The sequence below is a fragment of the Juglans regia genome, chromosome 2 (assembly GCF_001411555.2).
Source record: "Juglans regia cultivar Chandler chromosome 2, Walnut 2.0, whole genome shotgun sequence".
Lineage (NCBI taxonomy): Eukaryota > Viridiplantae > Streptophyta > Magnoliopsida > Fagales > Juglandaceae > Juglans > Juglans regia.
In genome coordinates, this window is record NC_049902.1 from 30,247,076 (window position 1) to 30,391,254 (window position 144,179).

The 144,179-nt window shown below is 35.0% G+C and overlaps 11 protein-coding genes, 1 long non-coding RNA gene and 1 other non-coding gene across 14 annotated transcripts in view; 4 read left to right on the forward strand and 9 right to left on the reverse strand.

Annotated features, from left to right (window-relative positions):
* Positions 1-10,305: 10,305 nt before the first annotated feature.
* LOC108985092 (late embryogenesis abundant protein At1g64065-like) lies at positions 10,306-11,153 on the reverse strand. Its single transcript, XM_018957258.2, has one exon. The coding sequence runs from the start codon at positions 11,059-11,061 to the stop codon at positions 10,426-10,428; it is 636 nt and encodes a 211-aa protein (XP_018812803.1). The 5' UTR covers positions 11,062-11,153; the 3' UTR covers positions 10,306-10,425.
* Positions 11,154-35,013: 23,860 nt separating this feature from the next.
* Positions 35,014-37,903, forward strand: LOC108979435. Its single transcript, XM_035687735.1, has 6 exons — positions 35,014-35,232; positions 35,556-35,615; positions 36,141-36,198; positions 37,144-37,188; positions 37,640-37,819; positions 37,868-37,903. The coding sequence occupies exons 1-6, from the start codon at positions 35,180-35,182 to the stop codon at positions 37,901-37,903; spliced, it is 432 nt and encodes a 143-aa protein (XP_035543628.1). The 5' UTR covers positions 35,014-35,179.
* A 1,466-nt stretch (positions 37,904-39,369) lies between these two features.
* Positions 39,370-40,377, reverse strand: LOC108979437. The gene has a single exon (XM_018950110.2). The coding sequence runs from the start codon at positions 40,262-40,264 to the stop codon at positions 39,662-39,664; it is 603 nt and encodes a 200-aa protein (XP_018805655.2). The 5' UTR covers positions 40,265-40,377; the 3' UTR covers positions 39,370-39,661.
* A 4,597-nt stretch (positions 40,378-44,974) lies between these two features.
* On the reverse strand, positions 44,975-46,016 carry LOC108979436. Its single transcript, XM_018950109.2, has one exon. The coding sequence runs from the start codon at positions 45,867-45,869 to the stop codon at positions 45,189-45,191; it is 681 nt and encodes a 226-aa protein (XP_018805654.1). The 5' UTR covers positions 45,870-46,016; the 3' UTR covers positions 44,975-45,188.
* A 1,189-nt stretch (positions 46,017-47,205) lies between these two features.
* LOC118344899 lies at positions 47,206-47,706 on the reverse strand. The gene is made up of 2 exons (XR_004798627.1): positions 47,519-47,706; positions 47,206-47,406 (listed from the first exon to the last, which is right to left on the reverse strand). It is a non-coding gene; the product is annotated as an uncharacterized LOC118344899 (long non-coding RNA).
* A 12,970-nt stretch (positions 47,707-60,676) lies between these two features.
* LOC108979438 (late embryogenesis abundant protein At1g64065-like) lies at positions 60,677-61,255 on the reverse strand. Its single transcript, XM_018950111.2, has one exon. The coding sequence runs from the start codon at positions 61,253-61,255 to the stop codon at positions 60,677-60,679; it is 579 nt and encodes a 192-aa protein (XP_018805656.1).
* Positions 61,256-63,796: 2,541 nt separating this feature from the next.
* On the forward strand, positions 63,797-64,732 carry LOC108979434. The gene has a single exon (XM_018950107.2). The coding sequence runs from the start codon at positions 63,797-63,799 to the stop codon at positions 64,730-64,732; it is 936 nt and encodes a 311-aa protein (XP_018805652.2).
* A 7,540-nt stretch (positions 64,733-72,272) lies between these two features.
* Positions 72,273-73,237, reverse strand: LOC109021187 (late embryogenesis abundant protein At1g64065-like). Its single transcript, XM_019003778.2, has one exon. It carries the CDS (start codon positions 73,057-73,059, stop codon positions 72,505-72,507), a length of 555 nt encoding a protein of 184 aa, XP_018859323.2. The 5' UTR covers positions 73,060-73,237; the 3' UTR covers positions 72,273-72,504.
* Positions 73,238-78,171: 4,934 nt separating this feature from the next.
* Positions 78,172-88,243, reverse strand: LOC109021188 (respiratory burst oxidase homolog protein A-like). Its single transcript, XM_019003779.2, has 14 exons — positions 87,389-88,243; positions 87,121-87,280; positions 86,788-86,836; positions 85,923-86,036; positions 83,954-84,376; positions 81,565-81,951; positions 81,366-81,461; positions 81,008-81,123; positions 80,414-80,581; positions 80,162-80,321; positions 79,800-79,994; positions 79,543-79,671; positions 79,224-79,302; positions 78,172-79,123 (listed from the first exon to the last, which is right to left on the reverse strand). Exons 1-14 carry the CDS (start codon positions 88,065-88,067, stop codon positions 79,014-79,016), a joined length of 2,865 nt encoding a protein of 954 aa, XP_018859324.2. The 5' UTR covers positions 88,068-88,243; the 3' UTR covers positions 78,172-79,013.
* Positions 88,244-101,618: 13,375 nt separating this feature from the next.
* TRNAA-AGC lies at positions 101,619-101,691 on the reverse strand. The gene has a single exon. It is a non-coding gene; the product is annotated as a tRNA-Ala (tRNA).
* Positions 101,692-103,184: 1,493 nt separating this feature from the next.
* LOC109021586 lies at positions 103,185-111,181 on the reverse strand. The gene is made up of 6 exons (XM_035687821.1): positions 110,608-111,181; positions 107,636-107,788; positions 106,049-106,371; positions 104,981-105,488; positions 104,866-104,898; positions 103,185-103,944 (listed from the first exon to the last, which is right to left on the reverse strand). Exons 1-6 carry the CDS (start codon positions 110,783-110,785, stop codon positions 103,472-103,474), a joined length of 1,668 nt encoding a protein of 555 aa, XP_035543714.1. The 5' UTR covers positions 110,786-111,181; the 3' UTR covers positions 103,185-103,471.
* Positions 111,182-124,163: 12,982 nt separating this feature from the next.
* LOC108982072 (serine/threonine-protein phosphatase PP1) lies at positions 124,164-131,919 on the forward strand. 2 transcript variants are annotated; one of them, XM_018953346.2, is made up of 4 exons: positions 124,164-124,792; positions 129,313-129,872; positions 130,503-130,667; positions 131,447-131,919. In XM_018953346.2, exons 1-4 carry the CDS (start codon positions 124,615-124,617, stop codon positions 131,459-131,461), a joined length of 918 nt encoding a protein of 305 aa, XP_018808891.1. In that variant the 5' UTR covers positions 124,164-124,614; the 3' UTR covers positions 131,462-131,919. The 2 variants fall into 2 exon arrangements, with proteins under 2 accessions (XP_018808891.1, XP_018808890.1); XM_018953345.2 differs by having other exon boundaries at positions 124,201-124,792; positions 130,503-130,712; positions 131,447-131,900.
* Positions 131,920-135,206: 3,287 nt separating this feature from the next.
* Positions 135,207-144,179, forward strand: part of LOC118343789 (E4 SUMO-protein ligase PIAL2-like) — a 12,264-nt gene continuing 3,291 nt past the window's right edge. The window contains exons 1-5 of the mRNA XM_035687948.1: positions 135,207-135,470; positions 139,703-139,775; positions 142,015-142,080; positions 143,474-143,539; positions 143,610-143,692. Coding sequence (XP_035543841.1) covers positions 135,271-135,470; positions 139,703-139,775; positions 142,015-142,080; positions 143,474-143,539; positions 143,610-143,692 — 488 coding nt within the window. The 5' untranslated portion in view covers positions 135,207-135,270. The remainder of the gene's footprint in view (positions 135,471-139,702; positions 139,776-142,014; positions 142,081-143,473; positions 143,540-143,609; positions 143,693-144,179) is intronic.

Below are 144,179 nucleotides of genomic sequence, written 5' to 3' on the forward strand. Positions count from 1 at the left end.
CCTGGGATGCAGAGGAATGTCGAGCCACCACAAGCAGCAGTGGTGGTGGGATCTTCGATAAGCAGTAAAAATGGGCCTCAAATCTGCTGCAATCCGTGGATAACTATTTTGGAATTTAAGTTGGGATTCTGGGCACGCATAATACGGTAACTGATGAAGTGGGAGGGGAGTCAAATATGGGGACCAATCCTATTGAAGGAGGTGAGAATTCTGTGAATCCAGGGGTTAAGGTTTTTCAGCAAGAGACATTAATGTTGATGGAGAAAAAGTGGAAATGGTTGAGGGGGAGTAGTTTTCATTAATAACGGATTTAAAAATTGAGGGAGAAGGGCTTTTAATTGAAGTCCCGATCGTAGATGAAGTGGGTATGGGTTTGAGCTAAAAAACTTGTGAGCCCATTACAAATTCTAACACTCAAAGTCCATTAAGCCATTCACGAGGAAAACAATGGCTATCTGAGGAAGGGGTTCTACAGGGAAATCTTGTTATTCGAGGAAGGAAGAGGAAGGGCTCAAGTGTGGTTGAAGATGAGGATCACGTGACTAAGAAGACTCAGGTGGTGCAACTCATTCAAACAAAGATATTGGAGGTGGCTATTGAACAACCCCACCGAATATCATGAAATTTTCTATTGGAATTCTCGTGGGCTTGGGAACCCACAAGGCATTCATATGCTTCGTGATTTGATCATGGAGGAAGCTCCCAAGGTACTTTTCTTACAAGAGACTCGTTTACATGCTCGTCAATGGGATTACTCAAAGTTTAAGGTTGGTTTTTGAAATTGTTTTGTAAGGGATTGTGTGGGTTGTAGTGGGGGTTTGGCTTTGTTATGGCGTGATGAACTGGATTTATAAATTATTAGTTACTCTAAACATCATGTACATGCTGAAATTAAGGTGAATAATGTGGAGGGTGGGAAGATTTTGATCACAAGTGCCTATGGTCACCCTGATTCAGGGCATAGGGATGAAGTATGGGGTTTAATTAGAGATTTCGACCCTTAAGAGGGGAGGCCATGGGTGGTGTTTAGGGATTTTAATGAAATCCTTCATCAACATGAGAAGTGTGGGGGAGGGGGTAGAAATGAAGTACAATTGGAAGGTTTTAGATCTGTTTTAACAAATTGTGGTCTTCGAGATGTGGGATTTTCAGGGTTCCATTTACTTGTAATAATAAGAGAGAAGGGATGAGAATATAAATAAAAGAATGGATCGCTTTCTTGCAAATTCGAGACGGTGTGATGTTTTTTCAAGTTTAAGGGTGCAACATGGGTTGGCTTCCTACTTAGATCATGTGCCTTTGTGGATGGATACTCATGGGGCACTTGTTAGAAGAGGTGGAGAGAAAATGCTTAGGTTTGAAGCAATGTGGTTAGGGGATTATGAATGTGCTAATATTGTGGAGGAAAATTGGAGTAGAGTGAATGACTCCAGTTCAATTCGAGAGTTGATGGGTTGTATTTCGAGTTGTGCATATGATCTTAAAAAGTGGAATCAAAGCTCATTTAGGAATGTGCAGAAGGAGTTATCTTCTACAAAGATGAGATCGAAGAGGATTCAAGAAGATGATCCAACCTGTCAGAAACATCCAGATCATAAATAGGCTTGTGAAGATGTTCAAAAGTGGTTAGAGAGGGATGAAGTCATGTGGAAGAAAATGTCAAGGGTTATGTGGCTTAAAGAGGGAGATTGCAATTCAAAGTATTTTCATTCAAAGGCAACTGTTAGAAGAAGAAAAAAAATAGAATTTTGCAACTTAAGGATGAAGTTGGGAATCAGAAACAAGGAAAGTAGTTGGATGATTTGATTACAGATTTTTTCAAGACTTTGTGTACTATTGCAGATCAAGTAGAAATGGAGGAAGTCTTGTCAGGGGTCGAGGTAAAAGTCAATGAGCAGATGAATGAGAGCTTAACTAAACCTTATGTTGATGAGGAGGTGGAAGTGGCAATGAAACAAATGCATCCTTCTAAGGTAGCAGGACCAGATGAGATGTCTCTTGTCTTCTATCAAAAGCATTGGAGGGTGCTTGGTCAATCTGTAACTAATTCAGTGTTGTTTGCTTTGAATAATGGGGATTTTCCTAGGGAGTTAAATAACATGTTAATCACTTTAATTCCTAAGAAGTCTGATCCTGCAAAAGTAGCCGATTTTAGACCTATTAGTCTATGCAATGTGCTTTATAAAATTCTTTCAAAATTCATTACTAATAGCTCAAACAAGTCTTACCTGTGGTTATCTCTGAATCCCAATGTGCTTTTGTCATTGGTAGGCAAATTACTAATAATGTTTTAATTGTCTATAAGTTATTACATTATCTTAGAAATAAGAGGTATGAGAAGATGGGTTTTATGTCTCTCAAACTTTATATGAGTAAGGCGTATGACAGGGTCGAGTGGATGTTTTTGGAGAGGATGATGGGTGCTCTTGGTTTAGTTTGATCAATTTAGTTATGAGGTGTGTAAGTACAATGTCTTTTTCAGTGCTTGTGAAAGGAAGTCCTAAATGTCCTATTGTACCGAGTAGGGGGTTAAGGCAAGGAGACCTTTTATCTTCTTACTTGTTCATTTTATGTATGGAAGGACTTATTACTTTATTAAAGAAGAGTGCTTGTCAGGGTGAAGTGGAAGGTATTAAAATTTGTAAAAGAGCTCCTAAAGTTAATCATTTATTGTTTGCGGATGACAACGTGATTTTTTGTAAGGATGATGTGAGTACTAATGAAAAGATCCATTCTCTTTTGAATAAATATGAGAAAGCTTCGGGCCAATGTATTAATAAGGAAAAGACTTCTATGGTCTTTAGTAAAAATGTTCAAGCGGATGAAAGAGTAGAAATAATGCAGCTTTGTGGTGGGAGTCATACTCAATAGTATGACAATTATTTGGGTTTGCCACCAATGGTGGGAAGATTAAAATAAAGAGCTTTTTCTAGTATTAAACAGAAATTGTGGCATAAACTTTAGGTTTGGAAGGGCAATTTGTTATCTCAATGAGGTAGGGAAGTACTTCTTAAAGCTATAGCTATGTCCATTCCTACAGATGCTATGAGCAGTTTCATGTTTCTTAATTCTTTCTGCCATGAATTAGAAAAGATGATGACTCATTTTTTGTGGGGGAATCAACCTTAGGGGAGGCAGATACATTGGGTTAGATGGGAAAGGTTTCGTGATTCAAAGTTTAGAGGTGGAATGGGTTTTAAAAATCTTAGAATCTTTAACCTGGTCCTTTTAGCTAAATAGGGACGGAGGCTTCTGAATAATAGGGGGTCTTTGCTGTATAGAATGTATAAAGCCAGATATTTTTCCAAAACTTCTTTGTTTGATGCAACAATGGGCATAAACTCTTCTTATATTTGACAAGGGATTTTCAAGGCTTTAAGGAATTTGAAGACAGGGTGTAAATGGTGTGTGGGAAATGGGAGTGGTGTAAGAGTTTTTGTGGATCCATGGATTCTAGAAGCTAATGCAGAAGAAGTTCAAGTGTTTGCTCAATGGTATGATGAGAATCTTAAAGTTCAAGATTTGATTGATGTTGATACAGGTTGGTGGAATGTAGAAGTATTGAGAGCTCTCTTTAATCCTTGGATTGTGAATTAGATTTTGAAGCTGAATGTGTCTTTAATTGCAGAGGATGCTTTGTTTTGGGTTCCAGAAAAAAGTGGTATTTATTCTGTTAAAATTGTTTATAAGCTGTTTTTACAATTAGATGGGCAGAATGTGGGGGAGAGTTCGAGGGAGAGATTAATTAAATCTTTCTGGAAGTGTCTTTGGCATTTAAAGATTACAAAAAAATTGAAGATTTTTGCTTGGAAAGCATGCCTAGATAATCTGCCAACTTATCAGAATTTGAAAAAGAAAAAGGTTTTGTTGGATGATACTTGTGTGTTTTGCAGTAGGGCCAATGAGGATGCTGCTCATGCTTTGTTTTATTGTTTTGATGTGGCAAATTCTTGGTTGCAACACTTGCCAATGACGGAAAATATGGAATCTGGGTTTTCTTTTTAGGAGTTGGTAGTATTACAAGGGAGAGAGGATCCGAGGAAGCTTTAGCTAATTTTGTTTCTATTGCTTTGGGATTATGGTATAGAAGGAATCAACTTATTTATGGGAATATTTCTCATGATACTAAATATGTGATCTTTTATGCTTTGTCTTTGTCGCTCGAGTATAAATAGGTACATGTTTTTTATGCCTGCAGTAAGGATATTAAAAAAGTGGTCAGTTGGGCCAATCCTCCAGGTGATTATTTAAAGACGAATGTAGATGGAGCAATTTTCTTTGATCAACATAAAAATGGTATTGGAGTTATAGTTAGAGATGCACAAAGGAATGTGGTTTTGGCATGTAACAAAGTGGAAAGGGATCAAGTTGTTTATTCAGAATTCATTGAAGCTACAACTATGTTAAGAGGATTGCAACTGTGTGCTCAGTGGGGGGTGCCGAAACTGATGTTGGAAAGTGATTGCTTGGTTCTTGTTAATGCATTGAAGGATTACTCTGTTTATTTCACTGATTTTGCTTTCTTGATTCAAGATATTAAAAGAATGATGTATAGTTTCCAAGATGTCCAGGTTTCTCATGTTAACAGATTGGGCGATTCAACTACTCATCTTTTGGCAAGGCATGCTTGGGGGTTAATGATATTGAAATGTGGTGGGATGGGTGTCCTTCTTTTGTATCTCAAGCAATTTGGCTTGATACAATCTATATTTTGTAAGGATAGTTATTTTGAATGAATGGAATTTTGTTTACAATATCTATATATATGTGTGTGTGTGTGTGAGCGCGCGCGCGCGTAAACTTATCATGGCTCGTTGCAAGAGAAGAGTTTGGCTTTGGTTTCACTTCTTAATAGGACGCATGCAATGAGTTAATGGATATAGGCCAAATTACTCACAAAGAAATACATAAATAGCAGTGATTAATAAATCCACCCATAGATTGCTTGATTGATTATAATTAAATCGGTTCGATGACAATATCAGATCCAAATTAATTACGGCACATTGGGCACGGGGCCTCGATATATATTATATATATATATAATACGATCGGAAGGGCTGATAAATAAGGTGCATGGTATTGAGATTACAAGCTGCAGTTGGACATACGATACCCACAGTTCCACCTGACACCGCGATCACATGAGGCCATTCGGTTATACATTATGAGCTGTCAATTATTCTTTGATTCATTTTTATATTTTTTGTAATCTATAAATAGTAGCACGTTGCTTGTACATAAATGCAATGATAAGAATACAATTATGTTATTTCATTTTCAACTTTCTGTTATCTTCATCATCTTTCACACTATGCTCTCTCATTTTCGTTCTTAGTGCTACTGTTAATATGGTATCCTGAGCCATGACAGAAACACCTCCAACCCAAACCAACAATACAAATATGTTCTCCAATCCTGAGACCAACCCACACCATCCAGCTAGTCCCTACTACATCCAGCCTGGTGAAGAAGCTTCTTCCCCACTGGTTCCAGACCTTATAATCACAGAGAACTATGTAACATGGGCAAGGACCATGCGCCGAGCCATGAATATCAAAAACAAATTGGGATTCATTGATGGCAAACATCTCAAACCATCAAATGCTTCAGATGCTCTCTACACTACTTGGGAACGCTGTAATGATATGGTAATTGCTTGGATTCAACATTCCGTGTGCATCGAACATAGATCGAGCATCGCTCATGTGAACACTGCTGCGGCTGTTTGGAACGATCTCCTCGAGCGATTTTCAATTCAAAACGCTCCACGAATTTTTCAGCTCACTAAATCGATCTCAGCACTTACTCAAGATGATGAATCGGTTAGTCAATACTATAATAAACTCAAAACTTTCTGGGATGAATTGGAAATATATGAACCCATGCCTTCTTGTACATGTGGAGCTGTGAAAACTCTGATGGATTACACCCACTGAAGCAAGGTTATGCAGTTTCTCATGGGACTGCATGACTCATTCGATGTCGTTCGAGCACATATCTTGCTCTATGACCCTCTCCCAGCATTAAATCGAGTTTTATCTCTTATACAACAAGAGGAGAGGTGCAGACAACTTAATTCCACTCAAGCACCGATTGCAATGGCAGTAGAGGACCTGATCAACGCGGCCAATCTTCCTTGTGTAAAGATCGACTATTTTGTACTCACTGCAACATTCAGGGACACTCGTTGGAATGGTGCTTCAAAGCAAATCCTAATCTCCATATGTGTTCCCATTGTTGCATACCAGGACACACTAGAGAAAAATGCTACAAGCTAAATGGATTTCCTCCTGGTCACAAAAATATTTCCAAGTTTAAATCCCATGCTAATCAATCTTCACTTGAGTAGGAACAAATCGGCAATGGCTCACCTATTACTCAAGAACAGTACGCTCACCTCCTTGCCTTACTCCAATATCCTTAACTTCCCGCTGCTACATCTGCTGCAAACTAGACTTGTTCAAATTCATCAACCACTGGAATTTTCCCTGTTATTGGTACTCTTTATTGCAATTCTACAAACACATCACACACAATCCCAAAATCCACTCACTTGTGGATAATAGACACCGGAGCTACAGATCACATGATCTGTAACCCCACTCTCTTCACCCATAACGTAACCCTCATCTCACACACGATCAAACTTCCAAATGGCACCACAACACCCGTCACATACGTTGGTGATATCCATCTTTCTGACCAACTCATCCTCAAACATGTGCTTTGTGTACCTGCTTTCTCATTCAATTTACTATCTGCTAAATCTTTGTCCAATCATTTAAAATGTTGTCTCATTTTCTTCTCTAACTCTTGCTATATTCAGGACTTTTCATCCAGGAAGACGATTGGCATGGGGACAATGCATAATGGACTTTATCACCTCCAAAATACCAAACCAGATCCCACGGCTTTACAATCTTTTTCTTTTACTTTATGTTCCAGCTATGTTAAGACTACACATATTTCAAAGTTTGATGAATTCACACTATGGCATCACATGCATGTATTGAATGATATCCAAAAATCAAGTTCAAAATCCACAGGTTTATCAAATATTCCATGTGAAATTTGCCCACTCGCAAAACAGCACAAACTCCCATTTCCCCAATCAAATATCATGGCATCCAAATCATTTGAATTAATTTCTATTGACATTTGGGGCCCCAATCCGATCCAAGCTCACAATAATGTCAAGTACTTCCTCACAATTGTGGACCAATTCACTAGATGCACACGGATATACTTACTTCAAAATAAATCTGAAGCTCGCGCATCCACTCAAAATTTCTTTTCCCTTGCAGCTACTCAATTCAACACAAAAATCCAAACAATAAGATCTGATAATGGTGCTGAGTTTAATATGCCCTCATTCTATGCTTCTAAAGGAACATTACATCAACTTACTTGTGTCGCCATGCCACAAGAAAACGCCCTCGCTGAGCGTAAACATCAGCACATATTAAACATCGCCAGAGCATTGAAATTTTAGTCCGGCCTACCTATAAAATGTTGGACAAAATTCATCATCACTGCTCGTCTACTTAATTAACCGCACCCCTTCTCCAAACCTTCAAGGCAAGTCTCCATTTGAAATACTCTATGACAAGAAGCCATCATATTCCCACCTCAAAACATTCGGATGCCTCTGTTTTGCCTCCACATTAACCTATGGCCGTCCCAAATTTGATGCTCGCGCCAGAAAATGCTTGTTTATCGGCTATCCATATGGAGTTAAGGGATACAAGCTTCTCGACACCACCACAAACCAAATATTCATTTCTCGTGACGTTATCTTTCATGAAGACATTTTCCCTCTCCAACAAGCCAACATCGAACCACAAGATTTGCATATCAACACCACCACTTAACTCACCCACGCCACTTATTGACAACACCCATCAAACACCTCCTGTGCACATTGATTCTACACCATCCATCGAAACCCAAGACCTTCATACCTCCCTTCCGCTTCACTCACCCACAGCACTTATTGACGCCTCCCATCAAACTCCTTCTTCACACCTCAACTCCACACCTCCCATTGACAATCCCAACATTACGCCAATTAAATTGCCTTTACGACGATCTACCAAAACTCGGACAGCTCCTGTCTACCTCAAAGAAATCCACTGTAATGCACTTTCTCCATCTCCATCCTATTTCGTGTTGAAAGCTACTGGATCCACTGACAGCACAAGTTCGAACATTCAATTTCCTCTCTCTTCTGTGTTGTCTTACAATTTTCTATCACCATCATTCAAAGCATTTACAGCTTCCATCTCTGTCCACACCGAACCAACATCACACATTCAAGCCCTAAAAAATCCCATCTAGTGTAAGGCAATGGAGCAAGAACTCACTGCTCTAGAGCTAAATGAGACATGGTCCATCGTCGATTTACCTCTTGGGAAGAAGCCGATTGACTGCAAATGGGTATACTGATACAAATTCAAAGTTGACGGCTCCATAGAACGTGCGAAAGCGAGATTGGTTGCGAAGGGCTTCACTCAACGTGAAGGAATAGACTTCCATGATACGTTTTAACCAGTTGCTAAGATGGTCTCTATCTGCACTCTTCTTGTTGTAGCTGCCATAAAAGGATGGGACTTACAACAATTGGATGTTAATAACGCATTCTTATATGGACAACTTGACGATGAACTATATATGCAGCTTCCTCCTGGCCTTGCTTCGATACAAGCAAACAAAGTGTGCAAACTACACAAAAGCATTTATGGTCTTCGACAGACATCTCGCCAATGGAATACAAAGCTCTCATCCTCCCTTGCTGAATTTGGTTTTGTGTAATCTAAGTCAGACTACAGTTTGTTCATCAAACACATGGCATCATCATTTACAGCTCTGTTGGTCTACATTGACGACATTATTTTGATGAGTTCAGACCATAAATCAGCCGATGAAGTCAAGCACTTCTTATCCACCAAATTCAAGATAAAAAATTTGGATTCACTCAAATATTTCCTCGGCATGGAGATCGCTCAATCAAATGATGGAATTCAAGTTTGTCAAAGCAAATACACCTTGGATATCCTATTCGAGACTTGCATGCTTGCTGCCAAGCCCTCACCCATTCCAATGGAACCTAATATCAAACTTCAAAAGGAAGAAGGAGTTGTATTTCATGATCCTACTTTGTATAGGAAACTGGTTGGTAAGTTACTTTATCTGACTAATACATGGCCTGACATCAGTTACAACGTGAATCTTCTGAGTCAGTTCATGGAAGCCCCACAGATACTTCACTATGATGCTCTCATTAAGGTCATTCAATATCTCAAAAATGCACCAGGTCAATGACTCTTCTTTCCCACCAATTCACCATTAAAGCTCACAGCCTATTCGGATGCCAATTGGTCCAATTGCCTCGACACACAACGATCAACAATTGGTTTTTGCGTGTTCCTTGGTCAGTCTCTCGTTGCCTGGAAATTGAAGAAGCAGAACACTATTTCACGATCCTTGGTTGATTCATAATATAGAGCCATGGCTGCCATGGTTTGTGAACTTACATGGCTCCGATATTTTCTCAATGACCTTTGCATTACGATTGATGATCCAGCAACCTTGTATTGTGACAACTTGGCCGCGTTACAGATAGCTGCCAACCCCGTATTTCATGAGCGAACCAAGCACATCGAACTAGATTGTCATCTAGTTCGCGACAAAATTTCAGCTGGCCAAATAGGTACTACACACGTCCCTTCCTTTGACTAGTTAGCGGATCTTCTCACCAAGCTTGTACATTCTCCAGCGCTCACTAGATGCTTGCCCAAGATGGGAGTCTTAAACATCTACTCTCCATCTTGTGGGGGACTATTGAGATTACATGATGCAGTTGGACATACGATACCCACGGTTCCACCTGATACCGCGATCACATGAGACCATTCGGTTATACATTATGAGCTATCAATTATTCTTTGATTCATTTTTATACCTTTTGTAATCTATAAATAGCAGCACGTTGCTTGTACAGAAATGCAATGATAAGAATACAATTCTGTTATTTCATTCTCAGCTTTCTGTTATCTTCATCATCTTTTACACTCTGCTTTCTCATTTTCGTTCCTAGTGCTACTGTTAATACATGGACTTCCAATATTCAGTGAAAAGAAAGAAGTTTTGTTATGATCGCAGGGCATAATTTTAGTTCTTCGGGTCATACACATTAAGATCATGAGACCAAATTAACCTCCATATATTTATATCTTTCACTGTACATTCTTATATTGGTGTATAAACGAATGAAAGAATGAATCTCATGATGTCCTCGAAATTAATTTCTGACAAGAAAACTAACACCATAATATATATTATATATATATATATATATTTATACATATAAAGCAAGAAACAAAAAAAAACGAAAAAGAGATTTGCTTTTTCTCAATCATCGCATTATTTGCATCTTAAATCCTTGCTCTTGCCGCTTGCCAAATTAAGAGTCATGGTGCAATTCAGTTCTGCAGACTTTATCTTCTCTATAATCTTCACTGAGCGAAGTGTACCACGAAACTTGGCATAGCTGCTGAGCTCTAACATCCCCGAACCAATATCACTGCTGAGATCAGTATCGGATGGCTTGTTGTTTGACCTCACATCCACCGTCAGATTCAATTTCATAGTCTCTCTGGCATCGACGAATCCATGCCCTATAGTCTTCTTACCAACAGTCACGCCTCTATGTTTCACATAGGCAAGACCATTCTCAAACTCGAACTGCCCGAAATTCATGTTCTTAATAGTCATCTCAAGAACCATAGTTGCGTTAAACGAGGGAGATTTCTCAACGCCATACCTCAGGTTCTTGAACGTGACCGACGTAAGTTCCACATCCAGACTTCTGGTACGCAAAACGGTCAATGCAAAAATCAAGAGGATGATGCTCAGGATGACTATTGCGGCAAGAACACACACCGGGCATTTACTACTCCGCCCCGCCCGACGTTTTTGTTCACGTTTGAGGGCGGCGAACTCCAAGTCTCTTCGAAGATGAAGTCCGGACGGGGAGTTAGCGTAAAGTTCTTCTGTCATGGTTCGAGGGACGTTGAAAGCAGATGATCACTAGGGCCGGGTGGCTAGGGTTTTTCGTTTGGAAATTTTGGTGTGGAAGTTCTAAAACCTGTGGTTTGAAGTAGTGGTGGGAAAGGTGAATTAAAGGGCCGTCAATAATGAACTGGCAATAGGATATAATTATAAAGCACACGATAAGGCAATAACCGTCAGCTTGAAGTGTAAAGGTTTTTTGCGTGTGATTGAAGTCTGTCTTCACCGTGTTGTTCTAGGAATTGTTGGCGTGTCGGTGTGCAGAATTGAGCTTTTACACCCCCTTTTCCAGGACATAATAATTAATATAGTATGTAATATAAATTATAATATGTATATGATCATCCGGCTTAATTAGATCCAGTTATTTTATAAGAATAAATATATATTTTTTTAATCCAAATATAACTTAAAATTAAAGAATGGAATTTATAAGGACATGCCACCTTCATTAACCTGTTGCAATCTGGCGGCCGATCGATCGATGATCATGAGTTTACTCGGTCATATGTGTAAGTGAACGTGGTGCATTATTCCTGGCGAGTGGCGATCGCGATCGAGATGTTTGGAACGTACAGATCTATATATATATATATATATATATATATATATATATATACCTACCTTTATATTAGTTTGCATGATATAATTTGAGATCATCTGAAATTACAAATATATAGTTTGTTTTTTGTGTAGTCGGCAACGTGCATTTTTTTTTTTTTTACAAGAATGGAATGCTAAAGCTAGGTATCATCATATATATGCATGTTTTGGTGTTTTCTGATTATTTTTTTTCTTGGATTTTTTTATAAGAGTTTGATATATTATAATAGATATTTATGGAGACTCCATTTGGACATCGATCCTTCAGGAGATAAATTTCACACGACTGCAAGGTATTAATTGGTGTTTTCTCATGTCGTCTACGTACGTACCATGATATGATCAGGCCGTACGTTTAGGCGCTAGCGCTCGTGATCAGAGACGTATGCGTTTACCTTGCGGCCTATCTTTAGCGGGACATCTTTATCTACTTCATGATGCAATACTTATTATGAGTTCAAAACATAACACAAACTGTGCAAAAAAAAAAAAGTAAATAAATAAAATTTATTCTGAATATATATATATATAGCTAATATATTGTAGTAGTTATCTTCTAATCCTATCGGAATTCCATTTTGGTCCAATAAAGGAAATTAAATTTCTTAGTAATTAATAATAAAACAAAACTTCTTCATATATATATATATATATATGGTAATATGATTCAAAACCAACCACTACTTTTGTAAATCATGATGGACTTTACATCGATCGGTCGGTTTTGCTATGAAATTTGAGACAGAATCTATGTGGAATATCCTAGCCTATTTAAACGTAGTGTAATTTTCCAGCAGCATAAAATTTTCAACCTAACACAATAGCTAGCGTACACCACTGGAGCCTGGAGGTATCTTAATTTACGGCTGGAAAACTTAATTTTCTTTTGACGTTGAACCGTTTAATTATAACCTTCGCTTTTGTACGTTGAAGAATTGTACTTCATGAGTCCTTCAAAATACTCCAATATAGTCACGAATATAAATTATTTCGAAGTTATCATTTTTTTTCTCCTAAAGTCAGGAACCACGTGGACATGCATGGAGGCTATATATGGAAGTACCTGTATGATCAGCAAATCTTGTACGTCGATCAATCAATGTGTTTAGAGCTAAAAGAATTGAGATAGCTGATTCAATTGAATTCAGCTCTACGTATGTCTTTGTATTTATAATGATATATGAGAATACACAGATAAGGTAAAGCATTTGAAATACAAAGTTTTAAATGTTACAACAACTAGATAAATATCAACTAGATAAAATGACAGCTATTTCTCCTAAACTTTCTGCAACACTTTCGGAACTGCTCTAGACTCCTCAGAGTCTGTTATGTGCTGTATATCTTGTTTAACATTCCCCCGCAAGTTGATGGGGAGGGACCGAAGCATCAACTTGTCTCTAAGCAATAAGAAACGAGAAGAAGAGAGTCCTTTGGTGAAAATATCTGAAGGTTGATCATAAGTGGGAATATAATGAGCTTTGACATCTTTGTTCAGTATTTTCTCACGAATGAAGTGATAATCCACTTCAATGTGTTTCGTTCGAGCATGAAAGACAGGATTGGAGGATAAAGCTAAGGCTCCAATGTTGTCAACCCACAAACAAGGAGCAGAAGTAAGTGGAATTCGAAGTTCACGAAACAGCATACGCAGCCAATAGAGTTTAGCTACTGTGAGAGCCATGGATCGGTACTCAGCTTCAGTACTTGATCTGGCTACAACAGGTTGTTTCTTAGCAGCCCATGAAATCAAGCAGGGACCAAGATAAATAGCATAACCCGTTGTTGACTTTCGATCATCCGGACTACCAGCCCAATCGGAATCACAGAAGCCATGGAGTTGAAGGGATCCCTTTGTGAATTGAAGACCAAATTGAGGAGTTCCTTTGAGATACCTTAATACCCGTTTAGCAGCTGTGAGATGAACCGAAGTAGGACCATGCAAGAATTGGCAAAGTTGGTTGACACTATAAGAGATATCGGGTCTAGTCAAGGTAAGGTACTGTAAAGCACCTACCATTGTGCGATATTCTATCGGATCAGATAAAGGTTCACCAGAAAACTTGAAAAGTTTACTACCTAAACAACAAGGGCTGGATGTCGGTTTGGCACCAACCATTTTAGTGCGATGAAGAAGATCTGTCACAAACTTGCCTTGATGAAGATGAATGCCATCAGGAGTGTGGGTGACTTGAATGCCCAAGAAAAATGAGAGTGCACCAAGGTCTTTGACTGCAAATTCATGGCTTAGTGTAGAAATCAATTCAGAAATAGCAGTAGAAGAATTGCTGGTGACTATTATGTCATCCACATAAACAAGAACATGAATGCATATCTTATGATGATGGAAGGTAAATAAAGAAGTGTCAACACTTGAACCAACAAAACCAAGTTCCAATAATGCATGTGAGAGACGCATGAACCAGGCCCTAGGAGCTTGTTTTAATCTATAGAGGGACTTCTGAAGTTTACAAACGTAATCTGGATGGTGAGGGTCTTCAAATCCTTTAGGTTGTTCCATAAATACCTCATCTTCAAGAAAACCATGGAGAAAAGCATTAGAGATGTCCAGTTGTCTAATGGACCAGTTATGATGTACTGCAAGAGCTAAGACAAGTCGTATAGTGGCTGGTTTGATAACAGGACTAAACGTCTCATTGAAATCAATGCCCAATTCTTGATCAAAACCTTTCGCCACAAGCCTTGCTTTGTATCTATTTATGGAACCATCAGATTTTTGTTTGAGTTTAAAAACCCATTTGTTTCGGACTACTGTCTTGGAAGCAGGGCGTGGACATAAAATCCAAGTTTGATTGAGTAAGAGAGCATTGAACTCAGTTTGCATAGCATCACACCAGTGCTGATTCTTCACTGCTTGAGAGTAGGTTGTGGGTTCTAAAGGAAGAGTAACAGTTGAAAGGGCTTGAAGAGGATACTTGGTGGAATAAGAAACTTGGTAGTCAGGAAACTGTTTTGGTTTTAAGGAATTTGTTTGGGACCTTGTCACCATTCGGGAAGGTAGGGAGGATAGATGTTCTAAAGGAGAAATGACTGGGGAGGGAGATGGAGGCAACGAAACAGGGGATGAAGTGGAAGAATCTTCGAGGGTATGGTGAGGAAAAGACTCCTCAGAGGCTGTTGGGACCACTGCAGAAGGCTGATTAGACGATGGTGAAGGTTGAGTAAGATTGAGAACATCAGGAGAAATAGAGAGATCAATAGGAGAACCAAAGTTGGGAATAGACAAACCTGAAATAGGTGGAGGTGCAGAACCAGGAGAGACAACTTCAGCAGGCCCAGTAAGCATAGGTGAATCTGGTGCAGTAAAATTCAGTTCATCAAACACCACATGACGTGAGATGTAGACACGAGTGGTAGAAGGATCCAAGCAACGATATCCCTTTTGATTAGCACTATAGCCGAGAAAAATACATTTCTTGCTGCGATAGTGTAATTTATGAGTGGTGTATGGACGTAGGAGAGGATAACAAGTGCAGCCAAATGTTTTAAGAACTGAATAATCGGGTTGCTTGTTGAATAATTTAAAATAAGGAGAAGCATTGCCAAGTACAGGAGTAGGAAGACGATTTATAAGGTAAACGGCAGTTAAGAAAGCATCAACCCAATACTTAGATGGAAGTTTGGATTGTGCAAGAAGAGATAAACCAGTCTCAGTGATATGTCTGTGCTTTCTCTCAGAGATTCCATTTTGTTCAGATGTATATGGACATGTTAGGCGATGGAGGATACCGTGTGTTTCAAGAAATTCTTTGAATGAGGTTGAAATATATTCCCCTCCATTATCAGTTTGCAATTGTTTTATCTTGGATGAGAATAAATTTTCAACCAAACACTTGAATTTAATAAAACACTTAGTAACATCAGATTTGTGATGCAAAGGAAAAAGCCATGAAAAGCGAGATAAGTCATCAACAAAAATCACATAGAATTTGCAACCACTTACAGAGGGTACTGGTGAGGTCCATAAATCCGAATGAATTAAATTCAAAGGAGAGGTAGACCTACTAGTGGACTCACGAAATGAAAGTTTGTGACTCTTGGCTATTTGGGAAGACTCACAAAGTTGACTTAATTTAGAAGATCTAGAAACAGACAAAACAGAATTGGTGAGTAATTGAGAAAGAATAGACTCAGAGGGGTGGCCTAATCTAGAATGCCAGACTTGAATCGGTGCTTTAACTCCTAGCAATGCTGTGAAGGAGGGCGGGGAGACAGGCATTGGTGGTGGCTTGTTGAACTGAAAGTTCTGCAAATAGATGGGGTAGAGACCTGCTTCACTCGGCCCTTGAAGGAGTATCTCCTTGGTCTGCAAGTGTTTGACAATAAAGGAAGAGGCAGTGAGAATAAAATAACAATTGTTATCTTGACAGAAATTTTGAATGGATAATAAGTTAGAGGAAGCATGAGGACATCTTAAGATATTGTTAAGTTGAAATTTGGACTTGGAAGAAGAAAGAAGTGAAGAACCAGTATGAGTGATATGCAAACCTCCTCCATTACCAACTTTCACCATGTCTGCACCTTGATATGGTTGTTGCTGTAGAGTTAAGTTGTCAAGATCAGCAATTATATGATTGGTGGCACCACTGTCCAGATACCATGGATGTTCCACTTCATGAGAGACATTGGACTGTGCAGCGAGTGCTGCAAGCTGAGATGGTGGATGACGACCCTGGTATGAAAAATTCATCCTTTGATAACAGTCAAGAGCCTGGTGACTTGTCTTCCCACAGATTTGACAAGGTTGTCGATTTGTAGAGAATAGTCTTTGATTGATAGAGGGTTTTGAACCTTTCTGAGTGGATGGTATGGGAGAATTGGTGGGAAACTTACTCTTTTGTTGAGAATAGTGTGGTTGCTGAAAGAACTTCTTCTTATGATACGGTTGCTGTTTTGGTTTTTGTGTGAAAAAGGCAACACTACTGTCTGCTGCAATATGTTTGGGTTGGGCATCAAGAAGTTGCTCATAATTAAGCAACTCAGCTTGAAAGTCATCAAAGCTTATAGCCGTGTTATGGATTGCAAAGTTCAATGAGGTAATGAATGGATGATAAGAGGGATTGAGGCCTCCCACTATATAGGAGATCAGATCATCCTCATCTACAGGTTTACCAACAGCTGCAAGCTGATCAGAGTAGCATTTAGCTGTTAATAAGTAGTCAGAGCAGTTTCGAGACCCTTGGTTCAGAGTTTGAAGCTGACTCTTGAGATGTGAGATTCGAGAACGAGAGTGAGGGGCAAATCTGTTTGCCAAGGTGGTCCAAACTTGTCGAGAGGTGGTCAGTCCATAAACTGTAGACAAGACCTTCTCAGCTAATGTAGCATTCAACCATGCCAAAATGAATTGATCTTTTTTCTGCCATAGTAAATAGGTAGGATTTATATCAGATGTTGTCTTCCCAGTATCATCAACAAGAAACTGAGAAGGACAAAGTTCTGAACCATCAACAATGTTCGGGAGATCATGACTACGCAGTACGGGAATAAACTGAGTAGTCCAATTGAGATAATTGGTTCCATCGAGTTTGACAGATACCAATGAGGTGATATTAGGAATAACAAAAGTGGAAGAGGAAGTCATAGAGGATCGGGTGGGATGAGCCAGAGTGGCTCTGATACCAAGCTAAAAGAATTGAGATAGCTAATTCAATTGAATTCAGCTCTACGTATGTCTTTGTATTTATAATGATATATGAGAATACACAGATAAGGTAAAGCATTTGAAATACAAAGTTTTAAATGTTACAACAACTAGATAAATATCAACTAGATAAAATGACAGCTATTTCTCCTAAACTTTCTGCAACACTTTCGGAACTGCTCTAGACTCCTCAGAGTCTGTTATGTGTTGTATATCTTGTTTAACATTTAGAAGTGAAAATCTTGATCATAAAGCTGGTGATCAAGTAATTGCTTTAATCATTGATCACGACGAGTCACGTTCCATGTATAACAATATCACACTGATCACGTTAATGTAGCAAACTTGCAGCTGAATGCCTCTTAACATTGTTGTATTTTTAATTGTAGCTATCTTTTTAGTGGAGGGAATTCATGTCTCATGATGCTAAGTTGAAAGATTTAGCGTTGATAGTGCTGGACAACTAAGATATTCAGCATCAGTATAGTAGAAAAAGATGAAAATTGTTCAGATTGTGATAATATTATGCATGTGTCAGTATTTTGATCATAACTTTGGTTATATGCATATAAATCCCATTTTGAAAAGTTCTTTTAGGCGCACACGTCATGGTCACCAAGTGATGCCTAGTGGTCTCTGTTACCTTTCAATCTTGAAATTAACTGTTTCTCCTCTAAATCCTGATCAATTTAAGTTATTTTTTCTTTTATAGAATTATTTCGCTGTTACTTTTAAAGATGATTCTTATAATTATATGTTCGAGCTAGCTATAGATTTTTTGCAAGATTCTTATTTTATTATGAATTTTATTTATATGCAATACTTGAGATTTTGCTCTTTCATGCAAAATTCTCAAAATCTCAAATTTTCTTAGCTATTTTAGCCCGCTTGTGTGTTTCAAAACCAGTTTAAACTTTTATGGAATAAATCTTTTCACAGAGTTTTCTCGCTCTCTGTTTTGCATATTTTCTCCATCTGAATCACTAAATTATACTAATGGTCAATTAACCGTCAGACTAATTATTATTTTGTCCGCCGGCATCACTTTTCCACCCAAAATCCCACTCTGCTCATGCATGTCATGCTAGCTTTCCCCATTGCATCCTGAATATGTGATGTCTTCCTTTTTTCGGATTATGTCAAATGTTCATTAACGAAAAGATCACACGTACAAAATCCAGGAGACATATTTACCATACTGAGTGTATAAATAAGACGTAAAAAATTGTAATAAGCATATATACTATCAAGCAACTCCAATACACAAAAGACACCTCATTCGGACTTGAATAGAATAGGTTCGGACGTATAAATGAATAATATTCAATATTCTCATGTATATATAACAGTATACCTAAACAATATAAACCGTGTATAATAATTTGCCTCATATTTTTTTTTTCTAGTAATGAGAAACCAACAACCCAATTACTATTTTTTATACAACTATTTGGTAAAAAATATTTTAAAAAATCTTTGAAATTATAAAAATATTATTTTATTAAAAATTAGGAATTAATTAGATTAATGCAAGATAAGCCTCAAATACATAAATTTTACACAATTTTTTTTTTTTTAAGTGAACTCCAAAAAAAATCACATTTCTTTACTATGCGATCGATTTTTTTTTTTTTTTAAACTTAGTGACCTTCATTGCATCAAACTGCTCTATGGTCTTGAGCCATTAATACAAGAGACAATATACATGGATTTATATGATCAATGTTTATAATTCCAATACACAAAGAAACAACATACTGAGCCAGTTGGTGTGCCACCTTGTTTGAATCCATTTTGGCATGTTTTATTTCCCATCTTGTATCAGCCAATGTAGTTTTGACATGCATCATCCACTAGGCAGCTAAGCATCCCGTGTTGTTGTTTGTGTTGTCTCATAGGATTCACAACTTGACTTGAATCTCCTTCAAACAAAACATTTTGCAAACTTATTTCTTTATATAAAATTACAGTTGAAACCAGTCCTCTAGCTTCTGCAAGAGCTAGGTTGTGAACAAAAGGATAAAGGCTGCATTAAACTAGCCAGCCATCATTGTCTCTTATCACCACTCCAACTCCTATCTTATTACCTGTCTCTCTAACAACTACGTCCCAGTTCATTTGAGCCAATTTGGTGGTGGAGCTTCCCAAGTTATATTCACCTGTTGATTTGACATTAATCTTGAACTATATTTCTGTCTTTGTGCTTGTTGGAACTCTTCATGTGCTCGTGTAACTCGTTTGAATAGAATTGAGGGAGGCAAAAAACTGCCTTCAAATATCATTTTACTTCTTCTGGCCCACATTGATCTTGCTATCTCTACAAATAGACTAATATCCGTTTGGCCTATTCTTTGAAGCACTTGCATAAATATACACCAAAGTCCTCCTCTGTAATTGAAGCTTTTTGATGTTTCCTACTTACTAGCAACCATACATCTTGTGCAGATGGACATGTCCAAAGGAAATGGCTCGGGATTTCATTTGATATTTGGCAAATTGGACATAAAGGTTCTATGGTGATTTTCCTTTTGTATAAATTTTGTTTGGTAGGTAGAGCATCATTGCATGCACGCCATATGAAAACTTTATCAGCATTTGTAGTCTGCATGTTCCAAATCTATTTCCACAACTCTCTATGATCTACCTTTTTAATTTTAGGATTCCCCTTTATTGATTTCTTGTTTCTATTTATAAAGATGGTAGGCACTCTTTATCGAGAAGCATCCATACGAAGTGTCTTTCTAAACCAGTTTATCTTCAGAAGTTGTCTGTGTAACAAGTATCTTTAAAATTTTCATCACCTCTTCTTCATAGAAAATCTCTTTTAAAACCTGTATATTCCACCATCCAGTTTGATGATCAATTAAATCTTCTACAACTACAGATGATGGAAGTACTTTCACATGTGATCGAATGGTACATGATCTTGCCCCTTGGAATGCTTTGTCTCGCCATACTTTTATTTATATTTTCCATCTCCAACTTGTCATATGATGCCTTCCTTAACGATATTAATTGATGAACATATACTTCTCCATGTAAAGGATGGTCTTGATCCTGGTTTAGTTTGTAGAATAGAAGTATGAGGAAAGTAAGTTACCTTGAATATTCTGGCTACAAGTGATGTTGGATAAGTAAGTATTTTCCAAACTTGTTTAGTCAAAAGGGCTGAATTAAAACTCACTAAATCTCTAAATCCAAGCCCACCATTTGTTTTACTATTATTCAAACTGTCCCAACTTTTCCAGTGGAGCTTGGCAACTTTATCTTGAAATCCCCTCCAGAAGTTTGACATCATAGTATTGAGCTTATTGCACATGAGCTTTGGTAATAAAAACACACTCATACTATATGTAGGTATGGCTTGGGTAATAGCCTTAATCAATATTTCCTTTCCAGCTTGTGAATGGAATTTAGTCTTCCAATTTTCTATTCTTTGGCTCACTTTTTCACCTATTTCTTGGAAAGATCTGATTTTAGACTTGCCTAAAAGAGATGACAGTCCCAAGTATTTCTCCATATTAGAAGAAGCTCTTAACCCAGCTACTTGCATGATATAATTCCTTGTTGGGTGCTTGGTGTTTTTGCTAAAAAATAAAGAAGTCTTCTCCCTATTAAGCTTCTGTCCAGAGGCTTTCTCATAGCAGTTGAGAATCTGGTTTAAACAAACCCACTCTTCCCACTCTTACATACTTGCCTGACAAAAAAACAGGTTATCATCAGCAAAGAACAAATAATTCATGCTAATATTTCCCCTTGCTTTACTCCTTTCTATTCTGCCTCCTGAAGTTGTACAGTTAACACTTCAGCGCAGATAATGAATAAAAAAGGTGATAGGGGACATCCTTGTCTTAATCCACTTGTAGGTTTGAAAATTTCTTGAGGAGCCCCATTGAGTAAAACTGAGAAAGAAGATGATGTTATACATCCTTGAATAAGCTCAGTCCACTTTGCATCAAACCTTATCTTAAGAATGGCTTCTTTGAGAAATTTTCATTATATTCTATCATAAGCCTTACTCATATCCAATTCCAGTACCATATAACCCTTTTGTCCATGTAGCTTTGTTCTCATTGTGTGAAGTGTTTCATATGCAGCCAGTATATTATCAAAAATTAAGCGCTCAGGAACAAAGCCACACTGGTTTTGTGAGATGATTGAAGGAAGAATCTGCTTCAAGCGATTGGCCAACAATTTAGTGATGATTTTGTAGAGAACATTACATAGACTTATTGGTCTATACTCAGTAATGTTCACTGGATTGTTGTGCTTTGGTATGATCACTAGGTATGTAAAATTTATAGCTGTCATATCTTGCTCTGAGTTTAGAAAAGCCTTATCTCATACCACAGACCAGTATTTTTGACAAAAAGGGCCCTATACCCATCTGAACCAGGTGCTTTGTATGGACCCATTTGAAAGACTGCATCCTCAATCTCCTCTTTTCTGAAAGGTAGTAGAAGCACTTCATTCATATGCTGAGTGACATTTTTGGCAGTTGCATTGAGAGAAGCCTCTATGTTACAAGGTTTAGAGGTTGTAAACAAACCTCTATAGTTTTGTGTAAAGGCTTTCCCAATTTTCCTAGGATTTGAAATAGTCACTCCATTCACATCAGTTATTCTCGAAATGGTATTCTTTTTCTTTTTTTGACTTGCACATAGGTGATAGTATTTTGTATTTCTATCCCCTTGTTGAAGCCATGTCACCTTAGCTATTTGTTTCCATTTGAAATGCCCTCTTTCTAGCAGACCATCAATGTCCTGTTGTAGTTTTTTGACTTGCTTGTGCATGCAGAATTCTATTCTCAAAGTGAACATCCATTGTGATGGATGTAAGCAGAAAGTGAAGAAAATCTAGCTCATGAGTAATTCCAATTGTTGGCTCTTTATTAGCACTTCTTGAGTGGTTTGTCTGAAGCTTTTTTTCAAGCTACCTTTCTTTTGCCTAGATTAGCATGGACAAAATTCAAATTAGATCATTTAACATGGATTGCCAAAGTTTAGTCATACTTTGTAGTTTAACAGGTGTCATTCTGCACTTATTTCTGATCTATTTGGAATTTTTGTTTTTGTCAAATAGTATCTACATCTGGGCTGCTTTCTGATAGTTTCTTTTCCTATTTCTTAACAAGAGTGATATGATGGAGTCATGACTATTTGGAGCTTTTTGGCATGTCTTTTCTGCTTTTGGCTTTGTGCATAAAATTGCTACCTTTGAAAAGGCTGTAGGTTTCCAGGTGTGGTGCCAGCTGCAGTCTATCTCTTTTTAAATTTCATTTGTATTGCGATATCCTCTTACTTTTATGGCATCTGGTAGGCATTAATCCAGTACAGCGATGCTGAGACTGCATCTGCAACTAGGAATGCCTTAAACGAAAGAAGCATACCTAGGTATGCCCTGTTGTCATCCCCTCAGCACCTTTGGGCTTTGGTAAGCTTGGGAGCTTTCAAATCATGTTTTGATGGTTTACATACAAGTATTTGCTTCCAAAGCATGTCAATTCATGTCCCTTGCGTATTTCATATTCGGCACACACTGATTTGAACATTAAGTTCCAGTCTCATAGAAGCGGGTAATAATGGAATCCAGAGATTCTATAATCTGTTTCCTTAGAAAAGAGCTTTCGTGTTGAAAATGTTGCTTACTCAAATCTTTTGTATTTGCACTGGTAGGCATTATTGATTTTAGCTTTTTAATTAAGCTAATCTTTTTCTGCACTTTTTGTCATCTAGGGGTCAATGAAGCCTGGTAGGTAGAACACAGATGTGTTGTCATGGCCACTTAGTAATTTCCTCAATCTTTGATAATAGTTTATGCATTTGTTGATGTCATTCTAGTCAGAGTTTATTATTTATTGTCGCAGAGCATTGGTGCAACCATTGCTTCTTTATGGAGTCAAATGTGATCATCTCAGGCAGTCAATCCTAAGCAATTCTAATTGCAACATGATAATTGAAGGAGAATTGTAATTTTGGCTTGTTAGATACCATCATTGTCATCCTTCACTCTTACCAGTCTCACTGGAAATCGTAAAGCATTTTCCCATATATTCTTTCAGTGTGCTTTGAGAGTTGACTGAAATTAACTGTAGTATTTTAATACTCTTTTGCTGTTGAATTTTCAGAACATGATATGCTCTTTTTTCGTTAATTATATTTCACTGGAAATCGGGTGTAACTTCCTATACTCTCTTTATTTTGTTGTGAAGTACTTATAAAAAATTTGATGAAAACTAAAACAGATTACTCTTTCTGTTTCAGAAAAATTTTAACTTGGGTTTTTGCTGTGTTGCCTTTATTCTTGTTAAGCTTTGTAGTTCTTTCTAAGTAGAAAGTGAGTTTGGCCAAATCCGAGTTAGTTCTTGTTGGTGGTGTTTCTAATGTGGATGGTACGGCCAGCATATTTGGATGCAAGGTACCCTCTTTGCTCATGAAGTACTTTGGCCTATGGGTGCCTCTATCAAGGCCAAGTCTATTTTGGATGCATGGGACGATTGAGCAGATTGAATGTCAATTGGCTGGTTGGAAGAGGATATATTTATCTAAAGGTTTGGAGTTAACTTTCTTTAAAAGTACACTTCAATTTTCCTTTAAAATTTCTACTTCAGTTTACCCTTTCCACTAGTTTGGCCTATTCATTTATTGTTGATGTAGGTGCAGAAGCAATGTTTGCTGATTTAGGTCACTTCCCTGTACGTGTTATACATGTTCATTTTTGCACAACATCAAATTATTTTTTTCTTGAAAAATAAATTAATGTATTTGTTTTACAATAGGCTCCTTATAAATAATCCATACTATTTATCCAGATTGCCTTTATTTGTGTGGTATTTCTGTCTTTTTCTTACTTACAGGGGCCAAGCTGCTTGTCTGATGAGATACATAGGTATGCCCTGTTTAAAAATTGCAACCCCTTGAGTGAAAGTGTTAGAGCAGTTGGGGCTATTTTGCATGAATGGGTTATACACTTTACAGTTTATGCACACCATTTTATAGCACTTATTTTGTTCAAGTACAAAGTTTTTTTTTTTATTATTTAAATTTTGTAGAAGAGTATATCTTGTAGTACAAATGCATGCATATGGACCCATTAAATACCTAGGTGGCCTGCTTTTGGAGGTCGATTTGTTAATGTTGGGCATTTAAAGGTTACAATATGAATGTTTCATGTGTCATGTTGAATGCATTTTTTTTTTAAAAATTTTTGTAAGGGCCATTTTTGGCGATTTCTAATCGTTGAAATATATTTTAAAAACTGTTACGCTATTTTCAGCGATATAAAATAGTCGAAAATAACTATTTTCCAATGATACACTTTGCCGAAATTACTTTTGTGGCAAAAAATAGTTAACGTATATCACTGGAAAGATAGTTGCGACGGTATTAGTAGATTGCTAGAAAAGTACAAACACATTTGCATCGATTTTTCTACTATTTGCGACGTCCATTTATCGTTGCAAATAAATTTTCCCAACGATTAAGACATGAAACCATATGTCCACTCCCGTCGATTTTTGGATTATTTGTATTGGGAAAAATTTGCCGAGAAAATATAGTATTTCTGGCGATTTAAGCCACTCGATGCTTAAAAATAAAGTGAACATGCGGCAATTTAAAAATTGATGGAAATAATTATTTGCGGCCATTTTTGCACTTATTTGTGACGAATTCGGGTGCTGGAAAAAGCTCTTTTCCTCCTTATAGTGAAACCTTTCATCGAAAGTGTGAGAAGTTCTTCCTCGCTAGAAGACGCCAAAAACGGGAGGAAACCTAATTTTTTATTTTTCGTGCGTTCCAATTTTTTTAACGAGTACATGAGATTCGTGCGTTTGTTATATGAAAAAATCTATTCATCATCATAACTTCCATCATCCTTCCATCATCCCATGATGTGGCATTAAATGATAGGTTCACAAGTAAAATATAATAAATAATCTCTAATCATTTAATGCCACATCATAAGATGATGAGAGGATGATGGAAGTTAGGATGATGAGTAGCATTACTCTTGTTATATTACTCAAATGAATTAGGCATTTTTCTCAAGACGTTCCTATGATGGGGCCGGACAACGAACCTGTCATTCTAGAAAACACCTTGACGTTTTTGTCTTGTTACATCCACGCGTCATCCTGCGATGACGAATAAGAGCACTCTCATTGGATTAGCTAAATTAAAGTATATTTTTTATGAATGCAAGATAAATTTAACATTTAACTATTACATTCACATAAATTTCTACATTGGAATAGCCATTTTTTCATTATATGACAATAAAATAATATAAGATAAATTTAACTTTGACTATTCACATCAAATCTCCAAATTGGATTATCCATTTATTCATTATATAGTAATGAGTAATTAATAATTTTGAAAATTTTTTAATTTTTTTAATTATGAATTTATTTTATTTTATCATATTTTACTACTCATAATATTATATATTAATTAGTAATTGTATTCTAATTATATTTTTTCAATTGTCATTTAAAATGGAGAGAGAAATAATTGATATTAAAAGGAGAGAGAAAGAAATAATATAAAAGGGATTTGATGAATGAATAGTGTGTTTCAAATTTAGAAATTAGTTTAGATTTTACTGTAGCTATATTCCAAATATTTGGAATATAGCTAATTCAATGTGAGGGATTTTATGACCTAATAGCTAAATTCTCATTAGATTTAGCTTTAAGCTAATCCAATAAGAATGCTCTAAGTGGAACAAGTGGACAACTTGCCAACTGCCAAGTGTGAGTATTCAATGTGTTGGTTGTTATTTTTTAGGACTTCGACCTAATATCCATTACGGTCTGTGGTGGGAATTAAGTGGTCAAACAATTTTGACCCACTCAAACGATCGTTGAATATCATCATATTTCGGAGATGTCTTGTTAGTTTTTAAAAAATATTTTATTTTATTTTATTTTATTATTATAATTTTTTTAATTTTTAATATAAAATAAAATAAATAATTTAATTTTTTAAATTTTAAAACAAAAATAATATTAAAAAATATATTTCAATAATATTTTATTTAATTTTTTAACTTTAATTTCAACTTATTTCATTTTATTTTATACGTGAAAACAAACAAGCCAGTCGCTCCAATGAGTTTATGAAATTTTCTATTTAACAAATACAGTATTCGATTGGCTGCATCCATCCAATTGATGGTGTGAAAGGACAAAATTGGCACAACAGTTTAGAACGTGAGAAAGAGATATAGTCCTTAATTAACTCCGATGAGATTTGTGAAATTTGCCATTTAACAAATACGTACTATTCAATTGGCTGCCTCCATCCAATTAATGGTGCAAAGGACAAAAATCGCCCAACAGTTTGGAAAGAGAGAAATAATCATTTCTGACTCACATAAGTGATTTGGACCTCAACAAAGCGGTCTGAAATCCACGGTAGAGATTTGGACATCGGTATAATGTCTATACATACATCTCATAGCAATAAATAATAAAAGAATATAAAAAATATAAATAAAAAACGAGCACACAGATTTATGTAATCCAATATAAGACTTATATTTACGAATTATTTAAAAAAAAAAATTATTATGATAAAAATATTTTATAATCTTTCGTAATCTCTCGTACCTTACTCTACAATGGAAGTTAATAACTCCTTTTGTCTAGAGAAAATGATATCTGAATAGTCTTTCCACGTGAGGTTGAAAATAATGTCACCTCACTCTTTTCGTGCTTGACTTTCCTTCCTCCATCAGCTCTTGCCTTGTCTTTTTCCTCTCGCTTTCTAGCGAAGCTTTGTGATGGATCTGGTACATTTTGAGCCTAGTACATTTACCCCCAACAATGTCTGGGACTTCTATATATTTTTTTCACCTAACGTTAATGTTATACATGGATGCATGTCGTGAAAAACTCTAACACGTGCCTAAACCTTCTGTTAATAAACTTTGCGAATAAAAATGTCACTAACTAGTTACAACAGGTAGGGGTGAACAAAAAGGCCGAATACCCGACCCGACCGAATTACCGACCCGACCCGAATTACCCGACTCGATTGTGTTTTAAAACGGAAACGGAATACCAGTTATCCGATTCGTTTTTAAACGGGTATTACCCGTTTACCCGATTTCGTCTAAAATCTTACGGAATGCCGCTCGAGTCGACACTCTCCCTCGCAGCCGCTCTCCTCCATCGCAGCTGACTCTCGCAAATCTCACTCTCTCCATCGCAACTCGAGCGAAAAGGTTAGTGGGTTAAACCCATTCTCATCTCTGTTCTATTATGCTCGTTGGTAAAATTTGGTATCTGGTTTAGGGTTGAAATCGTGTGGGTTGAAATCGTGCCATGTATTAGGGATTTTTGAATTTCTGTGCTGGCCGATTGTTGTGCGGTAGTTTCTAGACTGATTTCTCAATTTTTTTCTCTCATGATTGTTCTAGTTGGTGGTAACCGAATAGAGGAAGGATAATATTTTTATGTTGTGCTCTGTTTTACTCCCAGCCGTGTGCTTTGTAAGGCATTTTTGATGTATCCCTTCCTTGTGTTTTCTTGAGTTTAAATTATGTTCTTAGTTATGTTTAAGCCTTTGTTTTATGTGTTAAATTAATAGAGATGAGAATGTGTATTTTTAATATTTTCCCTAAGTTAATGGTCTTACTAAGCAACCAAGGATTTTATTAAAACTAGTGATTTTTATGTTGTAATTTTCTAGTTTATAAGGGATTCACCCTTGCTGTTTTTTGCTATGTTTAAACAAAAAAAAAATGATGTTTCTTGCTAGTTTTCTTCAATACTAGTGTCCTTAGTCTATGTAGTTGGGATTGTGATTGAATGGAGGGATGCTTAAAGGCATGAATGCACTAAAGCTACTAGCTGTCTATGGAGGTGCAGAAAATTCTGCTATGCACTCTGTTTTGAGGCTTAAAACAGTTCACTTCATTCCCATTATTCCCTTGCATCCTTTCCTCAACCAAAGTTAATTGTTTGTATGAAACACCATTGCAAACAAGTGACAAAAACCAACCATCTTGTGAGCATTAGCCCTTTGTTTAAATTGACTACATGTTTAGGGTGCCTTCATTTAAAGTTTTGGCATTAATTAGTGTTAAGTTTTGCAATGATCCACTTGCCCGTAAGTGCCTTCATTTAAAGTTACCCAATTTCAGACTAAAGCATCTTGACAGAAGGTCCTATATAATAATTTCCAGCACAGAAGCATCTCTTCCGATGCAAACAAATTGTTATGAACATTTCTCATATGAAGATCTCAGGTTATGATAAATGACTTCAAATCCTGTTTCTCCCTGCAGTCTATCCGGGAGACAAAAGGGCAAGGTGGCTTATATTAATACTTACAATCATGTTATTAAAAAAAAAAATTTATTGATTATGGTGAGGCAGTCCTGCTTATATTAATTCTCTAGCTATTTGATCATGTATGGGTACATTATTTTTCAATTTACATAAGCTTGATGCAGCATCCAGAGGCTCTTAAAAACTGTTTCCGCTTCCGCATGCGTCCTAACTTTCATCACCTGTACATATACAACACCATTAATACTAGGCAGATGGTCGATTGATTTTATTAAGGGGTTCCTTGGGTGTTGTCACTTGTCCAAAAGGCAAGCATAATTCGCACATACGATTTCTCCATGTCCTTCATTACAAGAACACACTTTTTGAGGCAGGATTAATATATCAGATTGTCCCCAAGAAAGAGAGACAGCCAAAGTCACACCTGTAGGCATAATGTGACTATTTAATGGTCTTAAAGATCCATCTCAAAGTCACACGTGTAGGCATATAGGATTCCTTTTTTTTTTTTTTAATGGTCTTAGATTTAAAAATACTGCTAGAGTCTGATAACAGGTGGCCTCTAGTACCTGTTAATTTGCATATCTCCTATCACACCCCAAAACCACCATGTTAAGTCAGTAATGAGAGCCAAAATGTCTGTATTTAAGTCAAATCATAGCATGCGTCACCAGGGAAAGTTGTTATTGGCTCTTTCTCTGTTGTATTACAATGTTCTTTTTCACAAATTGCTTTTCAATAGTGCAGGATTTGTTGTATCAGGGTGTGAGGGTCTGTGGGCGGTGGGAGTTCTACCTCTTGTATGTGTTTTTGTAGCTCATAGTTTATTTTGGATCAGGATTGTTCCTTTTTTCCCACAACAGAATTTTTCATCTTTAGTTTTTCCAACGAATTTTTCATATTAGATTTAAATTCCTATATTTTTCATGAAAGTAGGCCGCAGTTGAGGCTTATGACCTCTGGACTGGAGTAGTTTAATTTAAGTTTGAAGTTGATAGCGTACTGAGTATTTGCATCCTTTTAAGGGAATATGTTTTATTTAATTTGCAGGTATCTTACTCTATTTTTTTTTAATTTGCAGGGAATATGCCTTCATCTGGGTCTGAATCAATGCCCAATGTGATTCATTTGGATAGTACTCAGCCTCCAACTTTGGATAGCTCGCTCCCAACAACTAGTCCTCAAGTTCGCCCTCCTATCACAAGAAAACGGAGAAGATCAGATGTATGACAACACTTTACGAGAATTGAGAATGTCGAGGATCCTAATGAGCCCAAAGCCACGTACGATTATTGTGGTAAGGTTTTGTTATGTCATCCTAAAAAGCAAGGTACTTCATCTTTGAAGTACCATCATCAGACATGTAAAGTATTTAATGCTAGTGGAGTTGAAAGGGATAACCCCCAATCAAAAATGACCGAGACTAGGAAGACGGGGGTGGATGGTACAACTAGTAGTCCTAGTGTTGGACTTGCTAAGTACAATGAACAGAAAATACGATCGGCGGTAGCTAAAATGATAATCATGGATGAGCTACCGTTTAGATTTGTAGAAAAACAAGGTTTTAAAGACTTTATGGCCGTAGTTGAGCCTACATTTCCAATCCCCTCTCGCATTACTATTATGCGAGATTGTATGAAGATGTACATGTTAGAAAAAGATAAGTTGAAGAACATGTTCATGGCATCTGATTATAAGATTTGCATCACTACTGACATGTGGACATCAATTCAAAATCTTAACTATATGTGCATAACAGCCCATTTTATTGATGATGATTGGATTTTGCATAAGAGGATTATAGATTTTAAGAAAGTTCCTGATCACAAAGGAATAACAATAGGAAAAGAGATTGAGTCATCTGTACTTGGATGGGGCATAAAAAAGATATTTACAATCACAGTCGACAATGCATCCTCTAATACTACGGCCATTGATTATTTGTGGAAAATTGCCAAACTTAGGGATTGTATGGTATTAGAGAATGAACTTATGCATATAAGATATTGTGCACATATTTTGAATCTCATTGTTCAAGATGGATTGAAAGAAGTTGATAAATCAATTGTCAAGATTCGAAATGCAGTAAAATATGTGAAATCTTCCCCTACAAGACTTAATAAGTTCAAGTCATGCGTAGAGAAGCAAAATATTTTAGGTGGTGGGCTTCTTTGTCTTGATGTTCCAACTAGGTGGAACTCAACATATCTAATGTTGAGTGCGGCTCTCAAATATTATGCGGCGTTTGAGGTGATGCAAGATGAAGACAATGAGTTTGGCCCATATTTACGTGAGGTTGGACAAGGAATACTGACTTTACATGATTGGGAAACCATTAAGGTTTTTGTAAAATTTTTGAAGCTTTTTTATGATACGACTATGCGGGTTTCAGGCTCAATTTATGCAACTTCAAATTTGTTCATTAGAGAAGTATTTACAGTCTATAATTATTTGAACAAATTTTCTATGAGTGAGAGTAATATGCTGAAAACCATGTCGGAGAGGATGTTGTTGAAATATGACAAGTATTGGGGGGATTTTGAGAAATTGAACAAAATGTTGTTTATTGCATCTATGCTTGATCCGCGCTTCAAGTTAGAAGTTTTGGAATTTTGTTTTAGAAATTTTCTTGAGAATGAGCGAGCGTCTGAACTTGTTGATTGGTTAAGGAGGATAATTGAGCGGATGTATAAGCAATATTCAAAATCTAGTGTAGGTTCAAGTAGGGGTCAATCAAGTGTTGGTGAGACCCAAAGCAATACTTCTTATGATAATGTGGATGATATATTAAGTATGTTTGAACAATATCAAGCATCAAAGGGTGTGGTAGAGTCTAAATCAGAATTGGATAAGTATTTCATGGAAAGTGTTGAAGGATCGACACCCGACTTTGATATTTTACTATGGTGGAAGGTGAACTCAATCAGATATCCGATCCTTGCCAATATGGCTCGAGATGTGTTAGCTATTCTCATATCTATTGTTGCTTCTGAGTCGGCATTTAGCGTTGGAGGTCGTGTCTTAGATTCATTTCGTAACTCATTGGCCCCAACAACAGTTGAATCTCTTATTTGCACACAAAACTAGTTAATGGCTCCCTCCATTAATTATGACTCCCAAGATGTAATGGAAGATGCTGAAAGCTACAAGTTAGAAACCGGTAAGATTCACATTTAAAAATTATTTTCATATAGTCTTTTCAATTAATTATATGTTTAACATAATTTTTTTTCATGTAGAGATAACTTTGAAGAATATTTTAAATGAGATCGATTGAAGATTACTTGAAGTACTTTTGGACCAAAACTAGCTAATCCAAGAGTAAGACCATTTTTTCTTTTTTTTATTTTTATTTTTTTTTGTGGGCATGTTCTTCATGTGCATTTGCTTTGAGCTTCATGTCTTATGCTGAAACTATATGTTTGTAGGATTCTTGGAGACATATTCATGGGAGCTTACCACACAGGATTCTTGGAGTTGGAGACATATTCATGTGCATTTTGCACTTTTTCTTGCTTTCTATTTAGAGGATAATAGTAATGTCGTTTGTATATGCTGTAATTTAGTGCACTTTTTCTTGCTTCCGATTTAGAGGATAATAGTCTCTATCCATTTATTGTCTTGCATTGCTGGAATTTAGGAACAAGTATACTTTGATAATTTGATCATTTCGTGTTCTAACCCAGCATATACAAACTTACATACTAAAGAATTATCAAAAATAAAGAACTGATTCAGCAGAAGAAGAAGGAAAAAAAAAAGGGGTAATCGGGTATTCCGAAACAGTATTCGGGTCGGGTAATCGGATATCGGCCAAATCGGGTAATCGGGTAACGGAATAGCCTTGGGTTCGGGTCGGGTCGGGTCGGAACAGTAGAATTCAGGCCGGGTGAACAGTGCTAACAACATGCACATCCAATCGTAAGTATCAAAATAGTTGCAAAAATAAATTTGAAATTAAATACGAAATTTATTTTTTAAACGGTGAAAACAAAAGGACTTTGAACAGGCCCATTAACTACTTAAATAGTTTATTATAATCCATAGGCCCAATAACTACTTAAATAGTTTATTAATTGGGATGCCTTCCGAATGAGAATTCAATAGGCCCAGTCCTTTGGGATCATTACAACTTGCTTGGGTTGGATACTTGGATAATAACTAATTTTGAAGATCAATTACAGTCGAGGGGAGGCTAACGCGTTAGTTATACAAATTATCTCAAATCATTTTATTTCATTCTATCTAATTATTATAATTTTTTTTATAATAAAAAATAAAAATTATATTAAAAAAAATTATATTTTAATAATATTTTATTTAATTTTCATTTTATCTAATCTAATTCCATCTGTATTACAAAATGAGGCCTAACTAAGGATCAGAAAAAGAAATCAATTTTCTTATTCGATAGAAATAATATATTTACGAATAAGATATACTTTAATAGGACCACCAATTAATTTGTAAAATATTTTTGGACCCACCTTCAAATTATAAAGCTTTATTAAAAAAAGAACTAGCTAGATAACAGTCTTCAAAGGATATAGTGTGTACCAGTCTCTGACTTTGTGAACCTAGAATTGCATTCAGTACCATTGCATGCGTGCGAGTCATGTAATGCAAGCATCGGTCACTTTTGCACAACCGGGTCAAAATCCTTTGACCACAACTTTATTTGCCAAATCACGCTTCTAAAGCTTTATAAATTATAAGGAAAATGATAGATAGTATAAACCACTTTCACATGTCCCGGCCTCGCTTTTTGCCATCTTACTAGCAGGTGCCAATGGGTACACCTGCTGGCCGTGGTTTGCTCGCCCATTTTCTTCCTTTTAAGGAAACGTTTGGATTCGAAGTTTATCTTAACTCATTTCAACTCATCTCATTACTATTTATTATTATTCAGCAACTTTAACTCACAAATCTCATTACTATTCACAATCTATCTCAACTCATCTCAAGTCATCTTCGAATCCAAACGTCTCCTAATTTAAACAGTGTATATAGTGTTCCCTTTTCTGCACTCTACTTCCTTTTGCTGGAAGGAATTTTAGAATGTAAAGCAGTTGCATGGTTGGTGTGGAGAAATTGCAGGGGCGAATTGTGCTCGTGAACGAGGGGTTCTAAGCTTCCAGGTAAAAAAGGTGCAATAAATTAAATATGAAGATTTGCAAGCAACGCGGCTGATCAGGGTGGAATTTCTGGCTTCTAGATGGTCTATGTATTTGTGTCTTCTCAAAGAAGAGATTTTCTATACAGAATTGATGCTAGCTCCTGTGTGGGTTGGAGAAAGACGTGTACTGGTCAAGGTTTCTTAGGATGTATACCACGCTTGTATGAGTACCCATGACACATTTTCTACGGCACCTTCGAGGGCCCAAGTTGAACAAGATCCCCGATTTCACGATTTGGAGATGTTTGGGAATTGGATGAAACGATAATTTTGTGAATTATAGTAAATAATTTAAATTAAGATGTTTTATTAAGTTTTTGAAAATGAGAAAGAAAAATGTGAATAAAATTATTATAAAGTTAAATTTTTGTTAGAATATAATTTTTGTTTTGAAATTGAAAAATAATATTGCTTTGTGTTTTGTTTGGAAGTATAGGAAAGTTATAATGATTAGCTAATAATTAGATTAAAAAGTTGAAGATTTGAAATTAAAAAATGTTTATGTTTGAATGATATATGTATATTTGGAAAGAAAATTATAAGAAATCTTGAGATAAGATAACATGGTTTGTATTCCCAAACAAGGGCTTAAATACGAGTAATATAATTTTTTGATTAAATTCAACGCATTCTCTTGTAAGAAAAGTGAGGTTCATTATTATTAAAAATTAAATTTTTTATGTGAATTTTAAATTTGCCTTTCAAAGAAAGTGCGTATATAGACTTATATATCCTACAAACACACAAATCATTTTCCTTTAGATTACTTTCTTCAATGTAGAAACACAAATCATTTCACATATTCTAACTCCAACTTTTAAAATTTGAGACTACAATTATGATCATGAACTTGGAGAATTCCAACTTTAATCGAAGCGCAAACACTTAAATGATCAACAAAGTTTGGGATTTTTGCACAACTCTATAAAAGTTGGAGAGTTTCCTATGATTTTCTGTTACTTTATTTAATGTAGAGAGAATTAGACACTGGCATGTGATGCTTATGAATAGCAAAACTCATATCTATCTATATATATAAAGAGTCTATCAAACAGAATTTTCTTGTTTTAACAGAATTTTCTTACGTTAACAGAATATCCTTATTGGCATTAACTTTCCGTTAAGCCTCTGTTTGCAATAATTTGTTAAGCCTTCGTTATAATAACTTTAAATAAAAAACAGTGCCCATGAATAAATCAGTAATGAAATACAAACCGACACAAACAACTCTCCAAAAACCAAAATCCTTTCCTTCTTTGCCTCTTCATCTTCTCTTTTTCTCTTCGTCTTCGTGAATCGTATCTGCAATCCCTGATCTGCTAAACACTGGTTCACCAAAGTCCACTGATGCCTGTGATGCGGATAAATGTGCTGGTTCCATTGTCGAAGGCGAGGCCTTGGTGTCGTCGCTGTCTTTGGGTAAAATAATTTCGAAGCTTTAGCTTTTGGGTTTGGATTTTCGCAGTTTCTACTGGACCTGTGTTTCGTGCATTTGGGTTTGTCTAGATGGTTTTGCATTTTAGGGGTTTTGGATTTAATTTCTTTGATTTTTTATAATCATTTAAAGCTTTATTTACTTTATTTTTTTGACATATGAATCTAGGGTTTACTGATATTTTGGTTTTCAGGGGCGCCAATTTTTGCCCCTGTTCGACCGAGTGTAGTGATTTCAGTTTCTGTCTCTTTCATTTCATCCGTTCAGTGGATTTCGAAGAAGTTAATTGTTTTGGGTGTCTGAACAGTCTATGGCGAGGCTTTTTCGGAACGCTTCCATTTTCAGACACTATCTACATATTTCGGAGGTCACTCTCTTCACCCATTTGCATACAATTTTTTAGAGCCTTTTTTCATTCGATGTTTATTCGGGGACTCTGTTTCTTACACTCTATTGGATCACCGACCAAGTGTGCGCACTTTTAAGAAATGGAAGTTTGGAGAGATTGGAATCTTATGGTTTGGGACCATTGAAGATAATGGTCCTCGTGCAAAGGAGCCGATTGCAACTGTTTGACCGAATGGAGTTTGGTAGCTTGTTTCTAAGAGGCAAAAAAAAAAAAATGTAACATGTTCAGTTTTAGCCTCTTTCGGGCTTTTTTTTCTTTTGAAATAAAATGGGAATTTTCATATATGAGCATTTCTTTTGTTTTTCCCTGTGTTTTTTGTCATTGGAAAAAATATATGCTTTTGTTGTACTCTGTGTTTAAGGTACTCTGTGTTTAAGGTTTTGATAGAATTGTTTCTCTTTATTTGCCTCTTTTACAGTTTCCAGGTTTGGCGCGTTCGAAACTTATTTAAGTTGATTTATTTATCTGATTGCTTATCTGCAGGGCTTTAGAAGAGTCATATTGGGCACTTCTTCTCAGTTTTGCGAATTTTCTACAAGAGGTACTGAAATTATCTGGCTGTTGACAGAACCATAGTTTGGGAATTCTTAAATTGGTGATTTAGGTCGTTGTTGAATTTTATTTCAGCACCTTTGGCGTGTCATAAATTAGTCTTGTTTCTCTAGGCCCATTGAATTTATGAAAGACTCATCTAGATCATATAAATTCTTTATTTTCTATATTGAAAGTTTTCTTTTTTGTCGTCCAAATGTAGACGTGAGGTAGTACAATCCATGTGTGAATGCCATTTATTTGTCACTACATACGAACGCATTGTTGACTACAGTTTTGGATATCATCATTCTTAAGCATTATGAAGTCACATGTCCAATTTTAATGAAATTAGCAGGTACTATTCTTCTATACTCAGAGGCTACTAGATCTGCTTAGCTTGTTACTACATAAGTGCACATTATTGACTACAGTTTTGTTCTTATGCATAATGAAGTCACGTTGTAAATTTAAGGGACTTTCATATGGCAGGTCTCTATAATTTCATAAAAGAAGAGACTTTAGATGCAGAGTAGGTTGGTAAGGCTTATGCATGTGATGGTGAATGCAAAATAAGGAGAATGCAACCTTGGAAACCCAGGTAAATGAAACTAAGAGGAAAGTAAACTATTTGACTTTGAATCTAAAGAGAGTTACTTATTTTGAGTCTTCCAAACTCATGATGTGCCAGATATCTCAAACTCAGATTTTCAGTCTTCCACCCCTTCTAAAAAACATTTATTTTGATCCAATCAACGTTGCTAGGACAGGGTCCACATATTTTATTCAATCCAAGGATCTCGTTGGCACTCCCTCTTGGACTTCATCATTCTGCCTTAGTTCTCATGCTTACAACATAATGTAATTTTTGTTGCCACCATAGTTTCCTTGGCTTAATTCTCATGCTTACAGTGTGGCTATTATATTGCTTCTAATATTGATACTATGCTTGCAGTTCTTTCCAGAAAACGCTAAAGCTAATCGCATGGGTTGGTTTCAGGTAATAATAAAGCTTGTGCTAAAGTAGATTTATATTCTTAAGTGACATATACATATACATAGAGACATATATTCTTAGTGACATATACATAGAGAGGGATCAGAGATGAGACGTGATAATAAAGCTTGTGCTCAAGTTGATTTAGAAGTAATCTATTTGGAAGGTGATGGAATAATAGAAAGTATTTATTTTAGATTAATAATATTTATTATTTATGTAGTGTATTCTGCACAACTAAAAAAATATTTATTCTTTATATCTTGAGGCATTTTGTTGATTTTATTATTGATTAGATGCACAAATACCTGCTTAAATTCTAGGAAAGCGGCTTAGAGTTTGTTCCTTATATTGTTATCTTCACCTACCTATAGATGCCTCTTATAGTGTGAGGGTTTTAGTCTCCTACATTTGGTTAACGTGGTCTTTACTTGTTTCTGGATGAATCCTCCAGCTTCAGAGGCGCCGAAAAGAATGCATATGCTTGGAGCAGATCCTGGTAGGCAGTTTTCGTAGTAGTCTCATAAGGAGCCTGTATTATGAACAAGTATTATATTTTTCAAATATACTGTCTACTGTATTATATACATATCATGTTTACTGGGAGTTAGTTGTTGATTATATACATATACAAGTATTATATTTTTCAAATATCCTGTTTACTTTATTTTTATTTTTTAAGGGACCTTTTCCAGTGATAACAATTCGCTGGAAATAGTCTTTTAAATCTGGAGTATTTGCGGCGATCTCTAAATGCGGCAAAAACTTATTTCCGGTGATTTAGAGAGGGAGAGATGTGAATCTCAGAGAGAGAGCTTACTGACGTAAGACAATGCAAGATGAGAAAAATGCTGGATCGTCATTTTAGAATTAAAATTACTTATAAAAAAAAGAATTAAAATTATCATAATTAACTTTCATAAAACTATGAGCGATATTGTTTATTTATAAGATTATATCTTCTATTAATGCTCTTCTTTTATAATATATCACAGAGTGTAATTATTTATAAATTATATAAATATTACATCTTTATTTAATTAACCAAAAACATTACATCCTTATTAAGGAAAAATTAATTCTTAACAAAAAAATTAAATATAAACTAAGTAAACGTGCATTGCACGTTGTTTTCATCTAGTATATACATATATATATATATATATATATATATATATAACTCATATATATATCAATAAAAGAATTACAAGAACTCTCAATCCTTAAAAACAAAAGCAAATTTTCAATTCATTTTATTTCATTCAATCTAATTATTATAATTTTTATTATAATAAAAAATTAAAATTTTCAAATTTTAAAATAAAAATTATATTAAAAAATTATATTTTAATAATATTTTATTTAATTTTTATTTTATCTAATCTAATTCTATTGTATTACCAAATGAGGCCTAACTAAGGATCAGAAAAAGAAATCAATTTTCTTATTCGATAGAAATAATATATTTACGAATAAGATATACTTTAATAGAACCACCAATTAATTTGTAGAATATTTTTGGACCCACCTTCAAATTATAAAGCTTTATTAAAAAAAGTACTAGATAACAGTCTTCAAAGGATATAGAGTGTACCAGTCTCTTACTTTGTGAACCTAGAATCGCTTTCAGTACCATTGCATGCGTGCGTGTCATGTAATGCAAGCATCGGTCACTTTTGCACAACTGGGTCAAAATCCTTTGATCGACCACAACTTTATTTGCTCAATCACTCTTCTAAAGCTTTATAAATTATAAGGAAAATGATAGATAGTATTTGATTTATTTATTTATTTTTAGAATTTGTATTTTTTTAGTTTTTAATATTGTGTTTTTAAATTTTTTTAAATAAACAAAAATTACATTAAAAAAAAAACAAAAGAAAAAAAGAAGAAGAAAAGAACAGATCAATGCACCATTTGGTACTCATTTCGGTAGCGAATGTCTGTGGATGGGAATAGCACTCCACAAATTACAATTGATCAGGTTGGGTCGGTAGGCGGTGTTGATTCTCTTGTTATTTTACATAGTAACGTTGGATATAGTTACAGGATATGTGAGCTTTAATTTGAACAATATTATTCTCTTCGATAAAAAGTTATCATAGCAGGGTGAGATTTTTCACATGTCCTAGCCTCATCTTTTTCAAATATATTACGTAAAATTTATACACCTTAAAATTGTATAAATCATTTTTTTTCGATAAATAGCTAAATCGCCTACAATTACAAGATTGCTTAATAATTGAAAATTTTGTCACTAGAAAATAATAACAATAATTGACATGAAAAGAATTCGTATGTGTGTATATAAATATATATACATATATATATATAGATGTTCTGTTTGGATTCAAAAATGAGTTTCCTTTGCAAACGAAATAATAAGAACAATATACAAACAAAAGCAAAGGAAAAAAAAAAATTTTGATAAAAGAAAAACATAGCTAGGAAACTGCTATATAAAACAGCTTCATGTTCACTTGCAATTCAAATCCACGGCGTTGTCTGCATTAAGCTTGATGGAGATGGTGCAGCTCATTTGGGCGGACTTCTTCTTCTTCATCACAAACATCAATTCGACTTTCCCACTAAGCTTGGCTTGGCTGTTCAGCGTCAAGGTCCCGGCACCCAACTCATTTCCAAGGGTCGTAGTGCTGGTCAGGGCATTTGAATTGACACTAACAGTAACACTAATTTTTTTGGTCGAAAGCATCCCAGCCTTACCCTTAGGAATGAGGATTTCCCCAACGGTCACGCCCTGGTACAGGAAGGTGGCATTAGAGCTGTCGTATTTGTAGGGACCGAAGTTTGTGTTCTTAACCCTAACTTGGGTTGTCAAGCTTATGTCGAAGGAAGGTGACGATGCTTGAGTTCCAGCTGTAGTGGTCACGTTCTTTAACTCGATTGTGCCCAACCTGACTTTAGGGGTCTTAAATTTCATCACAATGAGAACAAAGACCAGGATGACGATGGTCTGAAACACAGCAAAAGCAGCTATATATATTGCCAACTTGATCCTTTTCTTTCTTCTGAGCTCGTTGGATTGCAAAGTGTTTGTTTCTTCATCGCTTTTTGCCATCTTACTTGCAGATGCCAATGGGTACACCTGCTGGCCGTGGTTTGATCGCCCATTTTCTTCCCTTTAATTCGAACGGTGTATATAGTGTTCCATTTTCTGCGCTCTTCTTCCTTTTGCTGGAAGGAATTTTAGAATGTAAAGCAGTTGCATGGTTGGTGTGGAGAAATTGCAGGGGCGAATTGTGCTCGTGAACGAGGGGTTCTAAGCTTCCAGGTAAAAAAGGTGCAATAAATTAAATATGAAGATTTGCAAGGAACGCGGCTGATCAGGGTGGAATTTCTGGCTTCTAGATGGTCAATGATTTGTGTCTTCACAAAGAAGAAGATTTTATATACAGAATTAATGCTAGCTCCTGTGTGGGTTGGAGAAAGACGTGTACTGGTCAAGGTTTCTTGGGATATATACCACGCTTATATGAGTACCCATGACACATTTTCTACGGCACCTTCGATGGCCCAAGTTGAACAAGATCCCGATTTCGATGTTTGAGAATGGGATGGAACGATAATTTTGTGAATAATAGTAAATAGTTTGAATTAAGACGTTTTATTAAGTTTTGAAAATGAGAAAGAAAAATGTGAATAAAATTATTATAAAGTTAAATTTTTGTTAGAATATAATTTTTGTTTTGAAATTTAAAAAAATAATATTGCTTTGTGTTTTGTTTGGAAGTATAGGCCGAAAGTTATAATGATTAGCTAATAATTAGATTAAAAAATTGAAGATTTGAAATTAAAAAATATTTGTATTTGAGTGATATATGTATGTTTGGAAAGAAAATTATAAGAAATCTTGAGATAAGATAACATGGTTTGTATTCCCAAACAAGGGCTTAAATACGATTAATATAATTTTAAGGCAAGGTACTTTCCAAATTGTAGTTTGTTTGAGGCCAAGATTGATTTTAATGCTTCTTTTGTTTGGAAGGGTATTTTTAGTGCTTTGCCTTTGTTAAAATCTGGTTGTATGTGGAGAGTGGGCAATGGTCGCAGTATTAGAGTTGTCCAAGACTCTTGAATCCCGGGTTGTAGCCGTGATGAGGTCCAGGGCGCTATGGAGCATCTGAATAATGAAATTTTGATGGTAAATGAATTAATTGAGGAAAGAACAGGTTGGTGGAAGATTGATGTAGTTAGAGCTCTCTTTGATCCAAGGTTGGCAAATCTGATTTTGAAGATTAATATCTGTTTATCTGAAGAAGACTCTTGGTTTTGGACTTCGGAAAGAAGTGGTTCATATTCCGTTAAGAGTGGTTATAAGGTCTTACAATGGGAAGCTTCTCAGATTCTTGGTGAAGGGTCAAGAGGTGAACAAATTTTGAAATTCTGGAAGTCCTTATGGAAATTGAAGATTCCCCATAAAATGAAGATTTTTGCATGGAGGGCTTGTCACGATTACTTGCCTACTTTCCAGAACTTGAGATAAAGGAAGATAAAAGATGAGGATAGATGTGTTTTTTGCCATCTGTGTTCTGAAGATACAGCCCATGCATTATTTTTCTGCCCTATGATTCATGATGTGTATATGCAGTATTTACCATCTTTGCAAACTTTAAACTCCCCTTTATCTTTTTGGGATGTAGTGCTGCATATTAGAGATAAGGGTGGTCTTGAAATGCTTACTACTTTTTTTGTTATTTGCTGGGCTTTATGGTACCGAAGGAACCAGTTTTTGTATGAAAATGTGGTGCATCCTTGTTCAATAGTGATTAATAATGCCCTTTCGATGCAATCAGCTTACAAACAAGTGCAAGTTCTTGATGGGGTTAGCAAGCAAGTAAATACGGTGCTTAGTTGGTCTCCACCCCCACTGGGCTTCCTGAAATTAAACGTGGATGGTGCTATATTTCCTGATCATCATAAGGCAGGTATTGGGATCATACTTCGGGATGAAAAAGGTGATGTGATTGCTACTTGTAGTAAGTTAGAAGGTGATGTTGCTTCTCCCGAATTTATTGAGGCCACTGCTTTGCTGAGGGGTTTACAATTTTGTGCTCAATGGGGTGTTCCAAAATTGGTTCTTGAAACAGATTGTTTGATTCTTGTCAATGCATTGCAATCCCAAACTACTTTTCTCACTGATTTTGCATTTCTCTTAAATGATATTAGTCGTATGATGAGGGGCTTCCAAGAAGTGCAGATTTTACATGTTAACAGGTTGGGGAATATTGCAGCTCACCAATTAGCAAGAAATGCATGGAATGTTGAGGATATTGTAATGTGGTGGGGCTCTTGTCCTTCTTTTGTATCACAAGCCGTATGGCTTGATAGAAACAATGTTATGTAAGGACTTTATTATTTGAAATGAATGGATGAATCATTGGTTATCAAAAAAAAAAATTAAGTTTTTTATATGAATTTTAGATTTGCCTTTCAAAGAAAGTGCCTATATAGACTTATATATCTTACAAACACACAAATCATTTCCCTTTAGATTACTTTCTTCAATGTAAATACACACAAATCATTTCACATATTCTAACTCCAACATTTAAAATTTGAGACTACAATTATGATCATGAACTTTGAGAATTCCAACTTTAATCGAAGCACACTTAGATGATCAACAAAGTTTGGGATTTTTGCACAACTCTATAAAAGTTGGAGAGTTTCCTATGATTTTCTATTACTTTATTTAATATAGAAAGAATTAGACACGGCATGAGGACTTCACTATATTTAATGGAAAATGTTGCATCCACTGAGTATGCAGCTAGGGGTGTAAAATATTCAGTCCGAATCAAAAAAGCCGACCAGATCGGATCGAAAACTTGTTTGGTCAGTTTCGGTCCTCCATTTGTAGGATCGAATGGGTTTTGCTCTGATCCCGGGGTGGGATTTTTTCACCAACCGAACTACAAATAAATATTTTAAATATTTTTTAATAAAAAATATATATATTATTTTATATAGTAGTTATAAAAGTAAATTATGTAATTTTCATCTAACCTATGCTTTTGACAATATAAAATGTTAAATATATTATTATTAATTAACTAATATATAATTATTAATTTTGATAATTTGAATAACTATTTTTAGGCTATTTTTAAGAAAAAAATATTCAAATAAAGTGAAATAGTTGTATTATTCAAAATTATAAACTTTGTAAGCTTTTTTTTTTTTTTTACTAATGAGCCAAAAATACAAACTGCGTGCTTTTTTGTATATTTTAAGAATGGTGATATTTTTTGTATAATTGGGCCCCATTTGAAATTGGCCTGGACCGATATAGATCTACCAAACTAATAGCTAATGGTCTGGTCTTGTCCTGTCCGGTCCACTCTGGGTGATTGATCCAGTCTAGTTTGGAAAAATGATGGACTTTCAGTCCATCATCCCTCTCGAACTGGACCGAACTAGACCGATTTACACCCCTAGATGCAGCACAAGAAAAGCCACCGATTCTTATTTTGTTTATATATATATATATATATATATATATTACTTAATATTAAGGAAGTGTTTTTAAATGAGTTTGTGAATATTTTCTTTTTTCTTAAAAATATTTAAAAAGATTAAAAATGCTTGAGAAAACAAAAAACACACAAAAAAAAAAAAAAAAGTACATTGCCCTTGTCAACAAGAACCATCGGAAGCCACTGATCTCGATGGCTCTAACATCACCCATATAATATTGGGGGTTAAAAAGCTGTCTACGGATTGTATTTAATGTAATGAAGTTTGTCCACTATCTCTATCTGCATTATAAAGACTATATATATATATATATATATATATATATATATATATATATATATCTCAATAAAATAATTACATGCAAGAACTCTCAATCCATAAAAACAAAAGAAAATTCCCAACTATTATTAATTTTGAACAGCCGGCCATGATCAACACAAGTGGATCTAAGCAACAATATTGATCACAAAAAGGATATGGAAATGCCCAAATGGTGTTAATTACCATCGATCCGAACCAATTTTCAAAGCTTTTTGTCGACTGGAGTTTCTGTCTCTTAATTTGGACCCCATTTCGCAACAGATAGCGCCATCTAGCATTTGTTATGGGGTCACAATCTTGAAGACTATAAAATGTGAGTTTTAACTTCTTCTTTTTTCTAAAAAAGTTATATTATTTCAAAATACAAGGGTTAAAAAATATTGCTCTCACTTGCAATTCAAAATTTCAAAAAAATTTCTTGGATCACAAAATCTTGGATGGAATCGATTAATGATGATCAGTACCATTTCTAATGTTTTGATTTAGAATAATTCTTCTTATCAGCCACTATTTACCTCCCACACTTTGCATTTTATGAAAAAAAAAATTGTCAACTATGAAATATGAAGATAAATAGTAATTGATGTATAACAGATTTAAATGTCAATTATTTTTCTTGGGTCACCCAAAATCAAGTGTCAATTTTATATATATATATATTAAATTATGTTTTGAAATTATAGTTAAGCTGTTAGAAGCCTTTGGAGAAAATAGGGTAGGTGCGAGGGGCCAAGTCCATGATGACTACCCCAAACTACAAGTTGTCCAGTCGCTCACCTGACCTTGTGATGTCTTTGAGCCGGGTTTCGATTGAGAGATTATCTCATTCTTATTCATAAATTTTATTATTATTTATAAATTATCTCAACTTATAAAATCTCATCTCATCTTTAAATTGGGATAATCTTTTTTTTTTTAAAAAAAAAAAAAACTGATTCTTTAAGCTCGTGTGATCATGTATACTTTCATCCTTTATTTTTTAATTCGAGACTAGAAAAAGTACATAAAAAATAGGAACACACACATTAATGGGATTGTGTGACCAGTTATTTATAATTTTATATACATCCTGACCACAATAGAAATTAAATAAAATTAAGCAGCAAATTCATTTCAGATATTATAAAACATCTCAACAAGACGGGATGGAATAAAAGAAATAAACGGAAGCAGAATTAAATTTCTCACTTGCAACTCAAATCTTGGAATGCCCTATTTAACAAATGGATACTGACTGTGCAGTTCATTTGAGCGGACTTCTTCTTCTTCATCACAAACATCAACTCCACTTTCCCACTTAGTTTGGCTCGACTGTCCAGCTTCAACAGTACACCTGCTTCCAATTCACTTCCAAGAGTACTCGTAGTGCTTGTTATGGCCTTTGAATTCAGATTAACGGTAACATCAACTTTTTTGGTGGAAAGCATCCCAGCCTTACCCTTGGGAATAATGAATTCCCCCACAGTCACGCCCTGGTATAGGAACGTGGCATTGGTGCTGTCATATTTGTAGGGACCGAAGTTTGTGTTCTTTACCCTAATTTGTGTTACGAAGCTTATGTCAAAGGAAGGTGGTGATGCTTGAGTGCCGCCCCCAGTACTAGTACTGCTCGTATTCAATTTCAGGAACTCGGCTGTGCTGCTCAACCTGAGCTTAGGGGTTTTCACTTTCATAACAGTGAGAGAAAAGATCACGATGACTATGGTCTGAAACACAGCAAAAGCAGCAATATACATGGCCAACCTGATTCTTTTCTTTCTCTTGAGCTGTTCGTCGGATTGCGCAGTGTTCGATTCTTCATCGCTTCTGGTGTACGTGTTTGCTGGTGCTAAGGGATGCTGGCCGATTTTCCTATGATCAGCCATTTTCTGCTTTTTCTTACAAACGAGAAAGTTATAAGAAAACTCTCGATTTAATTTTCTCTTTTTCTTTTCTATTTCCTTCGATCTATATACGAATATGAGTACTCGAAAAAGTGTGAATTGTTTGTGGCAGAATGGTGGGAGTGATGTGTTATATATATATGGAGAGAATTATAAGGTACGTATATGTATAATGGGGGGTGGGGGGTGGTTAGCTTCTTGTGGAAAGAGAGACCCAACAGGTAGGGTCAACAATCGGTACCAAATTATTTACACGCGCTTGAGGTTGGAAATATGGACTTCTAGAGGGTCCAAGTCTCTCCCATGACTTTGGCCAAAACACGTTTTGATGCTTTTAACATGAATTACATAAACCATAAAAAACCGGCTAGAGAGAAGTAAGAACTTCTCCATCTAGTAGGTGAAATATTTTCCTGCACTTATTGTTGCTCCTTTTCTTGTAGTTATTTTAGATGCAAAGAAGGAGTTTAAACATCAACATCTTGACCATCAAACCCTTCTCAGTTTCCAATCCAAAAACAGCCACTTCTATTATAGCTTCAACATCAATATCAAATGGATATGGATTCACTGATCCTTCAAACAAAATCTGTCTTGGAATGATCTCAATCTTCAACTTGTACCAGAGTTAGCAAAAGCAACTTTAGATAAAATCCTGATAGGAAGGTTAGTTGCAGACAGACCTATAAACAAATATGCAATTGATTCTAGCATTAAAACCTCTTGGAACTTTGTTCAAAACTTTCTCATTGAAGATATGGATATAAACAAGTTTATATTCACATTTAGAACTTCCCAATACAAGTTAAGAGTGTTGAATTGGGCCCCTTTGAACATCAAAGGGCACTTTCTTATTCTAGAACTATGGTCTCCAGGAGCCACTCTCCATGAAATCAGTTTAAATCATGCAATTTTTAATATGCAAATACATGGATTACCCTTAGATCATATCACTCTCAATAATGCAATAGAAATTGGGAAAGCCCTTGGTAATTTGATCAAAGTTGAGGAAGATCCTTTATATGGTTTAGCTTTCAGAACATTCATTAGAATTAAAGTTGAACTAGATGTTACAAAACCACTTCAACAAGGGTTTATGATGCCAAGACTCGGCAACCATGAGATTTGGATAGCTCTAAAATATGAAAAATTGTCAGACTTTTGCTACGCATGTGGAAGGCTGGGCCATTCTCAAATCTTTTATGGTTTCTTAAGTTCCCCACCAACAAGATTAAAGTATGGCCCTTGGATACGAGCGGAATTTCAAAGAAATTTCTAAAATAGCCAGGCTTTTCATCAAACGGGTGCTGGGCAGTATGAAGAAACAGAGAAGAATGAAGACTTATCTCTTTCAGGTTCAACCATAGGCGCTTACACTAAAGGAAAAAAAGCTCTAAATTCAACTAACCAATAGGAGCTTGTCATTCAAAGTCAAACCTGCTTCTCAAGTGATCACATTGAACAAATTTCAGCAAGTAAATTGGACTTACACCATTTGCTTTCATCTTCCTCAAGTTCACTGCAACAAGGTGGAATGTCCATGAGAGAAGAAGAAACAACACTTTACAGCTACAGTGAACCGACCTCATTAATTTCTTCACCAAAAAACTTTAATTAATTCACTGTTCAACCTACTGAATCCAGCAACTTCACACCAAATCGCAGCAAAATATCCATTCTGTCTCCATGTACAAAAGCGCAGGTGGCCGCTGAATTTAGTACATGGGTACAGGAATTTTCTTCTTCACTTTCAGCCGTTGAATCAACGCATCATGGTCCCCCGTGGGGAACGCAGTGGAAGCAAATCTACTCGGCTGTTCAGAATTATAAGACTCAGCAAGATAAAATCGAGATTGGGCTAGGGCTTGGATTAGGAATTGGACTTGGGCTTAAATCATGCTCTCAAACGGAAACAAGGCCTTTATTTATGGGCCCTCAAGACACCCTTTTCAAATAGGGGTGTGCAAAATTTTGAAAATTTCGACTCCGTCCGACTTCCGCTCCTACTCCGACTACGACTTCGTCGGAGTCATCGGAATTCGGAGTCGGAATTCGGAGTAGCTCCGAATATCTATTCGGAGTTGGAGTCGGAGTCGGAGTCGGAGCTCTAGGAAGCTCCGATTCCAACTCCGAAATTTTTTTTACTGAACACTTGCGCTCAAACGAGGTGTCGAGCGCAAGTCGAGCACACGTTGTATTGAACATTGGCTCGAGCGACATGTCGAGCGGAAGTCGAGCGAACCTCTCTAGAAGAGTTCTGCTCGAGCGGAAGTCGAGCGCTCGAGCGACATGTCGAGCGGAAGTCGAGCGAACCTCTTTGGAAGAGTTCCGCTCGAGCGCCACGTCGAGCGCACGTCGAGCTCCAATCTTATGTCGGAGCTCCTATAGGAGGTCGGGACTCCGACTCCAGTTCGGAGTCGGAGTCGGAGCTCCAATTTGGCTCCGACTCTTGTCGGAGTCGGAGGTCGGAAACGAGCACTCCGACTCCGTCGGAGTCGGAGCCCAGCCCTACTTTCAAATAGGCCTCAACATTTCGTTTTGGGTAATAAGGCCAATCCTCTCTTTAAGCCATTAGAAGTCATCAGCCTGTTAGTGGCTAAAAAATATATCTCTCCCATTTCAAGTGAACCTGAGGTTTTAACTACTGTCTCTCCTTCGCATCCAAATTCTGAAAAAAAAAATGGAATTGCCTCCAAATCAAATGAACATTCAACTACTAGAAGATTCAGAAGTTTCTTGTGAAAATAGTCCCATGCAGATTGAAATGACAACTGATCCAAAACAAGCTGGCAGAATTATATTTTCCTCCAAAAGACAGCAACTAGATGAGTCTATTGATGCCCCAAAATGAAAATCTCAACAACTTATAAAAGTGGAGAAAATAGAGCCTTCTGAATGTCAAGCTCCAAAGCAACCAACAGAGGAAGATTCAATGGCACTAAATCTCCTGGCAATGCACTCAGGATCAGTAAGAAAGGAAAAAAAATCAAAAGGAAAATAAAAAATAAGTCCTTATAGCAGGCCACCAACACACCCACATGGAAAGTCCAAATCAGCTTGTGAGACAAGCTTAAAAATGCCTCCATCTGCTAAGTGAAGACAATGGCATGGAATTGCAGAGGTTTAGCCAGTCCCAAAACAATTAGAAACTTAAGGGCTAATATTAGGAAATATAACCCGAATGTAGTTTTTTTGTCGGAAACCTTGGTGACGGATGATCGCACCATATCTATTGTAAATAGTTTAGGTTTCCATCATTTTGTTCACATTCCAGCAATATGTAAAAAATGGGGCTTGTTACTTTTGTGGAGACCGGGTGTAGAAATAGAGCATGTAAATATTAATATTAATGCAATTTCAGTTTTAGTTTACTCTGATCCTACACATCAACTATGGTTGATTACTTATGTATATGCTCCAGCCCAATGGAACAACAAAGTTAGTTTCTGGAGTCATTTAGATACATTATATCAAGCTTTTCCAGGACCTTGGATCTATTTGGGAGATTTTAATGACTTCATTGATTAATCTGAAAAATATGAAGGAAGACCTATCTCTTACAATCCTAACAAGGGTCTAAAAGCTCTTATGGATAGAAATGGTCTCATAGATATTGGTTATATAGGGCCAAAGTTTACATGGACCAATAATCGACAGGGTCAAGCACTCATAAGAGAAAGATTAGATCTAGCGATTGCAAATCAAGAATGGCGATTGCTTTTCTCTGATGCAACATTGCAACATCTTGCTTCATCGGCATCTGATCATCACCCTATCTTGTTATCTACTACGACCAATAATCGCCAAGCCTCTTCTTTCAAGTTTGAAGCATTTTGGACTCAAGAGCCATTAAGCCGTCAAATTATCAGTGAAGTATGGAGTAAACCTCACCTGGGAAATCCATCTTACATTCTTTGCAAGAAAACCAAATCTACCAAAGAAGCTCTTAAAGTCTAGAACAAAGAGCACTTTGGGAAGATCAACCACAATATTCATCAAATTCAAAGTGAACTTCTCATGGTACAAGATGATGTTATGACTCCTTACAATCAAGAAAGAGAAAGGTTTTTGCAACATAGACTTCACAAGCAAAGCGAATATAAAGAAATATTATGGAGGCAAAAATTTAGACTCACTTGGCTTACTTCAACGGATATAAATACAAAATTTTATCATCTGACAATAACCATACGGAGAAGAATGAATGCTATTGAATCAATCAAACTGGCACCAGGTAACTGGTCAATGGACCTTACTATTATAGAGTCTTCTTTTATACATCATTTTAGAACTATATATTCTTCTTCGAATCCAAGTGTTCCGGGAAAGTTGGATAATTTCTTTGAAAATCAGATTTTGGACAAAGAGAATGAATCACTTACTGTCATACCAGAAGAAAAGAAAATTTTAGAAGCTCTAAAATAGATTTCCAGCAATAAAGCTCCAGGGCCAGATGGAATGACAGGCTTGACAGCTCTTTTCTATAAGCATTATTGGAGTATTATCAAGAAAGAAGTCATATTGGCAATTCAGAATTTTTTTAGCATTGGGCAGCTTCTCAAACAGATTAACCATACCAACATTGCTCTTATACTAAAGACGACTAGTCCAAATAGTCCAAGCCAATATCGCCATATCAATCTCACAAATGTCACCTACAAGATTATTACCAAAATCATGGCTAATCTTCTTAAACTCCTACTCCCAAAAATCATTTATCCACTCCAAACAGCCTTTGTTCCAGGCATAAATATTAAAGAAAATACTATCATAACTCATGAGCTTTTTCACCATCTCAAAAAGAAAATAGGCAAAAAAGGTTTGATGGCAATAAAACTTGATATGGAAAGAGCTTTTGATCAAGTGGAGTGAGATTTTCTTTTTATAGTGATGTAAAACTTGAGATTCAATAAAAAATTGATAAATCTGATAAATGAGTGTATAACAACAGTGTCATTCTCTATTCTTATCAATAGTTCACCAAGAGGCTTCTTCAAATCTCAGAGAGGTATTAGACAAGGTGACCCATTATCACCTTTTCTTTTTATACTTGTCACAAAAGGTCTATCAAGGATCTTATTAGAAGCAGAAGCCCAACAGAAGCTGGAAGGGATTTGAATTAGCATAAACAGTCCAACAGTCTCACATTTATTATTTACAGATGACACTATTATTTTTGCAAAGGCCACGGAAAAAAATGCTCAAAATATCTTAAAGTGTCTTGCAAAATATCAAAGTTGGTCAGGACAGAAAATCAATTTGAGTAAATCTTCAATATTTATCACTAGAAACACAAGCCAGGCAACAAGAACATCCATTTCTCAGTGGCTGTCGTACAAAGAAACATCAGCTAGAATAAAATATCTGGGATTACATATTTCCTTCAATAAAAGCAAAAAAGAAAATTACAGTGATATGTTGAGCAAAGTGGGGAAAAATTTGAAAAACTGGAAGTCAAAGCTACTTGCCCAGGCAGGCAAAACCATGCTAATAAAATCTGTGGTAAGTATGATACCAACATATCATATGACTACTTTTCAACTACCAAAATCAGTATGCAAATCTCTAGATACGGCTTTCAAAAATTTTTGGTGGGGATTCTCGAAAGACAAAACTCATAACTTGACACTTAAGTCCGAGAAATCTATCTGTCAACCGAAGAAAGAAGGTGGCCTTGGTATCAGATTGATGGAAAAGATGAATCAAGTTTTGCTAGCAAAAACAGGATGGGAATTAATCAAACCTGGAAATGGCTTATGGCACTCAATTCTAACTGCTAAGTATCTGAAGAATACAACATTTTGCGAAGCTACACAGAAAGCACCAGATTCCTCTATGTGGAAAGGAATTCTTAAAACAAAAGATTTGCTCAAAAAAGGTCGATGTTTTCAAATTTACAATGGAGAATTGGTAAATATCTGGCAAGATCCATGGATTTCTTCTCTGATTAATTTCAAACCACAGCCAATCCAAGGTATGGATCTTCACTAGCCAAATATTACAGTTTTAGATATCATACAAATAAACCCTTGGGTTTGGGATGTGCCAAAAATGCGAGCTCTTTTTTATCAAGAAAGCATAACTGAAATACAAAAAATCCTACTACCAATACGAACAGATAAGCAGGACAAAGTAGTTTGGACTTTAAACCACAGTGGGAAATATTCAGTTAAATCTGCGTATAAAGCAACAATGTTAGATCAAGTTCCAATTTAGCAAAACCTCTCAATAGTGTTTTTTAAGCCAATGTGGAGTCTTAAAATCCATGATCGTCATAAATTACTGATTTGAAAACTTTGGAATATTCTACCTACTAGAACAAGACTTGGTGAAATCATCTCCATCCAAGAAATAGAAGAATGTGTATTTTGTAATCATGAGAAAAAAACTCTGATGCACCTCTTTGTTGAATGCTCAATCAACAGAATTCTATGGCAACAGAGCAGTTAGCCTTTAAATCTTGCAAATTTTCTAATAGCATCTATATCAGACTGGATTCGAATGGTTATCTATATGGGAAAAGAGCTGACACTTCGAAAAGAGGAAAGACACCACTGCCAACTATTTGCAGTTATAATGATAGACTTTATTTGGAGGAAGCGAAATGAAATCATTCATAATCACACTTCTTTTCAATATAGGAGGCAAATATTCAGATCAAGCATATCTATGAAGACTATAAAGAAGCGTGGAAAGGAAAAATGGAACAACAAAGCAAAGAAGATATATGGTATATGCCTCCACCAAACTATCTAAGTTTCTCTTTCGATGCAGCAGTACGTGATCAATTTTCAATAGTCTCAGCAATTCAAAGAAATCGTACTGGTGATATTCTGGACATCAGAACGGAAAAGGTACAAACCACTATTCCTTTAATTGCAAAAGCACTAGCAGCGCTGCTTGCAACTAATATGGCTTCAACTCATAGTCTTGCAATAATAGAAGGAGATTCCCAAATAGTGATTACATCAATTGAAAGTCCAGATACTCCTTCATTCTGGAAAATTTCAACAATTATTAAGGACATTCAGCACATTGCCAATCTTCATCAAGATTGGAAATTTGCTAAAATACATCGATCTCAAAATCAATGTGTGCACTCAGCTGCACAATGGGCAGCTACCAATCATTTTTTGGATGCCTACCCTTAGATAAAATTCCTAGATTTTTTTTGTATATTGATAGTGGAAGGGATCCTCCTTAAACTTTGTATCTTTCTTTCTTATATAATATGCTTGATTAGGAAAAAAAAAACATGAATTACCTAAAGAAACTTCGATTGTACCTATTTGTTGAAGAGAATTTATTCCGGTTTAAGGCAACATCTTGACAGATATATGACAGGACATACATATGAATATTGTTTGTAGGAATAATTAAATATAGAGTAGTACTTATGCTACCCAGTAAACAAATTGACTGAATACGCGTCCGTGCACAAAGCAATATTTCTGTTTGGGTGTACACCCACCTCGAGGGATATCATCGAGACTCTTCATTCTAATTTCTATTAATTTTTTTTAAACTTTTTTACAAATTTAAAAAAAATACAAATTCGTTAAAAAAAATTTTCTTAATCTAAAACAAATAAAAATAAAATAAAAAGCAAATCGGTAAAAAAAAATTGGTGGAAATTATAAATAAATGGGAGTAGAGTTTTCTTTCTGATAATTACATTCCTAGGCAGGCCGGGAAAACTAATATATATGTACTAATTATTTTCATATAAGTATTAATTTATCTATCTGATCCATTATGCTAGTAACATAACAATAACCTCATGACTTTTTTTCAGCTAGCCCTAGAGAGAGAACTTCTCCCTTCTATCTAAAACCTCACCCAAAAACAAAACAAGTTTAAGGGGGTGTGAGCTCCGGCTCCTTCCTTCCTCCCTCCCTCCCTGCCTGCCCAGATGTTGTTTTCTTGTGTTTTATTTTTGTTTTGTGTATTTTTTTCAAGTCAAATAAGGGAGAAACACCAATCTGAGATTTTTTGGTGACCAAAAGACTACACGCACCCCACCATGGTGTTCTTTAGCTGCCGATCTTCCAGTCTACCGAAAGTGGAGCCAAAAGGAGTGGCTCGTAGCATGCACGCGCGGGTTGAAGGTGCGCGCGTGGCTTCCACATGCCATTGCGAAAAGCTTTCTGCCGACGCCACAGGCTGTGTTTCTGGGGCCAGCGACGCAGGGTTTTCAAGATCGACAGTCGGGCTAACTCCTAGCGCATGTCCTTCACGTGCGACTACAACCCTTTGCCCAGTGTTTTTGTTTGAAGATCATTTTTTTTTTTTAGTTTTTTCTTATGTATTTTATGTTGTCTTTTGTTGTTAGTTAAAAATAAAAGGGAATAGGCTATTAGACTTGGCGTCCATAGCATAAGAGTGACTTGCCTCCTTTGGAGGATGGAGGGTGATAGTTACCTCTTCTCATTTGGAGGATGAAGGGTGATAGTCTATCACCTACTTTGGAGGAGGGGGATTGTTTAGTTATGTTTTTATAGAGCGTTTTTCTCTCTGATGTTTGTCATGAGAGAGTTTATAGAAGTTAAGACAATGTCCGCCACAAAGAAATTTGTGGGCGGAGGAGCTTCTAACAGATGAGTAGTTTGACTGGTAATCTGGATTTTTCCTGTATTGATTAGTAACAACTACAACTTCGGATTCATTGAATGAAATAAAGTCTATTTTCATAAAAAAAAATATATAAATATAAATATTAATGTTCTGATCATCACGACACCCATCCGAAGTATATAAGTATGTGTACCAACTAATGATATTTTTGTCCATTACATCTCGAGTTTGATCTTATATCAATTTGGTATCGTCGAACAGTTAATGATATTATGATGCATATGATTTCTTTCTACAACATCATCAAATAAATCTAAGAATGTGTGATTCATTTATGTAGCGTCCTAGCCTCCGCTTGGGATTTGACGGAAACTGAAACGCCTGGACACACCAGGGTGACCTGCCCCTCGTACATGACAGATAAGATGCAATGCACCTACTGATAATTAACAGAGTCATCATAGTTGATATGATTTTCTAAAGAACTCCCAAAACACAGGACCAAACATTTAAAAACTTAAACAGACGATCATTTCTCAAAAGTGGTCCCATAATATTATCTTGATCTCAAGTGAGACTCGGGCATCACTTGCTTCTTTAAAGCCCAGTCCTTGTCCCTATTGTGGGACCTTCTAAAATTTTCTATGTCTTCAATTATCTCAATAATTGCTTTATCAATCAACTCGAGATGGTCCAAAATGGAAGGCTCAGACAAGCCTATAACCATCTTAGGCACGATCCTTTCTGAAGGAAGTATTGTCCTCTTGTGCTTCGTCATTTGTGTTGACTAAACCTTTCATAGTTTCTATCATTCCGAATGAGGAATAATAGTAGGTAAATACAACAGTGAGATTTCAAAAAATTTCAGTAAGTAAACAAATAACCTACAACAGATATTATAAGCATATGCAGCAAACTTAACAATGAATGCATAGACATGAACTTATACATATTGACTTGACCTTTCAAAGACTTCGTATAAAAAATTAACATTTCATGACTTTTACTTTCATAAACATTATTTCATCATTTCATACTTGTTCATTAACATACTTATGAGCTCGTAACGTTTCTTGACTTATAACATAATATTGGATACCTCACGACTCCCCTATGCACCATGTGTTCCCCGCTAGTTACCGCATCAACCAGACCACTTTGAACAAGGTGACTACGTCTTGACTTTCATATACAGCAGCTGCATCCACTAGCTTTAGGTGCGATCTCACTCCGGTATCATTTTCTTTTAGGTACCATTCGAGATTCGCCGATAGTACTTCATCGATCCAAGGATATCCCTCCATTTTAAACACTCCTGAGAGGACAAATGAGTTCCACTAGGACATTCTCTCATCTCAGCAATTGGGGTCATGATAAAAACTTTACTTTTTTTAAAAGACATGACAATGGACCTTAGAACTTTCATAAAACACATGAAATACCAAATGCTCCATCATAACCATGAGATGCTGAAATGCTTTATCATAACAATCATAAAATATTTATTCATGAAATACATATCGCGTTACGACTTGAAAATATTAGAATATGCGAAGATGTTCCATTATACTTGCTCAAATGCATTCATATCAATCAAATGCATACATTCCAATCATCATTATGTAAGAGCCGAAACACATAAAACCCTAACCTAACCAAAAATCATTTGTATCACATCAATCTTAAAAGACCAATCATCGTGCTTCATCCATAGGGTTGGCCGAAACCTCTTATCTTAGTAAACTTGCATTTCAATCAATTTTCATGAATTTAGAATCTTCTAATGTATTGATCAAAACCCTTTAATAAAGAATTTCTTATGGGTGGCCAAAACTCTTCCTTGTGATCATGGACAATATTTTCTTGAATTTAGTCCCGTACTAAAAACGTTTGAGTGACAATCATTCATGTATAACCAAACATTATAAAAACTGAACCCTAGCATGGCATTCTTACTCCCTTTTCGTATCATACCCATCTTCCTTAAACCATTTCAATCATGCTTTAAAATAATCATAACAAAAGAATTTCATAACACATGGAAGAACATCAATCCCAAATAATCATACAAAATCGAATCAACCAATAAGTTCACAAGCCATATGCATAAAATATCCAAGTACAAGTTAAAGGTGTACTTACAAAAATCTGAATATGTGTTCAAAGCAAGCAAGCTGAAAATCACATGTAATACGGGTTAGAAACATTGCTCAAGAAAATCCTAACCCATGTATTCATGTATAGTGCTTCTTACACCCTTTTCTTTCCAAGAAAATTCCAAGTTTTCAGACCCTTCCCTCTTGCATCCGAAACTTTCCTTCCAATAGAAACCCTAGCCACAACTCACTGATGTCATGACCATATTCCCTCAAAACACCATGTTTTTAGAATTTTAAGACAAGTCGGATTACATTATCTTTCTTCAAGAAAAAAATCATAATCTAACCGTGTGAGCATAGGCATGGTTCATGTGGAGTAACCTTTCAAAATACAAGCTAAATCCATCTAGCTCAAGTGTGTGTGTGAGAGAGAGAGAGCATAAGTTCTAGATGAACTTAACTTAAATCGAAACTTCCTCTCCCTTCAATCCGTGCGTGCATGTGTGTAGTAAGGGAAATGTTACTTCATACCTTCTAGTTTCTCCTCTTGAAATTATCTCTTAGCTTTGCTTAACTTCCAAGTGATGTTTGAATGAGAAGAAGGTATAGTGAAGAGTATTTGGATGGTGAGAAAAAGATGAAAACTTGGGAGGAAATGTGTAGTAACCGAAATTCACAAGAGAAGCACAAAATGGCCAAAAGTTCTAGGGTTTTCGGTTTGTTCCCTTTTATAGCCATTTCAAGAAGCCTTTTGCATGAAACAAGCTCATGCATGGATGCCATTTGGCTCCTCCCTCTTCCAAAACTGAATGCACCTTCCTCATTTGCCCTTTATTTCATGTCTTGGTTCAATGTATCTAGTGGCTAAAAGGTCCTTTGTCCACTCAAATCCTCTTCAATCTCTTACAAGTGTGCATGAGTGCCAAGTGACATGTGAAGAGTGTGTGTATGTAAGTGCATGGGCTGTCGAGCCCCTTTCTCTTCCCTAGGAGATCTTCTTTTCACCATACTTTTGGACAAGCATGTGATTGGTCCTCTTTTGGCACAAAGATCTTGTCCTAGCCGACTACCTCAAGGGTTTCTTACACAAACTTCTCTTCTAGAAGCCTTTAGGCGTGTAGCCTTCTTCCCTCCTTGTTCTTGCTCCTTTCCAAGGTAACTTTTTACCTACCTCCATGCATGGAAGACACATGGCAAAAAAAAACAATCATTTCTCTTCTCCTTGTTGTTGTCCAAGGCCTCTTGGCCTTTCCTAGTTCCATTTTTCCATAATCCTAATAATTTTCTTCGAAGTTCCTTTCCCCCTGGTGACATGTGTCAAAGGCTTCCTTCCACAAGCAAAAATCTTCCTGCATGCGTGACACATGGCAAAAAGTGCAAGTTTTTCCTATGATAGGCGTGTAAGCCAAAATTCCTAGCTCCTTCTCACCTCCCTTCCCTTGTTTCCATCTAAATTCATCAAGTCCTATTCTTAACCTCATTAGATGACAAGCACCATGCATAAACCTCAATTTGGGTGTGAACCCTAATTGCATTGGGCTTCAAAACCCTAATTTCCTACAAGGCCGAAACTCTCATGTTTTTTTTTAAAAAAAAAAATTAGACAAAAGCCTAGAAAATCTTGGTCGTCACAATTTACATTTAGATCATGAATATGAATTAATGTTTGGAATCCATATAAAGGAATGACATTATTTTTACTTATTCAAATTGAAGGGCACTATAAAATCAATATATTTCGTGCATTGTATCCATTATCCACGAAACCATGAGCACCATTACACTAGTAATGTAGTGATCTCAGGACTGAAAGTTCGATTGGACAACGGCTTCGACTACCATAGTTGCCCACCCAACATTAATGCTAATTACCCTGATCTTCGTCGTGACCAACAGAAACCCAAATTAGAAACATGACAATGGAAACCCAACAACACTTAGGGCCTCGTTTGGATAGTGAGATGAGATGAAATGATCTGTGAATAGTAGTACTGAAATGATTTATTTATTTATAATATGTTTTATGGAATTCTGGAAAATGAGAGAGAAAAAGTTGAATAAAAATATTATTAGAATATAATTTTTTTAATATAATTTTTGTTTTGAGATTTGTAAAGTTGAATTATTTTTTCTATTTTTTTTGGAAGTGCGAAAAAGTTGTAATGATTATATAATGATTAGATGAAAAAGTTGAAAATTAAAAATTGAAAAATGTTTGTGTTTGTAGTATTTGGATATTGATATATGATGGGATTAGATAAGATGTGATGAGTTGGGAGAATTTTGCTATTCAAACCAAGCCTATATCATGTAGAATCAATGATAAGATGTTTTTCGCCAGCTAAAATCTCACAACCAAACTATCATGGCATTTCATTGATCATCATGACATATGTAACCCAAATCAAATGCAAACATCAATCGATCATATACCGAATCCCTGAAAAGCCCATGCCACAAAAATTATTGTTTCAACAATAATATTCCATCTTGAAATAATGCTACTTGGTTATTTGAAACTTACCGTTCAAATGGCCCTTTTAACATAGCATGACCTTGTAGTACCATGTGGTTTATTAAAAAAATAAAGAAGTAAAAGAACACAAACACAAAAGTTGTAGAGGAAATCTAGGATTTCAGTTTTCATCTTTTTGTGTTTTTGGACACCCTTTAGTTTTGAATATGTTTTTTAAAAATTTTTTTAATAAAATCACACGACACCACATGTCAAGAGGATTATCTTAATAGTAAATTTCAGATGGTCGAGTAACAATACCCTTCCATCTCGTAGGTCCTTAATTTTGGTCTATGATCTTACCATCTACTAGTCTATATTGGTAAGATCATAGACCAAAATTGTCCTAAAACATAATATACAAGGGATAATTATTCATCCACAACTAGCACATATTTGTCAATTTGCACAGTAAACTATAAAATTAAATATTTATATTTACATTTCCAATTAAAGGTCTTGGTATGTTTATAAAAAATAAGCAATCATCTCTTGTAGAACTGGTTTTATAAGATGAGTTAGGTTCATGAATTTCTTCATATCTATGTGTGTATATATATGTATATATATAAGGGCGGTTCAAAGGCCAAGGCAACTAAGGCACTTGTCTAAGGCCCCCACTCCTTAAGTCCCACCAAAAAGCCCCTAATGTGGTTTATTCAAAAACTGAAATCGAAACTAGCCCCTGGTTTGTTCAAAAAAATTGACACAAGCCATTTATATTCTTTTAAAAAATTAAAATTTATAGAAAAGAGATTAAAAAAGGTTAGTATTGTACTAATGAACACACCAGCTCGTATATTCTTTTAACATTTTGCTATGAGTTGTAAATAAATTAAAGCAATATGTCCAATAAACCCCTTATAACATAAAAACGTAGTTATTTGAGATACACAGTAAATAAGAATAGAATACCAAATTTGGAAACTTAAAAAATTTCAACTTTAAATAATATTGATGATTTGAAAAAGAAAAGTGTTATGATTTAAAAAAAAAAAATCGCATGCTATAGAATCAGAAAGTCTGTTTATTTGTATTATACTTAATCGGAGAGTTGATTGAATTATTCTATTAAAAGTTTTTAAAAATACTCTCATCTTAAATTCTTGCCTTAGGCCACCGTGTGCATTGAGCCGCCCCTGATATTATATATATCAGTTCATTTACATAATCGCATCATGTAAAAGGAACCATATATAGAAGAGATATAGGCGATGGCGTCGATTTTAGCTCTTGGCGGAAAAGGTTTTCTTGTCTGCTAAAGGTCCCATATATTATTAGCATACTCTCCCCCAACAGACAAGTATCTTCGACCACGAGCATATATATATGCTCCTACATATTTCTAACGGAATTAAAGCTTTTTTCTGCCATGTTTTTTTCCTCCAAAACAATGCAAGAGAAGGATTTTGATCCAACTGAAGGGCCGTCTATAAAAGAGGGAATTAAGAGAAAGAAAGCAAAGAAGAAACAAAATAGAAATACTATATGATAATACCAATAATATGATCAAATTTTGTTGAGCAGATCGAACCCTTTCTCCAAAGTCCAAACAGATTTGGAGGAACAGTTTTGCTAAACAAAATCAACCGGTAAACAAGTTATTCGCAATCTAAAATATGAACAGCCTTGCTTTTCAAGTCAACAGTCATTGTGCAGTTCATCTCTGCAGTCTTCTTCTTCTTCATCACCTTCATCAGCGTCACCTTCCCTCTCAACCTCGCAAGGCTTGTCAGCGTCACATTCCCAGAATTCAGCTCATTACTCAGCTTAGCAGTATCGACTGAGACCCCAGTATTAATTGAGGTAACATCAATCGTAACAGTCATCTTCTTCGTTTTCCTAGCTTTGGCACGTCCCTTGATAATATCTCCATAACCCACAACAGCATTCCCATTATAACTTACGTTAGCAGTGCTATGATCAAACTTGAAGTGCCCGAAATTCTTGTTCTTCACTGCGATTTCGGCATTCAAAGTCATGCTGAAGAAGGGGGAGCCCGATGCACTATAGTTGAGATTATCCACCGTCACGGATCTCAGCCTAGCACTTGGAGTTTTGATGCGCATCACTGTCAATGCAAAAACCAGAATGATTATGGTCTGGAAAACAACCCCAGCTATGATATACGCAAAGCATTTCCTATTCTGCCTGCTCTTGAATTTCTCGGACTCCAACATGGCTGTATATGTACTGGGTTTGAAACCTTGCCAAGATATATATTCCTTTTAGCTGGATTGGCTAAAGTGATATTTTTATGCTATTAATGGAGTTGGTTGCTTTCAATATATATGGAACCAAGGAGTAGTACTAGACATAAATTTCTTTATTCTTCGTGGAATATGAACATGCATGATTAATATTGTGGAATATTGTGTTCATGTTATTGGACCTAATGAAAACGTACGAAAAACCCCGTAGCCATTTGGTTATTGTCAATATAGGCGCCTTGAAAATTACACAAAAAATAATTGAAAATAGGACTAAGAAAGAAACTTCTTCTGATCAGAGCTTCAGCGCCCACACCCATGCCAGCTTCATACATCTTGGTCTACGCGTACGTACGTAGCAATTACCAAGAAACGAGTTAATCTTTGATCAATTGGAGCATGCATGTACGTAGTAGGGCATGCATTTTGTTCCTGCACGCAAAAGCGTGTGATTTTAAATGGCCGGAGACTACTCACTACTCGCGCTTGATCGGCCGTATCTATAATATATGCAGGGTTATTGACTAATTAAGAGGTTAGTTCATTAATTTCACTGCTTTCACATATAATGCCAACGATAGCGAAACTAATTCATGGGTCCCTCTTTTGACAAACCTCGTTCAAAATTCAGTTTCAAATTTAATCAGCTTTATTATTTTATTTTTTAAAAAATTTCCAGCTTTTGTTTTGGATTCTCTGTTTGTATATATATATTGACTTTCTTCTGTCAAAATATCGGCCGGTAATTAATTTATAAATGTTTTAGCTTGAAATCTTTTAAACTCATATGTGAATTCATCAGATTCTTCATCACATGAAAGGAATGTAAAGAAAAAAGAGGTTTCGATCTTTGATTACTATTTCCTATATTCATTTAGAATTTGTCACAATTTGGCTATCTTTATATAAATATATATATTTATTTATTTATATATATGCTATGAGAGCAAACAGAGACAATCCTGGACTCCACAAGCAAATTGCCATAAATTAGTTTTAATAATTAGTTTTAGGGCTTGAAGTTTTGAGCATATATAATTAAAGGTAATTTGGAGCATCTATAAAAATAAAATCTATCATTATTTTAATGTTGGAATTAATCGGATGCACGTTAATCTCGATCTATTCACTGAGGCTTAATTTACTCATGAGAAAAAAACAGAATCGTACGCTTAGGCACTTGCAAGATTAACGAGTTTGGATTAATGCAACCGCGCGCTCCGTCAGTAGCGTGATGGGGTGTGCATTTTGACCACACCCATTCTATTTTCTTAATCATTGTTTGCATTGATTAAGAATAAGAATACAATAGAAGTTGAGTGGTTCAATGAAAATCTTTATAAGAGACATAACGTAGAAAAATTAATTAAAATGAGACAATTATTAAGTATTCTCGGAATATAGTACTACGTGAAAAATCAAGTGTTCAGATCCTAAATATACCTAGACTAGGGGTGAATAGGTGTTTTTCTAAATTTATTGAACTATTTAAATTTATAATCAACCAATCGATCATATTAAATAATCAACACATCAATTTTGATAACGAAATGGAAATTACTTATTTGAAAAATGTTTTCAAAATCTAAAATTTCTCAATGTGTAAGTCGCTACCTAAAATCTACTATAGAAATTAAGTACTTCGTAACTACTAATTTAGAAACATTTACAAGATCATTAAAATAACTAAATCTAGCTTGTAACACCATGAGTATCCCACTTAATCTGATATGCACTTTGGCAGCTCCAGACTACCAGCCTTTCTATAGTTTCGCCACGAGCACTAACTCGAACTCAATACCTAGGAAGCTCCAGAAATCCTTGCAGCCAACAAACACGTCCTTACCAATGGAGTCAGTAGTACTCGAACACGGGCACAATATGATAGAGGTCTGTTTATTCAATAGAAAATCTGTTTTTAATACGCAATGAATCTCCTTAAGATTTTCTCTAAAAAGTACAATAAATATGACATCTCTGGCCTCTCTCCACACCCCTGAAGTTGTGCATGATATTGTTCTATATATATATTTAGGGTTTGAGAAAACCACTTAAAGAATCCAAACCCTAATAAAAAATTGATTTTTAGAATTTTCACTCAACCAAACAGTCGAGTGAACATTTTGTCCAGTTTTTGACCCCTAAATGTTGGCATCTAAACATTCTTGTGAAACATAAATTTGTAAATAATTGAGTTAGATTTTCAAAGACATCATTATCATCTCAATCCGATATGAGAATAAAAAATTATGAATAATTTACTCAACATATTTACAATCCAATTAGACTAATTTTTGTCATAAAAACATACCAATATATTATTTTTACACTAACACTACGGATGGCACGGTATTCACATTCTGTCACAATATTGCGCAACTAAAGTTTTTTATATAAATATAAATTTTAATTAATACATCATAAGTTGGTGTAATCAGGAGTTTTGTTGATTGACGCTATTGCCCTTTACGTGCTCTGCTAGGGTTCCGTCTCCTTGTTTGTTGTGGCTGCATGGCAGCCGTGGATGGCCATTCTTCTGGCCGTCCATCCTTCGCCGAAATGGCTGTTGCGGCGCCGCAACCACTCCCTGAAATCTCAGTTGCCCATCGTGTTCCAAAAGTAATGGACGGAGAAATATTTTTTCAATTCTCAAAGGAAGAAATCAACAGATCTGCGGAACCTTTCCGCTTCTCGATTGTGATCAAGTTCCTCCGCCAACGTCCCTCTCTGGATGCGATTCATGCATTCATTGCCAGTCGATGGGGTCTGTCTTCTATCCCGGAGGTTTCCTCTATGAAATTGCCCCGAAACGTCTTCATCAGATTGGCTACGGAAGCAGACTTTGTGAAGGCCATGTCCCGTGAATCATGTGAAGTGAATGGAGTGGCTTACCGTGCGTTCCACTGGTCTCCTAATTTTAATGAGGAACATGAACCTTCTAATGTTCCGGTGTTGATCCTCCTTCCCGGATTACCCCCCAACTTTTATCAAGAATCGTTCCTTCAGATCTTCACCGCTCTGCTTGGTCGATTCATACGCAGGGATAATTCCACGCGTTGTGCGACCCGAACTGATGGAGCTCGGCTTTGCTTGGAGATGGATGCTGCTAAGGAGCCGATCTCGTACTTCTGGATTGGCACTCCTGGTCTGGATACGAGCAGAAAACAAGAGATTATTTTTGAAACGTTGCCGGCGTATTGTGGTAAGTGCAGAGTGCAGGGACATAACTCTAAGACCTGTCGAGCAAGTAAACCCAAGCAGGAGGAACGAAACCGGGGACGGAACAAAGAAAAGGATGAATCGGGTGGAAACACTTCATCTCAGAAAGAGGATGGTGAAATAAATAATCCTCTGTTTTTCCCTCCCGAAACAGAGGCTGCTGAACCTGTGGCGCCGTGTGAGGATGAAGTTAAAACTCAACATGGGGTTCACGATCAGGAACGATGACAGGGGAATATGTTTCTGGTGGACCAAGTACTGATAATAAACTGGACGGTGAGATTCTAGTTCCTAGTTCTCCTGAGACTGAGTCCGTTAAAGATGTCAGTCTGGAACAGCCTGGGAACAGCTTGGAAACTCACTCTGATCTGGGGAAGAATATGGAATTCAATGCTCATCGTATTAGAGAAGTGATAGTGCCTTCGGAGGATGCAGGTAACCTTCTGAACCAAAATGATATTTTCTCCTTTAATGTGGAATCGCTTCCTACTCTGATACTAGAGGAACCTGCCTTCATTACGATTAAGGATAATGAACTGAATTTACCTACTGAAAGTTGCAAGGAAAATATTGACAATTATCCTGAAGATATTGTCTCTGAGCCGGACCCCGATATCCCTCCAGATGTGTTACCTCTTTATAAGGAGTACCATTCGGAGTCTGAAGATAAACAGGTAAAGAAAAAATATAAGAAAAAAAAATTGAGAAAGTTAGAAGCTCCACTCGGGTCATCACCCGCCCCTCTACTTTATCTTTATGAATAATTCTATAATTGTTTGGAACGTCTGTGGCATTGGTACCTCTCGTTGCAGATTAAAGAATTTAGTTTCCAAGTTCAAACCTCAACTGGTTGCGGTTCTTGAAACGTTTCAAAATGTGGACAAAGCCATAAGGCTGCAGCATTATCTTCATTTTGATTCCTTTTCTTCTAATGTGGATGTTGGTGGTAAAATCTGGATCTTTTGGGCTAATTCTCTTGATATTCAAGTGGTGAGATCCAACTTGCAGTTTGTTTCACTTCGGGTCAACATTGGGTCCTTTCAGTTTTTATTAACTATCGTCTATGCTAAGTGTAGTATGTACAAGAGAAAAATTATGTGGGAGGACCTTAGCTCCCAAGTTATGGGACCGGCTCCTTGCCTGTTTACTGGGGACTTTAATATTATTAAGAATAATTCAGAGAGAAGGGGTGGATCTCCTAGATCTAATGCGGCGATGGCGAACTTCAATGATTGGATTCACCAAGGTGGATTGGTTGAGATGAATTCTAAAGGCAGTATTTTTTCTTGGTGTAATGGGCAGTCGGGTCTTGCTAGGTCTTGGGCTAAGCTGGATCGTGTTCTTATGGATTTTTCCTTGCTTTCGTATTTCCCGAATACAGTTTGCTCTTACTTGCCTAGAACAACTTCTGATCACGCCCCCATGGTTATTGAGTTCAAGTTGGATCCTTCTTCTTATGGCCCTTCGCCTTTTCGCTTTCAACAAATGTGGGTGGATCATCCTCAATTCTTGTCGTGCGTCAAGCAGGCTTGGTCTGCTACTTTTGATGGCCATGGGCTCTCTAAATTGGCTTTTTAAATTGAAGATTACTAAGGTCACCTTGCGTGAATGGAATAAACAGAATTTCGATCATACTAAAATGCATATTATATCCCTTGAGAAGCAAATTGAGGAGTTGGAAAAAAAACTTCAGCAAAATTGGGATGATTCTACGGAGCGGGATCTTATTGCTGCCTCAGCGGAATTGGATAATTGGCTCCGTCGTGAAGATACTAGATTGGCTCAAATGGCCAAGTTAAAATGGCATATGGAAGGAGACCGGAATACTAAATTTTTTCATGCTTGACTTGCTAATAAACGGGGTAAAAAAGTGATGTACATGAGATCATCGAATGGTATGGTCTTTAACTCGCCGGAGAGTATTCATCAGGGTGCTGTGGATTATTTTTCTTCTTTTTCGCAGGGATCCCAGATTAGCTTGTTACCTGATTTATCTACTCTTATTTCTCCTATTATTTCTGATTCTGACAATTTGATGTTGTGTGGGATGTCTTCTATGAAGGAAGTGTCTTCTGCTCTTTCTTCTATTCCTTCTAACAGTTCTCCGGGACCTGATGGTTTTAGCTCGGGCTTTTTCAAAAGTTATTGGGATATTGTGAAAAAAGATGTCTTGGAAGCCATTTCTGAATTTTTTAATTCAAAATATCTTCCAAGATTTTTCACTGCATCTTTTCTGGTCTTAATTCCAAAGGTTGATACTCCCTCTGGGTTTGATAAATTTAGGCCAATCAGCCTTTGCTCGGTGTTCTATAAAATATGCTCCAAAATCATTGTTAATCGGCTGACAGGTTTCCTCTCTAGAATGATTTCGTGGGAACAAGGAGCTTTCATTCCAGGGAGAAGTCTCTTTGAAAATATTACCATTACTCAGGAAATGATTCACTCCATTAATAAAAAGGCCCATGGTGGTAATAACATGATTAAATTAGATATGGCTAAAGCTTATGATTGCGTGGATTGGTTGTTTCTTCTGGAGGTTCTTCGTTGTTTTGGGTTTTCTTCTAATTTTTGTGATCTTATCAGAACTTGCATCTCGACTCCTTGGTACTCTATTATGATGAATGGCACAATTAAAGGATTTTTCAAAGCTGGCCGAGGTTTACGTCAGGGTAACCCTCTTTCTCCTTATCTCTTTATTATACTTCACGAGATTCTCTCTAGATTGATCAAGCAAAGTGTGGAGGCTAAAAAATTTGGTCAATTCTCCCAGGCCCGAGGTACGCCCAGAATCTCTCATCTTATGTATGCTGATGATGTAGTTATTTTTTCTAATGGTAGCTCTCAAGCTATTAGGGAGATCTAATCTGTGCTCCATAAATATGAGAGCTGGTCGGGCCAGTGTATCAATCACTCTAAATCTGCCATTTTCTGCTCCCAAAAAATCTCTGTTGTTCGCAAAAGCTTATTATTATGGAAGACTGGATTTTCATAAGGATCTTTTCCTTTCAAATATCTTGGAGTGCCTATTATTTTGGGTCGTCTCAAACAGGTTCATCTGGAAGATATGCTGGCGAACATCCAAAGGAAAATTTCGGGGTGGAATATGAGATTTCTGTCGACGGGTGGCCGTCTTACCTTACTTCGTCACGTTATTTCTAGTATGGCTCTTCATCTTTTTGCTGTCCTTCAAGTCCCTCAAGCTTCTATTAATAACATTCACCGTATGATGAGTACTTTCTTTTGGGGGGAGCATAATGGCAAAGGTAAGAAAAAATGGGTGACCTGGAATTCTATCTGCCGTCCCGTGGAGGAAGGAGGTTTGGCGCTTAGAAACATCGATGATATGTAGAAAGCCCTTCATGCCAGATTTGCTTGGAATCTTATTCAAGGTAATTCTTTATGGGCTAATTTTTTTAAGAGTAAATATGTGAGTTTAAAACCTTGGGCCCTGGTTGATCCTACTAAGGGTACTAGGTTTTGGAAAATAATTGCTAAATCTCTTCCTTTGATCTTGGATAACTCTAAATGGTGTCTTAAGGATGGTCAGATTTTTTTCTAGTATGATAAATGGAGAGACAGAGGTCCTTTAAGCAATGATATGAATTTTGTGGGGCATCCCAATCTTCTCGTGAAGGATTGTCAATTAAATAATGTTTGGGATGTCGATTTTATTCGTCAGTTAGTGGGGCCGGATCAAATTGATAAAATTTTAGAGGATCTTTGCAAAGCAAAGCCTGGTATGGATGTTCTGATTTGGACTAAAAATGATAATGGTTTGTTTTCTACTAAGTCGGCTTGGGATTGTATCCGCATTAGAAGTGTTATTATTGAGGGTCATTCCTAGATTTGGCATAAGAGTCTCCCTCTTAAAATGTTGTCTCTCATGTGGAAAGCTTGGTATATGGCCCTTAGTGTCGATCATCATCTTCGTCGTATTGGCATCCCTATTACCTCTCATTGTGATTGTTGTGCTAATGGTCACTTTAAGGACCAAAATCATGTTCTTTTTGCATGTGATATTGCTAATTATACTTGGCATTATTTTAGGGCTTATCTTGGGATCCCGATAGGTCAAAATTGGAAAGATACAGTGAAGAGGTGGTTTTGTCGAGCTAATAATTCGTCTCAAGTTGGCATTATTCTGGGAATTCTTCCGGTGATTATAACTTGGAGACTATGGCGGAGGCGTTGTTTGGCGTGTATGGAGGGTCGCTTTGAACCTGTCTCAGAAATTATTCATTCTGTTCATCGGTGGATTAGTCTTATATGCCGTGATATGCATGCTAGTTCTCACATTTCCAGATTTGATTTGCAAGTATTGAAAAGTTTGAATGTCCAGGCTGTTCTTATCCCAATTCGGCGTTGCAAAACTATCACCTGGAATCGTCCTTCGGCGGATGGGTCAAGATTAACACAGATGGCAGCAGTTTGGGTAACCCTGGTGCCTCAGAGATAGGTGGGATCATTAGAAATAATCATGGAAAACTTATTCATGCTTTTTCCTCATTCATTGGCATAGGTTCTAATAATCGGGCAGAACTTCTAGCTCTTCTTCATGGGTTCCAGGTTTGTAAATCTTTATCTCTTAATTTTGTGCATATCGAGCTTGATTCTATGAATGTTATATCCTGGCGGAAGAGCAAGAGATGTGGGGTGTGGTATCTGGAGGATTTCTGGGAGGAAATTATCGACATTATGGACTCCATGACCTACTCGATAAACCATGTTTTTAGAGAGGGAAATAAAGTCGCTGATTGGTTAGCCAAACATGGAGCTTCTGGAAAAGACTTCGCATTTTCGCATTTAACGGAAACTCCTCGTGCATTGCGTGGTCTTATCCGTATGGATTACTCAGGTTTACCGTCTTTGCGTTTTAGTTAGTTTCGAGTTTTTGTTGTTTGTCGTTTATTTTATTGTTTTTGTTAGTTTTTTTCCGGCTTGGTTTTTTTTCCTGCATGTTGGGTTTATCGTTTGTACCTCAGATGCTTGTCTTTGTAATCACGGTTTTCCTCCGCCACAAGTGAGGGTTATTAATAAAATTGGGGAGGGGTCACTAGTGTACAGGTGACCCTAACTTTTCTTTAAAAAAAAAAAAAAAAATTAATACATCATAAGTGCCCGTACTGGAGAACACTTAATAATTACTCCTTAAAATATGCTTTTCTTTTAGGTAGATATCCTTGGTCCTTTACCATTTGCCCAAACTCGGGCCCAAGCAAATCGCTAATGTGTAATTCGTCCGGTTCGGAGAGTCACGGATCAAAAATTCTACTCTATCACTTTTGTCGGACCGGATAGATTATTCTTATAGATCATACGAGACCGTTAGCTATTGGTTTAATGGATCTAATTCAGATAAAAAAAAATTAATACAAAAAATTAATAAAATCAATAAAATTAAAATTAAGTGAGCTTTGATGTAGATTATGTAACTAACTCATTAAAAAAATAATTAATTATATTTATATTTATCAATTTGTGATGTTAATAGTTACTAACTTAGTATTCATAATTTAGTCTAACTTTTTATTCTTAAAAAATTACCTAATTATTTTAATTATGTATAGATAGTAGAGTATGTATCTACATATAATAACATTATTCATGATGTGATATATTAGTTAATTGATAGCATATTAACATTTTATATATGGTTAATAAATATTAAATAATTTTATTGTATATAAATATATATTATATTCTTCATGCTTACTTGCAACTTAGGTATCTTAAAAAAAATTACATAATTACTTTAATTAGGTGTAGATAGTAGAGTATGTATCTATATATAACAACATGATTAATCATATGATATATATTAGTTAATTGATAGCATATATTATTTAATATTTTATGTGGTCAATGATGATCTCTTGGATGAAAATTACATAATTACCTTATACAACTTCTAATATATTATATATAAAAAATAATAATTTAAATATATACATTCATTCGGTCTCAATCTGGTTCAGTCTAAAAAAATACACCCCGAGAGTACTGGACTGATTAAAGAGTTTTTATACATGTTGTGACCTAGACCGACCAATATATAAGACTATCGGTCTGATTCGGTCCAGACTGAACCATTCAATCCATTCTATTTTTCCAGTCCTGACCAATAGTTTTACAGCACTACAGGCAAATTATGCAAAACCAAAATTGTCTCCACAAACTTCGTATATATTATTCATATTCATGCATCCTCAGTACGCTCAGTAGCTTTAATATATGCCTCAACATTACTAAAAGTCATGTGGAATACAAATTAATAAAGGGCCCATGCAATTAAACAACGTTTCATGAATCCTAGTCTCCGAAAGACTGAATCGAATTAGAAAATGTGAAATATGCACTTGAAAGTAAAAGGCCGAAAAAGAAAAACAGAGCACATGCATTGGAAATATAACATAAATATAACGGCGTTGTATCCCAATTTGAAGCTCTAGTTTCACAAAGATATTTCATGACAAAGGATAAATTTATTTGCAAACATATTTATTAACATATCAAACACATAATTGATGATGTGAAAGTCTGTCACATTAATTTATATAAAAAAATATTAGTATTTTAACTACTATTTCTATGAATACGATGAGCTTCACAATAAGTGGTGCATAATTCATCATACTTCTTGTAAATATATAACATAACTCTTTTTAAAAAGATTGGTGTTAGATACAGTCATGAAATGCGCTAGCGTCGCACAATTCTTTTGAAAAAAAGTAAAGTCCACTAATATTAAAAAAAATCAGTTTTTTTCATTGGATCTCGTATTTACTCATTTTTTTAAAAAAAATTACGTTGCGCTTGCACACTTTACAATTATAAATATCATTTTTCTTTTAGAAAATGGAAACTTCACATATAATAGGTTAAATCTATCTAGTATAGAGATATTTTTAATTGTGAATCAAGGATTGCTCAATGTTTTAGATCAGGGGACTGCGACCTCCACTGAGAATCACTGAAACGTTTTTTGCAAAAAAAAAAAATTAAAATTTCACAAAATTATTAAAAAATACTTACTTAATTATTAAATTAAAAAAATGCTCTCAGTGGGTATTCTCGGTAGAGTAGCATTTTCGATCCTCTAGATTGATAACGACTAGTTTTGTTGAAAAGTCTTCCATACATACATATTCTTAATTAAAGGTGGGTACGGGGTTTGAGTCGTTTGAACTTTGACAAGCGCGGGTGTCGACTTCAAATTTGAACTAATTATAAGGCGCAAGACTTGATAATACATATATATATGTGTATATATATATATATATATATATATATATATATATATATATATATATATATATATATATATGGCAGTACTGGTACCAGCCGGTGGTGGGTGGCTGATTAGGAAATTAGCGTTTTCAAACCTCAAACAGTACTGCTGGTTACAAAAATGAAATTTCAGGTTGATGGACCTAAACGCAAGCCATGCGCATATATAGGTCCATATGCATGCATGCCTTCCAATTAAACGTTTGAAAAGTAATTTTTTTAGATTTCTACGTAAAATATAATAAATAATTTAACTTTTCAAATTTTAAAATAATTTTTTCAAATTTTCACACTAAATATAATAAATAATCTAATTTTTATTCTACTATTCACAAACCATCTCAATCCATCTCAATTCATCTCTGAATCCAAACCTCCCCTATTCATATCGATATTGCAAAGTGCCCAGATTTCCGAATTATTGAGGCTCTCAAAGATAGATCTAGTACTGTCAAGTACTCTAAAATCAAGCAGAGGCATATTAAAGCAAGTGGTCTGTTTATATATATAACACAAATCCAAAATCTAAGGCGTACAACACGAAGATAGATCGATCTAGAAATGACTGAATACGTACAACGTCGGCTCCTACAAATTAAAGAATTAAAAGAACAAACAAGAAATACACAAAACCAAATAGTCAAAAATTGACGATGGATCGATCGACAAACATCCACCCCGAAGGCGGTAATTTACGCATACATAGTACTGTTTCACTTGCACTTCAAATCCTGGATTGCACGCTTTGCCAAATCGACTGCCATGGTGCAGCTCATTTGACCAGACTTCTTCTTCTTGATCACCTTCATCAGGTGCACCTTTCCGCTCAGCTTGGCCTGACTGCTCAGCCTCAGAGTTCCATACCCAATGTCATTGGTAAGGTTTGCATTCCCCGAGAGGCTGGCTGAGGTAACGCTGACGGTGACGTTGAATCTCTGAGTCTTTCTTGCCTTGGCACGCCCCTTGGGAATGACAGCCGACCCCACCGGCGTGTCCCCGTATAAGATGGTGGCGTTGCTGCTATCGTACTTGAAGTGTCCGAAGTTTGTGTTCTTGATGGTCACCTGCGCAACCAATCTCATGTCGAAAGAAGATGAGTTGGTGCTGCTGGGCGTGAAGCTTTCGACCACCACATCACCGAACCTGACTTTGGGACTCTTTACGCGCATCACAGTTAGGGCGAAGGCCAAGATGATTATGGTCTGAAACACTACGAAAGCAGCAATGTATGCTAAGCATTTGGTGTTTCGTTTCCCCTCTCCCTTCATTGTGAATGATTGGTACGTACCTTGTTTTGTATGTATTAAAAGGATCTAGCTAGCTAGCAAGGTTTTGTTTTCCTTAATTTCTTAATCTTGTGCAAGATGAAATTGCAGAAAGGCTCAGAGCTGTGTGTCCTGGATGGAAGGAGGAGTTGTGTATTTATAATATACGCTCATATGGAATTAATCATGATCAGGAATGAATGCATGACTTTAACAGCCAGGGGTATGAAATAAATAAAGGTTCAGTCAGGCTTGAGATACTTTTCAAAACGTGTTGGGAGACTTTGAGTAATATTGGAATTACTGTATTATATATAATGATATTATTGCGATCGAACAGAATTAGCTTAATTCTACTGAGAACCTACGTACACGTCCATGCAAAAGTCTCCACGTTTTGGCGTTAATTAGCCATAACAAAAATTCTGATAGCATGCAAAATATATATATAAATTATTAAACCTAAAAACTTGAAGTTATATAAAATTAATCAAATGCAAACCCAATCAGCAGTACGTACGTTGGGTAATTCCAAATTATAAAAAAAGAGTATTAAATTTTAATAGGTTAAAGAGTATTAAAAAATCAACACGTTGTTCCATGCAGTAGCCACAGGCCAGCGCGGTTGATTATTGACTTAATATATATTTTGGGTGGGAATTTAGTCAATTAAGCAAAGAATGATTCTATTAATTCCTTCCTAGCAAGTGGGTTCACACAAGGGGTACACACTCTTCTAGATGACAAGGAAATAATGCTTCAAAATAAAGATAAGAGACTACTTCACGCGAACAATAAATGGTCTCTCTCTCTCTCTCAGTCTCTCTCGCGCGTATAAACAAACAAAAATGTCTACCAAGTTTGAAAATGCATGTTGGAACCGATGGATGAATGGATGAGAAAATCACGTCAGGCATCCATTCGATCTAGATTTCCACCCACATTAACCATTCAGCGATTCGTACACGGTGGGTTACGTACGGACGTGGATGCCCATTTATTAATTTTATTTTCTTATATATGAGACTTTTTTTAAAAGAAAAACGTATTAAATCGGCCGTTATTTACATTTTTCAATTAAGGTCTTTTTTTTTTTAAAAAAAAAAAATCAAGAAGAAGCTGAATGATTATTTAGGCCAAGGAAATTTGCTACTTGCAAATTAATGTGTTTGATGTACGTGGAACAAGACACGATTACTAGACTTTTGAGTTAAATTTTTGTAACTTTCTATACATTTAAAAAATATATGTTTTTGTCACAAATAAATCTCATAAAAGTAAATATATAAACTGATATAATTTGATATAGTGCATTAGATTGTAAATTGTAAAATAAATTTAATATATCATATAAAATAATATCAATTTATGAATTTAATTTTATAAAATCTATTTACAACAATAATATTTATAGTTAAAAAAAAAAACAGAGCCATGTTTTTCTATTATTTTTGTCCTGTCCGGTTCTATTAACTTCGAAAACAAAAAGTTAATACCTTTTCTTTACCGCTATGTTTTTGGCAACTTTCCTTTTCCTGATCAAGTAATATAACATTCGTGTCACCCTCCGCATAAGCTGCAAAATTGGATCAGCAAGAGATACCATCCGTTAATTGGCAATAGACCATAATCATAATCATATATCGATACTGGGAGATTTGAATCTAATGAGGTCGAGTTGGTAAATTCCACGCTAAATAGCATTGGACTCTTTCAAAGAAGGCAAATCATCATAAATATGACGAGAAAATGAAGATTTTTTAGATTGGGATAATATTCAGTATGTGTTAGTATTTTAACCATAATTTTAGACAAATCAAATCACATATATGATCCCAATTTGAAAAGTTCTATTCAGCACGAATGATGTGGTCACATGCTATGTCTGGTGGTCCCTGTTTCGACTCTGAAATCAACCATTTTCTCGTCCAAATCGTCAATTTAAGAAATTGTTTTCCTTTTGCGAAAATGTTTTGCTATCACTTTTAGATATGATTTTTATTCTAGTTTGGGTCAGATTTTTTACAAGATTCTTATTTTATTACGTATCTTAAGTTTATGCAATAATTGAAGTTTTGCATTTTTGGCCAATATTCTAAAAACTTTAGGATTTTTTAGTTATTTAAACTCGACTTGTGAGTTTTAGAATTAGTTATTAACTTCTATGAATAAACTTTATTCTCAGAGTCTTCTCTCTATTTTGCATCTTTGTGCAATCACAATCCCTAATTTTTATTTATTGATGAACTAGTGGTCAAAATAATTCTTATTATGTCCGGTATTATATATGCATGCAACAAATATGTTACATTATTTCAATCTATTTACGTACGTACCCTTTATTACTTTTTATCTCTTTTTCATGTTTTATCTGATCTCAGTACTGCTTGTACGTACGTATTATTTAAAAGACATTAGTTCAATAATTTAAGAGAGCGAGAGATCAAGAAGCTTGAAGATTTGTTTCATCAAGCTAGCTAGGTACACTCTTACATACCTTCTTTAATCATGAAGGCTTTGGATTACGAATTACCTGCAAGGATGTCGCAGCAGCGTGTTTTTTGAACAAACATTAATTAAACATGAGAAGCTAGTTTCATTGCATCGCAGGTATATATATAGCATTTTATTGCAAGTCCAGAAAATAGTAGAAAACATTCAACTTCAGCTTTATTTCAGTTGTAGAATGAGAAATGATATTTACAGTTTTAAGATGTGTAAACCATGTACACTCCCTTTGATATATACAAAAAAATCATTTCTCAATGATACACTTTACTTTTTTTATAAATGAGTACGTGTAATTTATACAATTTAAGACTATATCTACGATTACTAATTGTATAATAAATATAAAAGGAGGATGAGATTGAAGAATCATGTAGCTTTATCCTGTCGACAACACTATCTTTTAACGATTTAAGAATTTTGGAGGCTGAACGAAAATTCAAGTTTTTTTTTTTTTTTTATACGCAACAGGCAACAACCCAATTAATAATAACTTTATGAGATTCTAGTTCTGGGCCTGTATTTACTTTTTGGTTTTCACCATCTTTGGACTAAAATATGGTACATTTTTATACATCAATTTACCAGGCCGACGAAAGGTTACTTTCAAGAAGGCCCCCCAACTTTCCGGTGATTTAACTTAGAAAAGGCTCGTTGTAAAGCTTGTAGAGCGGCCCATATATCCCCTTACTTCTGTATAAGGGCTCCGGCTTCGGTAACACACTAAATTTTTGAAACAAAAAAAAAAACTCTGAACATAATAGAGCACATTTGATGGTTTCTATTAAAAAGAAAAAAAATTATGAAATAGGAATCTTTGAAAACAAAGATCAGTAACTGGACAGAGTGAGGAGTAGAATTAGAATTTATTTGGTTAATTTACATTTAATTAGTTTTCTATGTTTTTACAAGTACATGTGGGTTCAACCTCGCTCTTCATAAACTATATCTCGATCATCGTTCTATAGTCCCGCTTGCATTTCATGAGATTTGAGATATCAGATATCAAATAAGATATGAGATAAGATATGCGAAACAAGATATGAAACCTGAGATATCATATATCAAATGAGATATGAAATATGAAATATGAGATAAGATATGAGATACAAGATATAAAATCTGAGATATCAGATATCAGATGAGATATGAGGTAAAAGATATGAGATACGAGGTATGATATAAGATATGAGGTGATATACGAGATATGAGATATAAGATATAAGATAAGTTGTGAGATATGAGGTTAGTTATGATATGAGATACAAGATATGAGATGAGATACGAGATACGATATGAGATATGAGATAAGATATGATAAGATATATGAGATAAGATATGATATGAGATATGAGATGAGATGAGATGAGAGAAATGAGATGAGATCAAATTTGAGATATGAGATATGAAATAAGAAGTGAGATGGGATATGAGATATGAGATGAAATATGAGATGAGATATGAGATAACAAATGAGATGGGATATGAGATATGAGATGAAATATGAGATGAGAGATGAGATAAGATATGAGATGAAATATGAGATAAGATATGACGTATGACATATGCAAAATGAGATGATATATGAGATAAAATAAGATATGATATTATATATGAGATGAGTTATGATATATGAGATATGAGATATGAGATATAAGATATAAGATATGAGACATGAGACATGAGACATGAGATATGAAATGATATGAAATTAGAAATGAGATATGAGATGACATGAGATATGAGATTAGACATTATGTGCTCTTGAGAGATGAGATGTAAGATATGAGATGAGATATGAGTATACCCCTAGGCATTCTTGAACTCCATATTGAAAGCGACTCTTTAATTATGGTGACTGAGGTGTTGAAAGAGGGGGAATCAAGGTCTTGACTAGGCAATTTGGTTTATGAGATAAAGAAGCTTATGAAACTGATACCAAGATGTACCATACAACATATTGGACGTCTTGGCAATGAAGCAGCTCATAGAATAACAAAACATGCATGGAATGTTGATAACTTGATAATTTGGTAGGATTCATATCCTGATTGTATTAAATAGATTATTTGTTCTGATTCTACGAAATAAGTTTGGATTGTTTTTAATAAAACATTCTTCTGTTATTAAAAAAAAAAAAAATCATCACTTCTTAACTCAAATTCATTTTGTCAAATAAGTAAACACTAAAATGATAAATACAATAGATTATCCTCGTAAATATAGAGGATCTTAATATGATATCTACCTTTATTTTTTCTTTTCGTGTTTTAAGAATATGAAACTGAAATTAAAAGGCGAGATTAATTTAGAGGAGAAATGCTCCAAGCAAACCTTACACAACACCTATTCACCTAATCAATATATAATTTGTCATTTTTATCATTTTATATAAACACATATTTAAATATTAAAATAAATAAATAAATAAATCACATATTAATTAGATAGAGATACAATGTATAAAGCTTTCATGTAAAATTTCTCGAAATTCACGTATCTTACGTCCCACAAACCAATTAAGGTCCATAAAAAATCAGGATTTCCAGCAGCCCATTGGGCCAATTGTATCTATGCAAATAAATAAACAAGCAACACATTTAAGAGGAAGGAGTAACAGAATACACATTTTATTCATTCCAGATTTCACACATTTCCTTTATTGTTACCTCAAAACTATATATAACTGAAAGTATCCACTAACGATAATAGTAACTCTCTACAGTATACAACGAATTTGGAGGCCATTTCACACACGACATGATTTTTCTCATTCTAAGAATCAAACGCGTGGACATCTTCGTAGCTATCCACATTCTAGAGGGATTCGCAGGTCGGGCCCCCAAATGAAGAAAATTTTGGAAAGTTATAAACAGACAAAGGCTATCATTATCCATCCACCATCCGGATCCCAACACTCAGATTTAAAACCCACTTCGGTTTCTCTTTCCCAAAACTGTCTTCTTCCTACCCCATCAGCAAGTGTCTGGCTTTAATCGTGCTAGTAGGTCAACTACTCCTTTGTAGCTGTACCGCACTCCTGCTCCCTCCCCCAACAATGCACCTTGATTAGGTCCATTGCCACTTATCACCTCAAGTCTGACGCCATGTGTACAAAGTACAAACGCGTAGTCCCCTCCATATTTAATTCTTTTTTATATCTATTATCCACTGCTTCGGAGTTTATAAGGCTACACTTCCTTAAAAAGGTTAAAAACAAAAACAAAACAAAAAAAAAACTTCATTATGTATATGCTTTTAAATTTTCATTCCTTTTTTCTCCTTTCCTCCCAGGACTGTACAATGATTTAATTGTTTTCTATTCCCTATTTTTTGGGTTTTTCTTTCTAGATTATTACAAAAAATTCTTTCTCTGTAATAAATGGGAGTGTTAGAGATGGATTGGTGAAATGAGGAATGTAAAATATTTACCCCACCCCAAGATTCGACTAGAAATGCTCCTTGTGGAATTCAAACTTGGTTGGACCTTTTTGATTGAATTCGTAGCAGAGTTTGTTGAGTTCTTTAGCCAGAACCGGTGCCCCACAATAGAATACCCCTAATCCAAAAATAAAACAAAACCACAATTATAGCATCAGAGAAAAAAAAAACTAAATCTACTACTATTTTTCTTATGGGTTCATGGACATTTTTCTTACCAATTCTGGCAGAACAGTGCTTGGAACATAATTTGGAGAAAACTCTCTTCCAGTTAGGCCTCGCAAAATGGGTTCGCACCTAATAATAGGAAACATAAACAGTTGATGAACACATTAAGCTTTTCCTATGACTAATTGTCAGTTCTAGGACTATCTAAGTCACATTCATCAATTCTAGGACTATTTGCACTCACCACCTTTTCTGTAATGGATACTTGACTGAATTATAAAAGCATGCCTTAATATACATAAAGAGGGCACGAATGGTGTCTGGTATAGTAAGAGTACGAGAATGTAAATTAAGCACCGAATAGCATACCCTAGTGCCAGAAACAATGTCAACTCCGTTCTTGGCATGGTTGAGAGCTTGCACCATGGTAATGAGAGCTGATCGGGCATCTCCTTCCTCATACACACTAGTTAAGTAGTTGTGCATCTCAATGACACCCTAAGGTTCAAATTGAGATCAAATCGAGAAGTTAGAGTCGCCAGAAATTTTTAACAAAGTAATGGAAAAAATGCCATATATATATACATATATATATATATATATATATATATATATTGCCTTCTTACCCTTTGATCAAGATCAGCTACTTCATTCATGACCCCTTTAAACCAATCAAACGACCCTTGCTCCCTAGTTACCCAGTAGAAGTAAGCATTTGTGGTCTTCAGAGTTTTTTTCCGCTTGGGACATACTTTATTGGTCATTGAAGAGTCTGTGCTTCCAGAACTTGGGTCTGATTTACTGACATCTGAGATTGAATCCTGAAGAAAGGAAACTAAAATGTTATTTGCATGATAAGATACTCGTTTATTCAATGCCTTTATAATAAGTTTATGACAATTAGAACAGATTAATGAGTATACTGTGTTTGCAGGTTTAATGTATATGCCTTTAGTAGTGATATAGAAAAATAGAATAAAAAACTTACTGCCTCTTCCTCCATTTTGACTATGTTGTTAAGCAAATCTTTTAGAATGCTGATAAAAGGTGTCGCTCCAATCCCCAGACCAACAAGTAGCAGGACATCATAATTCCGGTAATCTTGTGCTGGGGCACCATAAGGTCCATCTATTAAGAGCTTCGGCAAACTGTTATCTCCAGAGAAGAATTTTGCTTATTAAATAATGTATTACCAAGTGCTAACTAAAGGAAAGGGAGACATTGGAAGTTTTAAATGTACCTTTTCTTGGTTGTTTCGTCGGCCCTGAGAAGCCCACTCTTTCCAGCCACAGGAGGCTCACAGGCTTCAGAGAATACCCTCTTAAGCTCTTGTGTCCAGTCACCTAGCTGCCGGATGTGAACACTAAGGTAGTCGTCTCCAGGAGAAGAGGTAATGGAAAATGGATGCCTGGTATACATAAATCATAGCATGTTAACACAGCGAATCAAGAGGGGTCAGACACAGAGCAGGAAGGTCTTCTTGCGTTTTGCTAATTCTCCTTCAGAAATTCATGGTCCAAAAATAAGACTGGAGTATTCAAACCATCTACATTTCTTTAGCTTTCTGTTTTATTCTTTTTCATTCTTGCCAACATGCCAAAACCTTGGCACTGCGTCAGCATAAAAAAGAACTATTATAATAAATATATTTTATCATAGTGAAGACCAGATTGAGCATTGTATGATTCATATATTCATCGGAAGTTTTCAAATTTAACTGTTTAAGCATCCAGCAAGTCACGAAACAATAATATACGAGTAGTGGTGGTGATAACTTTCAGGAATTTTGCCCAAAATACTGTCTAAGCAATCACCGAAAGCAGTGGTGACTTACCATTCAAAAGGAGAAACAGCAGGGCATTGGACAAACATGTATTGTCCACTCTTGTATTTAAACTGTGGTGGCTTGGACATTTGCAACGTGAGAACATTTCCAGGATAGATGGCAACCTAAAAATTATGCAATTCAAGGAAAAAAGATTATTTGAACTGAGTCAGCCTTAATTAAGTTGATAAAACACCTCGAGATTTTGCAATCCCAGTGGAGTGGAAGGCACTAGTTCCAGCTGGGTGAGCTCGAGAAGCCCTTCCACACAGTTTTCAGATCAATGCTTCAATCAAGCATATGGATGTGCAACTTAGATGTTCAGTTGAACAAATGGCAGTGGTGATTAGTAACCACATTTTCTCACCTTCAGAAGACGGACAGGATAGGAGCCAGACCGAAAGAACCTCAGGGTCCTTTCTCCAGCGTAAAGTAAAACTGGAACAACTAGATACATCCATGTCTGCAAGCATGAAGTCAGTATGTTAGCTAACTCTTTAAAGCAAAAGAAACACCACTATTGCTGAAGAAATAAATACCAATCGTAAAAGATATCAAAAGCATACCGTCTTAAGGTGCCACTTGTGCACAAGATAGACGGCTTGACCATGGGTGATGAGCAAGATATAGACAATGACAAATAGGTGGTGTGAATACCAGAAGGCATTGAAACCAGTAAGCCTATTAAACGGTTTGGGCAGCTTGATATGATTCCGCCTGAACCATCGAGTTGCAAGTGTAAATGCAACCACCATCAAGATCACCATTAGAATTCCAGTCACACCTTCTACCCCTTTAACCAGGTCAATGTAACTCGGTTTATGTGACCCAAAGTCATGATGAAAAGTCTTCTCATAAGCACTCTCAGACAAGCGTACAAGCTTTGGAAAATCACATGCAAGGTGGTCACCGGCATGGAGAATGATGCCAATTACAATGGCAGCAGCGATGGTCTGCAAGGAGCAGTTATTTAAAATAAAATGAAAATTAACATAACTTTAGGTAGCACATGCATCAAGCATGTATTCTTTTACAACAACACTTTACACAATATTTATATACAATATTAATTTTTTACAACACTTTACACAATTATATTTTAAATGAGACATATTTTTATAATATGTCTTATAAAAGTAACATCATTTTATAAAAATATCCTCATTTTATAATATTGTTATGCAATATGTTGTACAATATATTATGTGTCTATCATTACTCTTCCAATATTTTGAATTACTGCTTAGCCAAGCCCTTGAAGTTACAATATGATCCATGGGTAATCCTTCCGATCGATTTGACCGCAACCTTACCGCTCTTCACTTTTTTGTTTGTTTTCTTTTTACATTTTTTAATATATTTAAATATTTAAAAAAAATAAAAAAAAAATACTCCAATACACTTAAAATTACTTACTTAATCACTAAATAAAAAATAAAAAAATTGGCAAGCAGTTAAATTGAACGGTAAGCTTGGGAGGACAAAGTAGTTTTTTCCTTTTTTTTAAGTAAGAAAAAAGAAATTGCATTAACATTTCTTTTAACTCCAAAATATTTTCTCCTCTCAATTCAAACATCTTTTATAAACAAAATAATAATAATAATAATAATAACCCAAAAAATAACTTTCACCAAATTCAACACGTACGTAATACGTAACACATCTAAAAAAAATTTATCCAAACAATTTCTCATTCTACCTATGACACACTTTCGCAAAATTAAAAACAAAAACACATCTAATAAATTTTTACCCAAATAACTTTTTCAAGCCAACCCAATACAAAATATGTCCCTTTTTCATCAATGAAACTTGCCTACAAAAAAAAATATATATATATATATATATATATATCCCTTTTTTTCAAAGAATCTCAAAATAATAGAAAATTTTTCCCTTACCTAACGTGTCTTAAGTTTTTAGGACCCTGGGTACGTAGCTACGAAACTAGCTTAATGTACATTCTCATAGTGTAACTAAAAATCACAACATATAAAATCATAATGCTGATCAATATTAACATCAAAAGCATTTATAATGTAGCCTTGATCCAATGCGAAATTTGATCTAAAATAAACTATTATTTCACTTAAAAAAAAATTTGGTAATATCATTTTACTTAAAATTGATGGTGTCTATTTAGTGCAAATATGAGATATTTGCATAATTTCACTTATCAATCTAATCCTTCTTGGCAATAAAAGAACTAAATACCCCTGTTTTGAGACTTCGGCCTATTTGGATAGTTAGATGAGATGAGATGATTTTAGATGAAAGTTAAAAATTGAATAAAATATTATTAGAATATAATTTTTTAATATTATTATTATTTTAAAATTTTAAAAAGTTGAATTATTTATTATATTTTATGTGAAAATTTAAAAAAATTATAATAATAAGATAGAAAATAGCACATGAGGGTATTTTGGTAAATTAGAGAACACCTAACTTTATCAAAAACAATAACTGACTACTATTCAAGGACCGGTACTGCATGGAGACAATGGCAGTTCGATTTTAGCTTGCGTACGTAGGAAGATCTTTGAACTATTCAAGGACAACCTTGAGGAGTATTAGGTGTAAAAACAAACAATATACCCGCACCCACGTTATGAAGATCGGAAATGAATGATTTAGAGGGAAATTTTATTTTCTTTAAAAAATCCCTCGATCTACTGGGTAGCACAATTTGCTTCTTTTCCCATTTCTCGAGCCCAGAGAGAGTTCTAGTCAATGGTTTGGGTTTTGACAATTTCAAAACTAATTAATTTTCTGCTTAGTATATTCTCTCTTTTCTTTTTTTCTTTTCTTTTTTTCGATTCTATGATGTGTGCGGGCTATATAATGGCAAGTGAGATCAACCATCCGCTGACTTTAAAGATTCTACAAGACGAGTCCTAAACATATAATGTAAAGATCGAACCAATAAAAAACAATGACTGTCTTGGTGCGTACCTTGTGAAAATTGATATTGTCGTCGAAAGGGATAAAGTATGCTAGCTTGGTGGACCTGAGCCAAGTAATTGTGTTTCTACACACGGGCATGAGAATGAGAGCCATGTTGAACTTAAGGGTCTCAGCCGCACCCTTGGCCGTAGGGAGACAATAACCCATGACTTCGAAAGCACGTTTATTCTTGTACTGACAGAACTTCCATGTGAACAGCCCAACCATGATCATAATCCACAACGTCAAAACCCAAATTCGCCTCCAATTTTCTTGCAAGTAGTATAGCAATTTTGTGCCCCACCTTCTTATTGGGCCTTTCTTCCTCAATCCTTGTAGGTTCTGGCTCAAGGCTTGGCTTGTGTAACTCAGCGCTTGACTGTAGTTGAGGTACGTGTCCTTTTGTAACAGAAGTGTCTCCAATTGCCATAGCTGCACATCATCATCAACCACACAATGCAACAAAGTCATCACGGTTTGAATCATGTAGGGAACACAATGATCCTGAACATGTCAGCTAATGCATGCATTATCAATGATCAATAATGCAGCATGCGTGAGTACGTGTGTAGTGGGGGGAGTTTGTAAACTGTAAGGTCATCAGAATCCAACCCATATGGAATCGCTAGCTATCAGGGGCGTCACTTGAGAATACGCAGTTCAAGTGGTTAATGCTGAATTGTAGCAGATCACGAGGCTGTCAGTCTACGACTAAATATCAATAATACCCCAGTTTCTGTTTCATGATACGGACAACTATATTTCTATTTTTGTGATAAGGAGCACTGATCAAATTAACTTGTTTTCAAAATAAACAAAAAGTCTTTAAAGCAACGTCATGTCGTATAAATAGCGTATTTTACGAAAAAAGCAGCGTGATCTCCATTAGTGATCGTGTAGATTAGTCGTGCCGGCAGGGGCAATAATTGATCAGTGATTCCTTGCGACCATCATTGACGAAGAAGGAATATATAATAGCTAAACGTTTTGAGATTTGCCTTAAAGTAGCACCACCTATACCGTCTTTTTCTTTCCTTCCGAGCGCACTACCCTACTCTAGCTTTATCGAAAAATAATGATACAGCAAAGGACACCCATCTCAATCATCTTGATAATTTAACTTCTTGTTATTATTACCTTGGAAAATATAACAAGAGCAAACCAAACACGATGTCATGTAAAGCAATTATAATGAAATTTTTAACTGCTATAGAACTTCATTAAAAGAAAAAAATAACTGCCATAGAACTTTCCCCAATACTGGCTTTTTCTTTTTATTATTTTTAGACGACTAATAATATGGGACTTATTACCAAATAATACAAGGAGAGCCACTCAAGTGTTTGACCTTATTAACATAAAGATATAAATCTAATAGCTATTCCTCATCCAACGAATATATAGACCGATTCCAGCCTCAACTAATAATATATATATGGGACTATACCATCCAAAAAATAGTAATTTAAACATATATATATTTTCGTAGAGTGCTATTTGTTGGATGTTTAAACTTTCCTAATTTCTAGATGCATGGTTGAACGACACACGGTTACTACTCCTGATTATTTGTCGCCTAACATTGGTCTTGGACAAAAATGTCAAACCTAAACATGACTAGTCTAGTCTTAATTAAAGACTGAAAATAATAGTCAAGGCCGCCCTGTTATATATGGATACAGATTATAGACTCCATTAATTAACATGAAAAAAAAAACTTGAAAATGAAACTACGCAACAAAGAAATTCAATACTATACCGGTATAGACTATAGTATATGCAAAATAAATGCTAAATAACGTGATCCCGTGTTTGTATCAGTAGTGCTCTTAGTATTATATGCATATGAGAATACTAGCTAGGACAATATATCATGCTAGATAGTATAATTTATTTTCCCTAAAAATAATAATGCAACTAGCTAGCTAGTACCCATTATACGTACAAATAAGGATGTGACATAAATTAAAGTATTCACCTCAATGTAGCCAAGTCTTTCAGGGTCTAATTCCTCCATGATAAGAGCAGCGTATTCCTCGGCTTGTTCCTTCAATCTCGACAACTTGTTCGCAGAAGCACTTAGCATGATAATCTACAGGCCATGATCGAGGGGAAAAAAATATATATAATATATAAAACCCCTCAAAGGTTATCTTTCCAAAAAATGAGACATACTCAAACGAAACAGAATGACCGAAAACCCCATCACCAACTCCACTGAAAATGACATAATTACGTACTCCCAAAGAAATTTCAATAAAATTAGAAAAATCCTGTCCACCTTGTCAAGCTCTGGAAGAGTACCGATCGATATTACAGTTCACTAATTGTTGGAAAATCCATATTCTAAATAGATAAATGTGATTAATTTAGAACCACGGGAAACGTCATAGACTACGAAAGGTGAAGAAATTAGTTCCTTATTTATTACGTTGGAGTGGTTAGTTTTTGAATTTCATGGATTTAGGATTACCGAATCCTGCCTAACATCCATTTTTAAAAAATAAATAAAAAACCAAATTGACAGACACTCTGTGAGGAGTTTCAAATGTTTCATGCAGCAAAGCAATTAGAAGCCTGGCCTATGCGAGATGAGCCCCACTTTCGTTCCTCTATCAGTAATAGTATAGGCCGTCCCAACGACTTTAATATATATTATTGGAATCTGAAGACAGTTGACTGATTCATGAACTCTATTTTTTAAAATTATCATAATTATACCTACTTTGCATAGGAAATATTAGATAAAATTTAATGTCAAATATAATATTTCCACCACTTTACTTGAAAATTATGAGAGCAGAGGGACAGAGAGAGAAATTGTTTGGACAGTCCAAACCCACCTCTTTAACTTGTTCTTCAGTGATTCTACCATCTTCATTCTTGTCCACCCTGTAACATAATAGATTATCAAATTATTGTCAAAAACTAGTTATCAATAATTTGATAGATGTCAAAAGACAGTTATGTCCTCTCCTCGTTCACGTATTGATCATCTTAATTACTTGGCGAATATATAATATGGATGATAATAAACTTTGGCATCTTCTGATGTAAGATATATATATATATATAGTGCGATCTTTCATAATAATATTTAATCTTCAAAATAAGAGTACTACGCGCGAGAATTAATCAAACTAATGACTATAGACTAATTAAGTATGCGAGCGTACATGTCGAAGAAGATCTGGAGCCGTGAATCGAAACTTTGATCGGTGATTTGGGACCAGAACTCGTAAAGTTCTTCTTTGCTAATCTTGTCAGCCTTCAGCCTTCGTCTCCGTCCAAGAGCATCGAACAACTCCAGAGCAAACTCCTTCGAATCTCTCATTCCTGGAAAAACAAAATAGAAAACAGAGAGAAGCACCAAAGTTATTACTTTCGAAAACTAGAAAAATTTCATTCGAACTGCGTTTCGATCAGATGAGAATGAGTCTGAACCTATGCATTGCGCGAAATCGGCGCGGAAGAGAAAGCCGTCTTTGGCGAGGTTATTGAAATTTATTTCCACTTGGTTCCATGCATCGACGCCATTGGTTTTGGTGCTGATGAATCTGAGTCCACGAAGCGCTTTCTGAGCGCCGGACCGAGTCCGGTCAAGCTGAGCTCGTTCCCTTCGCAGAGCCCGAGCGGCCAAAGCCGAGGCGAAACCGCTCTCTGCTACGGAGCCGTTCTGAGTAGCCACCACCGCAGAAGCAGCAAGAGGAGTACGCGACGAGTGGCTGTGGCCCCAAGAAAACCGCCTCACCAGCTCGGCTCTCAGCTCCTGAGAGAACTGCCTCGCCTTCGCTACCGCCTCTGCCTTAAGCTCTTGAGAGAACTGCCGCAGCTTGCTCGAAGAGCTTCTTCTGATCGAGGCAGACCTCGAAGCCGGAGCGGAAGCCGACACCGCTGCACCCGCAGGAGCTTGAACTCCATCATCAATATTAATAACGGTGGCGGGTTCGACGCTCCGAAGCACAATCGTATTATCATCCTGAAGATCGAGAGTGACTTCAACGAACTCTTCAGTGGAACTGTACTCGGTTCCAGCCGGAGAGGATTCAGAGCTCACCGCAGTTCTGTTGGGAACGGTGTCGGAGGCCCAACGCCGTTGATGCTTAGGATTGTTGGCCTTCATTGCAGGTCAAATGTACAATAAACTAACAAAAATACATATCCTCTCTGTAACTTGTAAATGATAATATATTAATGGTGGTGGTCTACGAGAGAGAGAGAGAGAGAGGGGAGTTGGAGAAGACGCAGAGAGATGAAGTACTGAATTTTTAAAGTAAAGTGGAGTCGCCAAACGCGTTGGAATCTCTGGGAAAAGGCATCCCGCGGCATCCGAAAATTGGGAAAATGAAAGAGCATGAAAAAATACTATTTTTTTATCGTAATTTTGTTACCCAAACCATATCAACTAATTTTTCATTTTAAGTATTTTTTATATTAAAATAATTCATGTAAAAAATTAGTTAAAATATATGAAATTAATCAATATAATTAAGGAATGTAAAATCTAAAATTAATGATAACATTTTTCTTACAAACATCCTATGATCTATAATATCACCTCAATTGAAACATCATGAAGGCGTGATAAGAAAATAATTAAACAATTTTTTTTAATGACTAATCTGATAGAGATATCAATATTTATCAATTCAATAATAGTATGAGATGTTTAAAATAATAAAAAGGCATTTATTCGAATAAAACCTATACGATATATCCTTAAGAATTTTCTCTCAAAATGCTTCGTGAGTGGTGACCAGTACTGCTTGTCCTAGTCTCCTAGACCCAGCCTCTGTAGCTCTGGCTCTCTTTTTCCTGCTTTACGTTTATTGTGGCAAAACGCGGTTGGGCTGGCATTGGTTCTAAATTTGATCAGATTGGGAAATAAGCATCGGGTAAGTAAGGAAAAATATATGCATCTCTTCTACACCGGCACACACTCAACTTATTGAGTGTAAAAAAAAAAAAAAATGATGTGAAGTGTGTGCTGGTATGGGACAGATGCATAGCATTTCCCGATAAGTAATAAGAAAGGAAAAATAAAAGTTGCAAGCGATCCTGCATATTAATATATATATTTATTTAATATGATTGATTAAAAAATAAATTTTATTAAAAATAATATTAATTTAAATTTAAAATATAAAAATAATAATATTAATGTACAAATTAATACGTAAACTTATTTATATATAATAAAACTCATAGAAAAAAGCGGGTAACTTGAGCAAGCATCGCATCCTCAGGGATCCGATCCATTGTCGAGGCTCCAATGGCAATGGTTGCTATGGGAACTATTCTAGTGACTTCCCCAGCCATGCTCCATTCTTTTACTAGTTATAAAAGTTATGTTATTTTATTAAAAGTTAGTAGTGTCGTCCTTTTACATTTTTTTTTTATCCTATAATTCCAATTCATGGTAATCTATATTCTGAAATTTGATTTAAGGATAGATTTATTTTATTATTAAGTTTGTGTATAGAATATATCATTTACATCATTTAAATAATAAATTTAGATTAGAAAAATTTAAATTTTAAAATTTTTTTAAATTAAATTATATCGCGTAAATAGTATGTTATGTAAACATTATTCTTAAGAATATTATAATTCTCGGAGCTAATTCTAATTTGAGGGTAGGTGACAACTTTTGAGTTTATTGAAAGTATTAGGCTAAATAAGGTTCAATATTTACTATCTTAACACAACATGAGATAAATCGCTGCACAAAAAATAAAAAAAAAATAACGACTTTTGTCAAGAAGTGAATTAGAGGCCGTCTGTCTCCCTTGGGCCCTGGAGGCTGGAGTAGCCCTTCCAAGTTCCAAAGAAAGAAGAAGAGAAAATAATAATAATAATAATAATAATAATAATAATAATAATAATGATACCTATACCTAGTCCTCTACTATTGTTTTCGTATTCAATTTTTTTTTTGTTATTTAAATTTAGATTAAAAATTTTAAAATATAATTTTTTTTTGTATAATTTAAAAAAATAATAAATTCAATCAACTAACGTAATCATATAATTTAATTAAAAATAAATTTAATTTTATAAAAATTGATTCAAAGAGTAAAAGAATTTCATATTCTAAAATTTTTAATCCAAATTTAAAGAACAAAAAAAATAGTTGAATAGTAAAATAATAGTAAATGAGGTATAAGCTGGGTATCACTACCCCATACTAAATACATGTACGAATTAGTATGTAAGTTTCATGTACGAATCTTTCGAAAAAATTGAAACTCATTTTTAAGAAAGTGAGTTTCACGTACATTCTATAGATATTATACACATGTTAATTGAAATTTATAAATTTGTACAAATTGTTTTTTTTTTTTTTTGTTTTGTTAAAAAATCAAGATAGTTTAATCATGATCATGTTAATACTTGACCCCATCCACAACTATTTAAGCACGAACCCAACATGTCAATTGAAATTAAGAACAATAAATTCAATGTCACACACATAATTAATATCGACGGTACAGATTTATTTTAATATAATACAAAAAATATATAAAATTATTAAAACTGGCTGAAAGGTCAAAACGAGAAAGTAATGTTTGGTACTGAAAATTAATTTATTTTGTTTAAGATCGTTGAAAAATTCCAAACAAGAGTATAATTAACCTGATCATGATCATGAATCATGTCTAGCTAATTTAATTACATTGAAATCCTAATTAAGGAGATTTTGTAACAATCAATGAATTTAGCATCACTTCAAAATACACGTCCGTACGGTCAACGTACAAACCAAATAAATATATTTTTTAAGAATAAATATAGATAGAAGTCACTATTAGAAATATTCATTTTGCACACATGATGTGGTATCATCTAGACCACACATCTTCCCAAGTGAGTATTGAAAATAATCAACTAGAAGCAGCCACGCAGTGAATGCAAAATGTGCATTGCTATAGTAGTTTCTCTCTAGCATTACTCATTTTTTAATGATTAAGGTACAATTTGAATAATGAATTGGAATGAAAGTTAAAAATTAAATAAAATATTATTTTTTAATATTATTATTATTTTGAGATTTGAAAAAAAATTGAATTGTTTATTATATTTCGTATGAAAATTTAAAAAATTTATAATAATAAGATGAGATGAGGTGAAATATTTTTTTTATCCAAACTGGCTGGACCTATGTAAAAAATATTAATAATAAAAATAATATAATATCCAATAACTAAATTATTGAACTTTCGATAATATTGTATTTTATAAGTAAATTAATAAATTAAAAGCTCAAGTATATAACTTTTTCGACGTAATTAGGTGGCTGCATGCTGGCAAACTAGTAGTACGTGTGCTTTGGGATATATATAATATGGATCGAAAGAGACTTGATACCAATATTGTTAGGGGAAGAGTGGTGTTCCGCCGCCCGCGTGCGATCTAAATCAAGGCCGGTTGGCCTAGCTAGCTCGATCATCATCATCATCTTCACCTCATGCATGCCTCACTATTTATGAACAAAAAATAGTGCACAATATCTCTATCTATTTTCACAAGCATTATTAATATTAATGCCGCCACGCACAGTTTTAATCAATCCAAACATGTCGACTTCATTCGATCGTTTTGCAGTTTAGTAAATCAATTTGCTTAATTTATTCGCAAATTGGCAGAGGATTATCATGACCAGCCTAGCTATATCTATATATATATATATATATATATATATATATATATATATTATTTTGACAGTCTGATGATAAAACTTTCTTCCTGCATGTTTAATTAGATTACTGGGCGGTATTGATCTTGAGAAAGTAGGTTAACCAAATCACCACAAAAGTACGTACGTAGGGTGGTCTAATTTGCCTAATTTTCTTGCATGCATGGCTTAATTACAAACGTACAACCGTCCTAGGCGGCCGGCTGAGACGTTTTGATCTGACCAGCTCGATCGGCCTTTCTCGTGGCCGGCAGAATTAAAATGAAAGATTAATCAATCGAGAGAGACTGAGAGTTTGGCAGCAAAAGTACTACGTGGCACATGATCATGAGTTACTTGTAAACGTAACATTTGAATTCAATTAATAGAGTCCATTAATGTAGCTATATATATTTGAGATATATAGTAGTTGGAAATGAGGGAGGCCGGACTAGGCGCTCCAATATTATTTATTATAATAAGAGTCATTTTTTCTTGTACGTAGCTCCAAGATGGCCGGGTGGGGACGTCTCTGAGTTTGTGTGTGTCTATATATATATATATATATAGTACTATCTGTTTTGAAAAATATATAATTCAAGTCCACATGAAGTGTTTCCAAAATTAAAGTGATTTCCGTTACTGCTGATCATAATTCCTTATAAGCATGAGGATATATATGATATAATATGCATGCTGCGCGCCCATTTGACATTAAAATTTTAGCAGGCGCAGGCAAAGACGTTGATCTGTATGTGACCTTGATGATCTCAATGCATATAGAAATTAAGCCAGGTTAGAACGAGAATATATAATAATAATAAAATCAGCCTCGTGCAAGACGTAATTCCCTTTTTTTTCTTCTTCTTCTTCTTCTTTGGTTTCCAGTAGTGCTGTGCTTGAATGCTGATTTACTGATCAACTTGGACTATAATATTAGGAAAACCACATGAAAAAAGCATAAACAAGCTCCAAATGATCGATGAAAACACAAAATAAAAGATCACAAGAATCACGCGTGGGATAGTACTAAACGGGATAAATATATTTATTTATATATATATATATATATATATTTAAAAATATTTAGGGGTGATTTAGATTGTCTAGTATTTGTTTTTCTTGAATTCAGAATACGATCGAGTTAAATCATGTCCCTAACTTGTACCGTAAGATAATGCCAACCTCAATTCTCATTCCCATCTGATCAGCCACCAAATCTTCACACCAAGAGATCGATGATCAAGTACTTCACTGCATTCCCATCTGATCAGTTTGAAAGTACTATATATATATATTTTCCTTCATCTCCTCAAAGAATATGCATATATATAGTACTCTAATTGATCACCCAATCGATATGCTCAATGCATAGTCAAAAATCTTATGACCCAAAAGATTTATTTAATGATAACCGAATGAAAAAATAAAATTTCGTGGAAGATGATGAATATCATGTGAACATTGGTTTGAAATTAAGAAGAAAAGTCTGGATTTTTTTTTTTTTTTTTGACTGTGTTCCAGAATCAAGGTACACCAGGAAAGCATCCTTTGGCTGATCCCTTTGCACCGAAACAATTTACATAATTATTGGTCTATTGGGATTAATAGAATGAATCGTTTTCCTGTTTTTTCCTTTTTGACTTTGTAGATTGTAATCAATTATAGGGTTTAAACAAAGCAATTAGCCAATGCGCAAAACACACCATGAGCAAACTAGAGCTCTTGACAGACAGGTCAATCAAAGTCATTTTAAGATGATTCAGCAGGAACGTCTTTTTGTAGTTATGTGCTTGGTTTTCAGCTCAAAGTAAATGGTGCTCATGAGCCATGGGCCGGATTGAAACGTGCATGAGACCCATTGCGCATAAACAAACAAACAATGTAAAGGAATCGCGCAGCAGTACTGCTAATGCCTTTAATAATTATTCTTTTTCCTCAGTTGTCAGCGCAGGTTTGCCCAAAAAAAAAACAAAAAAGAGAACCAAATAATTCTGGCCATCTGCTTTCGCATTGTTTATATTAGGAAGAGAAGTGGGGCTGGGAAAGGTTAGGCCTTGTTTGTTTTTCAAAAATATCTCATCTCATCTCATCTTATCTCACCTCATCATTACAACTTTCTCAAATTTCCACATAAAATAAAATAAACAATTCAACTTTTTCAAATCTCAAAAATAACAATAATATTAAAAAATATATTCTAACAATATTTTATTTAATTTTTTAACTTTAATCTCAACTCATCTCATCTCTGAAAACAAACGAGGTCTAATTAAATTGTCAAGTAAAAACAAAAGCCCCGGGGAGATGCCAGGGGTCCACCAATACCTTAGAACTCTTAAGTCAATTGCTCACCAACCGCCATGTTGGACCAATTAAATTGGCAATTTAATGCCTGTCCTTTTATTGATCTCTGTTTGCTATTTTTTTTTTCCTCTGCAATAATTTCATGTGCTAAAGTTGAGAAAAAAGGTTCTAGCTCTGAAATGATTTAATGTGCTACATCGCATGATGAGACGTTCTTTCAATGCATGCTTACATATGTATCATGTATGTATGTATATAGTATCATATGCATCTTTTGGATGCGAAATTCATTGGTCTAAAGAAACCAAACGAACAAAAACCAAAAGGAATGAAGAAAAGATGTGCATGCATGCTATTTGATGCAAATTATTAATGCGATTTTTTATGAAGAAAACCATACTCAATTCAACTGATAAAAGTCAAGAAAACCACTATTATATGACATATTGATTGAAAACCACTAGAAAGTGCTGATTAATGTAGTGACTTTTTTTTGGTGGGGTGGGGGAAAGAAATTGTTAAATTAAGTAATTCAGGTAGCTTGCTATATATGCTAGCTTCTTTTGTTTAAAGTCGAGGAAAATTATATATATCGGTCATGCTTTGGTTCATTTTCGTTTTTGACTTCACATGACAGGTTTTGGGGAGTTGTGAGATGAGTAATAGATAAATAATTTTTTTATTTATTTAAAATTTTAGAATAAATAATAATGATTTTACATAATATCTAAAAACTGATCCGAATTCGAATCTTAATTCTATCTTCTATCTCTTTTCATTATCAATTTAAATTTTTAAAATAAATGTTGATTTCACTGCCAATACCAATAGATGTTGGATATACGTGTATATATATGTACATGTATATATAGTACCTCAAAATTACCTTGATCAGACCTAAAGAAGGTATATATAATACTAAGATTTATTATTTATTATTTATATTTTTTTGCTGTTGGAGGCATCTAGAATGTACGGAGTTATGAAATCGGTCTGATTATTTTGTTTTTTTTTTTTTTGACCAGTAACTTTAGTTGCTTCTCTGCTTCATAGTACTGCTGTTGTTGATCAACATTATTTTTCTCTTAAATCAGTACGGTCAGCTTGTTACGTATATATTACTCTTCTGGAGTAGTACTGTGCTCTCTAATTTCCAGTTCCCATCAAACAATATTAATCATTGAACATTAACGAACGCAAATCATGTATACATGCACAGAGCTAGGTCTCCGTTTTTGTCTTAACCCGGCCAGCAGCAGCAGCTTGTACGTACCATGCATACGTTTAATGAGTAGACTTCTCTTGATCTATTGATCATCAAGTCCAAGAAGGATTGATCTTATGATGCAATTAAATTTCTGTAATAAAGTTTTAGGTCATACGTACTAACTATACTCACCCTTAATAATTTAGGCTAGGGTCTGATCATGCATGCTTATTGAAAACTTGTCGTCACACTAGCTAGCTCGTTGATATATAAATATCTAAAAAGAGTGTTGAAATATACATGACACGTGTATGTGATTAGTTAGTTACGTTACGTACTTTAATTATTCTACTTCATTTGATCATGAATTAGAATTCAAAAGATCATAACATATTAAAAATGCTAAAACTAGCTAGCCAGCTGCTGCCTGCCTGCCATCGAAACAAGGATTGATCATTTTGATCTAACTGTACGTTCTCATTGCAATATATATATATATCTATATATGTGGGCATTGACGTCGATCGTCTCAGTTAGATTAAAAGACACGCAAAGCATATACGCATGGTTGAAAATTCTGTTGAGTTTATGGCTGAAACTGAAAGGAAAGGCATAAAAGCTGTCATTAATCAAGGCCGAGATAAAAAAGCAGAGAAAGTTGGGGGGTAGATCAATATATAGATCAGAAATTAATTAAGAAAATCGACCAGTCCTTATCTAATTCACCTGACGTTACAGCTTTGCGGTCACAATCTTTTTTCCCAATGGGAGTTGGTAGAAGTAGCTGTAGCGCTGTGTACATTCGCACAAACGTACTACGCGAGCTTGCATTCAATATGCATGTCTTGACCAGTTAATTCAGCTTAATTAATTTGCTTCATGACGCCACCCAAAAGGACCACGGAAATTCTATTTTTCCTTTCCCTAGTTGTGATTTGTTTCTGAAAATATCTCATTTTTCCATTCCCTAGTTGTATATATTCATCATGCATGAGCATATATATATATATATATGTGTGTGTATGAGTAGGTGTGGACTTTGAATTAAACCGGTATGTACGGTCTGTGTCAAAAGTAACGTCCTCAACCCTCCCATGCATGCGTTTTCTAATTTCTTGGTTCGTGTTTAGACTCTGACGATTGCCAAAATTGCAACGTCCCCCTTGAATTTCTTGGTAACTCATACCGACCGCATTCGACGACATCATGTGTGTATATATATATATATATATTTGGGAGTTGGGACAACTTGATGAATGAGTATATCTCGTTTCAGATATTAAGCTCGCTACTCTACATGATTTTCTTCTTTGTTTTTAATGTCACGTTCGCCATGTGAAACATAATATATGGAAAATGATAGAGTCACCGCTGGCTCTATCATGTGTTTTTTTTATAATTATTTTTATATAGATGTTTTTAACAATTTTAAATATTAAAAAATAAATAAATAATTTATAATATTATTAAAAAATACTTCCTTAATTATGAAGTAAAAAAAATATTTTTTTATTTTACTTCGTGATTAAGGAAGTATTTTTTAATATTTTTTTTTACTTCATGATTAATGAAGTATTTTTTAATAATATTATAAATTTATTTTATTTTTTTAAAATATTTAAAATTGTTAAAAACATCTATATAAAAATAATTATAAAAAAAACACATAAAAAAACACATGCTAGAGCCAGCGGTGGCTTCCAGCGGGAGCCACCAACGGTGGCTCTAGCATCACTCATAATATATATATATATATATATATATATATATATATGCGTGTATATATATACATATATATATATATATATTATCGTTAAAAGTCGTTATCTTATTGTTCATCGTTTATGATATGCATGCAAATTTAAAGCGAGTATTCCTTTTTTTATCTCCAAATATCAACCATTTATCTTTTCAATTCAATGATCCAAACTTTACTCAATCAACATTTATTATTTTAAAGAGAAAATTAAAGTGCAAGCTAGATAGATTACAAGAAAATTGTTTATTTGCGATCAGTTAATTACAACGAAATGACTATTTACAACTAAAATTAGTTACAATAAATCATTTGGTTGCAATAAATTGATTACAAAAATCCGTTTTTCTTGTAGTTAAGTCTCACGTAGTAGTATTCCCTTTATAAAAAGTGGATAAATCTAAAACTCATATAAAATAATTATGTTTTTTAATAGTACGTCAGACCTAACTTTTTTTCAAAGAGAATACACGAAATTTGTATACATTATAAAATTATACCTAACATTATTCTATTTTAAAATTTTATCGATCCGCTTTTTTTTCACAAACCAAAAGAAAAAAGAAAGTGTATACTATATATGAAAGAAATATTGTTGAGTTGGCCGTGAATGTGATTGGTATGTAACAAATTAAATCTCGACCATATTTCATTTGGAAATTAGAACGATTCATTAATTAAGTTTTAGCTACTAATATTAATTGTAATTAGTTAGACATTACATATGGCATAAAGATCAATAAACAGAGCATTAATTAATTGGGCCGAACAGCTTAAATCCTAGTCTTTCCTGATTAGCCCGGCCAATACTGTTTGCATGCAATATCTCCCGATCCAAAACAGGGCGCTTTTGGTTAGGCCTAATCTTACTTTTATCGATTGCGGTTCTTAAGGTCTAGTTTGTTTTCAATAAACATCTCATCTCACTTCATCATTACAAATTTTTATATAAAATAAAATAAACAATTCAACTTTTTCAAATTCTAAAATAAAAATAATATTAAAAAATATATTCTAACAATATTTTATTTAACTTTTTAACTTTAATCTCAACTCATCTCATCTCATCCCTAAAAACAAACGAGCCCTAAGTCACTAATTATATAAAGATCACTTGACACTCTTCATCACCGCTAGGACTGTTCATCCGGGTTCCAACCCGGGACCCGGGTTTCAAATCCGGGCCGGAACCCGGATAAATCCGGGTTTTTCGAAACCCGGATTCCGGATTCCGGGTTGAACCCGGATTTTTTTTTTTTTTTTTTTTTACAAAAGCTTTTTTATTATTCATTAGACTTCAAATATTTTGATATTTTGTCTCCATTTAGAATTTCAAATCATATTCTCAATACAACATAAGCCTATAATATTTCATGAGCCTATAAACAATTAATTAAACTTTTTAACTAAATACATGTAAAAATAAAAAAAATCAATATTCATCATGTAAAATGCATGCAATATACAAGATGCAATCAACTACATATTACATTGTTTGAACTAATTTGCTAAGAATATTACAAAACACATACATTACTTTAATTAAACTCTAATACATAAAAATCATAAATTTTTCCAGGTTTACAATGCCTCAACATAGGCAGTACCATTTTGGCAAACAGTTGCAGGTTTTGCTAGGGGGCTTCTTCTTGGCAGGAGCATCAAATCCATAAAGTGCTTGCCTTCTAAAAACACATCCAGTCCCAACATTCTTCTTGGCAGGAGCATCAAATCAACGTTCAAAAGAATCTTCATAAACATTTGAGATAACTCATTATCATAGAAATCAGCATATATAACAAGTATATGGGTTTGAGGTGAAATAATAAAATACCCCATTTGATTGATGTCGCAAATGAATTGATATTCTACTAGATATTATTTGCAGCATGATTTCTTTCTTTCTTTCTTTCTTGGGTGCTCAAAGTTGAAGTCTGAGCTTGCATGGGATTCCCATTATTCTCTCTTTTCTTTCTTAACTCATCAGATATCTTCGTTTATCTCATGCATGATTATAAATTAAAAATATTCTCATTATTCCCTGGATGGCCACTGGCCAGTACATGATCTACTTAATTATAAGTCAACCTCTCAAGCAATATGGTAGTAAATATCAGATGAACTGAATTAAAATTATCACCACTTCTTAATAAATCAAATCAAAATTAAAATTCATAATTAAAAAAGTAGTATTCATGTTTTACTTACCTTTACAGTCGCATATATTAACCAATATCCATTTTCTGAATACTTTCTTGTATACCTAAGTTGATCAAGCAGAAACATAGCCATGAAATGAATCTGTAGTGTCAGTAAAAATATATTATCACCACCCAAGAATATTTTTTACACACCTTTCGAACTTGCAGAGCATCTTGAACCCTTAAATCATTTGACCATATGTAGGATAATACATAATTAAAATTCTGCAGATGGATGTGAACAGGTTAACCAAGAGGCTATTTGGGTTTAAAGAAGTGGGTAATATCGCTTTCAAAATGAAATATACAAGTGCATCTCTCACTTAATTTGTGTGATATTTACCTCTAATCTTAAGCACTACTGATCTTAGAAACTACATAATACTTTAAGAAAGTAAGATCATGCAAGAAGAAAACACTAGCTAATTCAGCAATGAATCTCCATCAGCACTAGCTACCTTATAAACCGATTCAAACGATTTATTTCTATAAAACATTGATGTGCATTATTGAAATGGCCCCTGCAATTATATTTCACAGCTGAAGCTACTGGCAAATACCATACCAGCAACAGACATCATTTTCTTCAACAATCATAGCACCGGATGAAAGTCTGATAGTTAATTCAAATTTACTTCTAGTTGTGGGAAGAAAAGGGCACGGAAAAATAAGCATTAATTAAATTTACCAGGATCATCTTAATGCTAATTCCTTTTTTCATCAAATTCTCGAATCTTTAAAGCTCAACATTAATTTAGGCAAACCAAGAACCCAACAAAAATAATCAATTTACTAATACACTTTAATTGGTTCTACTAATCTAAGAAACATATATAGTTTCGGTTGTTCATAAGCTGTTAATAACTATATAAACAAATAGTTACAGAGGCAACAAAACAATGCAACAGAGTCATAGTTACACAAGTTAGAACAACCAAACCCAACAAATAAAATCAAGTTGGATATTCCCCTAACAATTAAAACCAAACCCAGTACTCTACTCAACCAAGTGATTACCCCATCCATTCTTCACGCACAGAATCATAGTTACAGAGAGACAGAGAGACAGAGTACCCAAACAAGTGAACAATGCCCTAGAGGGAAAGGTTGACGGTGACCGAGATGCAGCGACCGAGATGCGGCGAGGACGAGCGGCGGACGGTCACGGCTCACGGGCTCAAGGGGCTTAGGGTTTCTGAGTTTGGTTTTCGCAGAGTAACGAGAGGCGAGCGAGAGAGAGAGAGAGAGAGAGACCGAGATGAATATAACCGGTATCAAAACGGTGTCGTTTTGATACCGGTTTTTATAATAAAAAAAAAATCCGGGTACCGGGTTAAAACCCGTATCTGGACTGGGTTGGTCCGGATTTTCAAACCGGGATTTCGGCCCGAGTTTGATCCGGGCCGAAACCTGGAACCAGAACCCGGTTTTCAGGGTTCCTGACCGGGCCGGGAAAAAACCCGGCCCGAATGAACAGTCCTAATCACCGCCCATTCTCAAAGTTGAATTATGTTTATAAGTTGGCGTAATGGTGCGTTATATTTCTTATTGCAAGTAGAGCCATTTTTTAAAAGAAACTAGCAAGGAAAAAAATAATTAAAAAGGGGGTGCCAATAAATCTAATGAATTAATTAGTGATATCTTTTGACATTAAACCAGAACTTAGGCCACGTTTGGTTTGTAAAATTATTTGAGATTTTATGTAGAAAAAATTTAAAAAATCATTTGAAATAACTGATTACAAATAAACTAATAATGCATGCGGCCTGCTAAGGACACGCATTGTGATAACCCTGCTATGGGTATAAGTAGTGAATTCCTACATTTTATTAGTTATGAAGTAAGAGTACTTTATAACGATTTCAATGGGCTTAAATGGGATTGTTGACAACTACTTTTGGAATATGTAGCCAAATGTGGATTGAGTCTTTCTTGAATCATTAATGCACGTGTCAAACAATGATTTGTGTTAATACGACGCTTCAAAAAGTTTGCTAACAAATTTACGAAGATAATTGATTGCTCGATCTTAAACTTACAAGCAGAAAAAAGTTAAATTAATTTGATATCAAACGGCATGAACTAAGCTCCAGACCAATTAATAATTACACGTGAATGTGATAGACATCAGTGTATATACCATGATAATATATATATATATATATATATATATTTATTTGTAAATATATACAAGCAAATTAAGGACTGCCACAAGAAAATTTGGGTGGATATGCATGTAAACATGCGTTGTTTCTTTTTACACTTTTTTTATGATGGCATTAACTTTTTTACAATGACTTATATAAAATTTATCTATTTAAAATTTATATAAATCATTTAATCTGAAACTCTTTCTGCGTAGACTTATAGACAGAACTACTCTTCCAGGCTGCTTTAACGGTAAACCCAATTAGAAAGCTTTGGATTATATCATATATATTCGCATCTTCTGAGAATTCAGCTTCATTTCTCACATCTATTTTATAAAGTAACAATGTGTGTAAGAAGCAAAAAAAAGGAGCATGAAGTGGAGATGCGGGGTATCGATCCCCGTACCTCTCGCATGCTAAGCGAGCGCTCTACCATCTGAGCTACATCCCCACTCTTTAATTTAGTTTTTATTTATATTTAGATGTAAACTTCTTTATTATTTCATTCGTTCAAGCACTCAATGGTTGTGGCCTGTGGGCAATAAAAGTGATACTTTATAAAACATTCCCATAGAATCCAACTTTTTTATTTTTTTTAATCCAAATTTCATCTTCAAACACACTTAAACCCTCTGTTATGTTTTCTTGTAACATCCTGTTTTTGCTCCCTCAAAAAAATAATAGTTGTCCACCCATACAAAGACTTGTTTTCTAATTAATCTTTTTTTTTTTAAAAAAAAAAGGTCAAAATGGGGGTTACAATTTTAAAGGCCAGCGATATCTCCAAAAATCCTTCTGGCTAAGTTTGGATACCAAAACCATTTCAAACTAATCTCATCTCATCATTACAATTTTTATAAATTCTTACATAAAATATAATAAATAATTCAACTTTTTTAAATTTTAAAATAATAATAATATTAAAAAAATATTTTCTAATAATATTTTTTTTAATTTTTATCTAAAACCATCTCATCTCATCTCATATCACTATCCAAACCTAAGAGAAACACCATTATCTTAAGAGAATTAGTACGAGCAGTAAATGAAAGGTCAGAAGCAACTTTCTCATGGCTACAACCATGTGTTGCCATGCAACTCACATGATATTCCTTTACATGCATGGATAGCCAAATATGACCTTGATAAAACCTTGAGTCAGAGAAAGCGAAACTTGTGGTCTAGGAAGCACGCACCCTTGAAATTGAAGCATCATGCTGAAAGGAGATTCTCTACATATCAACACCACCATACCACAAAACCACCTCATAATATATTGCAGAATTGCCTCAACACCACTACCCTAAAAGAATTCTCCTTCCAGTCAACTCACAAAGTTCATAAAAGTGCGAATTATTCACAGTACAAGTTCGCTTATTGAGTCACCTCCGATAATACCGATAATGATTATGGTGTTTGAAGCATTCCCAGTTCGAGCATCCCACCTCATGTGTACTACATCCCATCTCATCTCTTTGAAACCCTCACTCAGAAAATAAAGGTCCGTTTAGAATTTGGATTGAATTGAATCATTTCACTATCTCAACACACAACTTCTAAATCACTAAACTCAACCCAACTCTTCTTTACATATAGGACCCACAACTTTTTTAACTCATCTCTTTATATGCAGAACTCACAATCTTTTGTAACTTCTCATAAATACATTCAAACTCATCTTAACATCCAAACATATCTAAATTCATCTTAGATGAATCCCATAAAACTCACTCCACAATTTCAGTTCGCTACTATTTATAAAAAATTCAACTCATCTCAACTTAACTTAACTCAACTCAACATCCAAACAGTTCATTGATAAGAAAAGTGCAGCCGTTTTTGCAGCAAATGAGACATTTCTTAAAATTATCAAACAAACATCAGTTTTGCAAGTACGTATAAGATGTTTCAGCTGGGCGCGCGAGAAATGAATAGAATCAAGTGTTTTAAGAGAATGAGATGTAAATTTACTTCCATTGCCTCATGAAATGACCTACAGAAGGCAAAGAATTCCCTGCCGCGTGTACAAATTTTTCAATGTTACAACACTGGAACCCCAAGGTCACCCCTCACGATAATGACATTCCAGCTAGAGCTTCAGCCCCTACAACAATCCCTTTCTACCTAACACCATAATATATACAAACCAATGGTTTAAACAAAGGCAAATCAGTGTTACCGAGAAATCACAACAATTTTCAGAAGGAATAAGCTTCTGTACAAAGTTGAGATCAGTCAACCCCATCCGGTCCTCTGCTCCAATCCATGGGCAAAATTTTTCTTACCTTCTGATGACTGTTGTAAGCCTTATTCAACACCCTTGCAGGTGGGGGCATTGAACATGATTGCTTTAAAATGCTGGCACTTGAATGTTTAGTTTCTGCAACCAAGTCCTTAATTGATTTGCTGGGTGATGATCTGCTTGACCTAGCAGTTGACCAATTTATCGGTCCTCTCCTGGGACAATTGTAAAAATCTGGATCCCCACTGCTCTCAATCATGGAGAGCTTAGGCTTCTTCGAGGACACCAGAGGGTCCAAACTTCTTACCCTATTGTTGGACGCCAACACCGGAATCAATGTTGCAAATGTTTCTTCTAGTTTCTCGTTTGATTTCAACTTGCGAGCTTTCATAGCCTTTTGTGAGTAAGTCGCAAGGTCATATAGAGTTTGTGCAGCAGCCACCAGTTTTGGACATCGCCCAGCTGTCATAAACAAAAAGCACATTGACCCAAAGAAAAAGGGCAATAGAACATAACTCACATATTGAATGAAATAAATGCCATCAATATTCCACATTTTGTAACACAACCATTAGACCCAGGGGCAGACCCACGTTCACAGGTGGGGGGCCCATAATTTTTTCTCAATCAATCAAGTCCACATTGTCCAGCTATCTCATACACCTAGGTCTAGGCCACTTCAGAGTTGTCTAGACAAATAAATTATTTAATCTAGTTTAAAGTAAAAACTAAAAGTGCGTTGTTGCCGGCTGCCAAAATGTTTTTACATAACATCACTCTATTTCCTAGTCCCAATACCATAACTTCACTATTATACATTGTAATAAGTTGGCCCCTCCGCTTAAAAATTTATTTTTCAATCTTAGTAACACATTTCATGCGGCAGATATGACTATCACCAATCTGATGAGAGAAAACAACTGAATTAAGCTTAATCTAAGACCTCTAGATCACTAAAAAGATAGTGTTTGCAAAGCAGAAAAAGATCCACTAAGTTTTAGTTCTCTTCCATAACATAATATACAAACAAAACTGACCACCACTGAATGGTTTGAAGCAATTATATCAAATGACATAACATTCATCTAGTTTTCAATCTCCATTTTTTCCTTCTTTTTTCTCACATTTCCTTCTACCTGTTCCCTTCACACCAAGTATGCATACCCTCATGCCCCACTCCTCTAAAACACACGTACCAAAACACAGTTCCAAAACAAACACACAAAAACAGATAGGTATATGGATATGCAAAGGCAACTCACATATCTCTGACCAACAGAGTAACTAGAAGGGTAAATACATACACACGCGCGTGCATACATACATACATACATACATACATATATATGAGTAACAAGAAGGTTGCTATAGTGGCGGTCGTACCGTTTCCTTGATAATTCACTTGCCCTCCAGTATCTGCATTTTCAAGAAGAAGCAATATCCCAATTTAAAAAAAGAAAACAGAAGAATCTATGAAAAAAAATCATGAGATTCTTACCCCGAAATATGTAAGAAGCTTTTGGACACATTGCAGAAGAGAACGAATCCTTCTCAGACCAAGGAAGACTAACAGATATCGATGGCCAAATTTTATTTTCTGAACTCAGACCTGAAGGAACCAGGCTCTGATCATAAGTTAGTGACTCTATGTTCGCAAGAAAATCTGTGGCAATCCTTTGACAGCTGCAAACATTCGCTATTCTTAGCCATCTACCTTGGCATGTGCTCCTACTTGTAGACAATTTAATTGAATCGGAATTATTTCTACAATGCCCACTAAAAATATGTGACCATGGAAAAGGTGGCAAGGTGACTTTGCAAGGCATTGTCTTGCCTGTGCGTAGATCAGAGGTATTCCTTGAAGATGCAGAAGACTTGGCCACATCAAGGAGCAAAGACTCCAAGTCCTTGGGTTCAGCAAGTACCAAACGTTTCAAAATATCTTTAGGTTGACATAATGGATAATCAAGCGGATTAGATGGTGTATCAGGCTTGCTATAAGAATCCTGGATAGAGGAACAAGACTACTGGTTATCAGCCTTCAAATTATATGGCAAACCATTAAAAAAGTTGTTAGCTTTCAATGGTATTAACTATAATGAAGCTGGAGCAGCGTTCATGTGGCACTCGTAATACATGGGTGCAGCATTCATGTTTCAAATGTACTGTGTTGATCCATCATTGAAATTACACGTCCAGAGACTCTCAGCCAGTAGAAACCCTTTTCTCTTAGCAGAGCTGGTTTTTAAAATTTACTATGATTTATTTTTTTATAGGCAAAAAAAAGTATTTCTATAACCTCAAAAATTTTAAAATCAATAGTCATGTCAGGTAGTTTTCCAATAATTCTACCAGCTCTCCATGGCTACTTGACTTGCTTGGTTAATATCAAAGTCCAAATCAAGGGTTCAAAAGGTTGTATTCAAATAAGAGGATAACTTTCCAATGACTTTTCAACTGAGTAATCAAATTTCTGATTTTAGTCATTTGACTGTAGTGAAAAATGCTATGAACATGTCGGCCAGGGTCAGAATGACCAGCATCCTAAATTCTCTATACAACTAACCTTGTTACATGAAGATGGATCTGTTGTGCAGGAGGACTCTCCTTTATCATCAGAAACAGAGCTCGAGAAGCATGTGGACATTTTATTGTTGGAGAAGTTGTCTATATCGGCAATATTTTGGGACTGGACAGTTCTTGAGAGCTGCAGGACAGAGAAAGCCTTTCTAACTGAATGAAAAAAACCTGCATTAATGTTTTCTGCTTTCTCCTCTTTGTCTTTAACCAAACTAGAACACTTGTAAGTGCCGTCAAGTAAATCATTCAAAGCCGGGTCATCCATAAGTTTCGTGATGTCATGAGTATCTAGCTTCAGACCAAATAATCCTGATAATAATTTCCAATATTTATTAGTATTAGATTCATGGAAATTATACTTGGTTCTTTTTCTTTTTCTTTTTCTTTTTGTTTTTGGGGGTGGGGGGGGGACAATAGGTATATAAGGTAATTTTTCCTCCCACATCAATATATGGGGTAGTGAATTGTTATAAATAACTGAAAATATTCTTGAAGAACGCAGTAGGCCTACCCCAAGTACATAGGATGCATAAAAGAGAGACACCGAACAAAAAAATATACGAAGAAATCATGAAAACTCGGCCTACTGAGATTTATAGCAGCTGCCCAAAGAAACAGAGTATTGAAGAAGGTTTTAAGCTTTTCCATCGCCCGCTTATGATCCTCAAAATTTTTATCCATCCTTTCTCTCCACATATACCACCCTAGATATATGAATCATCTTCCATACTACCGCAATTCAAAGGTTGCCATATGACCCTATCCCGTTTGCAAAAGAGTGTACTATCCTTCTACATAACCCAAGCCCACCCAATTCCACCAAAGAAATTGTTCCACAAACCACTGGCATCGTCAAGATTGAGTAAAAGGTGGTAAATACGAAGGTCAGAGTTGTAGATATAGTAAAAGAAAAGTACAAATAAAAATTATGCTCAACTCAACCAAGCCTTGATCCCCAGTAACTGGGTTGGGTCCATTTATACCACTCAGCTTCACTAGAGTCATGTCCCCAATTATATCTGTAACAGATAGATATCTCTTATAACTGCAAGGCATGCACTGTACGCATCCAAACAATCTCTAAGGACTTTTGTCTTTTTGTTCCCAATTGATATCACCCCTACCTTCACTGAAATAACTTCATGCGTTGCCCTAACTTTTCTAATACCACAAATTATTATTACTATTTATTTTATCAGTAAACAAGAGTTTTATTAATGATATAGATAGGCATAGCCCAAGTAAGAGGTACAAATTATATGGCCTATTTAGTTTCAATAGCATACAAAATATTGACTGAAGTATACATGTCTTACTAATATGAATAAATATGTAGCTATTACACTAATTAACACCTAGAAATTGGTTGTTTTCATTTTTTTAACAAAACTAGAGAGATCTAAATTTGGATATGGGTTAATGCTTCAAACCTCAACTCAATATCTAAATGGGCAGCAAACTCAAACCCCAAATATGAACTGAATTTGTTCACTAGCAATCAAAAAATAAACAAATTAAGTCTCTTCAAAGAGGCAAACCGTTTTTATTTATGATTTTTCTGAAAATGCCATACCAAAGAAGTTGTTCCCTCCAGAAGATTGACTGAAGTTTGATGATGCCACCTTCATTGAGAAAGAATTATATTTGATCTTCCCAGGAACTTTGAAACTTCTCTTATCACCTCGCTTGTTGAAGTTGGTCTTTTGTTTCACCAACTGACTATCATCTAGAATGTGTCAAAACAAAAAGATAAAAAATTGAATCATTCCAATCTCTGAAAAGCTGAAATGAGAATCCAAACCTTTAATCAAAGCTACAAAGGCCAATAAATATCACAAAAATTATATTTATGATATGAAAATTAGATCATAGAATTTCCGCAGTCACACCAGGAAAATGAATCATTTTTTCTGTTTACTTGTGAATAGTCAAGGTGTGAGATTTGATGCTCAATATACCTTTAAAATACTCATTGCCAAGGCTCCAAGGCTCGACAAAGGGAGGGAGATGTGGCGGGGGAAAGAAAACACTCTCGGAGATCAAGATTTTATTTGTTTTTCATCGAAAATGAAGAAGGCCGAGGATGGCCTACAGTGTGTGCATCTGAAGGGAACACGCTTTTTCAACCGCAATGGTATGATTGTCGGGCCCTCTCCTCATTCCGCCCGCTGGCCTATTGGGATAGCAGCCTTCAGGTTTTGCCTGGCCTTTTTTTATAATAAAACATTCCAACTAGGCCCAGGAGAGCACTGGCAACAATAGAAAGGAAGGGGTCCATGCGAGATCCATGTGAGAGATTTGACATCAGGAAACCCAATCCACATCTAGGTGCAAGATTTGATACTCAATATGCCTTTATCATACTCATTGATCTCTATCAATCATAGACCTTCCACCCAACGTGGAATTTAGTGAGTGGGGCACCGCATAAAGAAGGGGAAATTAAAAATTTTGAATGTTCAAAACACTGGTAGTGTAATACCCCATTCTAACTGATAAGGGTAGGTGGTGTATGGGATTTCATATTGTTTGAGAATGAGAAGTTTTTGTTCTTTATAATAGTTCCAATGGGGCTCCAATTGTATCATTGATTAGTCATTTTGGAGTATAGGCTCAAATGTGGCTTGGGCATCTATTGGGGCGTTACAAATGGTATCAAAACCTATCACAACCAGAAATGTGGGATTTGAGCTCTGCCACTTATGATGGACTGACACGACGAGAACGTCGGGAATTTAAGGGGGGGCGATTGTGATACCCTATTCTAACTTATAAGGATAGGTGATGTATGGGATCCCTCATTACTTGAAAATGAGAAGTTCTTACTCTTTATAATGATTCCAATAGGGCTCTAATTGTATCATTGACTAGTCTTTCTAGAGTATAGACCCGAACGTAGCTTGGAACTCCCCTGGGGCGTTACAATTAGGTTGCATGAAGTGATCGCGTAGTAAAGGCTGTATAAGAATTCACACTATGAAACCCAAGATGGCATCTTGCATGACTAAGCAACTCTTTTAAGGGGCAAAAATGGCAAAATCTGTTTGAAGACCCTGTTGAGGTACAACGGTTTGAAGACAATGTCACAATGGAGGAGGAGATGATCAACGGTTTCCCCATTTAATTTACACATACAACACCAGTCTATCAAAACAATATGACACCTGCAAAGACTATCCATAGTAAGGCTTAATTTGTTGATTTCAAGCCTGGAACCTGAAACTAAGCTTGATTTGGTTAAGCTTATTAACAGGCTGGATTCTTAACTAGACAGTTCCACTTTTTTTATAAGATAAGACTTTATTCAAACAAGTAAAGAGGCATCAATCAAGTACACAGGTAGTATACGAAGTTTCACTTATCACAAAGCTGAATTCAACAACCTCAAAAGGTTGAATACATCTAAACTTCAAGTTCAATTATTAGCAAACCCAACTTAAAAATTCATCACCCATGTAACATTATTCCCAAAGAAAAAAGTTAACAAGAAAGGTAGAGAGTATAAGCCAATAATTCTGATACAATGGAGCAACCATACAGGCTTAAATGTATTTTCTAGTTGGAAAACATGAGTTTTATTTTTTGTAAGTTGGTTCGCACCAATTATGTGGGGAGATAAAACATTAGGAGCTGCTCTTCTAAAGAGCAATTTCTGTAATGAGCTAGGCATTCGGTAAAAGCAGGGCAAACCCAAATATTCATACATGTATCATATGACATATTTATGGAAAATCAAGCTGCTGGTGATAAACTGGTAGCAAGATGGTAATGGTGCCACCATTATCAATTTTGGTATTAATTGAGAAGGTGCTGGTAAAATTCAACCCCAGACCCCCCCCCCAAAAAAAAAAAAAAAAAAAAAAAACAAAGAAGAAGAAGAGGAATAAAAGCCAAAATCTTAGATCTCCAAACTCTTATATCTAGTATATCCCTCCCTCAACAATCAATAACGAAAATATATCACCTATTTAGAGTCGAACACAAAAATATCAAAACAAAGGTATTTTTTCCTTCGAAGCAGCAGGATTTCATTTTTTATAAGTAAAACCCACTTCTCTTTAATCTCTTCTCCTTCCTAAATTGATTTTCCAAACAGACATATTACAATATACAAAACCCGACACATGTTGCAAATGAAAAACTTTGTTTATTCACCTGCAAATTTTAGAAACCTCCAATGACGAGTCTTATTCCTTAATAACTTCCTACTGAATGTACTTATTCAGTTACCTATTCAACCAATCAAATATAATTAGCGCGTGGCCCCACTTCTTTCGAGACATAGCTCGCTCCCTAATGTGCCTCACAAATGAAGCCGACCCATTACTTCCAGAAACCAAGGTTTCAAATCTTAATGCCCCCTCAAATATGAGGGATGATAATTGACAGAAAAAAACACAAAAATCCGCTCTCAAACATGTTCAAATTCAGGAAATAACCAATGAGCAACCATTCACTGACTCGAATTGCAGAGAAATCAAGCACTGAAACGAAAAGGAAAAAGAACTACAAAAACCGTGTGTAAGACTAATTTGTGATTTGTACCGCAAATCTTTACTGGAGCTTCGAGCTTGAGAAGATTAGACTGGCTGAGAAAAATCTCCTTCGACGAAAGGCAGAGCTCCCGGACTTCCGACTCGGTCAGCTGCACCTGCTTCGTCGTCCGACCAACCTTCGCCCCCGTCAGCCGAAGTATGATATCGTCAAGCAACGTCTCCTCCATCAAAACCGTCTAAAAGAACCTCGACCTCACAGGGTATCAAAGTGAAAGAAATCCCCAAAAGAAAGCAAGAAAACCGAACACACTCTCTCTGTCTCTCTCTCTCTCTCTATAAAGTTCTGGGCTCAAAGGGACCGTCAGAAGGATCCGATTCAGGCAGCGAGACCGTCTCTTGTTAAAGTAAAATATAGAGAATAATTTCACAACGATTTCACGTTAAATATAACGTGTAAAAACACGAGTCCGGCAACCGCGAAGGATAGAAAAAAGTCTGATGATGGGTCAGTGAGTTTGGCCGCCGCTTGCAAACGGTAGACGGAGTTACAGATAGGACATAACAGTTGGGAGAGGGGGCACCCGAAACAAGGGAGAAGGAACCAGGCCGTGGAAACCAGTAAATGAAAAGAGTTTATGACGCATAAGCAAATTCCGTACACCACTTAAAATATATATAATTTTATAATTTTATCTTCATGTTTTATATTTTATAAAATATAAAAATAAAAAAATAAATTTATATATTTATATATTTTTAAATAATATACAAAAGAGTAAGACTTATGTATAAAATTTTTCAAATAAAAATATTTACTTATTCAAAAATTCTAACTATCAAATTTAATTATTATTCACAAATTATTTCAACTCATTTTATCTTATTTTTTAATCTAAAAAAATTATATTTCGATAATAATATTAAAAATTAATATTTAATTTAATTTTTAACTTTTATTTAAAATTATTTTATCCTATCTCATTATCCAAATTGTACCTAAAATAAATTAAATTTTAAGTATCATTTGGTCAGTAAGTTGAGATGAGATAAGTTAAGTTGAAAGTTGAATAAAATATTGTAAGAATATTATTTTTTAATATTATTTTTTTTTTAGACCTGAAAAAGTTAAATTATTTATTATATTTTGTGTGAGAATTTAGTAAAATTGTAATGATAAGATGAGATAAAATGAAACACTTTCACTATTCAAACAAGACTTATTATAAAGTAGATCATATATTATGAATATATGTGAATTTATGAATTTATTTTTATATAATCTTTTTATATTTGTGTCTATAAATGGCAGATTACATGCGATTTGCATGTGAGAATGAGAATGAGAATAATTCTATTAAGAAGATGTTTAGAAAATAAGATGAAATGAGAATTTTGTAGATAGTAATAAGATGGTTTGTGAATAATATTGAGATAAATATTTATAAGGTTTTGACAAATGAGAGATAAAAAGTTAAATAAAAAATATTGTAAAGTTAAATTGTCAGAATATAATTTTTTAATATGATTTTTATTTTGATATTTGAAAAAAAAAATTTTTTTTTTTTTTTTGAAAAGTTAGGAAAATTGTAACGATTAGTGTGAAAAAATTGTAATGATTAATTTGAAAGTATTTATATTTGAATGATATTTGAAAAATAGATAAAATAAGATAGAATGAAATTAAATGAAATTTGAACGGATGGGATGAAAAATGTTTCCTAACATCCCCTAAGATTGATATTATTTTAATCTTATTTTCAATTACGTGTGATGATGTATCACATTTAAAATGATTTCTTTTATCAATCATTTAAATAGTATTCATTTAAATTTATCACATTACCAAATATAATTAGCGATAACAAAAGTTATGAGAGATTTATCGATCAATATAATTTGACTCCTATTTGTGAATTCATCATGATAGGTGGGGAAGACAACATTTTAATATGTTATAATTAGTAATAGCTTGACATGCCACTTTGGAATTTGAAACTTTCGCCCAAATATTACATTTTGTCGGCCGATTTTTCTAAAATCTTAAACATTAGTTTTAAATTTAATAGCTGAGTTTTGAATTATTTTGAAGCTCCATTTCTAATATCATCTTTATGAGAAACTTAAGGTACTATATAGTTTAGGACTGTTCATCCAAATTTCAATCTAGAAATTTCATCCAAACCGAAACTCAAACTGGATTACCCCATGTCAGACCAGGACGGAATCCGGATGAATCCAAATTTTTTTAAATCCAGATTCCAAATTTCGGGTTTCAGATTGGACTCGCTTTTTTTTTCAATTTGAATGTGTATCCTCTTAGCTGCTAATGCATTTGGTTGGAGTCCGTCTTTCTTTGGAAATAAAAAAAAAAAAAAAAGATCCTAATAGAACAGCAATGCCTGTTGGCTGTTATTGCTCTCGTGAATAGAAGACGCTTCCGTCACTTTTATGATAAATCAATGTATAATCATCATCATCATTATCCCTCAGCCTTCGAGAAGTTCCGTCAGAAGTCCTGCGGCTGTCTTGTGAAGGACCAGCGGGAGCTACCGTTAGGTATAATTGATTTTTTATTTTTTATTTATATTTTTTAACATTTTTAAATATTTAAAAAAAATTAAAATAAATCAGAATATTATTAAAAAATAATTTCTTAATCATTAAGTAAAAAAAAAAAAAAATCCAGCTGTAAGAAGAGTATATTTTCCAAAGTTTATTGATGTATGTTTCCACAACTCCATCGACTACATCCATATTTTGACCGATCATGTATGGGGCACAGGCACTATTTAAGGCGTGCATGGTCCCATGTGTTGTTCTCTCTATTGTTGTGGACACAAGTATTGTCGCTTTTTTATTAGGAACTATTGTTCCTCTTATTACTTATTTTTCAACATCCTCATATTCACAAATTTTGGAAGAGTTTAATTTTTGAAAACATCAAAACATTCAAGATTAAAAAACAAGAAGAAGAAGAAGTACCACTCGATACCTAGATCGGATATATCCTAGTTTTGCAACCCAAGTTCCGACTCAGATTTTATTGGGCTTGAATCCAGATTCCAAATAAACAATCCTAGTATAGTTATAATTATGATAAACTTAACATATTAAGAGTGATAGTATTTTTATTTTATATTTTATTATTATTATTACACAATCTAAGACGACATATTTTAAGAAAGGAGAATGAAAAGAATCTCGCTAGGGATCCTGCTGGAGCTTCTTGCTCCAATATATATATATATATATTTTTTTGCTTAGTGATTAAAAAAGTGTTGTTTAATAATATTATGAATTTTATTTTTTTTATAAAAATATTTAAAAGTGTTAAAAAATGATGTGAAAGAACAACAAAAAAAACTTAAGTTTTTTTTTCACATATTGTTTTAACACTCTTAAATAATTTTTTTATTTTTTAAAAAGAAGAAAATTTACAATATTATTAATCAACATTTTCTTAATTATTAAGGAGGAGGAGGATGAGAAAAAAGAGAAGCGAAGCTCCAATGGGATCCTTTAAGAAATTGTGTAAGTTAATCACTTAAATTGAAAGATATGACATGTGAGATGATGCGTTGGTAGTCACTTGTTTCGTCGTAAAAATCGTAGTATTTTCAATTGTGGTTGTTTTGTGTTTGACTATGTTAATATGCTTTTAGTTTTCAATATTCCATTATGAAAAATATTTTAGTTATAAAGGAATTTTATAAAAATAAATTTATAAATTGACTTAATTTAATATAATATAATAAATTTTATTATAAAATAGATCTAACATATCAAATGGAGTCATGTTATTTTATAAATTTACTTTTGTAAAATTTATTTATATATGTAACACTTCTCTTCTATTATATTTTCAATCTCATGGCTGAAGACTTGGATTGTGCACGTTTGATTTTGTGTTTGGTTATGTTTTTTTTTTTTTTTTTTCCCCTCAAGAAGTCTAATACTTTATAGATGAAACCAAATAAACTAATACATCATAAGTTGTCTGATCGAAGCTTAATTATACAAAGGTAAATCTTTTCCACTATAAAAGGATAACAGAATAGGGGGAATTTGGATTAAAGGGATATTGTCGTAGGCTTGCATCGTCGTTGCCCATTGCGCCAAGTTGTGCACACATCGATTCAATGAACGATGTATTTTCTTAGCTTTCCATTCTTTAAAAGAAGTGAGATGATGTTTGATGTCGCCCGTGATTGGATTCATGGTCCAGTCTTGTACAACAACAGAATTGGATATTGCCTCTATTGTGGTGCTTGAATCTCCTTCTAATAATATTTTTTGCAGACCCAATTTTTTTGCTTCAGTCATTGCCATCAAGGCTACCTTGGCTTCTCCTAAATTTGGACTCACACTACATATGAAATCAGTGTTTGATTATGTTATCTCGCTCTATATATGTTCCCACGTGATATTGAATATTCTTATAAATGTTATTTTTGCTAGCATCTTACTAATAGTATAATGAACCCATAACACTGTCATACATTATAATTGACCACTCTTAGCCCATAATGTCCATAAATTATTCTCCCCAGCAACTTGAAATCTTCTTAGGAGTTTCAATTATCACGCTGAACTTTTCTCTACCCAAAGTCCTCATCTCTCTCAATAATTATAGCTCTTTCACAAATGCCTCCTATGCAAATATCCAACCTATCTCTAATCGATCTGGTCACTTATCCTCTTTGATCACTTTCCCTTTGTCTTCTTTTTTCCCAAGTCACAAGAGGTTATGGCTTTGTTCACAATCTTTATGCATGCCTTTACCATTGGAAGTGTTGGCCCTCTCTCGTCTACTCCCACCCATCCACCGGTGGGTGGCCGCCACATGCTACCCATTACCTTAAGTTCTAGCCCTTTTATATGTTAGCCACTTTTAGTTTGTTGCCAATTTACTCACCGATCATGCCATGCTATTTTTCTTGTATTTCTGAAGGATTTTCAATCTTAAATCTATACTAAACTACCTCGAATTATTTCATGCGCCTCCTAATAAAAGTTTATGGACAGTGCTACATCCACCACTCCCAGCTCTCGCTGGGAGCTACCGTTAGACATAATTGATTTTTTTTACATGTATTTTTTAACATTTTAAAAAAATTAAAAAATATCATAATATTATTAAAAAATATTTTCTTAATCATTAAGTAAAAAAAATTAAAAAAAAATTCCATATGTAAGAACAAACGGTGAGAGTATATTTTCCAAAGTTTATTAATGTATGTTTCCACAACTCCATCGACTACATCCATATTTTGACCGATCATGTATGGGGCATAGGCACTATTCAAGGCGTGCATGGTCCCATGTGTTGTTCTCTCTATTGTTGTGGACACAAGTACTGTCATTTTTTTATTAGGAACTATCGTTCCTTTTATTACTTATTTTTCAACATCCTTATATTCCCTTGTTTAGCAATATGAGATTTTATACTTTGTATCATCCACCTTAAGATGGATAGTTTTATAGCACGTTGTAATGCCGGTAGATCCTCCTTCAATTGAGAAAGAGGTTTTCATGATAGTCTCTTTTCCGGAATTATACATCCATAACCATTAAGTTTCATCTATCGATTTATTCTTGTTTAAAAATTGCTACTATATATACCGCTCCAGTTATACCGTTCATTTTGTCTAACTGATGTGACCCTATCATGTGATGCAACGTGACTTATTAAAATAAATATATACATTAAAAACATAATGTTCAAAAATATAAGGAGAAAGATTAAAATAATAGGTTCTTTTTATCACTTTTATGTTTGTATTTTTAAATTTTTGATGTTATGACAATGGGACAAAATAAACGATATGATTGCATTTCTCTTTCTTTTTTTATCACACTGCGATTTTTGCTCTATGGTATTTGTTGGAATGTTCTCTCCTATTGTACTTGTATTGTTTTTTATTATTTATTGATTTTGTCTTGTTCTTTTCCTTCAGATTTTGAAGTCATATATAGAATGAGAATTTATTTGGAGGCTAGAGCTAAACTATTTGAAATTCTGATTCATGCTATGTACACATTTTAATTGTAATCATTCGTGTTAAGTCTAATTTGTAATAAAATGTAAAAACCTAAATAGGGTTTACTTTTTGCATTATATTAAATACTGATCAAACAAGCAAGTATTATATCAAATGATTTCATGCCCTACTTTATATCATAGGTAGCATATGAGAAACTTATCCACGCGATTTAATTAAGAAAAGTTATATTTGTAAGCTGGTGATCTCGATGACATACCCTTCATACCTCTATTGTGACAGGATTTGATTTGTTATATTAGTAGTATGGATGGTGTTTCATTTACATCAATTTGCAAGTATGATAAATATTTTAAAATATATATATAATGGAGTATTATCCTTGAAAATTTGAGTAATTTCAAAAAGTCATTCTACTTTCTAACATAATATGGAAGAAATTGATTCACAAAAGAAAATTTTAAAAATGAAGTTTTTTTTTTTTTTTTTTTGTAAATTAAATCATATTCATAATATGTCATGGATCTTTCACTTGAGTTTGTACATCAGTCTTATACCACACACCTAATGACATGAGTTTTTATTTTTTTTATTTTGTTCTCTCAACAAATGTGTGATGTAGGGCTGCCGATTAGAACCTTTTTTTTTATATTTTTTGGAAAAATCTCTTCATAAGCTGGTTTAAATTTCTACATTGCACACCAAACCTGGTCAACTACTCCACATCATAGTTTGGTTTCAGAAGTAGAAATGAGCTAGCCCCTTGTCCCCCCTCTTCTCACTCGCGTTCCCCCTTTCTATGAAGCATAGTTTTAAATTATATTCCGTTCCGGCCGGATTTTTTTGTTTCGGTGTAGTATCTGATACACTATACTTCATCATTTCGTTTCACTCCAAATTTCAGACCGTTCCGGCCATTCCAATCAAATTTCGACCATTCTGGCCAAAATTAGCATTTCGATCCCTATTCCATTTCGGATTTTTTTTGTAATTTTATTATGCTTGAATGACATTTTTGTATATTTTAAATCCATATGGTATTTAATTAATTCTATAATATAAAATGTATTTATATAATTTTATTTTTTTTGTAACTTTAAATATGCCCCTCATTCTCACTTTTTTTTTAAATGTCATTATTTTTAATAATTTCTCTATTCTTTTATTTTTTTTCTTCGTTTTTGTGTTTCAACTCGAATTTGTGATTTTTTCGATATATATTCATTTTATAAATCTTCAATTCTTTCATATATATACACATATGCATTATACACACTTACATATCTATTATATGTGTGTGTGTATTTACTCTATTAGTTGTTAGTTTATATATACATATACATATTAATATATAATTAATTCCGAAACAGTACACTGGAATACACTGATACTAAAATATTCCGTTCCAATACTTCAACCGAAATGATAACCAGAACGGAATTTTAAAACATTGTTATGAAGTCCTAATCCCCCTCTCCCGCTGCCCTATTCTCCCCCTATTTGCAGAGCTTTTTCAAATCGAGCTTACGATTGATCAAAGCAACTCCATAATTCCTAGACCCACAATTTGAGGCCTTGAGATCAGAACAAGGATTTTTGGTGCAAACCGAGAGGAATGCAAAATTGAAGAGCCATTCATAGCGAGGCCAATTTTGGAATCCAGAACACAAAGTCTTGGCCAAATGCAAAAGGTTTATGGTTGGTGAGAAGGGGTTTGCTGGCGAGTTTTGCTGAAACCTAGTACAACATTGTCAAGGAGTTGGAAAAGAATGGTAGTGGGGTTGGTTTGGACCTCACAAACATGCTATATACAGTCTATATTTCACACTGTGCTATAGTGAAAATGAAACTTCAAGGGGAAATTTGAGGAGAGACTTGCACGGGCGTGGGGGAAGGCAACCAGATCTTCAGATGGGGGAATAATTCAAGGGGAACCAAACTGGGGGAGATAAAAAAAATACACACTTTCAATCCATATATAATGGTGTGTGGTAGGGCTGAAAATCAACACTATAGGTGCGGTTTTGGTTCAAAATCGAAACCACACTGATAGTTTTTAAGGAGGTGGTGCCGATTGAAACTGGCCGACTAAGGGAGATAAAATCGACAACATCAATCTCGGTGTGATTCTACTCGATTCGCCAGTTTCCAATCAGTTATACAAATACACACAAAGTTACAAACTCAGAATATGACCAAGGTCCAAAACTTAATCATAATCCCTGATAACAAAAGCAACAAATATGGAAAACTTAAAAAATATACTACATATTCATTGATTACTATTGTAAAATTTCATAATAAACAAACTCAAAAAATCAAAATCATACCGATATAGACATACAGACTTCGGAATCAAGGACGTCGAACATAGAGATTCACCAAGAGAGAGCAAGAGAGAGAGAGAGAGAGAGAGAGAGCGCAAGCTTTAGAGATGACATCAAGGCGATGTGGATCTCATTGGCGACATGAAAAAGGAGAGATGATGTGCGGCTGCTGGCTTTGAGAGAAGAGAGAGAGAGAGAGTCTAGAATAAAAACTGAGAAAGAGAGAATCGAGAGAAGGAGGAGGGGAAGGGGAAGAGGAACGGGTATTAAACTCTAAATCCAAATGGCATCGTTTCGTACTATTTTTTTTCTAAACCTCAGGTGCAAAACGATGTCGTTTAACTCACTTAAGTTAAACAACATCGTTTTAAGCAATATATATATATAATATTTTCTATCGGCCGGTTCGACATTTGACATTGGTTCAAACTGGGACCGAACCGGCCGAAGTCGGTTTTACCAAATTCCTATCGTCGGCCGATCGGTTCTCTACCAGTTTCGGCCGGTTCTTGACTTCGACAGTCAGTTTCTGTCAGTGACGATCAGTTCTATCGGTTCCTGTACACCTCTAGTGTACGGTGCAAAGCTTTCGTACAGACTTTATCATATTTTTTTCATAAATATAATGTGATATTTCATTAGGGGTGGGCAAAAACTCCTTCACTCCAACTCCGTCCGAATTTTGACAAGATTCTAATTTCAACGGAGTCGGAGTCGGAGTCGAAGTTCGGAGCCCATGTTAATTCCAAACTCCAACTTAAAAAATAAAAATAAAAAATTCTGAAGCGATTTTCAATTGCTTCTCTGTCTGTATTTTTAGTATATTTTCTATCAATCTGCCATTCTGCTTGTCTTGAGACTTGCGTTTGTCTGTCAATCCATCAGTCTTGTCCCTTTTACTCTTCACTTTTTTGAGTTTTTTTTTTTGTTCAAGAGCATCGTGAGTCACTGATGACATGATGTTAACTTTTTAACTTTTTTGAGTTTTTACTTTTCAAATCACTGTCAGGACTTTCTTGCTTTTTTGAGGTTTTTGTTTTATTTTATTTTATTTTTTCAAGTTTTGGTTCAAAGTTTCAAACTGCCAGTGTTTTTCGAGGTACCAATGCCCACTCTTTATTTGTTTATATCTATTTTTTAGTCTCTCATGTCCAAGCTCCTCTTCATCTTCAACATCAAGTTTCTACTCTCTCATTTCCTTTTATGCTTTTTGTGCAGCCATATTGAAAAGGGAGAAATACATGTGGTTTAAAGTCTGATGAGTTTAGTCTCTATGGCCAGCAAATCCATCAGTCTGGAGATGGTCTGATAGGCAACAATGGCAACTCAAGTTCTCACAGAAGGTGGCTCCATTGGCTTTAGTAGCGTCGACGCCTTCGTTGTTCGACAATGGTAGCCATCGAGGCCTCTCTCTCTCTCTCTCTCTCTCTCTCTCTCTCTCTCTCTCTCTCTCTCTCTCTCTCTCTCTCTCTCTCTCAGGAGTTATTGGAGTTGGAGTCCAACTTCAACTCCGACAAAAGTCAGAGTTGGAGTTTAGAGTTGAGCATAATTTGATCGGAGTTGGAGCCTAGCCCTATATTTGATATTAAAATTGATGCATCATCTATATGAACAACATATCTTGTTACCAACTTAATTGTCAAACCTATTATTTTTAATTATCTTCAAACCTGCAAATTATCTAATTGTTGATAACTTGATTATTGAGAAACAATATTTATAGTATTATAGTGTGCAAACTCCACGCACTCCATTTAAAAAAAATGTATAAATTTGAGACTTCTGAAAAAATTATATTTTTAATATTAGATATCACTTTTTTTTTTCAAAAGTATTATATAGAACTTGCAGGTCCTAAATTTATATTTAGTATTACTCTTAATTATTATTGTTCAAAAATTTTAGAGATTACATACATGAACATGATTTAATACTTAGATTGCATTATAGTTTCATTGTTCATTTTTTATTTTTGTTTTTAAGAGTTGTATTTCTTGTAATGGAATACTTGTGTAGGATCCTTCGCCTCATTTGTTTGTATATGTTCTCTTGTTTTAATGCACTATGAGAAAAACGGTTGCCAATTTCCATCTTTACTTGACTTGAGAATGGTGTTGATGATGTGTTTCACACACCGGTTACTAGGTTCAATCACCTGTAACACAAAGGAAATGGTGGGCTTGGGGTTGTTTTGAGGAACCTCCGATGCCAAAATTAATATTTATTTCTTAGAGTATTTTCTCCTAAAATCAGAGAAAGATCATTGTTACCTGGTATCCATCTTTTAAACTAGATAGCAGGGGGACACCTCGTACCTTGTGTCAAGGGTTAGCCTCTCAAGCACAAGCGTTAGGCCATAGTCTTTAATAAGGCATGGCATCCTGGGTTGTGCTTTGACGGCAAGCGGGTGGAACAGTCACTTTTTGTGCACTCCGTTAGAGGCAGGGGGATTATCTGTGATCTCTGTCCGTTTGCCGAATATGATCCTTAAATGCGAGGTGTTCCTGCAAATGGATGTCTGAGTTGGTGGGTCCTATATGTCCACGTCGACACAGGCTTGTTGGCTTAGGGGCCATGGATTGGTGGGTCTTGTATGGCTCGTGGGCTGGTGACACTTGTAATAGCCCGCCATAAATTCAGTGGGTGAGTTTTTTTAGACTTTAGACTTTAGAATTTTACGGCGCGATAAAACGATTTTAGTTTTATGAACAACAACTGTTCAAAAAGGTGTTTTGATTTGTCCGAGATACTTAGAAGTCGAAATTCGTGAAACGTAGTACGCTCCTAGTTTTGTATGAATATTTAGGATTTTATGGTGCATAGTTATTTTCACCATTTTTAGAGTGAACAGTGACTCCTGTGCTAGCGTCATGTGGCACACAATCTATTTATTTTCAGATCATAGTGTGGAATATTCAAATCAGTCTAGAGAAGTTTCATTTAGACATTTGGAAAGATCTTAGTCACACTTTGGTGATAGTATAAAATATTTGACACCAAGAGGAACCATGAGATAGAAATGTGAGAGAAATGAAAGAAAAATCAAGTTTTGTGATTATGTCACCTAAGTCAAACATTATTCCATCCAACCATCAATTTTTTGTGCCAAATCAAACAAGGTTTCAATTCTAATGAAATCCCAAATATCTTATAGAAGCCGGAACCTAAATGATTTGTAGTTAACATGTTAATATGTGTTCTTTTTACTACTACCATATACATTATTTGTTATCATTGATCTACTGTCTATTATAATTTTTGTCATCTTTAATTATATTTGGTGATGCTATAGATTATAAATGATACTATTTAGAAAAATGTTAATTGTACTTAAAAGAAAAATACTACTATATAAGTGATTGATGGAAGAAACCATTTTAAATGGTGATTGAGAATAAGATGAAAAATAGCATTAACACTATTTGGCAATATGAAACTTACCGCTTAGATGATCATCTTATTGTAGTACTTCCATGTAATGATGTGGTTTATTAAAAAAAATTAAAAACATAAAAGGGAACCTAAAATTTTAGTCTATATTTTTGTATTTTTCAACGTCCTTTAGGTTTAAATATAATTTTTTTTTATTAAAATACATAGATATAATTTTTTTTTAAATACATAGTACAACATAGTTATATATGTCAAAAAGACCATTTAAGCGTTAATTCATATAGATGGCCAAATAGCATTACTCTCTATTCTTATTTTTTTTAGGCTGTGTTTGGATAGCCAAGATGCCTTAACACTTTTCAAGTATTCTCATACTATTAGAAATACTCTACATGCCAAACAACTTAAAATACTCCCAAAAGGACCCACAAACCTACTTCAATCTCTACTCATAACTATTCACAAATATTTTATAATATTTATTACTATTATATATAAATAAAAATAAAATCACTATAATATTTATTACTATTAAATATAAATAAAAAATAAAATCACTATAATATTTATCACTATTATATATAAATAAAAATTAAAATCAATAATATTTATCACTATTATATATAAATAAAAAATGAAATCACTATAATATTTATCACTATTATATATAAATAAAAATAAAAATCAATAATATTTATCACTATTATATATAAATAAAAAATAAAATCACTACAATATTTATCACTATTAAATATAAATAAAAAATGAAATCACTATAATATTTATCACTATTAAATATAAATAAAAAATAAAATCACTATAATATTTATCACTATTATATATAAATAAAAAATAAAATCAATATAATATATAAATAAAAAATAAAATCACTATAATATATAAATAAAAAATAAAATAACTATTTATCACTATTATATATAAATAAAAAATAAAATCACTATTATATATAAATAAAAAAATAAAATCACTATAATATATAAATGAAAAATAAAATCACTTTAATATTTATCATTATTATATATAAATAAAAAATAAAATCACTATAATATATAAATAAAATATAAAATCATTATAATATATATATATAAAATATAAAATCACTATTTATCACTATTATATATAAATAAAAAATACAATCACTATTATATATAAAAAATAAAATAAAATCACTATAATATATAAATAAAGTATAAAATCATTATAATATATAAATATAAAATATAAAATCACTATTTATCACTATTATATATAAATAAAAAATACAATCACTATTATATATAAATAAAAAAATAAAATCACTATAATATATAAATAAAAAATAAAATCACTATTATATATAAATAAAAAATAAAATCACTATAATATATAAATATAAAATATAAAATCACTATTATATATACGAAAATAAAATCATTATAATATTTATCACTATTATTTATAAATTAAAAATAAAATTATTATAATATTTATCTTTATTATATATAAAAATAAAATAAAATCATTATAATATTTATTAATATTAAAAAATTACTATAATATTTATTAAAAGTAAAATTACTATAATATTGATAGGACCCATACCTTTTTCAACTACTTATTTAAAAGTTAACAATTCAACATACTTCACACATCTAAATAAATCAAAATACTCTCAATAGAATCCATAAACTCATTCTAATTTCTATTCATAACTATTCATAAATATTTTTACTACGGAAAAAATCTTCTTCACACTCTACTGTGTGAAGAAGCCCCAGCACACCTAACGTGCTGGGGTGAAAAAAAAAAAAAAAACTATGTGAGATGTGTGGAGAGTGTGATGTACAGTGGTGTGTGATATAGCATTCCTCTTTCACTACGTACCTTAGAATCAGTTGACTGGGAACGAAGTGACTGACGCACGTGCGAACCGCACGAAGCACCCCCCAAACAGATAGATAGGGTTCCTCCTCCCTTGCTCCGGGTGCCCCTTTCACAACTGTTATGTCCTATCGGTAACTCCGTCTGTCGTTAGCAAGCGGCAAACGGCGGCCAAACTCACTGACCCATCATCAGACCTTTTTTTATCCTTCGCGGTTGCCGGACTCTTGTGTTTTTAGACGTTATATTTAACGTGCAATCGTTGTGAAATTATTCTCTCTATTTTGCTCTAACAAAAGTACGTCTCGGTGTCTGAATCGGGTCCTTGTGACGGTCCCTTTGAGCCCAGAGCTTTCTAGAGAGAGAGAAATAGGGCTCGTTTTTCTTACTTTCTTTTGGGGATTTCTTTCACTTTGATATCCTGTGAGGTAGAGTTTTTTTTAGACGGTTTTGATGGAGGAGACTTTGCTTGACGATATCATACGTCGGCTGAAGGTGGCAAAGGTTGGTCGGACGACGAAGCAGGTGCAGCTGACCGAGTCGGAAATCCGGCAGCTCTGCCTTTCGTCTAAGGAGATCTTTCTCAGCCAGCCTAATCTTCTCGAGCTCGAAGCTCCAGTAAAGATTTGCGGTACAAATCACAAATTAGTCTTACATACGGTTTTTGTTGTTCTTTTTCCTTTTCGTTTAGTGCATGATTTCCCTGCAATTCTAGTCCGTGAATGGTTGCTCGTAGGTTATTTCCTGAATTTGAACATGTTTGAGAGCGGATTTTTGTTTTTTGTTTTTTCCCTGTCAATTGCCATCCCTCATATTTGAGGGGACATTAAGATTTGAAAACCTTGGTTTCTGGGAGTAACGGGTGGCTTCATTTGTGAGGCACACTAGGGAGCGAGCTATGTCTCGAAAGAAGTGAGGGGCACGCGTTAATTATATTTGATTGGTTGAATAGGTGACTGAATAAGAACATTCAGTAGGGAGTTATTGAGGCATATGACTCGTCATTGGAGGTTTCTAAAATTTGCAGGTGAATAAACAAAGTGGATTTCAATGAGGCATAGGCCATGGAGTGCTGGCTTGACCCAGTTTTAGAGCCTAAACCGATCCGACCGACCCTAATTAGGGTTTACACGTAATGACCCTAATTAGGGGTTTCCACCGTGTGCGCGGCGCATACACACACATACAGTACTATTCCGTATGGCCGCTTATTGTATTTTGCCGCACTATATATTCGACTTTCAAGAGAATAAAATCCTCTGCAGTTCCATAGACGTAGGCACGATGCCGAACCACATAAATTTTTTGTTGTGTGTAATTGATTCTTGTTTTACTTTATTTTTCTTGCATCGTTTTTCACAACACTTCTTTGGTAAAGAGGGATTGTGCTGTTAAGTGGGTGATTGGATTAAAAAACCCGAATTTCAAGGGCTTCCATTTAGGCTCAGTAGGCCATTGGATCGACCATATGGGATTGTCTTAGTTTTGGTCAAGGCTTTTGGGTGTGGAGAAACCCCAAAAAAAAAAAAAATTTATTTATTTTTATCTTCTTTTTATCGGTAAAGCAGTTTTTTTATTTTTATTTATTTAGATTGGTTTATAAATATAAATAAAGCAATCTTATTCAAAGTTCAAAGGGTCGCAACATGGATAACCAATTCATTTTGAGGAAGCTTGTAGGTCCCTGTTGAGTGCTTCTTGGTCCTTGGATGGTCCTATGGTGATTAGGTTGTCCAAAGTATTAAATATAGTCTTGGCCTTCACCACTTTGCTGGGTGCTTGTTTGGCTAGGCGAGGGCCTTAGTTTGGTCAAGGGTTTGTGAACTTCTTGGAGGCTTATAGGGGAGACTTGAGCCATTATGAGGCCCTTCTAGATGTAGATGTTCTCTATGACTGTTTGGCCCTTTGTCAGGAAGATATGGTTTGGATTTTTTGGGCCTGCTTGAAGGTTTAGGACGCCTATCTTTGTGGCTAGATCCTTGGGTTTGCTGAACAAGCATCTGTGACTGTTGCATCCAAATTTTATTTTCCAAAATGAAATAAACATCTAACTCTCGATTTAAGATTGATAGCACCTCGTGCACTTTGCTTAGAAACATCCTGGAGGGTCCATGAGTTCTGTTACAAATTTGGAGTGCTTCTTCATTTATGAGGGTTTATTATGGTAGTTATGCTGGTGAAGCAGCGGTGGGTTGTGTGACAATAATGATGCTATTGACAGTGTTGGTGAATATGTTTACTTTTGTGGCAAACTATTTTGGTAGCCAATTTGATAACTTGTTGAAGATGTGAAAAGTTTTGGAAAGCAGAGATTTCCTTATATGAAGACCAGGTGATAATGGTTCTATAGGAGGAAGCTGGGTTAAGATTAAAGCCACTTGATGATCGTACCTTGAAGCTGGCTCATTCATGCTAGTCATCTTAGAGCTATGAGTCAAACCAATGTTGAAAAAATGATTGAGAAACAAATGTTATCGATATTTTTTTTTTCCAATCAACTCATTGTGTGAAAATTCATCCATTGACAATCATGCCATCTCGTTTCAACGAAATAACACTTACATAGAAAGGCTTGGTAAAAAGATATTTATTGCTTAATAGAAATGGAAACTTGCTGTATGCCCCCTGTGTACTTGGGCTATGCCTGTTCGTATTAATATAATTTAACCATCTACTTATAAAAAAAAAAGGAAATGGTAACATGCTTTGCAGACCTGGGTTTTACTTATAAAAAAATGAAATCCTGCTAAAATTTTCCTTTGTTTTGATATTTTGTGTTGACTCTAAATAGGTGATATATTTTCGTTATTGATTTTTGAGGATGGGATATACTAGATATAAGAATTTGGAGATCTCAGATTTAGCTTTTATTCCTCTTCTTTGATACCAAAATTGATACCAAAATTGGAGATCTCAGGGGGTCTGGGTTTGATACCAAAATTGATATGGTGGCACCATTACCATCTTGTTACCAGTTTATCACCAGTAGCTTAATTTTCCATAAATATGTCATATGATACATGTATGAATATTTGGTTTTGCCCTACTTTTGAATACCAAGCTCATTGGAGCAATTGCTCTTTAGAAGAGTAGCTCCAAATGTTATATCTCCCCACGTAATGGGTGCCAACCAACTTTCGAAAAAAAAAAAAAGAAATACTTATGTTTGCCAACTAGCAAATACATTTAAGCCTGTATGGTTGCTCCATTGTATTGGACTTATTGGCTTATACTGTCTACCTTCCTTGTTAACTTTTCTCTTTGGGAATAATGTTGCATGGGTGGTAAATTTATAAGTTGGGTTTGCTAATAATTGAACTTGAAGTTTAGATTTATTCGACTTTTTGAAGTTGTTGAATTTAGCTTTGTGATAAGTGAAACTTCATATACTACCTATGTACTTGGGCGATGCCTCTTTACTTGTTTTAATAAAATCTTCTCTTACTTATAAAAAAAAAGTGTAACTGTTTGGTTAAGAATCCAGCCTGTTCACAAACTTAACCAAATCAAGCTTAGTTTTGGTTCATATTGTTACACAGATGTTTCGGGTTCCAGGCTTGAAAGCAACAAATTACTTTAACAAGCCTTACTATGGATAGTCTTTACAAGCGTCATATTGTTTTGAGAGACTGGTGTTGTATGTGTAAATGAAATGGGAAACCGATGATCATCTCCTCCTCCATTGTGACATGGTGTAAGATGTGTGGTTGTTGATCCTTAAGATGTTTGGAGGTCACTGAGTTATGCCTAATTGGGTGGAGCTTTTGGCATGTTGGAAAAGAAAGTTTGGTTGAACGAACTTAATGCCATTTGGGGTGCAGTTTATTTTATATTGTGGTGCTTTTGGAGAAAATGGAATTCTTGAAAATTTGAAGTCTGCGAGAAGAAGAGTTTGACTCTACGATTTCTTAAGTCCATTTCAAGTTTTGTTACATTTATGCCTCTGTTGATGTTTCTATTTATGCAGATTTTTGTACTCTTTTTCATTATCTTTGATCTTTGTTGGGTGCTTTCTCTTATATACATCCTGCATACTCGGGTTGTGCCCCTTGTGCTTAATATAGTTGTGTTTACTTATAAGAAAAATTGAAGAAACCTGAATGAGCTTTGTTACGTATGATAGATTACTTTGTGCTTGTTAATGGAGATTGGGAAAGAAGTTTGGATGCTTTTTGGATAGGTGCATTCATATGATAATTCATATCCAGTCTCCCCATTATCATTTACGTATGGTGTTTGGTCTGTAAGGCTTACCACTTACAACTTCAAATACTCGGCTTTCCTTATGTCCTTGTCTCAAGTGGTAAATGAAGTGGGTCCAGGTTAGTTTTAGGCTCTATTCCTGCTCAGCAGAAGAGGGACAATGAAAGAAAAAAATAAACAAAATGAAATGAAATAAAGACAGTGTGGGATGCGTTTGCTTTTTGAATTAGTAGCATATGTGTAACTTGTTCTTCCACAATTGCTAACACGGGGCAACATGTGGCGTATGAACTCATTTAGTCTTGCACAGCACTCCTAGTCCCACTTCCACAAACAAAGGTATGCGTCATTTTCAGAATTGTAAAGGGAGTTGTAAAGTAGTGGTTAATTCTGATGTTGTTTTTTTTTACAAGTAATAATAAGAAATAGGCATAGGCCCAAGTACACAGGACGTATACAGAGAAAACACCTACAACTTCCAAAAACAAAAAGAAACTAACATCAGAAAACTAAAACAAATGCAGAAAATTATCCTCCATTACAAAAGCTTTAACCCAAGAACTCAAAGTACACAAGAACAATTCCCTAAGCTCTCCCAATGAGCGTTCTTTATCTTTGAAGCATCTCCCATTTCTAAGATAAAGTCTTCAATCCAAATTACTTCTCTGCTTATCATAACAGTTTGTGGCTGTCAAAGTTAGGATTTAGAGAGAAGTAATGGAGGAGGGAAAATGACGGGTAGTTCAAAACATCTTGTCCTAACCTCCACTATTACATTATATATAACTTAGCTTGCATTTTACATTTATACCCTCATGGGTAATACTTATTCAATTATGCCCTTCTAACAGTGACCAGACCATGTGCATGACACATGTCCAGTACATGTATGAAAAAATTTGTCAATCAATAGGGTTATCATATTCTAATTCCTGAATTGCTTTGCAGGAGATGTTCATGGGCAGTTTTCAGATCTTTTACGATTGTTTGAGTATGGTGGGTATCCGCCTGAAGCCAATTATTTATTCTTAGGTGACTATGTTGATCGGGGTAAGCAGAGCATAGAGACAATATGCCTTCTCCTTGCATACAAGGTCAAATACAAAGAAAACTTCTTTCTTCTCAGGGGCAACCATGAATGTGCATCCATTAATCGTATATATGGGTTCTATGATGAGTGCAAGAGGAGGTTTAGTGTTCGTGTCTGGAAGATATTTACTGACTGTTTTAACTGTCTGCCGGTTGCCGCACTTATAGATGAGAAGATCCTTTGTATGCATGGTGGATTGTCTCCTGATTTGAAAACTTTGGATCAGATTAGGAATATTGCTCGCCCTGTTGATGTGCCAGAACAGGGCCTTCTCTGTGATCTATTGTGGGCTGATCCTGATAAAGACGTGGATGGCTGGGGTGAGAATGACCGGGGTGTGTCATATACATTTGGGGCTGACAAGGTAGCTGAATTCCTTCAAAAGCATGATCTTGACCTCATCTGCAGAGCTCACCAGGTAATGCAAGGTTTAAATCAAACTTTCAGCATGTGCACGCTCATGAGCATATGGAAACTTTAATGTATTACACTGATGCCTATCTTTCATATTTGGATTTAGGCTTTCTCCAAATCATCATCATATACGCTGTGATATGAAGATGATTATTGATTATTAAAAAAAGATGACTATTGATTTGGACAAGGACAGGCTTGAAAATTTAACAAAGAATGTTGTTCTTACTTCTTAGGTTGGACTGAATTTTGAAAGAGGTTCAAATTGCCACCCTGGGATTAAGGTTTATTTGGGTTGTTGTCATTGTTGGATTAGGCTGAAGTAGTTTTAAAAGTAGCATGTAAATATTATATACCTTTTTTGGGTTTAGGGAAATGAGCTAAGTTACTCAATGTGTGTTCTCATGGTTGTCCTTATTTGCTGGGTACAACCATTCAACAATATGGTGTTATGTCCATAATTGTAGCTCTGTGCACCATACTAACAGGGTAGACTGGTTTTACTGACCGTAAGCTTAATATGGAACACTACTTTTATGTGCATGTTGTTTTATGCCTGAAAATATTTCTACCAGAGACCTAGGATTTATTTACTCTCTTTTTTTATCACTGTTTGCTATTTTTGGATGATCAGGTTGTGGAAGATGGATATGAATTTTTTGCAAAGCGGCAGCTGGTAACCATATTTTCAGCACCAAACTACTGTGGCGAGTTTGACAATGCTGGTGCAATGATGAGCGTGGATGATACATTGACGTGTTCCTTCCAGATTCTTAAATCGTCTGAGAAGAAAGGAAAGGTTGGATTTGGCAACATGTTGAGACCTGGAACTCCACCTCATAAGGTGAAGAAGCCCTAGGAAGGACTTTAAAAAATGAAGGCAGAAAGCTCTAGATTCATAGACAATGAGGGAAATACACAAAGCCGTAGATGCTACACAATTGATGAATTTACCTTTCCAGACTGTCATGACCTCCTCTCCTTAGTTTGTACGCTAGACACGGCATTGAGACTAAGAATCACAATACTAGTAATAGTTTAATAGTCTTGAGGAGTAACCCGTGTGATATAAGCGTAATGTCTTATCCATCTGGGCTATACATCTTTGGTTATCTATATGGAATGATTGGCTCAAAACGGATGGTCCAAGACTTTGGAAAATTGAATTTAAAGTGTGGATAGGCATTTAAAATGCCATTTCAGTGGTAGAGATGCTTACTGGACCATGACTGTCCAACGAGCAGGCCTGTGTTTAAATAGGATGTCCTTTTGGTAGGAAATCATTGCATACATGTAATGAACTTGTACCACAGGCGTAGTTACATCTTTAAGTTCCATTTCAAAGCCATATATTTCAAGTCAAGACATTTTTCTAATATGCCAAAGGTATCCTTGTCCCATTCGTTTAGGTAGGCATTACAGGTTGATCATTTGAACAACTTCGTTTGCTAGATATGATGGCCAGATGGTGGAATGATAAACCTGCAGCTGTCGAGTCCTGTTGACCATTCTGAATTGAGTTTTCCTTTCAATTCTGTGAAGCTTAATGAATTTTAACATGCTACCCTATTCTTTCAGGGCGGGAAGGGTTAATTGATTTGCGCGAGCTCCAGTCAGAAGATCCAATGCGCGAGAAGCGGGTTTGCTCGGTTCTATATCTCAAAACTGTTCTTTGCTGAATCATTTTATACTACCTGGCCTGTTTCAATTCGGACTTCTTGGGCAGTTGAGGAGAAATGTGAAAAACATAAATTACTCCAACACTGTCGAAAGGGCAGAGACACCCATTGTGGGTGCAACTCGGGGAGTTTTATTATGTAAAATAGGAAGTCTCACTTCGTTATGTTGAATTTTCCTGCACAATTTTTGTTTCTTGCAGTACTCTTTCTTTTTCTTATTTCTTATTTCTTTTTTCCTGTTTTATGCAATTGAGTTCAGTATGGTAGAAAATGCTTTATGCCAACCCATCACTGCCTGATTGTATGAGGGCACCGGTAATTAACTTTAAATCCTTTTTAGGGTTTATATATTACCTACCTGATTTGAAGTTCTTTCCTTCTCCAATCGGAGCTCTAGATTTGCTCTTTTCAATGAGCGAACACGTTGCAATCAAGAAGTTACTGCTTTGGTTCTGCGATCTCTACCTATCTGATCCATATTAAAAGATGATAGTGGGTCCATGCGTCCCGACAAAATCTAAAAAGAGAAGATTTTTAAAAAGGCCGAATGACCTTCAGTAGATTTTGTCGTGCTACACCCATCGTCATATAAAAATCTTCACCATCACACAGATATGGACGAGTATATTCTAGATTCTGTCTCTGTATAACTGGTTTCAAATCCAATTAGCTTTGGCATACAGCCAGCCAGATCTTGTCAAACTCAAGACAAGAAATCAAACATATATTGACTATCGCGAAATACGTGTGTACGAGGAATGGAGCTATTGCCCATGAAGAAATCTCCCCTTCCCGGATGCCCCAGAAAGAAAAGTAATGGGCTTGGGAAAGTTGTAGTATTTTTAATTTTTAGGGTAGAGGCAATAGTTTTTCAATGTTATTTTTAAAAGATTTAGGTGTGGTTTTTATAGTAAGATGAAATGAAATGGTTTTAGATAAAAATTGAATAAAATATTATTAGAATATTATTTTTTAATATTATTATTTTTAAATTTGAAAATTTTGAATTGTTTATTATATTTTGTATAAAAATTAAAAAAAAAATTATAATAATAAGATGAGATGAGATGAAATATTTTCGTTATCCAAACAAGTTATAGGGGAGGTAGAGGGCAATGTCTCCCCCTCCCCTCCCCTCCATGCAGACGTAAATTATGATTTACATTTAAAAGCATGGCCAAGTAACATACATTTAAAGTAGTTTGGGTAAAGTTTGATTTTCATTTCACTTAAAAAAAAAAAGTATGATTTTCTTATTTATTGAAATGGTAAGAGGATGTTTGGATAGTGAGGGTGTCTTGGGCAGGTTTGGGAGTGAGATGAGATAATAATTTTGTGAATAATTTTGTGAGTTATGTATTTTTTAGGTTTTGAGGAAAGAGAGAAAAAATTGAATTAAAAATGTTAGAAAGTTAAAATATTATAAGAATATAATTTTATAATATTATTTTTATTTGAGAATTTGAAAAAGTTGGAATTGTTTTTTTATTTTTTATTTGAAAGTCTAAAAAAATTGTAATGATTAATTTGAAAATCTTATATTTGAATTATGTTTAAAAATAAAAAGAGATGAAATAAAAAGAGATAAAATAAGAGTTTTGTGTCTCATATGAGGTTCCCATGACTGGTATAAGTAGTGAGAAGATTGTTATAGAAATTTTTGCAGGATTTGTGAAAGTGGAATTGCCCATTAAGAATAGATTTGGATGAAAATGTTGGGAAAAAATTGATGGAGGTTATAGTAGTGAAAATAATTAAAATGAAAAACAAAAGAAACAAAAAAGTGTCAAATACTAATTATTAAAAAAACAGAAATACTACGTACAACCGAGATATACCACTTTTGTGCAACCGGCTGACACAATTGGGACCCACTTATCCCTTACTTCCTCCCTCTCACTTTTTCTCCCATTTCATTTGTCTGTCTATCAATCAAAAAATTTAAAAACTCGATTTAATGCTTATCTTTTACAAGATGGATTATATCTCTGCATTTTATCACCCAGTCATTTTTTCTTTGCAGTGTTCTGGCGACCTCAACTCTCTCAAACAGAAAATGACTATTTGTAAATTATCTTCAAGCATTTGAAGCAAAAAAAATCACACTTCTATCGTTGAACTCAGCTTTAAATATTACATATAACTAAAACTGAAAATCAAGAGGTTTTTTAAACTTAAAAATCACAAATCATATCATGCTTTAAAGTCTTTGCTCTTGTGAAACAAACAGATGAAACCCTTTAGCGGTACTGCAAGAAAAAATAGAATCCACCCAAAATCATATCAGATTAGAAAACAATTAGAACCCAATAATTAGAGTAGGATAATAAATTCATTAGAAAAATAATATTTTACCGAAGCCAATTTTCTTGGCATTGTTGCGGAAGCATTGCCTACCAAACAAAGAAAAAGGCAACACAAAACTAAAGTCTGTACCTTCAAACTTTTTAAGCTAATCCCAGACCACGTACAAAATGACAACTAGAAGGAATGAGTCATAAAAATCCAATGCATGGAAACTAATTCCTTTTAAAGATCCATCCACAAAAACTAATTCATTTTAAATCAAATCCATGAGCTTGTTCTGTGTCTCAACGAAAGAGGAAATTGAATAGCTACGGAAGCAAGAGGCTTTGAGAGAGAGGAAACGAAATAGAGAGAGAAAGAAATTAAAACTTATATTAAATGAGCCGCCGGTTGCGCGCCGATTTCACCACGCGGTTGTAAGAAGTATTTCTCTTTAAAAAAAGTCACCGAGTAGAAGAATGCCCAAAGGAGAACACCCGCTCCACCAATGACTAATCATGGAGCCACCAAGCCGGTGGCTTGTGAGGGACGTTTGCGGTGTCCTTTTAAGATTTTTTATTTTTAAAAAGTGATTTATATACATATATATATATAATATAGATATATACATATACAGATATATATATAGATTGTATAAAGATAAATTTATTAATTGATATAATTTTATGTGATATATTAAAATTTTTTAGTCAATTGATATTTTTAGTACTTTCAACGAAAGAACTTGACCCTTTTAAAAAAACTATTGAACTTAAAATCATTCCGACATATTTATATTGTATTAACAACGTGGTCAATAAAAAGAATATAAATGATATTTTTAACCTTTTAAAAAAACTATTGAACTTATTATTAAATCCGGTATTGTTTAAGTAAAATTATTATATTATCTTAATCTACTAATCTCCTGTATAAAAATTGACGTAAGAAGTTAAAATAATCTAAAATATAATTATATTGAGTTTAATATTTTTTTATATTTATAAAATTTAATTTATAATTATATTATATTATAATTTAAATAAAAAATAATAATTTTTTAGATAATTGATCTAAACAAGAGCAAGATGGATGGCATCTTTGACCTCGCCTCTCGTATCGCGGCAGGCCTCATGGTGCCCGGCGGGATACGAGAAAGGGCCCTCATCCCACGTCATGCACTTATTTTTTAATAAAAAAATCTTAAATTTTTTAATATAAAATATAAAATAATATTTATAATCATAAATATCGCATTTAAATATATATATATATATATAAAATTTACGTGAATTGTTTTTTTAATAATTTATCTCACTCTTTGAGAAAAAATAAAATTGCACGCACTCCAAATTACTCGTATAAAATTCCCACCAACTTCGTAATTGCGAAAAAAGGTCCTAACAAAAAGCGAGATAGAGCGAGCGAGGCGATTGAATGGCCGGAACTACGTTGAGACCGTCGCTGGCGCCGGGCGGGTTGGCTGGGACGAATATAGGGCCGGGTCGCCCACCGTCTCCCTCTTCTGTCAACTCTTACCGAGTTTCCGCTGTGGTCGAGCGATTGACCGGGCACGCCCTACTCGGAAATCGTAGCGACACCATTGAATTCTTCAAACTATGCTTATCTCTCGCCAGGTTCGTACCGCACGTACTTTTTTTTGGTACGTGTATTTAAAGCGAGATATTCCCTGTTTGGGAATTTTTTTGTTTTATTAGTGCTCCCGAGGCCAGAGGCTTTTTCCCCTATTTCTGAACATGGATTTGCTCTTGGAATCTCATTTTAGCTTTTTGTCGATGGTTTTTTGGGAATCCGGTTTTCAAATGTCTATTTTGTTTAAGCTGGTTTTGGTTGCGGATAAATTATACTTTTTGGTGAATTAGGATATGTTTGTTTATTTTTCGTTTTTCATTTTTCTTAGAAACATAATGGAGGACTGATTCTTTTTGCCTTATAGCTTTTATGGATGATTTTTTTAAATAAGGACTATTGATGGTGTTTGTTTGCACGAAGTTGATGATTGATTCACACTTGAATGGTTGGGTGTGGGAGTGTAAAATTAAAAACTTCTAACCAACTTAGTTGTTATAACTATTTAAGCAGTGGTTTCAGGACCTTGTCTCATTCCCGTATGTACATGGCGTGGGTGTGTTGGGTAGAGGTGGGCCGTGGGGGTTGAATTTTGGGTAGCTGTGAGTAAATGCCATGATCAGTTTTTCATGATAGTAAGAGTGTTATGCTTCGTGGGGTGGAAAATACCAAAGGGTGACATGGTGGTCTTGGGGCAAGCCGTATAAATTAGACGTTTTGAGTTCGAAACTCCACATTCTCACTCTTAGGGCCATCGAACTTGGAGAATTTCCAACAAGGTGCACTTGTTGGAAACTTCTTTGCCAAGGGCATGTGCACCCCTTGGATTAGTTGGGACTTTGTCCCGGGCACCTAGTGCCAATAAAAAAAAGCTTCATGGGGTGGAAGGGTTGTGAAATTAAGGGGTTTGAATATTTTTTTTATAAAATTTTTAGGTTGTAGTTTCGAATTCTTGCTGTCTACTTGGGTTTTCAATGGGCATATACTTCCACTTAGTTAATTGATTGAAGATCTTCACTCTGATATCATCAAGTGGTTTGGGGGTTGGTAGGGGTGATAATATGTGACACAACCCGTGAACCTAACACGAATATGACATGAAATTAGCGTGTAACACCCCTTCCTGTAGGTTAAGAATGTTACGTATATTTATAACATAATGCCCGGTAAAGAGATTCAGTCTCTTAAAATACCTCATCTATTGGATCATAAAACTAATATAGTATGACAGTCTTTCATAACATAAAAGCTGAGAAATAAAAGAAATGACATGAGCTAGTTCTATGTGATACCAACACTGCTTAAATGTCTAAATCATACACTAAGTCTCTGGTAATTTATTCTACTCCTGGCACTCCTGCTCTATATCCACGAAATCATCATTTGGGATATTAAAACATAAAAACAGAAAAACAAACAAATGAGTCGAAGACTCAGTAATAGCACATAATACTATAAACTTAACTTAGTTTAACATTAGGCTTAATTTTGAAAACTTACATATATCGTCACACATTCACATAACATATATATCATTCATTAGTAACATAAGCGGAATCATACATAATCATGGCACATGAACGCGAATGCACAAATGATTGACTCCATGCATTTCCTAACAATCATACATGACTTGTTCATCTTTTCTTTCACTTATTTAATGCCGTCATTACATGTGTGCATTGGTCCAATTGTCGTTGACGGTATATAACATATCATAACATAGGGTAAACCATGCTTGGGTCCGTGACACTGTATAACTTATCATAACATGTAGTGAAACATGCTTGGGTCCGTGTTATCACATAACATATGGTGAATCACGTTTGAGTCTGCGGCATCACATAACATAACCTGTGGTGAAGCATGCTTGGGTCCGTGTCACCTCAAAACATCATATCTTTCATGTGGTGGACCATGCTTGAATCCGTGGCTTGCACATCCACCCATAATTTAAGGCCAATCTTAAAGCTTGCTTGTCATTCATGTGTTTTCTTATTAACTTTCATAATGCATGTGAACATGTCTGACTTCATGAAATTACATGGCATGACATACTCTTGTGCATGACATTACATTGAACATGCATATTAACATGAGTCTTACACAACATATCATAACATAGGCATGGCATACCGTGATCTAACCGTTATATGAACATTTCATGGCATAAATGTGATTCTTATAACATCTCATCCATCTAACAACAATCCATATCAGCATAGCATACATAGGCTCATTTACAAGCATATCAACAGCATATCATAACATAGGCATGTAACATGATCTAAACATTAGATGAACATTACACGGCATACATGTGATTTTCATAACATCTCATCCATCTAATAACAATCCATATCAGCATAGCATACATAGGCTCATGCATCTCACGTTGCATAAGCCTATGTATGCTATGCTAATATGGATTGTTGCATAAGCCATATCAGCAAAGCATACATAGGCTAATGCATCTCACGTTGTATAAGACACGTAAAATTTCATAAGATTAAGTGTAAGATAAGCTCAGAACAGTTAATAAGATGACTATTAGACGTATGGTACCAATGCGATTTATGGGTGGACGTGCAAGTTATGAACGTAAGCGTGGTCCACCATAATATGCTAGAATATTACCAACGGCTTCCTTTGATGCCGCAGGATGTAGGGCCTGTGCACAACCTTACACATAGGGTTAAAGTGTGTGGACCAATATGATAAGTAAGATAAGTCATGCATGTCATAGTATACCTATGAACAATCATAATTGTAAGTTCTCAGCATGAAATTTTTTATGAAAAATCTTATATTAAATATGCTTACGTTATGATGGGTTTCTTATTGAGCTATCGACTCATTTTAGTTGTTTTATGTTTTTAAACCACTTAAGGTTAGAATATTTATGAAAGTAGAGCTGCAGAATGAGACTTGGTCTAGGGATGCGTGACAATGACCTAGATCATGTACACAAATGTTAAGTTATGATTTTATAGCATAGACTTCGAGACATTTTAATAAATGCTTCTGCACACTTTCTTTTATAATTTCAGTATTTTTAATAAAGAATGATTGTATTATGAGAAATCTTTGTACTTGACACTTTCTTTAAAATAAAAGAAAATATTTTTAAGTCAAGTTTAGTAGTAGCACTCCGGCTTCCTTTAGAATTTCTAAAAGTGATTTTATTCTTAAACCTGGAGAGCGGGGTATTGCATGGGTAGAATATCCACTCACCTGCCCGCCTAACCTATAAATAAAAAAATTGTAATTTCTAACCCTAATTTTCCTACCCTTCCACATCTCACCTCTCTCTATCTTATTCTTCTTCTCCTTGCCTCCCACTGCATTTCACACATCCCTATTCTCGTCTTCTCAATTCTCACCGCCCCTTTCTCGTCTTTCTCTTTTCTTTGTCTTCTTTTCCGTCTTCTTCGTCTCGTTTTTTTTCTTCTTCTCTTTGTTATTCATCTGCAAACGTCTTCCTCTGTCTTCTTCTTCTTCTTCTCATGGCCTCTGGTCTTTGAAGGTTTGGTCGCAAAGGATCTCTAGTCTTGAGCTAGAGAACTAGAGGGTTGCATAGAGATCTTCCTTGTTTGTGGCCAATGTTTGATTTTTTGTTGGATCCTTGGTTTTTTGGTTAGATCTGTCATTTTATTGTTTATATTAGTGCGATTTTTTGTTGGATTTGGTTTTGGATAATGGCATTTGTGTTTTGGATCTCATCTCCGTCTCTATCTCTCTCTCCGTCTCTGTCTCGGGTAGCCGGATGGCCTGTGGGCCAATCTTCCCTCCTTCCAATCGTGCATGGCCACCCGCCTGCATATAACGGTAATGGGTAGCGGGGACAAAAAGTGGCCCGCCCAGGTGGGTGTGGGGGCTGGGATGACTGGTTGCCCTTCCGCATAAGGCGGGTAGCAAGACTAGTGGTGCATGTATCTAACAATGTATGGTGTGCAATATTTTATTTAATTCTCGTTGACCGCCATATTGCATTTTTTTTACTTGGTAGGCCCCGACTTAATGGTCATTCTTCTTGTGAATGGTATGATTGTCATTATGAGGGCTTTTTCGTCGTTCTTGTTGAAACACGCGGGCATACTTGAGTATTGTGCTTTTTTATTTGTTTGTATCCTATTTTTTTTAATCCAACGAGGGATCGAGTTGGAGTCATCATTATTGTAATCATCATCATCATTTTTTTTGTTAATATTGCCATTATCGTTGTTGTTGTTATTGTTATCATTGTTTTACTTGACTATATTTACTTTGACATAAACAGAGGTATTGATTATGCAGTTGCAAACAATGAGGTTCCAAACAAAGCTCAAGATCTGCCTTTATTGTTGAAGCAGGTGATTTTTGTCTTATCATATGGATGTCTTATTCTTGATTTTCCACATATTTTACCTTTTTATGGTCCTTTGGAGGTGCATTAGGCCTTGGACTACGTAACCGGGTGGCAAATAAGAGGTATTGGTATTTGTGGAATGTAGCTAGGACTGGGTGGCGGGTCACTCAGACCCAGTTTGCCTGCCAAAACTGCTTGCTCTTTGGGAAATCTGCGGATAGGTATTTAAATAAGAACATGTATAGTGTCGAGGGCCTGTGCACCCTCGGGATTAGTCGGGACAGTGTTCTCGGACACCAGTGCCAAGAAAATAAATAAATAAATAAGAACATGTAAAGCGGGCAGGTGGCGGGTGGAATATGCCCCTGCTGGTAATAACTGCCCACCCATTATACATGTACGCATAAAAAATAAACTCTAAAATTTCTTTAGCTCTTCTTCATTTGCCCGCTTCTCCTTTTTTCTCTCTTTTGCTTCTCCTTATTTCTTTTTCTCCTTTCTTCTTCCCCATTTCTCAACCTCTCTCATTTTTTATCTATCCTCACCATGGTCCATGTGTGCAGGACCACACAATCTATACCCATGAGGCCATGACCATGAGCGCAAACCCATGGGCATGGGTGTGGGTCCAAAGGCATAGACCCACTCCGGGTGGCAAATAAGAGGTATTGGTATTTGTGGAATGTAGCTAGGACTGGGTGGCGGGTCACTCAGACCCAATTTGCCTGCCAAGACTGCTTGGTCTTTGGGAAATCTGCGGATAGGTATTTAAATAAGAACATGTATAGTGTCGAGGGCCTGTGCACCCCCGAGATTAGTCGGGATAGTGTTCCTGGACACCGGTGCCAAGAAAATAAATAAATAAATAAGAGCATGTATAGCGAGCGGGTGGAATATGCACCTGCTGGTAATAACTGCCCACCCATTATACATGTACGTATAAAAAATAAACCTTAAAATTTCTTCAGCTCTTCTTCATTTGCCCACTTCTCTTTTTTTTCTCTCTTTCGCTTCTCCTTATTTCTTTTTCTCCTTTCTTCTTCCCCATTTCTCAACCTCTCTTATTTTTTTCTATCCTCACCATGGTCCATGTGTGTAGGTCCACATATTGCATTTTTTTTACTTGGTAGGCCCCGACTTAATGGTCATTCTTCTTGTGAATGGTATGATTGTCATTATGAGGGTTTTTCATCGTTCTTGTTGAAACACGCGGGCATACTTGAGTATTGTGCTTTTTTATTTGTTTGTACCCTATTTTTTTTAATCCAATGAGGGATCGAGTTGGAGTCATTATTGTAATCATCATCATATGGTGCACATACACATGGCCATACCACTGCCATGGTCTGTGCTGTGGTCTTGAATATGAGACGGTCTTGAATATGAGACCTTTGACAAGAGCTATCTGAGACCTTTGATTGGATCTGTCTGAGATCTGTGATCAAATTTGAGACCTTTTGGATGGGTTTGATTTTTGTTTGAGGTTAAGTTTTGGTGTTGATGGGGGTTTGAGTTTTGTTGGGATTGAAGCTTATATTCAGCCAGAAGTGTTTGTAATATATGTAATGGTAGAGAAGATGCTCTATTGCCGAATTTACTCTCAAAGTCTCTGCTGTTGTTCACTATTAGTTTTGGGTAGGGGCCCCAGATGGTGGGCTGGGCAACATGGCTGTCCGTTCAATGGGTACTGGTGGGTGGTGGGGTGGGGGGAGGGTTGCCACCCTGCCCAGGGCGGGTAGCAGCCCAAAGTAGCATTGTTGTTTTTATGCATGCTATTTATCATATAAGGAGATTTATTTGAATTCTTGGTTGTTAAGCTGTTCTAGTTTAGAGTTTAGTATCTCCCTTTTACTTTGTTAAGAAGCACAGCTGCTGTAATATCTTGTCTGAAGAAAATGATGCCTCGAATATGGGAATGAGATTATATGGTTACCTAATGAGGTTTGCTCATACGATCTGCCCTTGTGTTTTAGGATACGTACTATGATTTGCTACTTGTGAATCTGCACCAGAATGAAAATAAAACTTAAGTTTTCTCCAGAGAAAGGAGCAAGCGAATCATTCTATTTATGCATATTTTTCGTGTCAGAATTGTGGACATTCAAAATCCATTCTGTAGTGTGAGATTTCGTGAGTTAGTGTTGTATTATTGTATATATGTCATATTTGGCCCAGTTGGATAATATTAAACCTTGCTTCGTAATGTGACGGCGTTCTATTATTTTTAATGTGATGGTGTGTAGGTGTGCCAGCGTAAAAAAGATAACTTCTTACAGGCAGCTATCATGGTGCTTATGCTCTCTGTGAAGGTATGAGTTAAATGCAGCTTTTCTTTTGATTAAATGCAGCTATTTGGATGTCCAGTCCCTCGCCTTGTTTGCATGTTAGAAACAGATTCAATTTTGGAATGGGTTCTGTGTACTGGGACAAGGCCCGTTTCCATCTTTAATAAAGTTTTATTTTTCTCATAAAAGTTGTTTGGAATGAGTTCCATCTTTATGAGGCATTTTTTACATTATTGCAAAAAGAAAAAAGCTAAAGACAGTTGATTTTGCGTACTCCTTGCGCTCGAATCCCACCTAGCATGTACAGAAAATAAAACGGGGCGTTTTATTCGAAACTGAGAAGTGGCGTTTTGGGGGCACTTTGAAACTGAGAAACAATTAGAAACTGAGAAGGGTGCTGCGCAGGATTTAGAAAAAACAAACGACCACTTATCTGCTGGCAGTCAGGAATTGTTAAGGATTTCTCCATATTACATGTGGGTGATCCATTTGGTCTGTTCTTAGACTTGCTCTGTTGAGCTGGAACATTGAAGTGACTTTCATGCTCATGATACTACATGAAAGAAATAAATCCACCATCCTGGGGCTGGTCTGGAAAAAAGCCTGCCAGCCCTCGTGCAACCATTTGTGGTGTCTTTGTAGTATGGCTTCTAAAACTGTTTGACAACTTTCCCTCAAAGCAATGCCCCGATAAATTACGTGAATCCTGGCTTATATGAGGGACCATATGACGATGGCAGTGGTAGATCTCATTTTGAATATTTACAGGAGAGACTTCAGAAAGTGTTGGAAACCTTGGAGTTAAAGGGTTGCGTTGGCCAAGATGTGATTGTGCAGGCCCTACTGGCACTGATGCATCTTCATCTTTGTTGACCACCATCAAATTCTTCCCCATCAGCTTGGGTGAGCATTAACAACGCTGCTTAGAGAGAGAGAGAGAGAGAGAGAGAGAGGAAAAATAGTTGCTGGGCATCTATCATCATTCTTCCCAGGATCTGATGTGAGTGGCGGTGAAGAGAGAGTAGCCGAACGCTGGGGGGGGGGTGGAGGAACGAGAAAGACACAGAGCCACCCACAATCACTGACAATGGGGAGTGCGTAAATCCAGAGACGGGGGGCAAAAATCTGACCTGCTGTGAGTGCTGTCTGTCGTCTTCTTCTCGTCTTCGTGTTTTCCAATTTTCTTTTTAATAAAACAAGCCACCACGTCAGCTGGGGTGTGCGAATTTGTGCGTGAGTTCAACTATATGTAGCGGGATTGTTGCAAAGATACACAGTTTTGGCTATTTGTATTTCTCCATTCTAATTTCTACCTTAAATATTTCTTGAGGAATGTCAAGTTAAATAGTATACTTCCAAATTTTTGTATGTTGTTGTGTACGATATATTATTAATGAACTTTGGTTTTTCATAGCAGAATGCATGTAAGATTGGGTGGTTTTCAGAAAAGGAGTCTGAAGAACTTATCATTCTTGCAAATGAGGTCTGCTATCAATTGTAGTATTTGCCTTTGTATGTTATGGCTATAGCTAATAATTCTCTCTGATTCTTAGATAGGTAGCAGCTTCTGCATTTTGGGAAATATTAACGCGGGACCTAGTAATTCTCCTTCCACTATAAAACAAATAATGGAGAGGTAGGAACATGTGCTTTGCACTGCAGAATTTCTTACTGTATCTTAAGGTGCAATCAAATTTTTCTGGCAACCGGTTATGTAATCTTTTGTTTTAAATAATTTTGCTGGATTTTCAGCTGAGGCCCCAAAGGTACAAAGTGTAATATATGGAGTTAGAAATTTGAACTTTACTAGGAATAGGTAGACTTTTCCTTCAAAGGATATCAGAGAAGGTACATATTCTGACTTGTTCAGTTAGCCTTTTATGTCTGAGCAATTAATGCCTTATATATATGCCGTTGTTCTTTGGCTCGTAGGGGGTATGTATAGGGATCTTGTCTAATTTGAATATATTTTTAATTCTTTATGATATCCATGCTGGTGCTAGTATGAATTTTTGTTTCAGATAATTATTATTTTTTATTGGCACCAGGTGTCTGGGACAAATTCCCAATTTTTTTAGATTATTTTAACAGGGTCTGACTACAGTGATGTGGGCTAATGCCCA

Bases quoted from the DNA above. Each gene is read 5' to 3' on its own strand.
- LOC108985092 (XM_018957258.2), bottom strand. From the start codon at position 11,061: ATGACAGAAGAACTTTACGCTAACTCCCCGTCCGGACTTCATCTTCGA.
- LOC108979435 (XM_035687735.1), top strand. From the start codon at position 35,180: ATGTGCTGGTTCCATTGTCGAAGGCGAGGCCTTGGTGTCGTCGCTGTC. The intron at 35,616-36,140 runs GTCACTCTCTTC...GCTTATCTGCAG, and splicing joins ACTATCTACATATTTCGGAG to GGCTTTAGAAGAGTCATATT. The intron at 37,189-37,639 runs GTAATAATAAAG...TGAATCCTCCAG, and splicing joins ATCGCATGGGTTGGTTTCAG to CTTCAGAGGCGCCGAAAAGA.
- LOC108979437 (XM_018950110.2), bottom strand. From the start codon at position 40,264: ATGGCAAAAAGCGATGAAGAAACAAACACTTTGCAATCCAACGAGCTC.
- LOC108979436 (XM_018950109.2), bottom strand. From the start codon at position 45,869: ATGGCTGATCATAGGAAAATCGGCCAGCATCCCTTAGCACCAGCAAAC.
- LOC108979438 (XM_018950111.2), bottom strand. From the start codon at position 61,255: ATGTTGGAGTCCGAGAAATTCAAGAGCAGGCAGAATAGGAAATGCTTT.
- LOC108979434 (XM_018950107.2), top strand. From the start codon at position 63,797: ATGGCAGCCGTGGATGGCCATTCTTCTGGCCGTCCATCCTTCGCCGAA.
- LOC109021187 (XM_019003778.2), bottom strand. From the start codon at position 73,059: ATGAAGGGAGAGGGGAAACGAAACACCAAATGCTTAGCATACATTGCT.
- LOC109021188 (XM_019003779.2), bottom strand. From the start codon at position 88,067: ATGAAGGCCAACAATCCTAAGCATCAACGGCGTTGGGCCTCCGACACC. The intron at 84,377-85,922 runs GTGAATACTTTA...GATGATGTGCAG, and splicing joins AAAGACTTGGCTACATTGAG to CTATGGCAATTGGAGACACT. The intron at 79,124-79,223 runs GTAAGAAAAATG...TTTTTGGATTAG, and splicing joins GCACTGTTCTGCCAGAATTG to GGGTATTCTATTGTGGGGCA.
- LOC109021586 (XM_035687821.1), bottom strand. From the start codon at position 110,785: ATGGAGGAGACGTTGCTTGACGATATCATACTTCGGCTGACGGGGGCG. The intron at 106,372-107,635 runs GTATGGCATTTT...AATTATTATCAG, and splicing joins TGGAGGGAACAACTTCTTTG to GATTATTTGGTCTGAAGCTA. The intron at 105,489-106,048 runs GTTAGTTGTATA...TCCTCTATCCAG, and splicing joins ATCCATCTTCATGTAACAAG to GATTCTTATAGCAAGCCTGA.
- LOC108982072 (XM_018953345.2), top strand. From the start codon at position 124,615: ATGGAGGAGACTTTGCTTGACGATATCATACGTCGGCTGAAGGTGGCA. The intron at 124,793-129,312 runs GTACAAATCACA...ATTGCTTTGCAG, and splicing joins AGCTCCAGTAAAGATTTGCG to GAGATGTTCATGGGCAGTTT. The intron at 129,873-130,502 runs GTAATGCAAGGT...TTGGATGATCAG, and splicing joins TCATCTGCAGAGCTCACCAG to GTTGTGGAAGATGGATATGA.